Consider the following 136,113-nt stretch of genomic DNA (forward strand, 5'->3'; position numbering starts at 1 on the left):
TTTTAAACCTACGCCAGCAACATCACCTTCATCTTACCTTATCCCCTATTCCTTTTCCCATTCCCTTTTTTCTGAAGAGACTCTTCTGGGTCCCCCACATTAAAATTCCTCCCTGGTCTCCCTACTAGCCTAGCATGACTAACCTGGCCAGTTAGCCCTGGTGATCCCACTGATGTTTATTTTTTATGCTGTTTTTTAGCTGTTTTTTAAGTTGTTTTTAATCATTGTCTTACATTTGTTGTTATCCGCCCTGGGCCCAGTTTTTGGATTGGGAAGGGTGGGGTAGAAATAAAAATTTATTATTATTATTATTATTATTATTATTATTATTATTATTAGCTCATTGGCAGCCAATGTAAGTCTTATTGCAGTGACATAATCTGTTGTTAATATTCTTCTTGAGTGAGCAGTCAAACTACTGGCTTGATCATACAGTTTGGTCACACTGAGTGTGAAGCTTCTGAGGCACTGCAGCAGATACCACAACAATGAAGTCCAACAGAAGGTGAGAGGTGGGGGGCGCTGGATTTTGATGTCACCAAGTGTGCCACTGAAATTTGAGATGCCAAGGGCCACCACTGCTCCCATTGCTCAAGTTTAGGCTGTTCCACACTTTGATTTCGCTGGACAATACCTGTACATTTCCCTTCTCAGTAAGCTAATTGGAAAGAGCTTTGCATTCAAACCTTAAGCAAAACAAACAACAAACAACTCACTTTAAGTTATGGAGACCTAATTTAAAACTATTGCTCTCTGCTATAGCTCATTGTATGGTATTGGGTATGTTATTCTCTGGTACACTTTCAAAGAAAGGGATTTATGAAGATCTGTGTAGTTTAGAGCTGGAATAGCTGAAAAGAACTATGAAGTGAGATTTCAACAATAGATGATGATGATTTATTAAATTTGTATAGCAGCCTCCATAGGGCAAGATATAAGATATAAAATGGACAGCAAAACATTTAGCCAGGATGGATGGGATATGACCTGCTCTAGATGGCGTTATACTCCCTCTGAAGGAGCAGGTATGTAATTGGTGGTACTTCTGGATCCATTCCTGTCGCTTGAGGCTCAGTTGGCCTCAGTGGCACAGAGTGCCTCCCATCCTCTTCAGCTGATGGCCCAGCTACACTCCTATCTGGACAGACATAGTCTAACTCTGTTGTCTATACTATGGTACCCTCTAGGTTAGATTACCACAATGTGTTGTACATGGTGCTGCCTCTGAAGACAGTTCAGAACAGTTTTGCTTGTGCAGAATTTAGTGGCCAGGTTGCTCCCTGAGGCAAGATGGTTTGAACAAAAAGCACCAACTCTGGCCCAACCACACTGGCTACTAATTAGCTTCTGGCCCCATCTCAAAGTACTGATTTTGCTCTATAAAGCCTTATGCAGCTCAGGAGCACAATATCTCAAAGACAGCCTCTCCCCATTTGAGCTGGCCACGACCATGTGATGATCATGATGGTGATTAATAAAAATAAAATTTCTGTACCATCCTTCATCTGAGAATCACAGGACAGTTTACAACATAAAAGCACAAAAATACATACCATAGTGACAAACAAAAACAATACTCCCACTCCCACCCCCACAGAGACAGTCTAGGAGGCCATAGATTGTTTAATGAGCCAAAGGCCTGGGACAATGGTTTTATTAGTTTACTAGCTGGCCCGGCCACACGTTGCTGTGGCCATGTGTGTGAAATTAGGAAGAAAGGATTAAGGTAGTTGATGTTTCAAAGTTTAATAATCTTCCAATACGGCGGAGTTCGGCTGGGGGAAGCTTTTGTAGCTGCAGTACCAGTATAACCGTCGCTAGAGGGCGATGTTTCATTACCTCTCCTGTTGGTTCTTTTCCCAGCATGCCCGGCAGGGTCTGCTGGCTGAGTTTTGAGGTCCCAAAAATGGTGGGTTTTTTTTTACCTTGTGTAGGTGTGACATTTGTATACCACATGTAGCTAGGAACACTCCCATAGTGGCATGTGGCATTGTGTCCAAATTTCATCGCTGTCGCTGAAGCGGTTTCGGTGAAAAGTGGAAACCAATGGACATGGACAGTTTACACACACACACACACACACACACACACACATATTCATTTCTATACCACTTTATATTTTTAAGGAAAATCTCAAAGCGGTTTACCGCATATTAAACATCAATAAAACAATCCAGAATCAAATGCCTACCACCTAAAAATATGTAATGGAGGAGGAGGCATATGAAGAAGGGGGGGTTGGAGGGTGACAGCATCATAACAGGCCTTTTCTGTGGTGGGTCCCTGTTTGCAGAATGATTTCCCCAGCATATATTTTGGCACCACATGAAAACATTCCTCTTTGGCTGTTAATGATTCTGTGGCCTTTTAAAGCAGGATGAGTTTTGTCTTCCCCCCACTTTTACTAGTATAATATTGTTTAATTTGTGTTTTATTCTGTAAACCACCCTGTGGTCTCTTGATGAAGGGTTGTATATAAATTTAAAAAATAACAATAGTGATAATCTATATATGACATGGCACAGTGTTCACATGGATCAACTGTAAGTTAGTTTTAATGATGGCACTGGAACAATTGTAGAGGGAACATGTTTCTTTGAACTGGAAACCTTTTAAGCAAACATAACTGATGGACAACATTAACCTAACATTTAAACCAAGGCATCTTTATGTGGAGAAAAGCATCACATATTTGGGGGACCAAAGATGTATTTGATTAATGGTCAATATCCTGTCTTCAGACTCTCATTGGACCAGCAATTTGGTCAGCAAAATTAAATGGTAATAAAGCCTATTTCAGTCAACTGGATTTACTTCTGAGTATCATGATTTCAGTTGTTTGATTTTTAGTTGTTTCTCTTTTTTAGCTGCTCTTTACTGTTCAGTTCAGGTCTGAGGACAATTATATAACATTTAGGGGAGAAAATACAGCCCAGTATCCCTGCGCTGGAGGCCAAGATGGAGAAGATCTCCACAGCCACCATGTATTTCCCTTTGGTGCTTAAGTAGGTTGGAACAAAAGAAAGCCACACACTGCAAAACACCAACATGCTGAAGGTGATAAATTTGGCTTCATTAAAAGTGTCCGGCAGCTTCCGAGCAAAGAAAGCCACAACGAAGCTGACAAGAGCCAGTAATACCATGTAAGCAAGAACATAGTAGAACATGTTGGCTGAACCTTCATTGCATTCCACTACGATTTCTTCAGGCAGAGAGTGCATGTCTAAATCTGGAAAGGGAGGGTCTGTACATAGCCACAGCATGCAAATACCTACCTGGATAACTGAACAGCTGAAAATAATAGAGTTTGAGAATCTTTTCCCCACCCATTTCCTTATTTTGGATCCTGGCTTGGTAGCCATGAAAGCCAGAACCACAGTGAGGGTTTTTGCCAAAACAGAAGAAACAGCTAATGAAAAGATGATACCAAAAGCAGTTTGTCGTAACTGACAAGTTAGTGTCTGAGGCTTGCCAATGAATAGCAAGGAGCAGAGGAAGCAGAGCAAGAGGGAGATGAGCAGAGTGTAGGTGAGGTTCTGGTTGTTGGCTTTGACAATTGGAGTCTTCCGGTGCTTGACAAAGATTCCAAACACCAACACTGTCATTGAGGATAGAGACAGAGCCAAAACAGCCAAACCAATGCCCAAAGGTTCATCATAAGATAAAAAGTTCAGATATTTCAGAAGGCACTCTTTCCTCTCTTTATTAGGGTATTTATGTTCTTGGCATTCAAAACAATCATCCATATCTTCAAAAAGAAAGAAAAATGTAATAGTATTTTAATCAACCAGCTCTTCCATATTATACTGTATTACTGAACTTTAATGGAGATATTGCATGGACTGATGTTATTGTTGATTATCTAACATGCTGGCAGATTACCATAGAACTATTTAGTTTTCCTGTGGCTAGTATGAGGAAATGCTTAGCCCAGAAGTTCATTTGTTTCAAATGCAGGAAAGACCCTTGTAAAGCAGCACCATGAAAGCTTAACCCCCCCCCCCCCAATTTAAGTTAGAAGGAGTTAGAAGATATGTCTCCTTCTTGCCCCTGCTTCCTGGCCATATGCTTATCTAGGTTTAGGGAAAATAAAAAACCCTCTTATTTAGCATTAGCCCCACCCCTGAGCTATTTGACCAGAGGATGCAAAGTGGAGCAGGTGGTCCCTTGGTTGGCACTTGATAGGAAGGAGTGGGAGCCTCAGGGTAGATGGGGTGGGCTGTGCAAATTTCTATCTAATATTCCTTGTGGTGTCCTAGGGTGGTGTGTGTTTGTGTGTGGTTTTTCTGTCTTTCAATGAAAGTTTCATCCAGCACTCTATAGCCTTCCCAGTTTCCCTTGCTTCCTGATCTGAGAAAGCCCCATGTTATCCCCCCCCCCCGGCTTTTATTGAAGCAGACAACTGGTAAGATTACTGGAAAACTGAAATAAAATACACTCACAAATACTCTTTGTCCATCACAAATGGAATGTAAATAAACCTTGCAGATGAGAATTTCAGCAAAGTTTCTCTCTCTCCTTTAATCATTTTCAAATGCAATTTCTCATTAATGGATCAGCAAAGTTTTTTAAAAAATAAAAAATGGAAGTATTATTATTATTTTGTGGCATAACCCTATGATATACAAAATGCTTCTGAACATCCTTTAGAAAACGATGTCTCCTTACCCCTCACATTTGAAATCTTCCCCTCTGGACATTGAAGACATTCATAGCAACAAAATGGCTTGCCCTCCTTCTTTTTTCTGCTGAAACCTGGATAGCAGTAGTCATTACACAAGGCAAGGGGGATAGCCTGTTCATGAAAGAGAAGAGATAACATTGGTAAAATCTCTTGTAACAGTGAGGTTGCTTTCTCTCTTTTCTCTCTATAAAATCAACAGAAATAGCCTCTATGGATCGAAGACTTAAGACTTATTCAACAGAAAATAATATTCAGAGTCCACTGGACTCCAGCAAAACTATACCAGAAGAAAATAACAAGTGCGGGCAATTGCTGGAGATGTGGGAGTAAAAATGTGAACTTAGTACATAGGTTGACTAATTGCCCGATGATGAGATCATTTTGGTGCGAAGTGAGGATATTTATAGCAAGAGTAATAAAAAGAAATGGTTATTTAGGGGAACTGAATTTAATTCCAAATTATATTCCCGAAACGTGGGAGATTTCAAGGGGTCCAAAAATAAAATAAAATATGGATATTAGAAGCAAAAAAACAAAACAAAACAAACTTGTTTGGATGGATTGGAAGAGCCGCAAAAAGATTCCATTGAGCACATGGATTGATAATATGGACAGATTAGCAACTACGAATGAATTGCATGTCAATGCAAAATAAGAATGGATAAATATGAAGAAATCTGGAACAAGTATTTAAGCAATAAGGTGGATAAGGGGGAGGAGAGAGAGGTGGGAAAATATTGTTAATAAAGGTGTAGTCATAGGTATATCAGTGTATTCAAATATGAATTGTCAAATTATTGTTATTATGGTTTTTGTTGTATGTGTCTTTTGCGGTTGATGTTTGTATTGAAAAAATGATTAAATAAATTAATAATAATAATAATAATAATAATAAAACATAACAGTGAGGTTGCTGAATTTAACAAAGAGCATTATGTGCCTCTGATAGGGTTTTGTGTGTTTATTCAACCAGAGCTAACATGAAAGGGTGGGGAAGATATCACTTCCTTTTAGCAGGGTGGTTTTTTTGGTGGGGTCATGGTAGATGAATTGCTGAAAAGATAGGATCTATGTTTTGAGTCATTCGGGAATCTTTGCCCTCACTCGAAATAATTTGAGGTTTCGTCATATGATCACACTTTGAATTAACCCATTATCCTCTTACAGAACTTTGTAGAGTTGTGATGCCAGCATGTGCACCGTTAAATACTTGGTAGGCTGGGATCACATTGGGGAGGAGAAGCCTTGTTGAGTAAAACCATTACAGAAAGAAGATATGTCATTTGTGGAATTTCATATTGTAAAGAACAGGTTGCTAAATTGTAACAAAAGATTGAATGCTTCACAGGGAGGTTGGATTCAGGGTGCTTTTAATACTAACCCAAGTATCAATAATCAATAAATAAAGAAGAGGAATGTTTTAAGCACTGACACATCCTTTTGGTGGCGCTCATGATGGTCGGGGTAGGAGCCACTTTTGAGTACCAGCACCATTTTTCTTGGAAAAACAGGCACTACCTAAAATTGATTTTACAAAAGGGGTGGGGAAGGGCAAACAATATTTGATGTTTACTCCCTTATTCATTCATATGTTTTAGTTCCATTCCAGCTTTTCACAAATGGCTTCCAAGAGTAGAATTAACTGATCAACTTTGTACCCTACCCTAGACTATCCAGTCTGATCCTACCTGGTTCAATTGGTTGTGCCACGTAATCATTGTCTTATTGATGGAGATCTGTCTCTCCAGTGGTTCTTGAGGCTCCATTCTTCCTACTTTCACTTTTAGGAAGGATTTGTTTGGGAAAGTGACCCAATTGATAATATCAAATCCAGCTAACAATTCGCCTTTCTCATCAAAGGACACCTTGTCACCAGCGCTGTTGTTGAATGAGATGCTCCTAAGAAAAGCATGAAGCTAGAGTAAAAGATGTTTAAGTCAGATTTTTGAGGTGTGAAATGTGCTTTATATTCAATGTGCTCTGTGTGGCACTGCCCTTGAGATCGGTCTGCAAGCTGTAGCTGGTGCAAAATACCCCATACACTGGGGCAGAGTATTGCCTATACAGTGGTACCTCTGGTTAAGTACTTAATTCGTTCCGGAGGTCCGTTCTTAACCTGAAACTGTTCTTAACCTGAAGCACCACTTTAGCTAATGGGGCCTCCCACTGCCGCTGTGCCGCCAGAGCACGATTTCTGTTCTTATCCTGAAGCAAAGTTCTTAACCTGAAGCGTTATTTCTGGGTTAGCGGAGTCTGTAACCTGAAGCGTATGTAACCTGAAGCGTATGTAACCCGAGGTACCACTGTATATTATCCCACTTTTTGAAAAATTGCATGGGCTGCCAATTAGCTACTTGGCTATGTTCAAAGTACTGGTTTTGGCGTATAAAACCCTACACAGCTTAGGACCATGATACCTGAAAAATGTTCTTACCCCTTATATCAGGGGTCAGAAAAAATTTTCAGCAGGGGGCTGGTCCACTGTCCCTCAGACCTTGTTTGGGGGGGGGCGGACTATCTTTTTTTGGAGGGGGGAATCCATGAACGAATTCCTATGCCCCCAAAATAACCCAGAGATGCATGTTAAATGAAAGGACACATTCTACTCATGTAAAAACAGGCTGATTCCTGGACCATCCGTGGGCCAGATATAAAAGGCGACTGGACCGGATCCAGTCCCCGGGTATATAAGGCATAGGTTTGCCTACCCACGCCTCATATACTCAGTCAATCACTGCACTCTTCTTGGAGGGGCTCCTGCAGAAACCATCTTATCAGGAGGTGCATTCCAAACAATCTAAGAAATTGCCCTTTAGTCTTTGGAATTTCATCTGCTTTGGAATATCCATTGCAGGAGGCACCATCAAATTCAATAAATAAATCTCACTTGCCTTTTCTGTGACTACTGAACGTTTCTTCTTCCAACAAGCCTTTTAAGTTGAAACCTTTCCCAGTCTGGATCTGTCCTCGATTTAGATGTTTTGTGTAAATCACTGATGTGCAGAAATAATCCATTTTCTGCAAATGCTTCCATTTTTATACCCCACCCAAAGCTTTCCCTAAAGCTTTCCCCAAAGCTAGAAATTAGTAGCATAATGAATGTATGCATTTTGGCAACTGTAAGGAATAAATACAAGGCAATCTTAAACGTTGTCAGACTACAAACCCCATCATCCTTAGCCAGTATAGTCCATGCTAAGGGAAGATGGGAGCTGAAGTCCAAGAGCATACCGGGAGCCATAAGTTCGGCATTCCTGGGGGGGGGGGACCTGCCTCGGCCCAGTATACCAGAAGGAGCATCACTATGCCCATCATCCAACACAGACACTGAGGTTCAGATTTGAGGGCCTTCTGGTAGTTCCCTCACTATGAGAAGTGAGGTTACAGGGAACCAGGCAGAGGGCCTTCTCGGTAGTGGCGCCCACCCTGTGGAACACCCTCCCATCAGATGTCAAAGAAATAAACATCTATCTGATGTTTAGAAGACATCTGAAGGCAGCCCTGTTTAAGGAAGTTTTTAATGACTGATGTTTTAATGTATTTTTTCTCTTTTGTTGGAAGCCGCCCAGAGTGGCTGGGGAAGCCCAGCCAGATGGGCAGGGTATAAAATAATAATAATAATAATAATAATAATAATAATAATAATAATAATAATAATAATAATAATAAAGTGCACATCATACAATTCAATGTACATTGGGTGGTCCCAAACAAACAAACAAACAAATATTGTCAATTTCATAGTCAGTTCCTAAAAATATAAATATGCAGTAATATGTGGTAAAAAGGTAAAGGGACCCCTGACCATTAGGTCCAGTCATGTCCGACTCTGGTGTTGCGGCGCTCATTTCACGTTACTAGCCGAGGGAGCCAGCGTACAGCTTCCGGGTCATGTGGCCAGCATGACTAAGCTGCTACTTGCACTTTGACGTGCTTTCAAATTGCTGGGTGGGCAGGAGCTGGGACCAAGCAACGGGAGCTCACCCCGTCGTGGGGATTTGAACTGCCAACCTTCTGATCAGCAAGCCCTAGGCTCTGTTGTACATCACCTTTAAAAGATTTGGCTTTGAAATCTCCAGAAGGTCTCTATCCACAATGGTTCTGTATCTGTTTCTAGATGCATACAAGGCATTCAGTGCATGCGCAACTGTGTATACAGCATTGTAGATGCTATAACTTTGGCTGGTCATACTCATTTCAAAAAAAGGTCCAGGAAGTTTCTCCAGCATCTCCTTTCCCGAGCATCGTCCATTACCCATGTCAGTATCTGCAGTTAATGAACAGCTGAATGCTTGTTCCCAGAAGGCCCTGATAAAGCCATCTTCATCAGAGATGGAGGGATTCTGGATCTGAAGGAAATTTTCGAACCCTTTCACCTCAGTAGAATGAATGGCAAAAGACAAGGCACCGTGGAAAATCTTTACATCCAGATTGTGGAAAAATGGCTCCATTGAAAAGTCCCAATGGGCTGTCATAACCCACACCTTGCTTATCGGGATCATAATATTCGTTTCAATTAGATTGAGCACTACTTGCAAAATCAACATCATGTGAGGATCAGCACTTGCAACACAGACATTGACGCTTGTCTCCTTTAGTGAAGCTATTATATCCATAAAAATGTCGTAAAAGTTAATCACACCTAAAATGTTGCTCTGTTTTGGCATCCTTTTATCAAAGGCTGTACAGATACCATTCTGGGAAAAGATGTGGTCCATGGTCTGGACAAATTTTTCTCCTTTATCATCACCCATGGCCAGGATCCCAACCCACTTCCATTGAAAATGGAGCAGCAGCTTGACAATTCCGGTGTACTGATGCTCTTCATTTGGCACCATGCGATATAAGGGAGAGCGCTGAGTTACATCACTCACACCTGGTGCATATAAACAATAGGTGACCTAAGCAAGGAAAATAATGTTTGTTTCCATTGGGGGAAATGTTCGCTTAATTGTAATAGTAATCGTTGCTTTCATATTTGCTACTCAAAATTGTCCATGCTAAACCCTAAAGGCAGTTTGTTTGCTCATTGGTATTTTGGTTTGCCAATAGGCATCTGTTTGGCTGCTGTGAAAAGAAGATTCCGGAACAGACAGGCCACTGGCTTGACCTAGCAGGCTCTTCTTATGTTTTTATGCATGTGGGATCTCTCACCACTTTTAACTTCACACAACATATCAGAACATCTACCCCTCAAATCTCCCTCCCTCCCTCCCTCCCTCCCTCCCTCCCTCCCTTCCTTCCTCTGTTCTTGTTGTTGCTGGTAGTTGTGATGTTGGTTCGCAGGGTTTTCCTGCTTATTCAATAATGTATGGAATATTTTCAAAAAGCAAAGAGTCCAATCTTATTTGCAAAATACAAGGATCATTTATAAAAATGAATGGCAAATTTCAAACAGCCCCATCTCTTAATCCTTACAGATTTAGGTGAAGGTAGCTGAGAATCCACCAATCGATTTGGTATTCTTTGTTGTTACACTTGCAGGTAAGTAGACCAGAGCCAGTGGCAGCCCTGTATCAGGAAGCTTTCAATGTTGGACAGTTGCTTTGTTTTTAATATGTTGGATGCCACCCAGAGTTGCTGGGGCAACTCGATCAGATAGATGGAGTATCAATAGTAAAATTGTTGTTGTTGCTGCTGCTGTTATTGCTGTGAAATATTAGTGGCAACCTGTCCGATGCTAAAATTTGGTGCCCTCCACCTCTTGTCCTCCGTTCCACATCCTTGTTGCGGCACCCTGTGTGGCACCGGCACTCAATGCAGGTGAACCGGTTGCACTGTCCTAAAACAATATCTGATAGGGCCAACAATGGGAGGTTCTATCATACCTGAGACATGACAAGGCTGCCTATCCTGAAGGGAGAGTCTATGTCACTGGGTTGGAGAGATGATATTAAATTAGAGTTCTGCCGCCTTCTCCTTCATTTGTAATGCCTTCATTCCTTGAACATTAATCCGATGCCTTCCAATATAGTATATAAGAATATAGGAGTTTTATTTACTTATTTATAATTCCTCTTTTAACATATTAACACAATACAGCATTAATTTACAGTAGTATTGTACACAGATCCTGAAGTTGAGGCTCCAGTACTTTGGCCACCTCATGAGAAGAGAAGACTCCCTAGAAAAAACCCTGATATTGGGAAAGATGGAGGGCACAAGGAGAAGGGGACGACAGAGGATGAGATGGTTGGACAGTGTTCTCGAAGCAACTAGCATGAGTTTGGCCATGGGGTCATGAAGAGTCAGACACGACTGAACGACTGAACAACAAAATTTTACACCAGTGTGTGCATTTTCTTTTTGGTGCTTCTTTCCTACCCTGTGAATGGCCCGTCTTTCTTAGGCCATCTAGCTCAGAATTGACTATACTGACTGGCAGTGTCTCTCAAGGATTTTAGACAGAGTTCACTACACGGACTTGCCAGGGATTAAATCTGGAACCTTTCCTATGTCATCCTACCTGTGGAATCTTGTAGAGGCCTAAGACAGTAGCTATGTGGAAGGAGGTTTCAGAGTCAAGGCCTCCAATGACAGCAATCAGATTTTTCTGCATATCACAGTTGTAGTTGAGAACAATCCTCTTCTGATTAAAGAGAAGATTCAAAGTGTTCTGGTAAGTTATCTGTGCATCAAAGTGACTGTCATAGATATGGAACCCCAAAGTGATGTTGGGTAAGATCTTGCAGTTCTCATTGATCTCTTTTACAGCATACGCCAAGGACAAGACATGCTGATATTTTTTCACCATCACACTATAGTAGAGAAGAAGAAAAATATAGACTCATAATGTATTAACTGGCATTCTGTCTTGATATCTCCCTTCTATACATGACTGCATTTGTAGGAGCAGCTTTCAGCATTGTCTCCTGTACCTACATCATCTCACCATCAGCAAACCCCTGCTGGGTCGATCTGGTCCAGCATCTTTTTTTTTCCTACAGTGTCTAAGTAGATATCCGTGGGAAACCCACATAGAAAACATGTGAGCAATAGCTCTTTCCCACTGCCTCTTTCCCAGCAGATTATTATTCCGCTGCGTGCTGGCTCTAAACCTGGATGTAACACCTAGTAATCATCACTGCTATTTTTCTAGAAAAAGAGGTGCTGGGACTCGCTATAAACGCCTCCATTGTTCTCTTATAATGGCAATGACATCCACCTGAGAGGTGACAGAACTGAGTTCCTGTGAGTTCCAGCTGAAAAGAAAGCCCTGGTCATCATAGACTAGTAGGTTTCAATAGCCTTTTTGAAAACATTTTTGTTGGTGGCCATCTCTACATATTGTGATAGTTAGTTCCATAGCTTATGTTTGGGTAGGTGGTGATTATATATTGTCTGCCCAGAATATCTAACCATTCAGCTTCATTAGATCTCAGTTCTAAAATTATGAGACAAGGAGGAAAAGAAATGTCTCCTCATTAAATCCAAACCATGAATAATTTTAGAAACCTCTGTAATGCCCTTGCCTTCCTCAACGTTTCTTCCCCCTCTAAAGTAAAAGGTTTCAAAAGTTACAACCTTTTCCTTATAATGGAATTGCTTCAGTCCCAAAATGATTCAGGTTGCTCTTTTCTGGGTTGTTGTTTTTTAAAAAAAATAACTCTACAATATCCTTTTCAAGACCTGGCTCCCAGAACTGCAGACCATCCCAAGTGTACAAAGGCATTATGATATTCCCAGATCCATAATATTTAATAAAGCCTTTTCAAAACTGTCACATAGAGGACTGACATTTTAACTGAATCATGACATAGTCAGTCACTGTCATACCAGATCTCATCTCTCTGTGTGTGTTCATTGATAGATTATTTGCCCCAGAGTGACACTGAGCTACATTTCTCCTTCCTACACTCTGTTTTCAGTTTGTCAACCAGTTAAATTCTTATTATCCCATGACTAATTAATTTGTTCAGAAGCCTTTGGTAAAGTCAATACTTGTTTGTTTTGAAAACTTGAGTAATTTCCAGAATATTGCATGGACCCCTTTCTAAATGCTTTCCTTATACAGTTACATCCTTAACTCGTTCCGGGTTACAGTACGTAACCTGAAAAGGACGTAACCCGAATAATTCGTTCTGAAAAACCCCCAAAATTGCTTCTGTGCATGCGCAGACCACGAAAATGCTTCTGCACATGTGCAAATCACGCGCGCTTCAGGTTGCGCTTCCAGGTTAGTGGAGTTCGCAACCCGAAAAATACGCAACCCGAAGTGTACGTAACCCGAGGTATGACTGTAAACTCTCTTTCTCTCTCTCTCTCCAGTTAATAATATAACTGATGAAGATTCACTTAACCCCTGTTTTTTAATAGCTAAGCTAACAATCATCATTTGATCTCTTGGTCTCACTACAACCAATGCAATACTGAACAAGAAGCTCTTCACAGTTCTCTCCAGTCAGTCTAACCATTATAGTCATTGGAACTTATTTGCTGTTTTGATCCTGTCTGACAGCAATGATAATTGGAGTGTATGCATTGGGCCAGAGAGGGGAAAGCTGAATACATACTCATAGGGTTGGGTTTAAATTCTAGAAGTATGTGGTGTGAGATAAATTATAGAACCAAGTCTAAAAAGGAAACTACATGTGCATCCCTGCCACAAAAAAGTGAACACCATTCCCTCCAGTATAGAAACCCTAGTGGTTATTTTTTTAAAAAAACAAACCATTGCTAGTATGACCTTTTTATATAATTTATCCAAGGAGAATGAGGCAGCTTATCACTATTAGTCACTATAGCTACATTATACATTCAGGTTCAAATGTGTGCAATGGAAAACAAGACAATGGCTTCCTTACACAGGTTCAACATCATACTTTGGTTTTGGCTCTGTTTCAAAGTCTGCACCCTCTGAAAATGAGAAGATCTGGGAAGTGATCCCACCAATGATAAGGCTCCCTGGCTGATAATACTGGTATCTCACCCAGAGGGGATCGTTCATGGTACACAAAGCTGGATTCACATTGCAATCAGTCTGAGGCAACAGAAGCAACAACAGGAGTTGTAAGGACAAGAAATACCCTGTCATCCAGAAGGAAAAATGGTCTTCCTTTGGCAAAGAACTCCCGGTTCCTTTCTTGATCATTCTCATCTGTCACCAACCTGGTTACAAAAGCATAGTCTTATTGAGCCTGTTAATAAACTGATCTGCTACCTGCCCTCTAAACTTTAAGGGGGGAAAGGTCCCCACAAAGGGTGACACAGTACTGTATGAACTCTCCCCCCTTTCTGACTAGTTCAAGGGCTATTATATATAAATATTTAAAAGAATAATACGGCCTGTTGCAGTAAGGACAGTGAATAATTGGGATCTTAGATAATTATACAGGATGAACAAGCATCTCCCCAAAGTATTGCATTCAGAAAGGCATCAGCTGTTGCAGGACTGCAAAATAAATATAGACCATTACAGTTCTTAATTAGTTTTATAATGCTAGAACAAATGTAACCTCCACTGTTATTGCAGCACCATTTGTTCCCCCTGGAATTAGCATAGGCTTTTGACGCCTGGGCAAGGGGAGCGGAAGAAATCTATAGGATTGGGTAGGGTGAGTTTGCCCTGCTTTCGTGGCTCAGATTTATTTTATTTTATTTTATTTGAAACATCTTTCTTTTTTTTTAAAAAAAAAAGCAATTATTTTTTTTTTGCCAGGTACTGATTGCAGTATACATATTTCAGCTTCAGTTTGGGTGCAAGGTGACTATAGTAATGATGGTAGTATTTGACAAGGATGCCCCCCAAGGTGTAAAATAGACACTCCCCACAAATAAACCCTTGCTCTCTAAATTAGGTAAGCCGCCTCATCTTGAAAACCCACTCTTTAGACCTAATTTGGAACAAATGCTGTTTCTTCAAATTCAGCTCTAAACCATGTGTTTTCATTGGGGGAAATTGGTGAGGCAAGTGAAGGTGTGGTTGAATCCTATGTATCCATTAGGCCTGGATCCTAGTTTTCTGATAGACTGCAGTAGGCTCCAAGTCAGATATGGTCCAAATCTGATAGACAAAGGTGGTGATCATATTGGCCAGTATGGTCACAATGAAGGGCTGGAGTTCAGATCTGATCAGGAAAGGCTGGAAACTCTATGTTGCTACTCAATGATATGAGTTTGAGATGTTTCACAGAGTGAACAACTGACAAGGTTGGCAAAGTTTGGAAGGTCTGCTGTGGGTCCTTGGATTGTGAGTGGAGTGCAGCCAAGTTTTGCAAAAAGCCATGAGGATAGCATCTGGCAAGGCCCTCTGGAGAGGTTGTTCTAGAACTGAGAAGGCACCACCAAAATATCTAGTAGCCAGCCACCCATTTTACTTTTAATTTATTTGGTGACGGAAATTGGAGCAGGGCCTCTATCAAGGAACTTCATGATCAGTTGGAGATGTATATGACAAGGCAATGTTTCAATAGCTTGGTCCAAGATTTTATGGGCCTTAAATGTAAGAATGAGAATTTTGGGGGGTTAACATGTCAAATAACCTCATTTGAAATTCTTCTTGAGCAAAATAATAAAACCAAAATAATAACAAAGATATATTTAATACTCTAAATATATACCAAACAATCTCTCTGTCCTTCATATAAAAGGAAACAGGAATGGGACTTAGCAAATATTGGGTTAACAATCCTCAAAGCAGAATGGACATGGGCATTTAAAATATCCCCAAAACATATATTAATCTAAACCTGAATGAGAATTATCTTAAGGCAATTTTCCAATGATACTAAATTCCACACAGAATGAGTAAAGTTTATGGCCAAAACATGAATAGCTACAGAATTAGCACAGATTTAATACATACCTTTTGGAGTTGTGAAAAAGAAACACCTTTCTGGACAGAAGTACTGATTATTATACAAACAAGCACAGGCTACAATCTTCCGAGAAATCCTACAATAACTCTCCTTTATTTTGAAGTCATTAATACTGATTTGCAGCTGATTAAAACACTGCTAATGAAAACAAAACACGAAAATGGAAAAATAAAGACCCTCTTACTATAACAATTAGTTAAGAAAACCCTGCCAAACTATCTCAATGATAAAACTTACATAAGAGAGAATGCAAAAAAATAATAATAATCAAGAAAACAAATTTATTGGGAGCTGGGCTTTATTTTGACCTTTTGGAGTGACAATGTGAACACTACTTTCCCTTTTAATCTATTCACCGTACTTCACAGTGTGCATTTGCTGTCTTTCCCCTTTCCCCTTTCACATGCTATTTGTGGCCATCTAACCTCAGCTTTCAAAGGTACCTAGAGAATACATATGTCATAGAGCTAAAATAGACCCACTGTAAGTTTGTAAAAATGTCAACCCTGAAACAAGTGTACAGAGTAAAACATATTTAGGATTGAAAACGAAATAGAAAACTTAAAAATTTAGCACTGATTAAATAATTCAACCAAACTACAGCAACTTTATTTAATGGAGTTCATTGGGACATGAGATGCATCCCTAAATATGCCACATCTGATTCAAAGTAAACGTCATGTTTCAGAATATCATGGGGCACATTTGAGATGTTTGGTTTGTATACATAAATGGGGGTAAAGCATATTAGAAACAGTTGTGTTTACTCTTGAATATTATGATCTCATTTGTAATCTTTTTACTTATTTCTCTTTTTTAGCTGCTCTTTACTGTTCAGGTCTGGCCTCAGGATAATTATGTAACATTTAGGGGAGAAAATGCAACCGAGTATTCCAGCACTGGAGGCCAAGATAGAGAAGATCTCCACAGCCACCATATACTTCCCTTTGGTGCTCAGATAAGTGGGGACAAATGAAAGCCATACACTGCAAAACACCAGCATGCTGAAAGTTATAAATTTTGCTTCATTGAAAGTGTCCGGAAGCTTCCGAGCAAAGAAAGCGACAACGAAGCTGACAAGAGCCAGAAATCCCATGTAACCAAGAATATAGTAGAACATATTGGGTGAGCCCTCATTGCATTCGACTAAGATATACTCAGGCAGAGAGTGCATGTCAAGATCTGGGAATGGAGGCTCAGTACCCAGCCATAGCATGCAAATACTCGCTTGGATAAATGAGCAACAGAGAATAATAGAGGTTGAAAATCTTTTCCCCAGCCACTTCCTCATCTTGGATCCTGGTTTAGTTGCCATGAAAGCCAAAACAACAGTGAGGGTTTTTGCCAAGACGGAAGAAACAGCCACTGAGAAGATGATACCAAAAGCAGTTTGTCGTAAATAACAGGTTGCGATCTGAGGCTGGCCAATGAATAGCAAGGAGCAGAGGAAGCAGAGCAGGAGGGAGATGAGGAGGGTGTAAGTGAGGTTCCTGTTGTTGGCTTTGACAATGGGAGTCTTCCGGTGCTTGATGAAGAGTCCAAGGACAAAAGCAGTGACTATAGAAAAAGCCAGAGCCAAAGCAGTCAAAGTGATGCCCAGAGGTTCATCATAACACAAGAAGTTTAGGTCCTTGGGAAGACACTGGTTTCTCTCTTTGTTGGGATATTGATCTTCTGGACAGTGGAAACAATCATCCATGTCTTGTTTTAATAAAATAAAACAGAAATGTACTTCAATGTCTCAGAGATAAACGATACTGAAGTCCACTAAGGAGACTTCTTTATTAGAGATTATGCACATCACCATATAGTTCTGCTATGTTTCTGTTCAACTGAGGTTTGCATAAGCACAAAAGCATCTTACAAACCCCAGAATTTAAGTTGGGTCACTTATAATTCTAGGTTTTTGTTGGTTTTTCCTTAAAAGAAAGACTACTCTCCAGCGAATTGCAGGTAATGTCATGTGCTCTTCAGCATAATTATAATTCTTGTAGAAGTAGAGTGTTTATTTCTTTCACTCATTTAACCATGAAGCTTGAGACATTTATAGGGTTCTATCTATCTTGCTAAAACAATCATACAGTCCCTGTAATGTCAGTATACATGATTGATTTACAGAATAATGTGTACAACCTCTCTTGTCCGAAATCTTCCCTTCTGGACATAGAGCACAATCATAGCAACAAAATGTCTCTCCCTCCTTCTTTTTTCTGCTGGAACCCGGGTGGCAGGGGGCATTGCACAATGCAAGGGGCACAGCCTATTCACAGAAAAAGAAGATACAACATTTATAATAATAAAAAACCCTCTTATGATCAAGAAATTGCTGGTGTCAACAAAGAGCATTGTATATCACTAAGAGGATTTTGCATGCTGCTCAGAACAGCTCATTTGAAGAGGGTAGGGTTACAGCACAGTTAAAAGTTGCCCTTTCCTTTTGGCAGTCTTTTTTTTTGGGCAGGGTTATGAAATATTGTTAAAGGACCTCACATTTTGAGTCATTTAGGAATCTTTGGCCTTGTTTCCCCTTCTTGACCCTTAACATTGTTTGATCGCCCTTTAAACTAATCAATTGCTATTATTCTAAGTTTGCTTTCTTTACCTTCAGTCATCTGAGTTTTGTAGAATACTACAAAAAACAGTATGTTCATCACTAAAATAAAATAAAAGGTTAAAATCAAATGGTTTCTTTCCATTTAACCAGATGGAGTATTTTCAAAATGGAAGTTCTATATTGTTTCCCATAAAACTGTAAATAAAAAACTCTCCAACTGGGCCCTTTTGCTACCCATATCAGTCTCTAATGAAAGTTTATCTCCTGCACCATGGCAAGTTTGGTTTCAGGAAGTATGTGGGCTGAAATGTTGGGGGGAGGGCAGTGCCAGGAGACAACGTGGATAACTAAGGGCTAGCCGAGATGCCCTGAATAGAGCCAGAATGATGAGGTCCATTCTGAGTCAAATAGGGAAGGATTTAGTCCATTTCTAGCACACAACCCTAAATGTAAAATCCAATGCTACAAACTGGATCCAACAATGACATGGAGGGCAATCATTAAGCTTTATGTATAAGAAGCACCATTCTGGTCCTACCTTTTGGAATTGGCTGTGCCATGTAATGATGGCCTTATTAATGGAGAACTCTCTGCCCAGCGGAGACTGAGGATCCATCCTCCCTACTTTCACTTTTAGGAAGGATTTATTTTGGAAAGTAACCCAATTGATAATATCAAATCCAGCTATCAATTCACCTTTCTCATCAAATGAGACCTTATCCCCAGCAGTGTTGTTAAATGAGATACGCCTCAGAAAAGGGTATAGCTAGAATGAAAGAAGTTTAAATTAGTATTGTCTCTTTCCGTCCCTTTTGTAAAATTTATCTGGCTTCTGAAGCTATTAGTTATTTTCCCTCATACTAGGTAAAAAAGGTAAAGGACCCCTGGATAGTTAAGTCCAGTCAAAGGCGACTATGGGGTGCGGCATTCATCTTGCTTCAGGCAGAGGGAGCCGATGTTTGTCTGCAGACAACTTTCCGGGTCATGTGGCCAGCATGACTAAACCACTTCTGGTGTGATGGGACACTGTGACAAGTGCCAGAGTTCACGGAAATGCTGTTTACCTTCCTGCCACAGTGGTACCCATTTATCTACTCACACTGGTATGCTTTTGAACTGCTAGGTTGGCAGGAACTGAAGTGAGATGAGCGCCTTTGACTGGACTTAACAGTCCAGGGGTCCTTTACCCTTTTTTAAAACGTATCATCACAGTTTTTCAACCATTATTGGGAATGGCGAAGATACAAAAGATTGGCCCTGGTGGATCAGATCAATATCATTCTGATTCTTCATCCTACGGGCATCTGTTTCAGTCACTTTGAGAACAATATGCTAGACTAGATAGACACTTCATCCAGTGGCGGAGCTTCAAGCTCCGGCGGAGGGATGGAGAGCAGGCGGGGGTGTGGCTGGCACATGTCCTGGAGGCATGGCACACGTCCTGGGAGTGTGGAGCGCCACCTGCAGGGGCACAGCACCCAGCAGGATCGTGCCGCCAGGGGCGGTGGCCCCCCCCGCACCCCTGTTCCTCCGCCAGTGACTTCATCTGATCCTACAGAGCTGTTCTTACGTATTCATGTGGCATTTTACCTGATGTGTGCCCAAGTGTATCCCACTTTAGGTAGTATATAAACAAGGAAGTAAACACAAAAGGGGCAGCATGGATGAACATGCTAACTTCCCACCCATCCCCAATGATTCTACTTTTTCTGCGTAAGAAATTACCTTAAAATGTTGTAGCTTAGAAGTCTTCAGATGCTTTCCAACCACCATTTCTCCATGTCTCTTTCCAGATGAATGCAGGGCATGCAATGCATGGGCCACAGCATAGACAGTATTATAGATGCTGTAGCTTTGGCTGGTCATACTTATTTCAAAAAAAGGTCCAGGAAGGCTCTCTAACTTTTCCCTACCACTGCAACTCCCGCTACTCTCCTCACCCGTGCCAGTATCTGGAAATAAACAGCTGAAAGCTTGCTCCCAGAAGACTTTGATAAAGCCATCTCCATCAGAGTGGGAACTATGGCCCTGAAGGAAATGTTGGAACCCCTGCAACTCCTTGGAGTGAGCTGCAAAGGACAAGGTGCCATGGAAAATCTGAATGTCCAGTTTCTTGAATAACGGATGAACGGAAAAATCCCAGTGGGCTGTCATTATCCACACCTTGTTAATAGGCATGACATTAGTAACACCCAGATTGAGAACCACCTGCAGATCTAATATCATATGAGTGTCAGCACTTACGATAGCTACATTGACACTTGTCTTGCTCAGCAATGTTGCCATATTCATAAAAATGTCAAAAAAGTTAATAACACCTAAAATGTTGCTCTGGATCGGCATTCTTTTGGTGAAGCCTGTACAGATACCATTCTGAGAAAATCTTTGTTTCATCGTCTGGACAAACTTTTCTCCTTTGTCATCACCCATGGCCATGATCCCGACCCACTTCCATTGAAAATATAGCAGCAGCTTGACCATTCCACTGTACTGATGTTCTTCATTGGGGACCATGCGGTACAAGGAGAAGTGATAGGTTACGTCATTCACAACTGGAGTATATATACAGTAAGTAACCTAAGCAAGAAAAATAAGTTTTCCTTTAATAAATGTATATAGTCAAACCTTTGCTTATTTACAATACTAATTTTGCTTTTCTCATTAAAACAACAACAACCACCCAAGGATATATTTGTGGGCTGCCTCCACATTTTAACCCTACAAGACTCCAGTGAATTGGAACAGACTGGGGGGGGCAGTGATTGTTGAAGATAACCTCATGAATTCTATGTCTTACTCAAATCTGGATCTCCTGGTTTTCACTCCCAACACACTAACCACAATGCCATACCATCCTGTGTTCTGAGTTACTGGTTAATTATTCCTGAAATTGAGCTGTCTGTCAAAACACAACTCGGATATTTTTCAATGCAGTTCTCCCATCAAAATGTGCACAAGGAAGCACATATTAGGAGAAAGTGTGCATAACAAATTTGAGAAAAACTACATGCAAAAGTGGGATATACTAGGGAAATCTGCTTGCAAAAAAATGTGGATTTTAGGCAAAATTGTGTACAGAAATATGCATTTTAGTTAAAATTCACATTAAGATATTAATGTATTTCTGCAAGGACTTCATATGCATTTTTTTACACACTACTTGGCTGATAAACTGCTTTGCACAATTTGGATAAGTGAAAATAAGTTTCATTTAATATATTGTTAACGGATTCATCTTTAAGAGGAAATTGGATTGAATTTACGTCATCCTTACTCTCAGGCTTGAAGTCTGTCTTGCCCTGGCTTACAGAATGCTGTATCCTACAATGGATCTGGTAGAATTTATTATAAAATGACTGAAGCGCTCACATGATGGAAAGAAATCTGATACCATGACCATATACAGTGGTACCTCGGGTTAAGAACTTAATTTGTTCTGGAGGTCCGTTCTTAACCTGAAACTGTTCTTAACCTGAAGCACCACTTTAGCTAATGGGGCCTCCCGCTGCCGCTGTGCCGCCAGAGCACAATTTCTGTTCATATCCTGAAGCAAAGTTATTAACCTGAAGCGTTATTTCTGGGTTAGTGGAGTCTGTAACCTGAAGCGTATGTCACCTGAGGTATCACTGTATATGGTTAAAACTGCACTAGTACAAGATGTATACCCACTTCTTCCCCCCCCCATCTTCATTTATCAGATATTCCCTGCATAATTTACATCATATATTTCAACATATGGTGGGGAAATGGATGCTACTATTCACATTAATTTTTGGGTAGCCCTATCCATAAGGAAATTGGAAATCCAGTGAGCCTCCTAGTGAGTCTCAGACCACTGGTCCATTTATTCAGTATTGACTGTAGTAACTGGCAGTGGCTGTCAGCCCTACTTGAAGTTGCCAGGAATTGAACCTGAGAACTTCTGCATGCAAAGCAGCTGCTCGATCAATGAACTATGGCCCTTCCTATGTGCAAGTTCTCCTTCATGTAAACAATGGATAATGTAGGACAATTCTCTCATGAGAAGAGCACAGCAGAGCCATTGAGTCTCGTAAATGGGAAACAGGTAAAGTTGATGTCTCTTACCTGTGGTATCTTGTAAAGCCCTAAGATCGTGGCTATGTGGAGGGATGTTTCTGAATCAAGTCCCCCAATGACAGCAACGGGGTTCTTCTTCATGTCACAGTTGAAGTTGAGAACGGTTCTCTTCTGATTAAATAGAAGGTTCAAAGTGTTCTGGTAAGTTACCTGTGCATCAAAGTGGCTGTCATAAACATGGAACCCCAAGGTGATGTTGGGTAAGATCTTGTGGTTCTCATTGATCTCCTTCACAGCAAATACAAAGGACAGGGCATGTTGATATTTTTTCAGCATTGCACTAATGTAAAAGACAGGTAATGTGTAAGAAGTGATAGTTAACTACTTCCTCACACTTTTCTGCTTCTGTGGCAATGTCTGCTTCAGTGTCTCTTGGAATATATTATATAATGTGCCGCAGCAACCCATATTTATTATTGCTGGGGATCATAAGGAAATTAAAAGGAAAACATGGGTATGATATTTTGAGGCATTTCACTCTTATCTGCCTTTATCTAAGACAAGGGTGGCCAACTCCCAAGAGACTGCGATCTACTCACAGAATTAAAAACTGGCAGTGATCTACTTCCTTTTTTGGGGTTCAGGCAGGTCAATGTTGTTGAGTTTTTTAGGGAGGAGGTAAAATGTTGAGCTTATTTTAGGGGAGCCACAGTTGTTCAGCTTCTTTGGAGCTTCTTTGGAGGGAGCCAATGATCTACCAGTGATCTACTGCAGACGTCCAGTGATCTACCGGTAGATCACGATCTACCTGTTGGACATGCCTGATCTAAGACAATGCCAACAGCTTGCTTCTGCAGGAATCCTGTTCCTGTACTTCTGAATTTATTTTCAACTTCTTTCCCCCTGGAGAGATCCATAGCTGCCCGTGTTTCAGGCGGGAATCTTTCCCTGACCTAACTGGAGATGTTAGGGATTGAACCTGGGACCTCTGCATGCAACACATCCTCTGCTATGAGCACCCTTACTGAGTGCTCAGATACTGTCTGACAGCTCAGATAAAGAGAGAGAAAATAGCTTTCAAGGTCATAGAGTGGGAAACTGCAGATGAAATTCGGGGATACTATAAATCCTGGAGGTACAGATATGTACAGTACATAGGAACATAAACTGCTGCCGTATACTAGGCTAGAGCACTGGTCCGTTGAGATCAGTATTGTCAAAACTGACTGGGAGCAGCTCACCGGGTTTTAGGGTGGGATTTTCCACCAGCTCTACCTGGCGATTCCATGGATGGAACCTGGAAACTTCTGCATGCAAGAGCCACAACCCTCCCTCAAATTGTTGTATAGAAATTGTTGAAACAAGGAAACTGCAAGTGTGTTTTCCTTCAAAAATATGAACACCATTCTCTCTCATGGACAAACATAAGTGGCATGTTTTCTATATAAACCATTGCTTCTATCATTTACTTATATAATCTACCCTTTGTTACCAGTTATATGCACAGTGATTGTATATAACCTCCAGGTATATAATTTAGGGAAGAATATATGATTTTCTTACACAGGTTCAACGTCATACTTTGGTATGGGGTGTGTGTTGAAGTCTGCGCCCTCAGAAAAGGAGAAGAGCTGGGAAGTGATCCCACCAATGATGAGGTCCCCTGGCTGAAAATATTGATATCGCACCTGGAGGGGGTCATTCATGGTGCACACAACAGGATCCAACTTGCAATCAGTTTGAGGCAATAGCAACAATACCATGAGTCGCAAGGACTGAAAGTACCCTGTCATCCAGAAGGCAAAGCTGCTGTCCCTTGATAAAGAATTCACTGTCCCTATCTTGATCATTATCTTCTAGTGACTATCTATTTACCACATCCTGTTATCAATGGATTTACAGTCTGATGCTCAACTGATCTGTTGGCTTCTGCCTTAATATATAGGGGAAAGTGGTCTGCCCAAAGGGTGACACAGCACTGTGTGTACCTCAGCCTTTTTCTGTCAAGTTCAGAGGCTATTATAATAGCATTTTAAAATTAAAACCTCCAATGTCATTCGGACTGTGGCTGCAGTGAGTGAATAATTATGGCATAAGATAATTAGGCAGAGTGAGAAACCATCCTCCCCAAAGTATTGTGTTCAGTAAGGCATCAGGTGTAGCAGAACTGTGAAGTAAACATGGGCATGATCCAGCCAAAGTTAAGCACACATAGGCTGCTATTCTATTTTCACTTACTCAAAAGTAAGCACAATTGAACTCAATGGAACTTATTTCTGAATAGTTGTGTATATGATCACAACCATTAAATTAACCCATAATGATATGAGAGCTGTGCCATTTTTATTTTTAAAGTTTTTATTATGGGTGTAAAAGAAACAATTCTGGGTTTATTTCTAAGCTTGAGGCCTAGTTTTAAAATTAGAAGACATGGGTTTCATTAGGACATTTTTGTTGCTGACCCCTGCTCTAAGTTAGCCCTCAAATTTCTGAATGTGGGGGTGTGCTTCATGCTGTAGCTACCCCTACAGTATGAAAATATTATAAAACCTTAAATAATATACAGTAGTTTTCAATCACAGAAGACAAAAGGATTTTTTTTAACACATTCTTTTTATTAGATGTGCCTTTTTGTTCAAATCAGACCTCAGCAAAATGATGTAGCACTTGGGGAAAAAGACACAACCCAGTAATCCTGATCCAGAAGCCAAGATGGAGAAGATCTCAACAGCCACCATGTATTTGCCTTTGGTGCTCAAGTATGTGGGAAAGAAGCATAACCAAACACTGCAAAACAATAGCATGCTGAAGGTGATTGACTTAGTTTCCTGGAAAGTGTCTGGTAAGCTCCTGGCTAGGAAAGCCACAGTGAAACTGACAGTAGCCAAGAAACCCATGAAGCCCAATACACAATAAAACATTACACCTGACCCTTCATTGCATTGCACAATGATCTCACTAACAGCTGAATGCATGTCCAATTCTGGGAACGGTGGAGAAGATGCCAGCCAGCCAGTGCAAAGAGTGACTTGAATAAGGGAGCAAGAAAGGACAATAGAGGCAGACACTTTCCTCCCCATCCATTTCCTCATTTTGGATCCTGGCTTGGTGGCCATGAAAGCTAGAATCACGGTGATGGTTTTGGCCAACATGCAAGAAACAGCCACCGAGAAGATGATGCCAAAAGCAGTTTGTCGAAGGAGGCATGTCACTGCATTGGGTCGACCAATGAATAAAAAAGCACAAAGGAAAGAAAGCAGGAGGGAGACGAGGAGAGTGTAGGAAAGGCTCTGGTTATTGGCTTTGACAATGGGCGTCTTGTGGTGTTTCATAAAGGTTCCCAGCACCAGAGCTGTAATGAGAGAAAGGGAGAGGGCAGCAATGGCCAAACCTATTCCCAAAGGTTCTTCATAAGACAAGAAGGTTATAGCTTTGTGGAGGCAGAAATCCCTGTTAATATTTGGATAATGGCTCTCTGGACACTGAAAACAGCTATCCATATCTGGAAGAAATTAATGTGAAATTCCTGAATAAATACGTAGTTATGTGTACACTCATCCACACCCGCACATCCTGTATATAGATAAATAATTAAAGCTAAGTTGTACATAGTATGGAACTGCTGGTGCTGAGCCAAAAATGTCCATACACCTTAAAGTATAAATGATGGATATAATATAGACATGGCATTTCTTACCCTTCTGGTTTGCAAACTTCCCCTCTGGACAGGGATGACAATCATAACAGCAAAATGGTTTTCCTTCCTTCTTTGTCTTGTGATAGCCAGGAAGGCAATTGTCATTACATACTGAAAGAGGGTTTGTCTGCCAATAAATTAAGATGACGTTCATCAAAGACAAAATATATGAAACTGAGGATACTGATTTTTTACATTTATTTCAGAACACAAAAAATGAACCATTTTTCCAATCTTCTGAATTATCTTTAATTGGTTGTGTTTTTTTCTTACTCAGCATTATGTTATTATGCTTTACAGCAACCCTCACCAACCCAGTGGCCTCCAGATACTTTATATGTCAATTCTCATCATTTCATCAGCACCATCATCAGAAGGCATCAGTTGGTGAAGGCTGCTGTACAATTTTGTTTTCAGATTTGTCCTTTGACATTGGTGGTTGCTAAATATGTACATGTTTCCATGGTGTTCCTGAAAAAAACAGGTCCCTTAGATACCAAATTTAATCTGTAGAAGAAAATTAGGGTTGACTTGCTTAATTATTTATTTAATCAATATTTCCCCCTTCCTTCCAAAAGAGCCAACGTGATAGAAAGCAGGAAGCACTAGACACAAAACCGACCTATTTTCATGTCTTAAGACTGAAACATTTTTGGAATATTGCACAGGTATTTAATTATGTGTTTAAGTACACATGAGTCAAGGGACGCTGGTGGCACTGCGAGTTAAACCACTGAGCCTAGGGCTTGCTGATTGGAACGTCGGCAGTTCAAATCCCCACGATGAGGTGAGCTCCCGTTGCCCAGTCCCTGATCCTGCCAACCTAGCAGATCAAAAGCATGTCAAAGTGCAAGTAGATAAATAGGTACCACTCCAGCGGGAAGGTAAACTGTGTTTTCGTGCGCTGCTCTGGTTCTCCAGAAGCGGCTTAGTCATGCTGGCCACATGACCCGGAAGCTGTACGCTGGCTCCCTCAGCCAGTAAAGCGAGATGAGCGCTGCAACCCCAGAGTTGGACACAACTGGACCTAATGGTCAGGGGTCCCTTTACCTTTACCTTTACACGAATCCTACCTGGTTGAACCTGCTGGGCCATATGATGGCATCTTCAGAAATGGTGAACAGATTCTCTGACTGTGCCTGAAGACCTATCCTCCCAACTTTTGCTCTAAGGAAGGACTGGTTTGTGAATGTCACCCAGTTGATAATATCAAATCCAGCTACTAATTCCCCATTAATGTCAAACGAAACCTCATCTCCAGCACTGTTGTTAAATGGAGTGCTTCTCAGAAATTGGGGGAGCTGAAAAGAAAAGTAAGAGATGCAAACATACATATTTAGATGGCAAATTGTTGCCATTTGAGATATGTTTGCATGTCCCTGTTCCGAGGAGGGAAATATCATGCAAGTTGAAATCTCAGGTTACTGGATCACACTGAATATGCTTACCTGCCATGAATTCTTATTCTGGTCCTTCCATCTATCTCCATTCATCACTGTCCTGTGCTTTGATATGGAAGAATACATGGCATGCAAAGCATGTGCCACAGCATAGATGGCATTGTAGACGCTGTAGCTGTGGGCAGTCATGCTCATTTCAAAAACAGATCCAGGAAGAGACTCCAGTTTCTCTTCCCCAGTACAATTATTTCCATCCCTCTTGTCTTCATCAGAGCTGGGGAGCGAGCAATCAAATACCTTTTGCCAGAAGTCCCACAGGAAACCATCCTCTTTTTCCAATGTTGGGTTCCTCATTTGCAGAAATTCCTGGAATCCCGCCACCTCCTTTGAGGAGATTGCAAGGGATACAGATCCATGGATGAAATGAATGTCCCAGCTTCTTTGAATAGGAATTGATGTGAAATCCACATCTGCTGTCATAATCCAGACCTTCATCTTCACTGGTACATCCTCAAATTGTGAGAACCTGAGCAAGATTCTTAAGCTTAACATTGCCTGAAAGTCGCCATGGAAGATCACTGCATTGACTGTGCTTTCCATGGTAATATTTATAATTTCACATGCCTTCTCTGCCATTTCAGATAGTTGATTAGAAAATCCTATATCTGGTATGGTTTTGATGAAGTCAAAGCAAATACCATTATCGACAAACGTGGAAAGCACCTTCTGTACAAATATCTTTGAACTGTCCACATCAAGGTAAAGGACTCCAATCCATGTCCACCTGAAATGCAACAATAACTGGAGGATCCCCCTATACTGATGGGCCCCATTTGGGAACATCCAGTGGAAGAAAGCATCCTCAGCATTGTTATTTGTCTCTGAAGCAGAGGCATATATCAGCTAAAGGAAAGAAATAAAAAAGGAGCAGGTAGGAAGTGGTGTTATTTAGGAACATAGGCAGCTGCCTTCTGTTGAGCCATACATTTGGGCAGAGGTTTCTCCCTGCCCTACAGGGAGAAGCTGGGGGATTGAACCTGGGGTCTTCCACATGCAAGACAGATGCACTGTGACTGAGCCACAGCCCTTCTGTGTATGTGTATTATCAAAATCTGGTACTATCCTGAAAGCATCAGTTCAGTTCCAAAAGATTTTTTTCTGTCTTCAGCATATATTCATAGTATCAAAGAACCCTAGAATTTTATAGTTGGAAGGGACAACAAGGAGCATCTAGTCCAACCCCCTGTAATGTAGGAATATGCTGTCCTATGTGGGGCTCGAACCCACAACCCCGAGATTAAGAGTTTCCTGCTCTACCGACTGAAGTATTCCCAACAGGGGCAGGGACAGGTTTAGGTGACGGTTTGGGTCTATATCAACTTGATCTAATAACCCGGACTCTACACTGCATCTTTAAAAGCATTAATGGGCTAACCACCCAGATGGACAAGTTCCTACAAGCACTTGCAACCCGTCTACCTTTCCTGACTGACCTGCCTAACTCACACCAGTTCCACTACTTGCATGCTGAGCCTTCAAAGGGCCTCCAGAGTCAGCTAAAACAACCTAATGAAAGTGGATACTTCCCTACAAGCTCACCAGGCATACAATCTCTCCTCCTCTTACTGGACAGGATATGCTTGACCATTCACAGTGGTGGCCTTGGGCCCCCAAGATGGACCACTCAGAATTCAGCAAAAGGGCATCTATGTGCCCTCTTACATATCCCCACATCACAAATAGACCTTACCTCTGTGGCTCCCTTAAATTCCACCCCCAGGCTCACCAAGGTTCTACTCGCCTTCCGGACACCCAAAATCCCTTCACTACTTCTTGGAAGGAAAGGGCACCTGGCCCAATGGAGTATCTCTCCGACGAGAGTTTTCAAAGACCTCAGCATCAAACCTTTCATAAGCCATCATGAAGTATTGAGGCTGGATGTATGAATAGAAAACTAAATAGAGATACAGGAGGGAAGGCTAGAGACATGGCTGGTTGGAGTCAATAAGATTGAGTCAGGGCAGGAAAAAGGAACCAAGAGTTATCCTTGGGGATCAAAGTGGAGGAAGGAAGCCACAACTGGAGGGCAAGTGATAGTTCTGGGAAGAGGATATCATGGCAGACTGACCGTCTTTTGTCGGCAGCTCACCAACTGAGATGATTACATGTTGCTTGGTTATAGCCAAGGCATAAATCTTAGCTATAAAAATTCACTCTAGCAGTATGAACCTCTGATGCTCTGAAAAACCCACTGCCTAGGTTGGGAGACTGATATGCTGCTGGATGAGTGTGGGTGACTTAAAAGGAGACCAAGATTGTGCCCAGAGGCCATGTATGGGATCTATTTAATGGACAAATAGAGTATGCAAACCTTCCTTTCTTTAATTATCTCAATCTATCCCTGAAACGAATGTAACTCATGACTTTGAGAGGTACAGGAACACAGTGAAGCTGATCAATACTCTTTTTGCTCAAAGCACTAAAGGCCACAGACTGGTTCACTAGACAGTCAGGGTGGACAGATTCAGTCCACAGACTGAGAGAAGTCACTGGCAAAGTAGATCCTGTAAACTGCAGTCCTATGACTTATTAGGTGGGTCAACTGCACACAAATCCAAAGGCTACCACTCTGGCTCCCAGCAGTTTCTGTCAGGTAGAATTTATTTCTCTCTTCCGCCATCCTCACTCCAAGCCTGTTGTTCTGACATTTCATTTGTAAATAAGTAACTAGACTTGTATGCAGTTATGTTTTACTCAGGGCAGTTCCATAGAAATAAATAAATCTGCATTAGTGACTTTCATTAATTATTACGAATCTACTCTGTGTAAACTTGAATTGCATTCATCCTTTGAATTTTGTGGAATCACAATCTATCATATTGTTCTATTATGTTACTGTTGGAAGTTTTTAGAATCCAGCCAACTAGGCTATTTACCATGTGTTCTGAGAGGATTTCCCATTTCGTATCAGAGGCTATACATATGAGAAAGAAATCAAATTGCCAAATCGAGATTCCTCACTCGGAATTTGATGTTTAAGCAGCATGCACAGTGTCTTTCTTAATTTCAATCACATCGTTTTCCACTTCCAAATTCAAAACCTTCATCTTAAAATAATCCCCATGTGCATGCCTTACTTGTGGAAACTTGTAGATGCCCAGTATGGTTGCAATATGTCCAATGATGTTGGAATTGGGTCCCCCAATGACAGTTACCAGATTGTTCTCGACATCACATTTGTAGTTAGGGATGAATTTGTCGTGTGTGGAGAGAACTTTTAATGCTGCCTGACTTGTGAATTGTGGATTAAAGTAATGATTATAGATGTCAAAGCCGAGAGTGATGTTGGGTAAGATTTGGGGGTTGTCATTGATTTCCTTCACTGCAAATACCAAGGCCAAAATGTGCTGGTAGTTCTGTGTCAGTAGCCTGAAATGAGGATCACATGAAATGCAAGAGTGCGGCAATTTCAGGAAAAAAATAGTAGCTGCATTTCTATTCAACATATGGTTGCTAAGCAAAATTGCATTAAGAAAGAGTGTAGGCCCCAGCTCAATGGAAATAACATTGGCCCAGAGCCACTAGTTTGGAAGCATATTGACCCATATGTTCAATACAATTGCTACTCACTAACTCACAGGGGGTACTGTCATAGATATGGTTCTTACTTATTATATAGAAAGCAGATGCAGCTGATTTTGGGTTGAGTGACAAACAGGGATATGTTCACAACTGTAATGGCACTTTCTCTGTGAAGTGGGTCAGTTTCATTAATGAACGCACAGTGTTTGGCTGTGGATATTCTCGTTCTGCTCACACAAGATTATGTGTCAATACCAGGTAGATATATGCATCTAACTGTGTGGAGTGCTAGGTGTACTGACTGTTTCTTTGAGAATGGTGCTACATCTACCTCAACTACCACAGATGATGATATTATTATTATTATTATTATTATTATTATTATTATTATTATTACAATGCCATGTAGCATAGGGAAAGTTTGGAAAACTTTTTGAACAAAGAAGTATGCATTGGTAGGAACCTGCAAATTTACAAATGTCATATAATACTCGTTCTGCGTTTCCATGTAGGAGTTTATCTTCCATGTGATAGCAACTGTGCTTTAGAATGTGCTGCCTTTTAATATTAGACAGGCATCTTCATTGCACTGTTTTATATTATTACAAAATATAGTCTTTCTGCTTATCAGAGATAGCAAAGTCACCCCAGCTCTTAAATATGGCCCTCACAATATTATTTAGTTAAGCTGATTTTTTTTATTATGTACAGTATTACAGAACTTTCATTAAGTAGTTTATAGCTCCAACACATAAATGAATTTGTTTAAATAAACCTCCAATCTATTGCAGAAATGCCAAACCACACTACTCCAAAATATTACTTGGAAAGGGGCATGGGAAGGCTAACAGACTCGGTTCCTTACATGAAATCATCAATCAGCTCCTGATAGGGATGTCTTTCAAATTTGATTGGATCATAAAGGATGTAGATCTGAGAAATTATGCCAGCAATAGTGAGCTCCCCTGACTGAAAATACTTGTGAAGAATAGGAATAGGCTCACTCGTTGTGCATTTAACAGCAGATATCCTGCTTACTGCTTGAGGGAGAAGCAGTAACCCCAACACCAAAAATGTCAGCATCTTGTACAATGGCAATCCTTCCTGAAACCTTCACCTGTTCTCACGTTGTCCTTCGAGTGCCCCTGAGCATAGTCCTCACTGACAACCACAAAATCAGTGTTTTATGCTATGGTTTGAAGCTAGGATGAAGTCTCAGTTATCAGAATAATGGAGTCCTGATTTCACCAAGTCCAGGTTCTGAATATACCAGGGTGTGTTAATGACATTCTTCTATCTTGCTTCATTTTTTTATTTATTTTTTACAGTTGGCAACCGGGACTCCTTTGGGACACGAGGACAAAGTCAAATCAATAATGGTTAATTCTGAATAATTACAGGGGAAATAACTGAATGCTCAGAACAAAATAAATAATAATAATAATAATAAAATCCTTCCAGTAGCACCTTAGAGACCAATTAAGTTTGTTCTTGGTACGAGCTTTCGTGTGCATGCACACTCTGCATGCTCAGTGTTAGACACTGTATGAAACAAAGCAAAATAAAATATGTTTACTGTGCGTCCATAGAAAGTTTCACTGATTCGCTGCAGTGAAATAGCAAGAGACACAAAGGCTTGCAATGACCCATAAACAATGCCAGAAAAAAAGATGCAAGGTAAAATACCAGAAAAGATGCGGCAGATGAGAAATGCCCTCGTGTTGAAATGGCATAATGTTTTACACAAGGTGTAAACTGACAGGGCTGTGCACAGGATTTAGCCACAGCCTGAAACAGAAACCAAATTATGCCAGTTTGGTGGGATTCTTGCTTTGCCTGAGGCAGTTGGAGACAGCTCCAAATCAACAGTCTGGATCACCATCATAATAAATGCTGTATCATAACCATTGTCATTATTATCATTATGAAAATATAACAACTGGCCATTTACTTCTCTCCAATTAATGCCTAAAATGTGCTGAGGACATCTGCTACCGATTTCCTATTATTTAATACCACCCCTGCAGAAAGAGAACCTCAAACAAGAACAATGGGAAGTGAGCTCAAGGATAGGCCAAAGCAAATGATACAGGAAAAAAATTGGTCAAATCATTCTCTTTATTAGATGTGCCTTTTTGTTCAAATCAGGTCTCAGCAAAATAATGTAGCACTTTGGGAAAAAGACACAACCCAGTAACCCAGCACTGGAAGCCAAGATGGAGAAGATCTCAACAGCCACCATGTATTTGCCTTTGGTGCTCAAGTATGTGGGAAAGAAGGATAACCAAACACTGCAAAACAATAACATGCTGAAGGTGATTGACTTAGTTTCCTGGAAAGTGTCTGGTAAGTTCCTGGCTAGGAAAGCCACAGTGAAACTGACAGTAGCCAAGAAACCCATGAAGCCCAATACACAATAAAACATTACACCTGACCCTTCATTGCATTGCACAATGATCTCACTAACAGCTGAATGCATGTCCAATTCTGGGAACGGTGGAGAAGATGCCAGCCAGCCAGTGCAAAGAGTGACTTGAATAAGGGAGCAAGAAAGGACAATAGAGGCAGACACTTTCCTCCCCATCCATTTCCTCATTTTGGATCCTGGCTTGGTGGCCATGAAAGCTAGAATCACGGTGATGGTTTTGGCCAACATGCAAGAAACAGCCACCGAGAAGATGATGCCAAAAGCAGTTTGTCGAAGGAGGCATGTCACTGCATTGGGTCGACCAATGAATAAAAAAGCACAAAGGAAAGAAAGCAGGAGGGAGACGAGGAGAGTGTAGGAAAGGCTCTGGTTATTGGCTTTGACAATGGGCGTCTTGTGGTGTTTCATAAAGGTTCCCAGCACCAGAGCTGTAATGAGAGAAAGGGAGAGGGCAGCAATGGCCAAACCTATTCCCAAAGGTTCTTCATAAGACAAGAAGGTTATCGTTTTTGGGAGGCAGAAATTCCTGTTAATATTTGGATAATGGCCCTCTGGACATAGGAAGCAGCCATCCATATCTGGAAGAAATACATATGAAATTCCAGATAGATAGATGGATGGATGGATGGATGGATGGATGGATGGATAAATAAATAGATAGATAATCTCAGTAATCAATGCTCAGCTGTACGTAGCTTGAACCAAAAACTGAAATATAATGCTCCATTATTTTCATGCAGTTAAGCTTTTAATGTGATCATAATAGATTCAGAGCACCAATAACTCAGTTCCTGTGTCAGCAGTAGCTTTTACATGGTTAGAGTTATCATGCCCTATTTTGTCTGGATGTGCTACAATATCTTTTCTTGCTCCGCCCCACAATTACTTCTAGCCATGCCCACCACTTGCATGTGACCCACAAGGTTTCTCAAAAGGCAAATGGCCCTTGCTTTCAGCAATGGTACCTACTCATACTACCCATAATGGCACACATCCTTTTTAACAATATGTGGCATTTATTCAGTCATCACCAGAAGCATGAATAACCTGAAATGTTATGGTAACTCGTCTAAGCACCAGGACATATAAATGCCAGATATAATGGTTACACAGCATTTCTTACCATTCTGGTTTGCAACCTTCCCCTCTGGACAGGGATGACAATCATAACAGCAAAATGGTTTCCCTTCCTTCTTTGTCTTGTGATAGCCAGGAAGGCAATTGTCATTACACACTGAAAGAGGGTGTGCCTGTCAACAAATGAAAGAAGCTAATGTTTATAATACACACACACAAATGTGAAAATGTGAGGGTAAATAGAGTTCTTTTATTTCAGCAGCTCAACATTGAGCCAGTTTTCAATGTTTCTACCCATTTGTAATTGGTTTTCGTTACTATGGCCTTGTTGTCTTTGTCCATGGAGTTTTCTTGGCAGGGATACCGGAGTGGCTTGCCGGTTCCTCCTCCAGGTGGATCACATTTAGTCTAAATTCTCCACTATGACCTGTCCATCTTGGGTGGCCCTGCATGGCATAGCTCATAGCTTCCCTGAGTTATTCAAGCCCCTTCGCCATGACAAGGCAGTGATCCATGAAGGAGTAAACCTAGACAGCATCTTAAAAAGCAGAGACATCACCTTGCCGACAAAGGTCCCTATAGTTAAAGCTATGGTTTTCCCAGTAGTAATGTATGGAAGTGAAAGCTGGACCATAAAGTAGACTGATCGCCGAATAATTGATGTTTTTGAATTATGGTGCTGGAGGAGACTCTTGAGAGTCCCATGGACTGCAAGAAGATCAAACTTATCCATCCTTAAAGAAATCAGCCCTGAGTGCTCACTGGAAAGACAGATCCTGAAGTTGAGGCTCCAGTACTTTGGCCACTTCATGAGAAGGGAAGACTCCCTAGAAAAGACCCTGATGTTGGGAAAGATGGAGGGCACAAGGAGAAGGGTACGACAGAGGATGAGATGGTTGGACAGTGTTGTTGAAGCGACCGGCATGAGTTTGGCCAAACTGCGGGAGGCAGTGGAGGATAGGGGTGCTTGGCGTGCTCTGGTCCATGGGGTCACGAAGAGTCAGACACGACTGAACAACTGAACAACAACAACAACAATAACTATGGCCTTATGCTTTACAATAGCTTTTGCCAACCTGTTGCCCACCAGACTTTTTGGACTGCAACTCAATCAGAGCATCAGTGCAATCTTGTTGCCTGGGACTGACAGGAGTTGTAGACTAAGCCATCTGGAGCACAGCAGATGATGAAGGCTACTTTAACTTTTGTTTTCTGATTGGCCTTTTGGTTTGGTGTTGATAAGCTTATACAATTGCACATGGTATTTCTGTGAAGATAGATGCCTCAAATGTGAAATCAAATATTGAATTGGAAATTGAGGTTCGTTTGTTCATTCAGTCTACATATCATACATTACCTCCCAAAGGATACCAAATTTGATCAAAAGCAGGCAGGGCCAACAATTTTCCATTTCTAAAGACTAAACCACTAATGATATTGGCAAGGGAATTAAATATATGTATAAATGCAAATGGGTCCTACCTGGTTGAACCTGGTGGGCCATATGATGGCATCTTCAGAAATGGTGAACAGTTTATCTGGAGTTGCCAGAGGGTCTATCTTTCCAACTTTTGCTCTAAGGAAGGACTGGTTTGTGAACGTCACCCAGTTGATAATATCAAATCCAGCTACTAATTCACCATTATGGTCAAAAGAAACCTCATCTCCAGCACTGTTGTTAAATGGGGTGCTTCTCAGAAAGTGAGGAAGCTGAAAAAAAGAAATATATAAAATGGCATCTTTGGGTGCTAATTTGTGTCTGACGAAATAGGTTGCATATCCCTGTTTTGTCTGATGGGGGAAATGCCATAGAAATTGGAATTTCAAGTTGCTAGAACTCAGTGAGTTGGATTACCTGTTGTAGCTTCTTATTCTGGTCCTTCCATCTATCTCCATTCATCACTGTCCTGTGCTTTGATTTGGAAGAATACATGGCATGCAAAGCATGTGCCACAGCATAGATGGCATTGTAGACACTGTAGCTGTGGGCAGTCATGCTCATTTCAAAAACAGATCCAGGAAGAGACTCCAGTTTCTCTTCCCCAGTACAATTATTTCTATCCCTCTTGTCTTCATCAGAGCTGGGGAGCGAGCAATCAAATACCTTTTGCCAGAAGTCCCACAGGAAACCATCCTCTTTTTCCAATGTTGGGTTCCTCATTTGCAGAAATCCCTGGAATCCCGCCACTTCCTTTGAGGAGATTGCAAGGGATACAGATCCATGGATGAAATGAATGTCCCAGCTTCTTTGAATGGGAATTGATGTGAAATCCACATCTGCTGTCATAATCCAGACCTTTGTTTTCACTGAAAGACCTTCGAACTTCGAGAGCTCGAGGAAAATTCTTAAATTCATTATGGCCTGATAGTCACCATGGAAGATCACTGCATTGGCTCTGCTTTCCATGGTAATGTTTATAATCCCACATGCCTGCTCTGCCATTTCAGGTAGTTGATTAGAAAATCCTATATCTGGTATGGTTTTGACGAAGTCCAAGCAAATGCCATTGCGGGAAAACATGGAAAGCAGATTCTGTACAAAAATCTTGGAACTGTGCACATCGAGGTAAAGCACTCCAATCCAGATCCATCTGAAGTGCAGCAACAACCTGAGGATCCCCCTATGCTGCTGGGCCCCATTTGGGAACATCCAGTGGAAGAAAGCACCTTGGGGCTTGCTATTTGTCTCTGGAGCAGGAGCATATGCGATCTAAATAAAATAAAGCAAAACAGCAGCGGGTAGGAAGTAAAGCTGTATTTAGGAACACTGAAGGCTGCCTTACACTGAATCAGACCAAGCCTCAGCTATCAGGCCCTTCCTGTCTGCTCTTCCCACCACCTTAGGGTCATTGCTGCAGGACCAGCTGCATCCCCTCTAACCCCCATGGGTCATTTAGGAGAGAGGCACTTTCTTTTGCAGAAACTTCTGTGACCTTCTACAGGCCACTAAAGAGAGAATTTGGAAAGGGGGGGGGTTATGTTGATGCCTTCTCCCTGCTGTATAGGGAGTCTGTTAAGCACGGCAAGGAGAAAGTTGAGGAGGCTGACACTTGCAAGCCTGAATGGAAAAAGGCGGGGAGATCTTGGGTAAATTGGCTACTTGGCTATTTATTTTGGGGTGATTCTGCAGACGGAACCCTTGATCCAAACATTTAAGTTAAAGCAGAACCGCTATGATAAATGGATCTACATTAGTCATATCCATTAACTACAGTGGGTCTACACTGAGTAAACTACAATTGTATTTTGTATTTTGCTGCATTTTGTATATTGTCATTTTGGTGTCCAGCAAAATGAAGATTGCTCATCATGCTGTTCAGATATAGTCTCTCATTTCACATGTATGTGTGAAAGAAATCACACTCAAATTGAGATGCCTCACTCAGAATTTGACCTTTAAGCAGCATGCATAGTGCTCTTCTTAATTTCAGCCATATCACATTCCACTTCCCAACTCAAAATCTGCTTCTTAAAAATAGTTTCCATAAACACAATTTACCTGTGGGATCTTGTAGATGCCCAGTATTGTTGCGGCCTTTCCAATGATGTTGGAACTAGGACCTCCAATAAGCATTACCAGATTGTTCTGGACATCACATTTATAGTTAGGGATGAATTTGCCATGTGTGGAAAGAACTTTCAATGAGGCCTCGTATGTGAATTTTGTATTAAAATTATTATTATAGACATCAAAACCCAGAGTGATGTTGGGTAAGATTTGGGGGTTGCCATTGATCTCCTTCACTGCAAATACTAAGGCCAAGATGTGCTGGTAGTTCTGTGTCAGTATCCTGGAATGTGAATCATGTGAAATATTAGAATGCAGCACTTTCAGAGACCAGTACTTACTATTTTTTGGTTCAAAATGTGTTTCCTGATACATTAAGGCATATTGTATCCTCCAGTTTATGTGATGGAACCTTGACCCACAGAGCTGAACATGTGACTTCTAGAAATATTAGCTCAATGACATAGCTTGTTTAGAAGTCAATAGCACATGGACACACATGCTCAATGTTCAAAACAACTCATACTCACTGACTCAGTTGTGTTAATAGCATAGATAGGTTCCCTCCATATGACATATAAGACTGTTTTGGTCACATAAAGCTGATTTTTCAAAGACTGAAAAACAGGAAATTCTTGGTTTTAGATGTTGCACAAAGTTCGCGGTCAAGTCATTCTGCAGACATGGATGCATATACATCCTACTGTTTGAGAAGGCAATTGAATATCCATAGTCAGCCATTACAACCTACGGTAAATATAATTTTGTTTACTCCTTATGGGAGTAGTCCTCCATCCCATAGAAAACTTTTTATTTATGAAGCAGAGGCAATCTAGCAAAACTACCTTCAGAGATAAAGTGCTTGGCTGTGGATAATCTATTGCCTACTTGTGTGCAGATTCTGGGTAGGAGTGTTATTTTATGGTTTCGGAGTAAAAGGTGGATTGCCTGTTTCTTCAGTTCCACGATACATAGATCAACTACTATTGAACGTGCACATTTACAAATGTCACATTTGTGAGGAGTCAGTCCGGCAGCAGCTATACTTTGGAACTCCCTTATTTACATTAAGCAGGCATCCTCAATACTCAGGCAGAGGGCCTTTTCGGTAGTTGCGCCTGCCCTGTGGAACACCCTCCCAGCAGATGTCAAGAAGATAAAACAGCTACATGATTTCTAACAGACTTCTGAAGGCACTAAAGTTTTTAGTGTGATGTTGTGCCATGTTTTTATTATTTTTTGTTGTGATCTGCCCAGAGTGGCTGGGCAACCCAGTCAGATGGGCTGCATATGTTGTTGTTCTTCTTCTTCTTGTTGTTGTTGTTGTTGTTCTTTTAGATGCTTGCTTGAAAGCATTTTTTCTTTTAAAAAATTAACCTGTATCGCTATCATAAGTTATTTATATATAATGTGTTGATTTTAAAAAATATAATTACCTTATACTATTTTCTATACACTATTTAGATTTTTTAAAACACACACACACACACACACACACACACACAAACATCATTTATATATATTTTTGTAACTAAACGAACCCACCCTATCCAAAAATACTTGGACAGAAGTATGGTATGGTTAACATACTCAGCTCCTTACATAAGGTCATCAATCAACTCCTGAGAGGGATGTCTTCTGAATGTTATATGGTCGTAAATGATGAAGATCTGAGACATTATAACACCAATGGTGAACTCCCCTGACTGGTAATACCTGTGAAGAATAGGAGCAGGTTTACCAATCACACATTTGGCCGTAGGAATGCTGCTCACTGTCTGAAACAGCAGCAGTAATTGAAGCACTATCAAAGCCAACATTTTGCACACCAACATTCCTTCTTGAACTAATCAACAGTTCACACATTGTCCTTCAATTGTCCTTGAGTATAACACATCTCAAGTTGCATGACCACACATATAGTGTATCATTTCATGATCTGAAGTCAGGATTTAGCCTTAGTGTCCAGCATAATGGAATCTCAATTTTACCAAGTCTCAGCTCTGAATTAGTCCTTCATTCGTGGTTTATAGTTGTGCTTTTGGCTACCAGGAATCCTTTGGGACATGATGAAGAAGTTGAATGAACAATTGTGAACTTGAAATAATTGCAGGGGAGAAAATTGCATGCTCATTGCTCAGAGTTAGGGGTTGTGTGGAACATTGCAGAAGAAAACATGTTTGTCACACATCTTCAGAAAGTTTCAATGTTTATCTGCAGCAGGTCAACAAGAGACACAAAGGCTTGCAATGACCCGTAGCAAGTCCCAGATAATGGAGAAAGTGGAACACAAAGGAATGGGCAGTATGGATGGTCTTTATTTGTCAAAGTGGCATAATGTTTTGCAAAAGGTACAAACTAAAGCAGTGCTTAGTTTTTCATCAATGGAATACTTCCCCAATAAATTGTGCAGCTCAGTATTGATGGAGTGGTTAAGATTATAGTGGAACCCAGGTATACAAAATTGTCTACCACCTCAAGTATGTGATCACTAATGCTGATGCATGGAGTGCTGGTGACCCAGGATGTTGGTCTTCACCAGACTGCTGATAACACTGAACTCCATGCAGGCTTGGGTAAAATGGTTGGTGTGTCTCTATAGAGCTTCCTCAGAGTGTGAGGTCAAGGCTGAATTATCTGCAAAAAAAAAATCTCTCAGATAAGGACCCACAACACTTTTGCCTTGGACTGGAGTCATGCCAGGTTGACTAGAACCCAAGCACTCCTTGAACTGGTGAACACACTAGCCTGTGAAAGCAATAGGGAAAAGAATATGCCAAATGGAATGAAAACACAGCCCTGTTTCACCTCACTCTTTATATGGCAGCCATTCAAGGATGAGCCATCATACTGGACAGTTCGACACATTTGTCTCTTTTAGAGCAAATACCAAGGCCAGGATAGGGACGCAGTGGTCTAAATCACTGAGCCTAGAGCTTGCCAATCAGAAGGTTCGAATCCCCGTGATGGGGTGAGCTCGCGTTGTTCGGTCCCAGCTCCTGCCCACCTAGCAGTTCGAAAGCATGTCAAAGTGCAAGTAGATAAATAGGTACCGCTCAGGTGGGAAGGAAAACGGCGTTTCAGTTCACTGCTCTGGTTTCGCCAGAAGCGGCTAGTCATGCTGGCCACATGACCCGGAAGCTGTCTGCGGACAAACGCCAGCTCCTTCGGCCAGTAAAGCGAGATGAGCGCTGCAACCCCAGAGTCATCCGCGACTGGACCTAATGGTCAGGGGTACCTTTACCTTTACCAAGGCCAGGATGTGCTGGTAGTGCTGAGTTAGTACTTGAAAATGAGAAAAATTGCTACCGTATAATGAATGTAGAATGAAGAACAGAGTAATTGCTGCATTGCAATGTTTTTTTGTATAGATTTCAAATCAATTACTAAAGATTTTGAAGAAATCGTGTTTATCTGAATACAGAGGTACCAGCTTTGGTTGTTTTGTGACTGAGCAATTGAAAAAGCTACCAATATGGGAATGGGCATGCCCCCATGAGTCATTTTGTGACAGCATCCTAAAAATAAAAAAAATAATGCTATTCCATTATTCCATGGTCAGTCCCAAAAGCATAGGTGTCAACTTTTCCCATTTTTTAAGGGAAATTCCCTTATTCCGAACAGGATTCCTCGCAAGAAAAGGGAAAAGTTGACAACTATGCCCAAAAAATAATTAATAGCCTAAAATCTGAAAACAGACCAGCAAGTCCCCTTGCAGACAATAAGACTTGCAGCTAAATTAACCTGCTCCAGAATTATAAGCTTGATCATTAGTGAGTTCATTATTTAATATTTCTTCTTGTAAGCTGATCTCTATTGTTCAAGTCAGGCCTCAACAAAATGACATAGCATTTAGGGGAAAAGATGCAGCCCAGTAAACCAGCACTGGAGGCTAAGATGGAAAAGATCTCCACAGCTACCGTATATTTGCCCTTAGTACTCAGGTAAGTTGGAACAAAAGACAACCACACACTGCAAAAAACCAACATGCTGAAGGTGATGAATTTGGCTTCATTAAAACTGTCCGGTAACTTCCTAGCTAGGAAAGCTACAGTGAAACTAACAACAGCCAGGAAACACATAAACCCCAAGACACAGTAGAACATGACACTGGACCTTTCATTGCATTGTAGTACAATTTCTTCAGTCATTGAGTACACATCAAAATCTGGGAAAGGGGGAGAGGTTGCTAGCCAAACAGTACAAATAGTACTTTGAATAAATGAGCAGGAAAGAACAATGAAGATTGACAGTCTTTTCCCGACCCATTTCCTCATGATCGACCCTGGCTTTGTTGCCATAAAAGCAAGAACCACAATGGTGGTTTTGGCCAAAACACAAGAAACAGCCATTGAGAAGATGATGCCAAAAGCAGTTTGTTGAAGAAGACACATCATTTTCTCAGGTTGACCAATAAATAGCAAAGTGCAAAGGAAGCAGAGCAGGAGGGAGACGAGAAGAGTGTAGGTGAGGTCCCGGTTGTTGGCTTTGACAATGGGCGTGTCCCGGTGCTTAAGGAAGATCCCAAACACTAAAGCTGTGATGAAAGAAAAGAATACTGCAAATAGAGCTAAAGTGATCCCCAAAGGTTCCTTATAAGACAGGAAGCTTATACGTTTTGGAATGCATGCATCCTTGTTGCGATTTGGAAACTGAGCTTCTGGACACTGAAAACAATCATCCATATCTGTAAAAGTAAAACATGGTTCTCTGTACATATAAAAACCCCAGTAGCTATAACACATTGTGTTCAGCTAAGTCCTACTCAGAGAAGACCTATTAAAAGTAATGAGCCTGAAGTAGTCATGTATTCAACTGGTGTACTCTGAGTAGGACCATTATTGAATACTTCCCAGTACAGTTACATTTTCTGAATGGGGGCTGCAAGTCAGTATCTAAAAGAGACAATTGGACCCTTCTAATGTCATCCTATTTGGAAGATATCATTGTCAGGGGTGGTATTAGTTCCAACCTAAACAACTGAAGTTGACTTTTCAGCTGAGAAATCACAAAGTAGGCACCATCCCTACTTCCATGTTATCTGGATATGATGAAATCCTGTTTCTTTTTGTTTCTTTTGCCTTGGGTGACATATATGCAACACCCTTGCAGCAATAGTTTCAAAAATGAGACCGCAACCTTCTCTGGGTAAATAAACATTTGGAGAAGGTTAGAAAATAAATTTGACTAATGGGAGAGGGAGATGATAGAGCTGTAAAATAAAATGAAGCACATTGACAGAGAGAAGTGTTCTTCCTTTGATAGTAATAGTACAACTGGTAGGATATTAAGGGCATATGAAAGTAATCGCTTCCTCATGCAGCATAACCCCAGAGTATGGAATTACCTGACACAAGACTAACTAAAACAATTTTAAAAGAGGGATTTGATAATTTAAAGAACACATGAAGAGCCTGCTTGATCAGGCCAGTGGCCCATCTAGCCCAGCATCCTGTTCTAACAGTGGCCCAGCAGAAGTCCATGGGAATCTTAAAAACGGGACATAAGTGCAATGGCACTCTCCTCTGCTGCAGTTAAAAGCCTCTGGCAGTGAAGGCAGACCACAGCCATGAGAGTTAGAAGCCATTGATAGCTATATTCTCTATGAGTTGTCTAAACTTCTTTGGACTCTGTCCAAGTTAATGGTCATCACTGCGTCTTGTAGGGATGAACTTGACAGTTTAATTATGCACTGTGCTCAGAATCCTCCAACATTCAGCTTCATTTAATGTCCCCAGGTTCTATTGTTATGAGAGAGGGTGTAAAAATTATCTCTCTCCATTTTCCCTGCACCAGGTATAATTTTATATAGTTCTATAATGTCACCATGTCCTCTTCTTTTATCATGTAACATTTTTCTTATAGGGAAGTTGCTCCATTTGCTATCCGTGGATGACAAGTTTATTATTATACCTACAATGCTTTTGGGGAGCAGCAATTCTTCTTTTCTACTACTTGTGCTGATAAGGGTCTGCATGTAGGATGCTAGACTAGATGCACTTTGGGTCTGATCCAGCAAGGTTCTTCTTGCCAGGTATTGGGGAAGGGGCAAGATAATGCTGGTAGAACTCTGTCAACACATTTTAAAATAAAATTAAATTAAAAAATCCTTCTAGTAGCACCTTAGAGACCAACTAAGTTTGTTCTTGGTATGAGCTTTCGTCTGCATGCACACTTCTTCAGATACACTGAAAAGGAATCTGAAGAAGGTATCTGAAGAAGTGCTCATGCACACGAAAGCTCATACCAAGAACAAACTTAGTTGGTCTCTAAGGTGCTACTGGAAGGAATTTTTTATTTTGTTTTGTTTTGACTATGGCAGACCAACACGGCCAACTACCCGTAACATTTTAAAATTGTTTGAGCAAGGTAGAGGAGGGTGTAGTTCATCTGAATGACAATACTTATAGGCAGTACAGTGGTACAGTAGTACCTTGGTTTTCGAATGTCTCCGTTGATGAACATTTCGGTTTTCAAATGCCATAAACCCAGAAGTAAATGCTTCAGTTTTCGAACACGCATTGGAAGTTGAACATATTGCAGCTTCCGTATTGAGTTTTACGTACTGAGGCTTCCATACTGAGTTTTCGGTTTTCGAACGTTTCAGAACTTGAACGGTCTTCCAGAACAGATTACATTCAAAAACTGAGGTACCACTGTATTGTGTTTTCTGAACATCTCACTTAGCTGGAAGAACTGTTTCTCAACTCCCACCTTGACAGAAACAGTAACTATCATGAAATATGTTGCAAGTTAAATTGTTTCTGACTGTGTTTCAATATAAATATGTGTCTCATGTTTTCATTTCAGCCACAGGGTGGCAGAAAGCATTGTACATGGCATTTATTACCCTTCTGGTTGGAGATCTTCACTCCTGAACATGGAAAGCAATCATAGCAGCAAAATGGTTCCCCTTCCTTCTTGGCTCTCCTATAACCAGGTTGACAATTGTCATTACACAGTGAATGGGGAAGTGCCTGTCCATAAATGAAAGAGGACAATATACTACAATTCAGAAAAAAAATAAGTTTTATTAGTTGGTAGCTCACAGTTCAATCAACAATTAAGGAATATGAAGTTAAGAAACTGGCCAATGTCATAGTGGAATCGTGACATCATTTACAGAGATCATTTTTTACGCAGCCACCGATCACAGATAACATTGTTATCACATGTGATAACATTGTAGAACATTCCTCTTCTCTATAATTGGCCTTCAAACTGAGTCACTTCTGTAGTTGTGCCAGCTTTTAAACACTGAGAAAATGATTGGTCACACCCTAAATAACCTTGGATCTTACCTGGTTAAACCTCGTGGGCCACATGATGATATCCTCTTGGATAGAAAATACATTTTCTGGAGGACCCAGAGAATGGGCATCCATCTTTCCAACTTTGACTCTCTGAAAGGATTGGTTTGGGAATACGATCCAGTTCATAATATCGAAGCCGGCTACGATTTCACCATTTTGATCAAATGTAACCTTTTCACCTGCACTGTTGTTAAATGAGACACTTCTTAGAAAGTGTTGTAGCTAGATTGAGGGAGAGAACAAAGCAATTCATAAATATACACAGATGGATTCAACACGACATCTTTCACACTTGAGGGCTGTAGTTCCATTTAAAAGCCGAATGCAGATTAAATATATTAGCAGTAGTATTTGAAGCAGCAACAATAACACGTATAAAATACTATTATAATTAAAGCTGATGTGAAGTACAACTCCATCATATCTATTCATTGACCATGCTCACTAGGACTGAACATCACATGGACAAATCACAATGAAGGCACAACATTGGCTGTTCCTGACTTAAATCTTGGGGGATAAAAAGCTCTAGGAGGGAGCATTTTCTATACAGTTATAATGCATTCTCATTTATAATGCCATTCCAGATATTACCTTATGTTGTTGTTGATTCAGAAATGTCTGCCTCTCCCTACTGGCCCATGTTTGTTGTTGCAATGCATGAGCTATAGCGTAGACTGCATTGTAAATGCTGTAACTGTGGCCAGTCATGCTCATTTGAAAAACAGATGTAGGAAGAGTCTCCAGATTCTCTGCCCCTGTGCAGATTTTCCTTCCCATCTCATCCACCACAAACTTGTGGAATGAACAGTTAAATGCCTCTTCCCAGAAGTCTTCAATGAAGCCATCTTCCTTTTCTGAAGGACTCTTCCTCTGAAGAAAGGTGTGGAATCCCAACACCTCCTTTGAATGAGTAGTGAAGGATAGAGCTCCATGGATGAACTGTAGGCTCCAATTTCTTTGTAAGCGAAGTGATGTGAATTCCATCTGGGCTGTCATCACCCAAACTTTCGCAGCAGCTTGTGTCGGTATTTCTTCAAATTCTGCAGCCTGAGGTATAATTCTCAACGTTATCATGTCCTGAATTTCTCCATGTACAACCACAACATTGGCAGTGCTTCGCATCGCAACAATGAATGATTCAAAGCCCTCCCTCACTGCATCCTCAAATTCATTTGAAAATTTAAGTTTGGGGAATCTTTCTATGAAGTCAAAGCATATACCTCTTTCGGAAAAAATGGGAAGCACCTTTTCAACAAATTTCTCTGTATTCTCCTCATCCTGAGAAACCACTCCAATCCACATCCACCTGAAGTGCAGCAGTAAGTGGAGAATACCCATGAAATGATGTGTCCCATTTGGGAACATCCGGTGGAAGAAAATAGCTTGATTTTTCTCATTTATTACTGGAGCAGAGCCATATATGAACTAAGGAAAAGGGGGAGAGAGAGAGAGAGAGAGAAAGTTCTAAAACAATAATTTAAAATTAAGAACCCAAGATATCACCAATCCAAGCAGCTCCTCAAACCAGGTGGCAATTGGAGACAGTTATTGGGGTATCCTTCACCTAACATGCCTCAGTGAAGGCCATTATCTGAACCCCTTACCTGTCTACACTAAAAACCAGCTAAGCCAAATGGCCAAATCCCACGGCAAGCCACAAGTCAGAACAGAACAGAAGTAGGTGGAAAAGGGAGCACTCAAAAGCCAACCAAAAAATCCTGTTCAGCCCTGAATTGGCAAGTGGCTAATCCCAAACTATTCAATGGTGAGAGGGTGAGATACTATTAAAAAGCAGAAGGAGGACTTGGGTGAGGGACAACCTATTGTAGGCAACCTCCTACTTGAAGTCTGTATGATGGTGAGAAAATGCTCCTCTCCTCAGGAGAAGGCAATACAGGAGTTCCTCTTTCATTGTTGTTGTTGTTGTTGTTGTTGTTGTTGTTGTTGTTGTTGTGTTGTTTAGTAGTGTCCAACTCTTCGTGACCCCATGGACCAGAGCATGGCAGGCACTCCTGTCTTCCACTGCCTCCCACAGTTTGGTCATACTCATGTTGGAAGCTTCGAGAACACTGTCCAACCATCTCATCCTCTGTCGTCCCCTTGTCTTTGTGCCCTCCATCTTTCCCAACATCAGGGTATTTTCCAGGGAGTCTTCTCTTCTCATGAGGTGGCCAAAGTATTGAAGCCTCAGCTTCAGGATCTGTCCTTCCAGTGAGCACTCAGGGCTCATTTTTCCTTAAGAATGGATAGGTTTGATCTTCTTGCAGTCCATGGGACTCTCAAGAGTCTCCTCCAGCACCATAATTCAAAAGCATCAATTCTTTGATGATCACCAGCTCTTTCATAGGGATGACTAAACCTACCCACAACTAAAGGTTGGGAGTTACAATATCAGGGGTCAGCAAACTTTTTCAGCAGGGGGCCGGTCCACTGTCCCTCAGACCTTGTGGGGGGCCGGAGTATATTTTGAAAAAAGAAGAAGAATTCCTATGCCCCACAAATAACCCAGAGATGCATTTTAAATAAAAGCACACATTCTACTCATGTAAAAACACCAGGCAGGTCCCACAAATAATTGAGAGATGCATTTTAAATAAAAGGGCACATTCTACTCATGTAAAAACACCCTGATTCCCGGACCGTCCGCTGGCCGGATTTAAAGGCGATTGGTCCAGATCCGGCCCCCAGGCCTTAGTTTGCCTATCCATGGACAATATGCATACTACCATATGTGCCCTGCAATGTCCCTTCAAAATCTCACATGAATCATAAGGTTCTTTTCCTAGAGTTTGCCCTTACTTGAGGCATCTTGTACATACAGAGGATGGTTGCCATGTGGAGACAGACATTTGAGTTTGGTCCCCCAATAACTGCGACCGGAGTGTTCTCAGCATCACACTTGTAGTTGGGGATGAATCTGCCTCTCCTGGAGAGAAGTTCCATTGATGCCAGATAGGTCCATGTTTCACTGAACTGGGTATTATAGACATGGAAGCCCAAGGTGACATTGGGTAAGATCTGTCCATTTGCATTTATCTCTTTTACAGCAAATGCCAAGGCCAGGATGTGCTGGTAGGTCTGAGTTAGAACACTGCAAAAAGGGTTACATGGTGCAAAATATTCATGATATTCAGATTAGGATGTTTGTTATGGATATAGATATATAATTGATAAAGTATAACACTAAAATGGCTTGCATTTATGTTTGCAGACACAAGGTATAAAGAAATATTAACTTCTCCACACCAATGGTAATAATTTATTCAGTAATGCCAAGATGATTGTGTTAATAACTGCTGGGGGAGGGGAGAGGAAATCTATTTAGTCAAAGGATTCCCTATCCCCCTAACAATACCCACAGCTCACAAACCTCAGTTGAAAACACAATATTAAATTAGGAATAAGATTATATTTAATAATAATAATAATAATAATAATAATAATAATAATAATAATTTATTCATAACCATCTCTAGTATTATTTACATTTATCATTCTCTTTATACAATAAAAAGTCTCAAAGTGACTTGACAAGGCAAAATGCAACACATAAAAGCAATTTAAAGCCATAGAAAATTATCTGTACGAAAGACATAAAATGCTCATCCAGCAACATATTAATAAGGCAAGCCCTAATAACCCCACTAAAATATGAGCACAAGAATAGGAGGCAGCATTAATCATTCCAAAGGTCTACGTAAATAAAAAGATTGACAGGGATGACACTAGGTACATCTTCCTGGTGAGAGCATCTCACAGAAATGTTAACGAAGATTCCCTGCTGCCAAGGTGGGAGTTGGGAGTAGGTCAGCAATAACTCACAACTTGTCAGTGAAGTTAACTCTTTATTCAAAGAAACAAAACAGCTCAGGCCTAGTGCTCACAGCAACTCTTCCCAGTAGGCCGTGCCCAAATGAGGCAGTTGTGAGGACTGATGGTCCCTGCCTTCCGAACGCTCTCCAAGACTCAAAGACTCTCTCCCCCCCCCCCATGTCATTCCCAAGCAATTTCAGGCTCCTTTGTCTCGCCTCTCGTTGCTGCTCCCTCTTCATACCTCTCCCAGTTCTGGGAGACCAGGAGGGAGAGGAACTGGTCACAGGAGGGGGAGACACTCTGGCTTCTTCAGCAGCCCACCTGATCTCTGTCTCTTGGTCCCCCTCCTCTCCAGCTTCCATTTCTACCCCTGATTCTGGGCTGCTCTCTGCCACAGTGTCTTCCTGCTCACTAAACCCTGTTACCTCTTCAGTTTCCTACACGTCCTCCTCCCAGTCTGCTCCCTCTTCTCCCTCTGACCACTCATTGTCGCCCACCCCATCTCCTAGCTCTGAGCCTTCTTCCCCTGGAGGTTCCCTTGGGGATTCCGCAGCCGGTGCCTCCCACTACTCTGCATCCAGCCAGTGAATGACATATGCCCTCTCAGATACAGGGTATCTTGCCAGGTACAGGCAAGATACACATAATACTTAAACAAAATTATGCATGCATAACTGCTGGTGGGCTATTTCCTTCTTTCCTGCTCCAGCTATTGCTGTGCTGCTGAGAGTGAAATTGTGATCTGGACAGGTGTGGCTTCTTTCTGAAGCTACCTGGTGGTTTAAGGGAAACACAAAGCAAGCGAAGAGCAATCCCTACCATTCATGGCTCATTTGGGAGCAACCCAAGTTCAGAAGTCAAGCAAAACCAGGCTATTAACTTAGCACCCAGCATTGTGGCAGCAGCAGGAATAAAATAGGACTAAAGCCACAGTCCCATCCAGACCAGATTTCAGTTTACACCAGGATTCAGCAAACTTTTTCATCAGGGGGCCGGTCCACTGTCCCTCAGACCTTGTGAGGGGCCGGACTATATTTTGGAAAAAAGAAAAAAGAGAACGAATTCCTATGCCCCACAAATAACCCAGAGATGCATTTTAAATAAAAGGACACATTCTACTCATGTAAAAACACGCTGATTCCCGGACTGTCCGTGGGCTGTACTGAAGGCAATTGGGCCGGATCCAGCCTGGGCCTTAGTTTGCCTACCCATGGTTTACACAGTAAACAGCCAGGTGCCTATGGGGATTGTTCTAAAACCCACCATTTCAGTAGCATGTACTATCACACTGTACATTCACATTTAAATCATGGTTTGATTTAACTATGGTTTGAAATGATTATCCAATAATGTTGCAGAAGGAACGGCCAGTTGAGTGTGCATTCCAAAGCAATTGTTATGAACATCCTGGCATTTAGAGTTTGGGGTTGGAGAACAAAGGGAATGAAGGACTAAGTGACACAACCAAGGCATAGGTTTTAAATATCACTTTGTAATATGTCAAAACTAGCCTAGAAAAAGTAATGTAAATAGGAGACTATGTTGCAATTGTTCCTATTCAATAGAGTGGGGAAAGCTATAAAACCAATAAACCCTTTAAGGATGGATACAACTCCTCACAGGAAGGAACCAAGAACATATTCCCCCCCCCACACACACACCTAAAAACAACAAATTCAGAACGATAGGAAGAAAAAGTATAGTAGCAACAAGCAATAAAACAAATGATGCAAAGGTGGGAAATATATTGAATACAGTTTCAAATAGTTGTAAAACCCAGTTACCGGTACATACATGCGGTCATCAGAAAGTTTCTGAGATGGATGTATTTTAAAGCTGATGCTATTTGATAATATAAAAACCTGAGATGTAATGCCAGCAATTACATGGTCTCCTGACTGATAGTATTGGTGAAGAATTGGAAGAGGGTCTAAGATGGAGCACAGAGCAATAGAAGCCTTGCACATAGCCTGAGGCAGCAATGCTAATACCAAGATAACTAATAGTACCATCTTGAAGAAAGCCTTCATTTTTTAAAAGCATTCATTGTTTTCCATACTGTTGTTAGAGGGACCGTGATTAGCAAAGCTGCAGTGGGATGATTGCTCATTCAGCAGATGTAAAGTCAGAACTATTAAACGTAAAGAGTCACTGATTAGACCGACAGAGTTCCGTTAACCTACAGGCTCTGAATAGGATATATTAGCAACAGGTTTTAGTAGCAATTTTTTATCTTCATAGTTTTGCATGTAGCTACTGGAACTCCCTAGGGATGGGGAGAATGAATTGAATTTATTATTATGGTTAATTGGACAATTACACAAGAGATCACCACCTACTTGGTTCTTCTTGGTTCTTGACAACATTGCAGTATGAAAAACAAAAGATGTTTACCACACCTGAGCTAAACTTTTCTTGGTAATTCTTAGCAAGAAAATTACAATGAGCTACGGAGTATTGCACATGCATGAACATGTGTGTGACAGGTTCCAGATAGCAGGCCTTAAATAAAATGTGTCAGAAGCTATTAAAAATGGCTGGATAAAGTTTTGAACACATTCCAAAATGGGGCCAGTTTCTCAAAACTGCCACATATCAAAAATCGCCTATGGAAGATCAGGTGGTTTTTCATCTGGCCCTTAGCTGTAAAAGATTCCCCATTCCCGCTCTATTCTATGAAATTAAATGTATCTGTTATACGAGGGCATTCTTGGTTTTCTCTATTTATTTTAATTTGTGGGACTGGATAAAGGGTAATTAGCCTGCATGCTTAGCCTGCTCAGCTTGGTTTGGTGACCTGGGAACTCTTTGTAAAACCTAGAATCATAGAATCGTAGAGTTGGAAGGGACCAACAAGGGTAATCTATTCCAACTTTATTTCAAAGGCTTGTTTTCCCTCCCCCAGGGATAGCCAGAGTAGTAGCAATGATAATGAATGGGTTTTAGATCTTGTATGAATATAAACCAGCTTAATTTACAGAGGCTTATTTTTAGCCAGCTGTTTTGCCAATTAACTCTGCAGGTTCTTTAAAGGATCTTTGGTAGTCAATATGAGGGGAAATATATTTTCATTTGAACAGAATAGGAAAACCTCCTCCAACAGCAAGCAACCCCCCCCCCCTCCTCTCAAACAGTAAAACCTCTTCAGCCAATCTTACAAATTTTGTCAAGATTTCCTCAAATAGTTCTTGTTGTAAAGCAGGGATAGGCCACTTAACCTTTGGACAACCTCCTGGGAGCCAAATGGCAATTGTGGACAGGGCCAAGGGCAAAAATGGGAAGAACTATTTATAGCTTGCCTAGGAGACCACTGTAAGCAAATTAAAACCCTAGCTGGACTCTAAGAAACACTTGTAAAGTAACGAAGATTATTGAAAATTGTGGAGAATGTACTGACATGTAGTTTCGAATTCTGTTTTGAGGACCCATGTAGGGGATGGGGAGGGGGTAGTCACAAGATTCAGAGAATCTCACAAAATGATTATACAAACTGTTGGAACGTAAATTTTTAATGATAAAAATAAATAAATAAAAATTTCAAAAAAGTGGGAAGAACTGCAAATCTAAATTTTACTTTTCTACAGAAGTGTGGTTTATACACATGCTCACGCAACCCTTTCTTTCCTCTATCTAGAAAACTGAGAAGCATTATTAGGCCTCAAGGACACACTGCAACCTAGGAAAAAAAAAGTAAAGGAGTGTCATGCAAAGTCACTGAGTGGTGTGTGGCAGGATGCAGGAAAAGTCTGGGCAGGGATCCACAAGTCAAGTAAAGAATCCTGGAGGATTGTTTTGGTCCCCAAACTGATGTTCCATATCACTATATATGATTCTTTACTGGGAATAAAAACAGTACATACATCTCAGCATGACAGAGACATGTTGATTCTTTAATTCTTTCTTCTTATCAGTTTCTCTTTGCTGTTCAACTCTGGCCTCAGCAAAATAACAAAGCATTTAGGTAAAAAGATGCAGCCCAGTAATCCAAAACTAGAGGACAAGATGGAGAAGACCTCCACTGCCACCATATATTTCCCCTTGGTACTCAGGTAGGTTGGAACAAAGGACAACCACACACTGCAAAAGACCAACATGCTGAAGGTGATGAACTTGGCTTCATTAAAACTGTCTGGCAGATTCCTAGCCAGAAAAGCCACAGTGAAGCTGACAATGGCCAAGAAACCCATGAATCCCAGGGCACAGTAAAACATTATAGTTGAAGCTTCGTTACATTTTAGTACAATTTCTTCAGTCATTGAGTGCATGTCAAAATCTGGGAATGGGGGAGAAGTTATCAGCCAGGTCATACAAATACCAGCCTGAATAAGGGAGCAGCAAAAGACAATGCAGATACATAGTCTATTGCCTACCCATTTCCTCATCCTGGACCCTGGCTTGCTGGCCATGAATGCTAGAACCACAATGGTGGTTTTGGCCAATATGCAAGAAACTGCCACTGAGAAGATCATGGCAAAAGCAGTTTGTTGAAGGAGGCACATTAGCTGTTCAGGCTGTCCAATGAACATCAAAGCAGAAAAGAAAGCTAGCAAGAGGGAGATGAGGAGAGCGTAGGTGAGGTTCCGGTTGTTGGCCTTGACTATGGGAGTATCCCTGTACTTAATGAAGATCTGAAGCACCAAAGCTGTGATGAAAGAAAAAGTGAGATCAAGAGTAGCCAAACTGCTCCCCAGAGGTTCTTCATAAGACAAGAAGGTTATTTGTTTCGGAAGGCATCCATTCTGGTAACTGTTTGGATACTGGTCTCCAGGGCATTCAAAACAGTCATCCATGTCTGAAAAAGAAAATATTGTTTTCTATACAAGTTAAGTGCTATCTGGCCCATCCAACAAACTTTAAAAAGTAAATGACATACTTCTCAATGGTAATATCACACAGTATATACCGTATTTTTTGCTCCATAAGACGCACCTTTTTCCTCCTAAAAAGTAAGGGGGAATACCTGTGCGTCTTATGGAGCGAATGGTGGTCCCTGGAGCTGAATTGCCCAGGGGCCAAAAGCAGATTGTGCTTTTTATTTTACAAAGAGAAAAGGGAGTGTTGAAAGGACCCGCTCAGCAGCTGATCAGCAAGAGATCGGGAGAGAGATAAGAGTCCCCGGCTCCCTTTCAGCCCCGCCCTCCTTTGTTGAATGTGCTGCAGAGGGAGGTTGTTTGTTTCCCCAGGACATGTGACTGGCTGATTAGATTATCTGTCTGGAAACAGTAGAAATGGCTCCCTTTCCTCAAGATTTTTCAGAAATGTGAGTTAAACCCCATAAAAATGGGGCTTTTCCTCTTTGCTTTTCCCCCTTTGCAAAAGAAGCTTTGCTTTTCCCCCTTTGCAAAAAAAGCTGCAAAACCTTTAGCTGATCCTCAAAAATAAAAATAAAAACCCCAAACCCCAGGGCTTTTCCCTTTGCAAAAAAAAGCTGCAAAACTTTTAGCTGATTCTCAAAAAAGGCCTTTTGCCTTTGCAAAAACAGCAGCAAAACCTTTAGCTGATCCTCCAAAAAAAAAAACCCCAAACCCCAAGGCTTTTCCCTTTGCAAAAAAGCTGCAAAACTTTTAGCTGATCCTCAAAAACAAAACAAAAAAACAAAACAAAACAGGGCTTTTAGAGGAGGAAAACCAGAAAAATATTTTTTCCCTTGTTTCCTCCTCTAAAAATGAGGTGCGCCCTATGGTCCGGAGCGTCCTATGGAGCGAAAAATACGGTAAGTTCTGGTGTGCACCTAGGAAATAGTGACTGATATGTTACGTAGCATAAAATAAATCTCCTACCCATCTGGTTTGAGATCTTCCCTTCTGGACATGGGAGGCAATCATAGCAGCAAGATGGGTGCCCTTCCTTCTTGGTTCTACTATAACCTGAAAGGCACTTCTCATTACACTCAGAAAGGGGCTGTACCTGTCCATGAATGAAAGAAAAGAAGGGTTGGTAATCTGCAGCTCACATAACAACCCCATGATAGGAAATCTACGTACATTTAAGCCATAGGTAGCTTGCCTTATGGCAATGTGAGAGTGCTTTCTTTTTTGCAACAAACTCCAGTATTGGAATCAGTACCTCTACCATTAGGGACGCGGGTGGCACTGTGGGTTAAACCACAGAGCCTAGGGCTTGCTGATCAGAAGGTTGGCAGTGAGCTCCTGTTGCTCGGTCCGAGCTCCTGCCCATCTAACATTTCGAAAGCACGTCAAAGTGCAAGTAGATAAATAGGTAGCGCTGTGGCGGGAAGGTAAATGGCATTTCCGTGCGCTGCTCTGGTTCGCCGGAAGCGGCTTTGTCATGCTGGCCACATGACCCGGAAGCTGTACACCAGCTCCCTTGGCCAGTAACGCGAGATGAGCGCTGCAACCCCAGAGTCGAACACGACTGGACCTAATGGTCAGGGGTCCTTTTACCTTTACCTTACCTCTACCATTACTCCTATACCTTTGCTTTCATGAAAACCATATTGGTAAATTTTTCAACAACATCAACTTTTAGAAGTCCAGAGTCTTAGTGAAGTAGAAAACATTCAAGTGAAAGCTTAATAGTTCAGCTAATGCTTTTTCCTGGGGGTATTCAAAGGTATGCAGTACCAGAACCATTTTTTTCTAGAACAAAAGCACTGAGTTCAGTGTATTATATATAGAGAAACCATTAAGTGGTTTTGTTTCGTTTTTTTTTTACATTATTCATTGCCCTTTATGCAATCTCTTAGTGTTACATCTAGTTTGATCTGAGAATGGATGCTTTAATATGTTAGAGTGAAATTGTTATGGCCCTCTGGAAAAAAAAAAAAATATCAGCGGACTTTCTGAAATGGAACTTACCTGGTTAAATCTTTCTGGCCACATGATGGCATCATCATGAATGGTTAACCCCTTGTCCAGAGGAGCCTGGGAATCCAGCCTTCCAACTTTGACTCTAAGAAATGACTCATTTGGGAATGTGATCCAGTTGATAATATCAAATCCAGATACTAATTGTCCATTTTGGTCAAATGAAACTTTTTCCCCAGCGCTATTATTAAACGATACACTTCTCAGAAAGTGGTGGAGCTATATAGGAGGTGGGAAAGAATTCACAAATATGTGCCCTAACACAATGACTGTGATAATATTTCATGATTGATATACAGTAATGGTTTGTGGTCTGTTTAAAAGCTCCCCCCCCCCGAGACCCTTCTTAGATAATTGAGGTTGCTGAAAGAGGGAGAGATGATTTATGGGCACATAAAAAGGGTGATAGTGTTGATTCTTTTAAGCAATATGATTTACTTGAATGTTCATTTGTTTTTGTTTTGTAGATGGGTCCTAAGCTTTAGCACAATATTTAGGGCTTCTTCACTTTACTGGAATTCAAGAGCTGACTTCATATGAATTATGATATCATGGTATGCGGGGATTCTTTGCTGGAGCTTCCCGCGTGTAAGTTTAGGCCACCTACACACGGTATTCCAGTTGCTGGGGATCTGCGGCCAGCACCTCACATGCGTAAATGCACGGGCGCCGGCCGAGCCTGCGAACAGAGCGGCCAATTATTCTGGAGCATAAACTCGCACCGTACCGCTGTCCGCCAGGCTAAATCTGAAGGTGCGTGAGTGGTTCGGATGAAAATGCCTCGTGAAAATATCTACAAACACTTGCGACCTCCTGAGTTACTCTAAAGTTACATACCCAAGCATAAAGGCTAAATAGACCCCGAAAATTTTAAATTAAGATGAAATAAAGACAGACAACGTTACTTCTTTGAATGGCTTTGGCTGACCCGCATAGGCTTTTACACTTCACTATTCCTAGCCCTATTCTAAGCTTTTCCTAAGCTAACAGACCCTGCACCGCCAAATCTTCCGCAATGCTAAGGCTAACTAAATCTGTACCGCCAAATCTTCCGCGATCTAAGCCTATGCTAAAACTAAAGCTATCTAAACCTTTACCGCCAAATCTTCCGCAAGCTAAGACCTAACTGCATCTGCACGCGCTTCAAACCCGTCCAACCCATCCAACCCGCTCCCCAAAAACCCCGTTAACTAAACTGAACTAAACTGAAGATAAGCAACAAAAGACCCTGGCTATCTGAACGGAACTTAATCTAATAATGCCCAGAGTGGGGAGCCGCAGCCTTTTATTGATAACCAAGTGCAACGTCATGATCGATATATTTACCAATAGAAACGCTGTTGCTGCCCCCAAAAAAGGCGGGAAGCAAAATAAATGACCATTGACAACTTCAAAACCTCTGGAACTAACTTTTTAGGTGGAGGGATCTCAGTGGCAAGATGCCTACTGAGCCCTGCTTTTGCTTTCACTTTTACGTGGAAGAACACATAAAATAGTACATAAATAATCATTAAATTAAGCAAATAACCGCGGGTTCAAAGGAACCCACGAAGTGTATTCCCACAATGGTACCTCTAACTAGCCAGATTTAGCAACAAAATTCTGTATTATTTGGAATAGAACTTTACCTGCCATGGTTGTTGATTCAGAAGTTCCCACCTTACTGTTCCTGCCATTCCTCTGTATTTGAATTTGGTGGAAAGCATGGTGTGCAAAGCATGTGCCACAACATATACAGAATTGTAGATGCTGTAGCTGTGGGCTGTCATTCTCATTTCAAAAACAGACCCAGGAAGGCTCTCGATATTCTCCTCCCCAGTGCAGATCTGTTTGTCTTTCTCCTCCAAAGTAGGATCAGTAAAATAACAATTAAATGCCTCTTCCCAGAAAATCCTGACAAAGCCATCTTCTTTTTCCAAGATCGGGTTTCTCATCTGAATAAATTTCTGGAATCCTAGAAGATCCTTTGAATGAAGTGCAAAGGATAGAGCACCGTGGAGGAAAGTTATGTCCGAACCTCTTTGAATGGGAAACGATGTGAAGTCCATCTGAGCTGTCATAATCCAGACTTTTGCCTTGCCTTCTATTTTTAAACCATTTGCTTCTGCAAGGCTGGGCATCATTCTCATTACCATAATCGTATGAATTTCACCATTCACAACTACAACATTGGTGGTGCTTCCCACATAAATGCTGGTTGTTTTAGAACCTTCCTCCACCAGGTGATCCAAATCATCAGAAAAAGATACTTTAGGAAAACTTTCTATAAAATCAAAGCAGATGCCCTTCTCGGCAAACCTGGGAAGAACTTTTTGTACGAATCTTTCTCCAGTGTCATCATAGAGAAAAAGCACTCCAATCCACATCCAACTGAAATGCAGCAGTAGCTGGATAATCCCCTCATATTGTTGAACCCAATCTGGAAATACTTTATGGAAGAAAACCGCTTGCATGTCTTTATTCAAAATAGGAGAAGAGCCATAGATGAGCTAAAGATGATCATTTTTATAAAGAGATAGGGAAAGGAGATACTAAATGTTGAGATCCAAATACCAAATAAACTCTAAACAAGATTTCAACTTTCAATTAATGAGTATTGATTGACAGGGGCTATTCAATTTGTTATTTATTTGTGTTGATTTGGAATCTGCAGATATATAGATATAGACAGTGCTTTTTTCTTTAAAAAAATGTTTAGGGATATTCTCATTTTGACTCAAGAAAAACCACCATTTTATAGTTCAAATCGGGGAAAATAAATACAATTAATGTACAAAGAACATGCATTACCTCATATTAGACAGCTGACAGCTCACAGTGACTTCCACGTTGGCATTTCATGTCTGGGGCTCTGGGTGGGTGAGGGCAACATGGAGCAGCCATGGTGGGTTCAGAGAGGCCACCATCTTCTGGCATGGCCAGGGGAGGGGTTGGTCACCTGGTGCCACCCCATTAGAGGGGTCTAGGAGTGGCGACTCAGTCCAGGAGTCCACTGGGGGACCGATGGGCCAATATACCTCTTTCAATGGCAGCCTGTGCTGGGTTGTAGCACCCAATCCATGTTGCAATTGACTCCCCAACATGAGTTCAACGCCACCAGATTCCTATCAGGTAGTAGGTGTACTGCCTGATGCTGGAAACACACCCATTGCCTTAGCCAAACCTACTCTGTCCTGGAATCAATAAAGCTGTGGCCTAATGCAACCCAATACCAGTCTACTGTGTCCATTCTTGTGGCCTTCCCTGCACCTGCCACAGCTGTTATGTTTAGTCCATATGTCTCCACAGTTCATATTATTCTTCATTATAAGGTTCAATGAGGAATGATTCCATATGTTCTGTCTACATGGGGATGCTTCAGTATTTGCATGTCCTTTAACAATTTATGGAACCAACTTAGAAAAATCTCCCACTGCCTATTTTTTGCCTGTACTCTGACTTTGGCCAATTTCTCTTGCAACCAATCGAAAACTGTGCTTCGGTTGTCAAATGTTTCGAAGCAAAACAGGCTTCCAGAATGGATAATGTTTGTCAACTGAGGTTTGACTGTACCTGTACTTGCTAGTCCTAAAAAAATCTCAAACATGGTGAATCATTCAGTCATTCAAGTACCCACATTCAGTCTGATTATATTTGTAATTGGTTTGCTTATGACCCATCAGTAATAAACCAAAGTACACATCTTACTTGTGGCATCTTGTACATGCAGAGGATTGTTGCCATGTCAAGGCCTACTTCAGAGTTCGATCCTCCAATGACTGCAACTGGTGTGTCCAACAAATCGCACTTATAGTTAGGGATGAGTCGTCCTTGTCTAGAGAGGAGTTCCATGGAGGCTTGATAGGTCCAGCTTGCACTGAAATGGCTATTAAAGATGTGAAATCCTAGAGTGACATTGGGTAAGATTTGGGGATTTCCACTGATCTCTTTTACAGCAAATGCCATGGCCAGGATATGCTGATAGAGATGTGTCATTGGCCTGCAATGAGAACTACATATTAAACAACAGCACATCATAGAATCATAGAATTGTAGAGTTGGAAGGGACCCTGATAATCATTTAGCCCAGTGCTTCCCAAACTTGAGTCTCCATCTGTTTCTGAACTACAATTCCCATCATCCCTGAAAACTGGTCCTGCTAGCTAGGGATGGTGGCTGTTGTAGCCCAAAAACAGATGGTGACCCTTCTCTGAGAACCACTCATTTAGCCCAACCCCCTGCAATGCAGCTGTCCTATAAAGGGATCAAACCTGCCACCTTGCCATTATCAGCATCATACTCTATTATTTACCCATAGTATAGGGAAGTACGTGAGAATATTGAAACACAAAGCTGCACATTTGGCTTTCCTGAATAGCCAGCTCATGGCATTACTTTTAATTCTGATCACAAGAACCATCCCTCACTATCCACATTCTGGAAGCTCACTATCAGCTTCCAGAAAACTCAGAAAGGGAAATGTGTTTTTTAGAGGTTTGAACCTCAGAATAAACTTAAGTTGTATCCAGGGAAGATTCCTCTGATGGAAGAATCTGTGCCTGATCCTTTGGAATATTTCATAGCTGTAAGGGACACTACAATTATCTTTTTTTAAAAAAATAATGAATATTCCTTTATTAACAATATCATCAACATTTACATAGTTTACAAATTTACAAGCTTTCCATATCATACCTTTCCATTCCAGATACTAATAAATCGTTTAAAACCAAGAACAATAATGATGATAATAATAATAATAATAACAATGAATAACAAAATACAAAACAAAAAAACTAACATATATATACTAATTAAATAAATAAAATAAATAAATAAAAAACAAAATTAAAAATTAAATAAATTATAGACTTCCAATCTTTTCCGATGAACATACCTTTTCTGCTTGTGAAAGTACTTAACATTTTCATTTTATCCTTTAGCTTATTTCCAATACATTCTGAAACCCGGATACAGCCTTAATTTGTTTCATACAGTTATTTTACCTCCAGGGTCACTCAAAGGCTGCCACAGACTTTATACCATTTACAATTATCACTATAATTATAATTACTGTAGAAGGCAAATAAGCCCCTGTTAGCGATTAAAAGTTCCATGGACTTATCACAAAACTGAATTTGCCATATAGGCCTATTTTGTGCTTCTCTTTGCAAAATCTAAGCAGTTGTTAACAGTACTGCTGTTATTATATTTGCTGCCGCTACTACTAATATCAGATATTTGAACTGAGTATCCAGTCTTCTGAGTATTGTTCAAAGCTGATCATGAAACCACCTCCAGATTTGAGTGATTAACCACTTTGCAATGATAAAAGTTAAGTGTGAAATCTAGAAATACAAATATTATCATGGCAAATCGCAAGAAAGCCTTAAGAAACTGGATGTGGGTGTTATGTTTTTTTTCCCCCTGCCTCATGTTCATTAAATGATTATGAAATACTAGTTTTAGATCTCATTATAATCAGAAATTCTTAAACTAAGATGAACAGACCCTGCTTAAATCCCAACCCCACCCTTCATAAAAATCAGGACTGAAGGAAAAGGGTTCTGGTGATCATCACCCTCATCATATGGCAAATGCAGATTATATAATCATTACAGAAAGATCCTAAGGTTTTAAATTCACAAGCTCACGTGCTCACACAAACAATTCCTTACAGAATGTCCTCAAGGAACTCAGGAGAGGGTGGTATATTGAAGGCTACACTTGAAGTTACATAGATTTGAGAAATAATGCCAGCAACAATGATGTCTCCAGACTGATAATATTCATGAAGAATAGGAAGAGGATGCCTGATGGAACACTGAGTAATCGGAATGTTGCCCTCATTTAGAGAAAATAGCACTAATTTCAATACTGCATAGAGTACCAGCTTGCAGAATTTTTTTGGGAAATAATTCCTCTTTTTGGACACTGCCATTTGAGCGTTTCTGAGCAGTAAGAAGTCACTAGAATGAGTGTAAAGATTCATTGATCAGACTGACAGAGCACTGAGTGTCTGTCTGCCCAAGCTTGAATATCACAGGGTATATTAATCTTCCAGTCTTAGCTCATGGTTTTCCATGTTGGTACTGGAACCCTCTAGAGATACAGAGAAGTAGTGATTATGATTAATTTGATAATTGCAGAAAATATAATTCCTTGTAATTACTCTCTATAACATGGCAAAAGAAAAATGTGTGTTACATCCCGGAAAAAGTTTCAGCTGGTCCTCCTGAGTACGAAGAAAGCTCTAATGAGCTTCAGCACACAATCTAGAAAATAACTCAGAAAGCTGGTATCTTAGAAAAGAAAAATACCTTATAGAATAGCCACTTCGCTGGTAACTATTGATGTAAAAACTTGTGCACAACTTATGAACATTGCCAGTTTATCAAGACTGGAAATACATCAGCTATTCAAATGAAAACTTCTATTGTCTGCAAGTAATCAGTTTCCCAGTAAGCTGTTTTCTGTGTCCTGTTTTTTTTTTAATATAGTAAAATAATTGTAATTCTTAAATCACAAAAATTTCGGTCCAGAAAAATAAAAACTCTCAAAAATGAGCACAAGAGGGGCAATTCAGTGAAGAGTGTACATAAAAGTTTTCTAATGCATTTTGAGCTCACAGGAATCATTAAATTTCAATTACTTTTTACCCCGTCCCCAAAAATTTATGTGATTCAGTTACAGGTGGGTAGCCGTGTTGGTCTGCCATAGTCGAAACAAAATAGGAAATTCTTTCCAGTAGCACCTTAGAGACCAACTGAGTTTGTTCTTGGTATGAGCTTTCGTGTGCATGCACACTTCTTCAGATGTGATTCCACATTCAAGTCCAAGTATTGGCTAGGATACTAATATACATTTCTCCATGTTTGATGTTAATAACCCAGTTCTGCTCCCCTGCATTGCTTAGATCATCTTTCCCCTAATAAAGTATTTATAGAAGAATATGAGCAACTTTCAGGGGATAAGCAAACTTTAAGGGAAAAACTTTTGCATGAGCAATCTGTTTTTGTTTTTTGTTTGTTAAATATAAGATGTATCCTAAGTCATTCACAGATTAGACCCACTGATGGTCAATGGACAATACTAGATTAAAAGTCTATTGGCCAGCTCTTGTATAACCTGATAAAACCCAAAATAATCTCCAAGTTTTTTGAAGGAAGGGAAGGGAAGGGAAGGGAAGGGAAGGGAAGGGAAGGGAAGGGAAGGGAAGGGAAGGGAAGGGAAGGAAAGGAAAGGAAAGGAAAGGAAAGGAAGTGCTGCTGGATAAGACCAAAGGCCTATGTTGTCCAACATTTTGTTTTCAGAGTGGCCAATCAGATGCTCCTCAAAAGCCCTCAAGGAGGACATATTCCTCTCCTATGGAGAAAATATAGAAAATGCCAGGGTAGGGAAAGCTGCAATGTAGCTCACACGTTAGGCTTGTAATCAGAGAGAATATAATACTTTGGGGGAAGAATGTTGACATAAATGGACAGACAAGCTCTTCTTCTTCTTCTTTATTATTTATTTATTTAATAATAAATTGTTTATTTTCTACAGAACAGTATGTGTGTGATCTCCTTATATGTATCACTCATCATTAAGTGCATACTTTTGAGTGGGAAAAGATTTAGTTAACATTGGACATACTGACACTCTAGTCATTTCTTCTAATTAGCTGCCCCTTGTTGTTCAACTCAGGTCTCATCAAAATGACATAGCATTTAGGAGAAAAGATGCAACCCAGTAACCCAAAACTGGAGGACAAGATGGAGAAGATCTCCACTGCCACCATGTATTTCCCCTTGGTGCTCAAGTAGGTTGGAACAAAGGACAACCACACACTGCAAAAGACCAACATGCTGAAGGTGATGAACTTGGCTTCATTAAAACTGTCTGGCAGATTCCTAGCTAAAAAGGCCACTGTGAAGCTGACAGTGGCAAGGACACCCATAAATCCCAAGACACAGTAAAACATGATAGTTGAACCCTCATTACATTCAAGCACAATTTCTTCAGTCATTGAGTGCATGTCAAGGACTGGAAATGGGGGAGAGGTTGTCAGCCACACACTACAAATTGTAGCTTGAATAAGGGAGCAGGAAAGAACAATGGAGGTGGCCAACCGTTTCCCCACCAGTTTCCTTATCCTAGATCCTGGTTTATTGGCCATGAAAGCTACAACCACTGTTGTGGTTTTGGCCAGAATAGAAGAAACTGCAACTGAGAAGATCATGCCAAAAGCAGTTTGTCGAAAGAGGCATGTAAACTTCTCAGGCTGGCCTATGAAAAGCAAAGGGCAAAGGAATGAGAGCAGGAGTGAGATGAGGAGAGTGTGGGTGAGGTTCCGGTTATTGGCTTTGACTATAGGAGTCTCTTGGTGCTTAATGAAGATCCACAGCACCCAAGCAGTGACGGAGGACAAAAGCAGAGCAAAAACAGCCAAACTAACCCCCAAAGGTTCTCCATAAGACAAGAAGGTTATTGCTTTCACAATGCATTCATACTGGCCATTGTTTGGATATTGATCTTCAGGGCATTGAAAACAGTCATCCATATCTGGAAAAGAAAAGAGTCATTTTTATGCATGGAAACTCTGGTTAAAAACAAGCATAACATTATGATAGCTTTAAATGACTGCTTCTATGGTGCTATTGAAATACATGACTGATTTCTTCTCAGGACATTGTGTTCAAGAGAACCTTAACAAGCTACAGCCCTTACAGTACTGCACTTATTGGGACCAACTGGTCTTACAAGAAAGATTCTTTCCCAAGATATAACTAAACAAAGGTATCAATTACTTTCTTCTCTCTAGTTTTGCTGAAATCCTTCCTCCAGACCTATCATGAAATACTTCTGCACCAAAGTAGACAGGCAACAGTAATATGACACAACATCTTATTATCTGCCCTGTTCTTACACTTAAAACATCAAGGAAACTAATTTCTGGTGTAAATGTACTGGATCATATCTGGCATAATTTATAAATAGTGTACACAACAAATCTTACCCTTCTGGTTAGAAATTCTCCCTTCTGGACATGGAAGGCAACCATAGCAGCAAAATGGCTCTCCTTCCTTTTCCATCCGACTATAACCTAAAAGGCAATTCTCATTACACACAGAAAGGGGTTGTACCTGTCCATTAATGAAAGAAGAAAATAATGTTGAAGTGTGCCACTCACTGGCCCATCTTTAGATAACTACAGTTTATTTGTTGATAATGTGCAGGCTAGAGTTATAGCCTCTATTTGTTACTGTGTTGTGTGTTTTTGTGCATGTGTGTTTTGTTGTAGACTGCCCTGTGATGCCTTTCACCTCCAGGAAAGATGCAGTATTGGAATCTTTGTCATTTCTCCAGCAACTGTGCCTTCATAAAAACTTTTATCATAGTCATATTGATTATACAACAACTCCCTCAAAACTTACCACAGTGTATTGTCAATCACATCTGAATGATATTTTCCAAAATTCTCTGCCGTTCATGCAATCTCTCCATATTGCATCCTTGCAGAATTAGCCTCTGCTTTACTATCTTTAGATTTTTCAATTTAGTTTTATTTTCAGCTGTGACCTTTGCTTGGTCAGTTCCTCAACATATTAGTTTGCAACTAGGGGGTCCCGATATTATTGACTTAGAATGTTATTAGTTCAGAGACCAAAACAGTGGGGAACAATGTTGCTTGCACCCTTTCCATAATACAGTGGAACTTCGGTTTTCGAGCATCTCAGGAGCTGAACGTTTCGAAAGCCAAATGGCGAAAACCCGAAAGTAATTGCATCTGTTTTCGAACACGCCCCAGAAGTTGATCAGCTTCCGCTGCATGTTTTTCTTTTTTCTCAATGAATCTTGCCAACCACCCATTGCCCCTCAGTTTTTGAACATTTCGGAAGTCGAACTGTCTTCCGAAAATCCGCTCCACTTACCTGTGGGGAGGAGTTGCGGTGGACCGCGTGGTTGCCCTCTCACTTCCAGGTGGGCGGGGGACTTTGTCCCTCACTGCCCGGAGGATTCCTGGCCACGTCAGCAAACAGCTGGCCAACTGGCCGGCTGGGGGGCATGGCTGGGACTCCCCTTTAAAGGCAAAAGTGCGAGCCAGAGGGCTTCCTTTCTGCTCGCTTCCTCAACACGCAACGTATTATGGTTGAAAACCGAGGTTCCACTGTACCAGAAATGAGTGATATGTATCTACTGTGCTCTTCTTCATTTCTTAAGATAATTGTAATGAACTAATGGCTGACCTATAGAACTTTTTTGAATGTTACCTTTCCCCTCATCTAAATCTTCTACCACCTTAGTTGGCAATAACTTAATATTTTGCTCTACATCAAGGCAGGCCTGGGATCATGCCTTTCACATTATATATATATATATATATATATATATATATATATATATATATATATATATATATATATATATATATATATATATATATATATATATATACATACATACATACATACACACACATACATATATATCTGAAACAGTTTTGCATACACGACTGGAGTTCACATGAAACAGACCTTACCTGGTTGAACCTGCTAGGCCACACAATGGCATTAACCTTAATGGTCAACCCTTTTTCAAGAGGAGCCAGTGGGTCCATCATTCCAACTTTGACTCTAAGAAATGACTCATTTGGGAAGGTGACCCAGTTGATAATATCAAATTCAGTTTTTAATTCCCCATTCTTGTCAAAAGAAACCTCTTTCCCAGCACTATTGTTAAAGGAGACCCTTCTCAGAAATTCGTGGAGCTAAATTGTGGGAGGAGGGAAGGAATTAATATAACATCCAAAGAATTGAAACATTGCAAAATGGTGGTTGTTGGTTGCATTTGAGGGTTTTGGATTATCACCTACTTAAAAGCAGTATATGTCAAGGAGGGGGTGGCTTTCCGAAGTCCTCCCTCCAAGCTTCTAATAACTCACATGTAAGCACAGAACGTGTTATCAGGCTTTATTGGCATCTTCTCTGGCACCAGCTACAGACATGAAACAGCAGTCTAATCTATGACATGTTCTCTCTCTCCACACCCCCCCCCAAAGCAGGTTAACTCCAAGGTTTATAGGGGCTGAGAAATGCTGGCAGCCCCATCACCTGCTTCCGCTTTGAGGACCAATTGTAACACCTGCTTGAGGGGCCCTACCCAGCGATACTTGCTTACAGAATCACTCCTTCATGACAGTATTTATTTTCGTACTTTTTGAATTAGGGTACTTAGGGTACTGGGTAGAACCAAATATTATCCCCCCCCCCTAAGGATGGATAAAGAAATGCAAGTATGGCACAGGGCGATAGCGCATTATAATGAGGAATGGTTGCTTTAAATACTTATGGAGAATGTCACAGTAAGTTAAAGTCCCTTAGGGGCGTCCAAGTTGCACTAGTGAGATGGCTGCTGCTGGTGGAGTGGCTCACGTGAGAAAAGGGCAGGAAACCAGCATGGTTCTCATCAGGGGTGGCACATCCGATTTTGCTGTTTGAAGAGAAATGAGAATGCCACCGTGTCCTGTTGCTGCTGCTGTGCTGCCTGCTCTGCTATCACATACCTATTATTATTATTATTATTATTATTATTATTATTATTATTATTATTATTAACAAAATAATTATACAAAATTCAAAATGAGAACACAAAAGACATAATAAAAACAAAATCAAAAACAAATCAATGACCCCCCTCCCACAAACACATTTAAAAGGACATAGAATGTTAATCAGCCAAAGGCCTAGAGAAATGAAAGACTGATTTGTAGATGCTTCTCTGATTATAAAAGACTGCTTTGGCTCATGATCCAACTCCATGAGGGATCAGCTGCCAGAGTGAGATTAACCCTCCTAGGTGAACTCACGAATAGAGTGCCCATAAACAAAGGCGTTCGGCAAGGTTGTATATTGGCCCCCTATCTCTTTAACTTATATATAAGTGATATGAGAAAACCTCTAGCCGAGTCATCTGCCAATATCCACGCTCCTCACCTTGCGGATTATAGGTGTCCACTACCATTATATGCTGATGATGCGGTAATTTTATCCTACTCGCGAGTTGGTTTAAATAGAGCACTGAAGATTTTTGCTTCATACTGCCAATCCAATCAGCTAGTTATTAATCACGCCAAAACAAAAATAATGTGGTTTTTTCCCCCCAGAAGCCCTAAACAATACACTTGGAAACTAGATGGAGTGGCTGTAGAACAAGTCACTAAGTTCCAATATTTAGGCATACTGTTCCAACAAAACATGAGGTGGACAGCGCAGATTCAGTAGCAATTCTACTTCACAGATGGTGCCCTGCATGTGCCTTCAGGGATGGTGGTCTATAAGTCGAGAAGAGTAAACACACTAAGTTATGCAGCACCACTATGGGCTGCTCTGGCAAATCTCTCCTCGCTTGAATCCCTACAAAGCCAATTCCTTTGTCGTCTCCTGTAAGTCCCCACCTGTGTGAGCAATGCGGCCATACGCGTGGAATTGAGGATGCCTTCCTTGGAGTCGCTCCTGTGGAAGCGTGTTTTTATCTGTTGGTTGACACTCTGGCACAGACTGCCTGAATATTATCTGGCCCAATGCTTATGGCGCGATGAGTTCATGAGCCCTTGGGCTAGTAAGATTGACGCCAAACTTTTGCTTATTGGAATTTCGCCCTTAGAGATTCTGAATCAAGATCTAAGTATAGCAAAAAAGACCATCTCCCAAAGACTGGATGATATTGAGCTGCAGCACAATATTATGCTGGGCGGGGGGACATGCTCACCGAGATCTCTGGGCATTGTACCCCCACTTCAAACACCTGCCTATCTATCAACTCTTTCTATTGCTAGTCACCGTTTCGCTTTTATTAAAGCACAGTTTAATGTCTTCCCTTCAAACGTTCTTTTTCACAGATTTTCAGGGGGCCAAGTGTCAGTCTTATGTGCCTGTGATAACCGCTTGATTGAATCTTTGCACCATATAGTGGTTGTCTGCCCCTTGTATTCTGATGCCCGAAAGACTTTACTACTTCCATTAATTCAAAAATTACCGGGGTATTTGGAAGAGACTTACCTTGCTCTTCTGTTGCAAGATACAGACCTGATTGTAACTTTACATGTGGCAAAATTTCTGACCTCAGTCCTGTCACTTAAGAAACGCAATAGTTTGCTATATACAGTTTGAAATTTTAATTTAACTTTTATCATTTTCTACTCAGCTGAGTATTTTTAAAGCTATTTTATTGTTAGTAATTGTAAACCAGCCTGTGATGTTCTGTTTCTGTTTTCGGTTGTTACGTTTATGGGCTTAAAGCCGAAATAAAATGAGTTGAGTTGAGTTGACTTCTCTGATTATGGTCCACCATTTATTTTAATTTGCTGATTTGTGATCTCCCCTGCTTTGAACCTCACTGGATAATCATATTTCCTCCAAAAAAAATCAATCAAAGAAGAAAGTCCCCCCCCCCAATGTTGTAATGAGGTATTCCCCTTTCACTCAGTTTCAGAGTTTACTGCAAACTTCTGCATTAGTTGAGTTTGAACATTACCTGCCATGGCTGTTGGTCCACGTAGCCTGATCTTATTCCATCTTCCATAGTCCCATGTTTAAATTTGGAGGAATGCATGGAATGCAAAGCATGTGCCACAGCATATAGAGCGTTGTAGATGCTATAGCTGTGGGCAGTCATGCTCTTTTCAAAAACAGATGCAGGAAGTGTGTCAACCCTCTCCTCCCCAGTGCAGGATTCCTTGTGTCTCTTATCTAAAGATTGTTTGTGAAAAGAACAGTTAAATGCCTCTTCCCAGAAAACTCTGATGAAGCCATCTTCTTTTTCTGAGGCAGGACGTCTTCTCTGAATAAATTTCTGGAATCCTAGGATATCCTCTGAGTAAATTGCAAATGATAGAGCACCATGGAGGAAACCTATGTCCCAACAGCTTTGAAAGGGATATGAAGTGAAATCCATCTGGGCTGTCATAATCCAAACTTTTCCTAGGCTTTGCCTTGGCATATCCTGTGTCCCTTGCATCTTGAAGTACACTCTCATTTCCATTATTGTATGAATTTCACCGTGCACAATCACAACATTGGCAGTGCTTCGCACAATAACATTGATTATTTCAAGTCCTGCAGCCATCATTGCAGTGATCCCTCGAAAAACATTCAATTTAGTGAATCTCTTTACAAAATCAAAGCAGATCCCCTTCTGCTCAAACATGGGTAGAACATTATGTACAAATCTCTCTGAACTGTCATCATCCTGACAAATCACCCCAATCCATATCCAATTGAAATGCTGCAGTAATCGAAGAATCCCCTCATATTGTTGAGCCTGATCTGGGAACATTTGGTGCATGAAAACAGCTTGCATATTTATATTCAGCATGGGAGAAGAGCCAAAAACAAGCTGAGGGTAATAATTTACAAAAAAGGAAGAAAAAAACACGAAACCCTTTATTGATTTTGAACAACAAACTCAGATCAGGATTTGATTGATGGATTGAATTATTAGTGAATTGTTATACCACTTAGGATCGGGGCCGGATTTAGGTTTGATGAGGCCCTAAGCTACTGAAGGTAATGGGGCCCTTTATATGTCTAGCTGTCCTTTGTCAACAACAAATTGTTGCTGTTTTTTGTTGTTGTTGTTGAATATATACTATATGGTAATTTATGAACCTAATAGGTATCTAAAGCCATTTGCACATAACAAAATATGTATTTTATCAAAGTAATTGTTGAAATACAGTTAAGAAGAAGTATATTAATAGGGTGATACAATAAAGAAGAAGTATATTTTGGGGGGACTCCCAAGAGAGTGGGACCTTAAGCTATAGCTTGTTTAGTTTATACGTAAATCTGGCACTGCTTAGGATATTAAAACTATCTCTAAGTGACATGCAAAAAAACTGAAGCAACAAAACACAACTTAAAATATTACAAAATTACAGTTATATAAAAATAACTGTTACATTAATACAGTTACTAATATATATATAAACCAAGAGAAGAAAAGGCTAAGGAGTAAACCCTACGCAAATCCAGCCCAACTGGTGCCAAATATATTGCTCTGCTTTCCTTTGGACCATAGCAGTGAGGCTGAGAGGTCTTGTCACCTGGGCAACCCAGGATTTTCACATACACTGCCCAGGTTTGTGCTCCAGAGTGGTCACTTTGTTGCTGCTAACACAGCAAAAACAATGCAGTTTGACTTCACCCACCCTTATCTCTCAAGATATGCCAACAACTATCAAGAGGGGACCATGCACCTGTGTGTATATCACATGCTGTGTTGATGCTCTATAGGACCAAACAAGTCTAGTTAATCAACAAGAATCCATACAGTTCAACATGTTTCCCATCCTCCATAGAGTCAGTTAGAAATACACAAATGCACTGGACACATACAAAAGAAACAGCCTAATCTGAAGAAGTGTGCATGCACACGAAAGCTCATACCAAGAACAAACTCAGTTGGTCTCTAAGGTGCTACTGGAAAGAATTTCCTATTTTGTTTCCTATTTTGTTTCGACTATGGCAGACCAACACGGCTACCCACCTGTAACTAGCCTAATCTTACTTCAATTTTCTATTTGATCAAATAACAGCTGTCACGGGTTTTTGTTTTGTTTTGTTTTTACATTTAATTTATTGGATTCTGGGGTTTGGAACTGATTTGACTATATGGGGAGGGGCAATAACATTATTTGAAGCCTGCTCTATGTTCTCAGCTGGTGAAAATATTTTGCTGTTTATATACATTTAAAATACATTATCTGATTAAAAAAATTACAGTGGTACCTCGGGTTACATACGCTTCAGGTTACATACGCTTCAGGTTACATGCTCCGCTAACCAGAAATAACGCTTCACATTAAGAACTTTGCTTCAGGATAAGAACAGAAATCGTGCTCTGGCTGTGCAGCGGCAGGAGGAGCCCCATTAGCTAAAGTGGTGCTTCAGGTTAAGAACAGTTTCAGGTTAAGAACGGACCTCCGGAATGAATTAAGTATGTAACCAGAGGTACCACTGCAGTTTGTCCTTTCTACATGAGAAATAATAATAAAAATGTTTTGTCTCTTAGGGACATGTTTCCCCTGCCAAAAGAGAGAGAGAGATAGTAAAGGCAAGCAAATAGCTTGTTAATCACCCTGTCCCCTGTTCCATGCTCCTCAAATTCTTAAAGATGGTGACATACACCAATATTCAAGCACCAATTCTCCGGCTGAATGGGTATACAGGCACTTGCTTGCAGCTGGACACCATGGCTCTGTCTCTCCCAGACCTTGCTTGGGTTTGGACTTGGGCAGGGGAAGGATGGAAAGGGAGGGCAGGAAGGTCGACCTGCCTAGACCAGTCTTGCTGCCCCCCCCCCGACACTCGCCTGGTCCACCTCACACAAACAACCCCCACCCCACCACTGCTTCTCCACTCTCTGGGGGAGAGTTGCCCACCCTACTCCTGTGCCATTTCTCTCTCCTCTCCTCTCCTCTCCTCTCCTCTCCTCTCCTCTCCTCTCCTCTCCTCTCCTCTCCTCTCCTCTCCTCTCCTCTCCTCTCCACATGCCCTCCCTATAAAGTGGTGTGCTCCCCACTTTACACCCTTTTACTTATGCACATGGGGGCCCAGAACATAACCCCCATGTAGAAGAAGAAAAAGAGTTTGGATTTGATATCCCGCTTTATCACTACCCTGAGGAGTCTCAAAGCGGTTAACATTCTCCTTTCCCTTCCTCCCCCACAACAAACACTCTGTGAGGTGAGTGGGGCTGAGAGACTTCAAAGAAGTGTGACTAGCCCAAGGTCACCCAGCAGCTGCATGTGGAGGAGCGGAGACGCCAACCCGGTTCACCAGATTACATGCCTACCACTCTTAACCACTACACCACACTGGGGAGACGCCTGTATTCAAAAACAAATGTAAATATTTTCATAATCATCCGGGCTTCATGCACGTGTCTTACTTGTGGCATCTTGTATATGCACAGGATTGTTGCCATGTGGAGACATAAACCAGAGTTTGGTCCCCCAATGACTGCTGTTGGAATGTTCTTGACACCACACTTGTAATTTGGAATGAATCTGCCTCTCCTGGAGAGAAGTTCCATGGAGGCTTGATAGGTCCATCTTGCACTGAAATGGCTATTATAGATGTGGAATCCCAGAGTGACATTGGGTAGGATTTGGGGTTTTTCATTTATCTCCTTTACAGCAAATGCCATGGCCAGGATATGCTGGTAGAGTTGTGTCATTGGCCTGCAAAGAGAGTTATATATTGGATAATAGTGCACCTTCATAAAAAATAGATTATATGCCTAGAGTCCAGGGAAATGTGTGCATATATTGTCACACAAACCTGGGCATTTGTCTTCCTTGAAGAGTCAATTCCTGCCCTGGTTTTGAACGATGTTATTAACTAATACCATTCACACACAGATACATGTACAATGTATATAGAAGTTCCATGTAAAGTTGAGGCTCTTAATTTCTTCCAGTGGCTGATATTCCAGTGATCAGATTAGACCCAAGAGACTACAATCAATTGGAAATATTTATTTTAAATACATCAGTATAAGGCAAGAGGAACCATTTTAGTTTATCAAAGAGAAATCAAAAGCAAAAAAAATAATTATTGTGGAAAGACAAATCTAAGAAACAATAAGGTAGTTATTATATGCAAGAATTTCTGTATGCAAGATTTAGTATTATCCAATTTAACTTTACTCAGTTCTCTAGTTTAAAAGTTTGCTACGTAATCCCAGCTGTACTAAGTGCAAGGCATTTTAGTTTAAGAGAAGAAGAGAGCCACTGATACAAAGTGATGCTTCTGTGGCTTTGGATGTGTGTTGCTGGATATCAATCTGGTGTCCGCCATATAGGAAATAAAATATAAATAAAAATAGTGGAGTTTGAACCTCACATAAGAATAATATAATCTATTAAAATTTAAATATATTAAAAGCTGTCTCCAGGTTAAAGAAAATAAAATGCTAGTTCTGTGTCATAATCATATGGAATTGTAAGTGTCATAGAGAAGATCATCAGTTGCCCAAGACATTATTATTTCAACACTATTTCGACAATGGTGGACCCCATTGTCCAGATTTTTCTAAAATCACACAAGTATCTTTCCAGAGGCATAACTTCATCCAGATTCCTCTTCAGACAACTCTTGAGAAGTCTGGGGTACATGTGAATTAATGGTTCCTTTGTGTAAATATGTGGAATAATGATTTTGTACAGAAGCTAAAAGTTTTAAATAATGCTAGGAAAATTGTTGTTTTCTTACAAAGGAAAAAAAATCCACGCTTTTCTACTTCTATAATGATGAGTTTAACAGAAACCACCCCCTATCCCCCTTGGCCATTTATTAATTGTGATTTATTAATTTTTTATTTCTTTGTAATGTTACTTTGCTTCATAATGGTTTTGTCCTGACTATATGTTGATTTGAGGGACACGGGTGGCACTGTGGGTTAAACCACAGAGCCTAGGGCTTGCCGATCAGAAGGTCGACGGTTTGAATCCTCGCGACGGGGTGAGCTCCCATTGCTCGGTCCCAGCTCCTGCCCACCTAGCAGTTCAAAAGCACGCCAGTGCACGTAGATAAATAGGTACCACTCCGGTGGGAAGGTAAACGGCATTTCTGTGCATTGCTCTGGTTTGCCAGAAGTGACTTAGTCATGCTGGCCACATGACTCGGAAGCTCTACGCCGGCTCCCTTGGCCAGTAATGGTCAAGGGTCCCTTTACCTTTACCTATATGTTGGTTTAATGCTGATTAAAACTACAATGGAAAGACCAGTCACTGGCAGTAGATCAGACTTCATTCCTATGAACAGGAGTCTGAAACCATCTATTTTCTCATATATAACTTCTGGAGAACTGGGGTTGAATATGAACATCCTGCTTAAACTGTTGCTAGGCTCTCAAGTCACGCATATTGTAGAATACTTGTTAATATGAGCTACAGGAATTGATAAAATATTCTGAAGCAAAAGAAACTGAAAATGGGTGTGCTAAATGACAAACCATTAAATGTAATTATTAAATATTATATTAAACTGAAAACCATGGGATACACCATACCTTAGAACAATAAATACTGATAGAATAAATGACACTCCTTTCAGAAAGCAATTTAAGTCATCAGATCTCACAGTCCCCCATAAACATTTCTATTCGAAAGAACAGTGGAATAATAATAATAATAATAATAATAATAATAATAATAATAATAATAATAAACGCAAAAACAAACAAAAGTGCTGCTAATGTCTCTTTGAACAAGGGGCAATAGAAAACAATGACTTAGAAGACAGAGAAATGGATTTCAGGATTAGATCTGCTCCCCTAGAAAAAGAGAAATTTTGAGAAGGTAAAGGTCGATGGTGATGATCATACACCAAATATCGCTAAACATTCAGTACAGATCCACACTATGATTCAAAGAAATACAGTTCCTTACAGAATTTCTCCAAAGAGGTCAGAAGAGGGAAGTCTATGGAAAGTTAGTATATTAGAAGTTATATACACCTGTGACATAATGCCAGCAATGATGACGTCTCCTGACCGATCGTATTTGTGAAGAAAGGGAAGGGGGTGTCTGATGGAGCATTGAGCAATAGGAACCTTGCATACAGCCCAGGGCAACAGCACTAATACCAACATTGCAAATACTGCCATCCTGCAGGAAATTCTTAAGTTCAGGCCACAGTTCAGCTCTTCAAACACTGCCATTCAAGAATTCCTAATTTCCACAGCCTAACCTGAATGACAGCTCATTCAACACCAGATTTGTAATGCAAAAGGAATCATTGATCGGATGGGCAGAGTTCTCTGTTAGCTATAGCCCAAGCTCTGAATATCACAGGGATATTAACAACATCTTCCCAACTTGGTTCATCATTTTGCAAGTGGCCCCCTTCTGGAACACCGCCCACCCCCAAGGATGGGAAGCAGAAGAAGAAGTGATTGTGGTTAATTTGGTAATTACATGTGAGATAATTGACTGCTTTGGGTTTAAGTTTTCGACAACACTTCAAAAGGAAAAATGTGTGTATCATATTGCTAACTTCTTTTATATACACACTTCTCAAAAAAGAACAGAAAAGTTTTGATGTTCCATTATCATTTTTATTATTTAAATTTCTACACTGCACAGGCCAGTTTACAATATTAAAAAAAAATATACGTAACATAGTAGCAAGCAAAAACAATACCCTCCACCCCAGTTTAAAGGCCTTAGATAGCTTAATTAGCCAAAGGCTTGTAGAGGTGGAATATATTTTTGCACAACTTCTAAAAGGGGAATAGGTGTTGTTTTCCCTGAAGCTAGAATACTTCATGATCCAAATGAAAACTTCAGCTGCAAAGGGGTAATCAAAGCTAAATATGAATTGCATGGAGTTGTCATGTGCTATCAGGATGATTCAGCGCTTTTGGATATAAAGAAAGCCAGCTGCCACATAAATCTCAAAGGAGTTGACATCAAGCAAAATATAGTTTAAGCAGCTGTTTCATTCCCTCTTCGACTCCAACTTTGCAAAAGGGGATCAAGTGGTTTCTTAGAATTTAATAACTCAGCCAGAGACCCCCCACAAGAGGCTTTTCTAAAACTCCTGCCTCTTTTCACACTGCAAGTCTTACATGGTGGAGCTGATAAATCAGTGTCTCTGTCCTGTGGGGCTGGTAAATCTTCACTTTTGCTCTGTGGGGCTGATAAATCTGTTCTTACACTGCTGTTTCCTTGAAACTCAGGCACAAAGTCCCTCCCCACACTCCAGCTGTAGTCTCAGAGCTACCCTGAAGCAGGGTATATATATTGGGTTATTTCAAGGCAGGAAATGGTGCTAGGTGGGTGAAGAAACCCACAGGTCAAGGGCAGAAAGAAGCAATAGACAAGCTCTTACCTGATAGTCCTGCACCCCCACTGCAACAATTCTGCAACAAATGGGTCAAGTGCTGCTTTCCATTATGAGGTTGGCTGGATTAGACACCCCTCAGTTAAAGGTGCATCAAATGGGTCCATTGACCTGGACTTTTATGGTGTAGACCAGTCATCCCCAAACTCAGCCGCGAGATGTTTTGGGACTACAACTCCCATCATCCCTAGCTAACAGGACCAGTGGTCAGGGATGATGGAAATTGTAGCCCCAAAACAAGTGGAGGGCCGTGTTTGGGGATGCCTGGTGTAGGCATTTCCCATACCTAGCAACCACAGTGCTCTCCAGCAATGGAACCCACATCTTTATGTAATGAAGATCCTGTCACGGACAAACAAACTCCAACCAAGATTGACTTGGTGGGAGGTCTTATGTGATCAACATAATACAGTGGAAGGAATCTTCAGGAGAATGGTGTTGCTGTAGAAGAAGGTTTTGGGCCTACCTGCTATAATTGGGACACTGGTTGGGTTGGTGGAGAATGGCATACTGATGGCCACCCCAACACCTAGGCCTGCCTGCTGAGACTCCAAAGACTGCTGATCTGATGTTGAAGCAAGAAATGGAGAGGCAGGTGCCAGATGGGATATGCAGTGAATCGGTGCTACAGCAAACACAGGAATTATTTCAAGATCAGAACTGTAGCAACATGAACAATTGAAGCCAAGTAGATATAGTTCAATACCCTTGACCTAACATCCTCAGACCCAAGGTTGTTGTATATTGATCACGTCTCTGCTTCGAGAGTGGAAAATCTGTCTGATTCTCCAGCAGCGATTGCCAACCATTGCTCCATCCTGCCAGCATTTGATAAAAATGCTGAATATACCTCCTAGCCCAAGAACCATTTCTTGCAGAGGCAGAGGCAGAGGCAGAGGCAGAGGCAGAGGCAGAGGCAGAGGCAGAGGCAGAGGCAGAGGCAGAGGCAGATGGAGTCAGACCCACTTGGCAACTAATAAAGGGCTGCTACTATCATGAGAAGGGACCCAGGTGGTGCTGTGGCTTAAACCAAAGAGTCTAGGGCTTGCTGATCAGAAGGTCGGCAGTTCGAATCCCTGCGACTGGGTGAGCTCCTGTTGCTCTGTCCCAGCTACTGCCCACCTAGCAGTTCGAAAGCATGTCAAAGTGCAAGTAGATAAATAGGGACCACTCCAGCGGGAAGGTAAACAGCATTTGCGTGCGCTGCTCTGGTTTTCCAGAAGTGGCTTAGTCATGCTGGCCACATGACCCGGAAGCTGTACGCCGGCTCCCTTGGCCAGTAATGGTCAGGGGTCCATTTACCTTTACCTATATGTTGGTTTAATACTGATTAAAACTGTCATTTATACTATCAGTATTTATTGTTCTAAGGTATGGTGTATCCCATGGTTTTCAGTTTAATATAATATTTAATAATTACTTTTAATGGTTTGCCATTTAGCACACCCATTTTCAGTTTCTTTTGCTTCAGAATATTTTATCAATTCCTGTAGCTCATATTAACAAATATTTTCTGCAAGTGGTCATTCATAACTGATCAGTAATGAGGCCTAGTGGTATTTTGTTAACTGAGGCTGAAATCCAGGTGTGTCTACAATACATATTAGGGGCATCTCTCAAAGTTAGTAAGGGTTTCCACTGCAAATATGTGGACACACAAACCATGTGGTAGTATTGAATCAAGCTTTCAAGACTCAACGGTTTGGGATAGGTTCTGATCACTGATTTACCTATTTGTGAATAGAGAGTTGCTGAAAGGTCATCATAACAACTCAGGCAACTGATTGTTCAGAAGATGATCACAAATATATAATATAGGCATGAATGAGCAGATCTAGAAAGATTGTCAGAGCTGTAGGGAATGGGAGAGTTTGAGGGAAAAGATCTTGGCAATGGTGACCTACCCCAATAATATCCAGCTTTGCTCCAAAAGTTGAGAAGGGAGGGAGAGTGGCTCTGGTTCGTACATTGAATTCAGAAGGAACTTGCTCAGGCAAGTGGAGCCAAGTTATGGATGTATAAACAGTTCTGCTGCCTCCAAGGTTAGGGCATTTCCATGGACATATCATAGAGCTAAATTTAGGCCCCAAAGATGCCACATCCACACTATTGATAGACCTAGGCAAAAAAAATATTCTCCTTATAATATCCCCTTCGGGCACTTTCAAGCCCCAGAAGCTAGACCTAACACTCAATGGTAAAATCAGAGGATTTCTTAAGGCATGAGATCTAAGAGTTCAAGAATGGGCAGCAATGTTTGAGAGGCAAAGAAAGACAAAAGGGTAGTTACTTGAGAGTAAAATTCTTCTGAGAATCTATTGAGGTGAGGGACTGTTAAATCCAGGTAAAGTGGGTGGTGTTTTAATCTATATGCAGGTCCTATCCCACTTTCTCAACACTGTGACTTCCCAGGTAATCATTAGTTAGGAGATTGATCATATAACAAGCTAATGATACCCATTATTTCTTATGAAAACATTTCTAATAAGTGGTTTCCCCCTGCCTCACCATGGTTTCTTCGTAAAATGGCAAGCAGAAAAAGAGAGATAAAGCAACAACAGATTTGTCTGTGGTCTTCTGCTCCCTGATTTGCCTGATATCCAGCTCTCCCCTCCCCTCTCTCTCTTCATGGTTTCTGCCACTAACCAGCAAAACACAAACAAGAATAGGCTTTAAAGGTCAGCACCAACACTTTGATTTGTGCTTGGAAACATATTGCGAGCCAATGTAAGTCTTTCAGGAATGTTGTTATATTATCTCGGTGGCCACTCCTAGTCACCAGTCTAGCTCCCGCATTCTGGATTAACACACTCATACCTAGAAGCAATAAATTTCATCCACTTGTAAAAATAATGTCTCCACTTTATCTGGATGCAGTAAATATGCACCCAATTAAAGTTTAGTGACAATATTCACTGAAGAGCATTGTGCTGCTGCAAATTTTGGTAAACCTTTCTTGTATTGAGGCTGCCTCTGCAGAATGAAAACACCTGAACCTCTGGATAAAATAACTATGTCCATGGTATGAATAAGTACCCTTTATCATTGGAGTTCAGATGCTACTAATCAATCAGTAACCCATTCATTTACCAAAAATGTAATTATTGATTGTTCACTAAAATTTCTAAGCAGTTGGCATGGAGTTTGTGCATTAAAAACTACACAAAAAACACCCACATTAAAAGCCAATTGACAGGAAATTTACCATGATATGAACAAAAAGAATATTTTTACAATATACAACCTTAAAATTCCATGTCTCGGTAAGCTTCAGGAAACAAAACATTGTCTACCAGTCACCGAATTCAAGACAGTGAAGATGCCTGACTATTCAACATGCCCCAGATGGGATTATCATCTAAACATGACTTAGTATTTTGCAGTGGTTGATGGAGACACAGGTTTGAAATGAGCAAAGGAAAGTCTAAGAAAAATTAAGTTCCTTCAGTTTGGCCTCTTTATCAGCTGTTCTCTTTTGTTCAAGTCAGGCCTCAGCAGAATAATGTAGCATTTGGGGGAAAAGATGCAGATCAGTAAGCCAGCACCAGAAGTCAAAATGGAGAAGATCTCCACAGCCACCATGTATTTCCCTTTTGTGCTCAGGTAGGTTGGGATAAAGGTCAACCATACACTGCAGAAGACCAACATGCTGAAGGTGATGAACTTGGCTTCATTGAACGTGTCAGGCAACCTCCTAGCCAGGAAAGCCACCATGAAGCAGATTATGGCCTGGAAGCCCATGAAGCCCAGGACACAGTAGAACATGGTGACCGAACCTTCATTGCATACAAGCACAATCTCTTCAGTCATTGTGTGCATGTCTAGATCTGGGAATGGGGGCGATGTTGCCAGCCACACACCACAAAGACTGGCCTGAATTAGGGAGCAGGAAAGAACAATGGTAATGGCCAATTTATTCCCCACCCATCTCCTGATACTGGACTGTGGCCTGGTAGCCATGAAAGCTAAAATCACAATGGTGGTTTTGGCCAATATGCAAGAAACCGCCGCTGAGAAGATGAGGCCAAAAGTAATTTGTCGAAGGAGGCAGGTCACCTTATTAGGCTTGCCAATGAAGAGCAGAGCACAAAGGAAAGAGAGCAGGAGGGATATTAGGAGTGCGAAGGTGAGGTCCCTGTTGTTGGCTTTGACTATGGGAGTATGCCAGTACTTAATGAAGACTCTGAGTACCAAAAACGTGATAACAGATAAAGAGTAAGCAGAAATAGCAAAACATAATCCCAAAGGTTCTTCATAAGATAAGTAACTTATATGTTTTGGAATGCAGGAATCATGTTGGTCATTTGGATACTGGTCTTCTGGACATTGAAAACACTCATCCATATCTGGAATGGAAAACATGGTTTTCTTTAAAATAAAAATGTCAATATATAGTGCACTGCAGTATTTGAGCGTTATATCAGTAATGGTTATATCACCTTTGAATTAGCAAAAAGAACAATAAAAAAAATCAATCAGTGCCTATGGAACCTGATATATACATCAATATCCATCAAGCTAGCTAAAATGTATAGAACAGGAAATAAAAGTTGTTGAAAGTGTGGGAAGAAAGAAGGCAATTTCTTTCATATGCGGTGGGCATGCGATATTGTAAAAGTTTACTGGGGGAAAATTTATAACGAACTAAAGAAAATCTTTAGATACAACTTCAGGAAAACACCAGAGGCCTTTCTTTTAGGAATGGTTAGTGACGATATAGGAAAAAATGATAGAAAATTGTTTATGTATGCAACGACCGGGGCAAGACCTTTGTTGGCACAGGTTTGGAAGTCTCAACAAATCCCAACGGTGGAGCAATGGCAACAAAAGATTATGGAATACATGGAAATTGCTAAATTGACATAAAAAATCAGGCAACAGGGTGACGAAACCTTTCGAAAAGAATGGGGAAATTATATGACATATATAGACAAGATGTGTAAAGTAGAATAATATGGAAATAAACCTCATAACGTGAAAGGAAATTCAGCAAATCGAAATAGAACTGAAAGGTAATTTGTAGATGTTTGAAAAGGGAAATATATTGTGCATATTTTGATGACATTAGATGTATAAGTTTGAGAGAATAGACATTAAAATATGAAACTTGAGTAAGAATGTGAAATATAAAGGTTTGATTTAAAGAAGACAGAACATGGAAGATTGGAAGTCGACACTAGTTATAGAATATATGCTATTCTATGTAATTATGTATATGTAATTACTATATGTAATTATATGTAGTTATATGTGTATATCAAAATGAATAAAAATCATTTAAGATATATACATCAATATTTTGCATGAATTCCAATGAGGAGTCAGCAACAAAATAGATGCACTGGTGCAATAATTTCTGCTTGTGCAATGAAATGCAAGGATCTCTTCTCTGTGTGTGTTCTCTCCGCATTTATCTCTGACCTGCTCTGGAGGGCAGAGGAAAAATCCAGAGTAGATTTAAGAGGTTCCAGGGCTGTTCATGAACAGACCTTCGGGTATAGGGCGGTATAGAAATAATAATAATAATAATAATAATAATAATAATAATAATAATAATAATAATAATAATAGAGAGAGAGACGAGGGAGGGGAAGGTTAAAAGTCATTGTCCAAGAACATCTACGTGGTTGGATACTGCCCAATATATTTGAACAAATGCTCTACATTGCATTTCTTACCACTCTGATTTGAAATCTTCCCTTCAGGACATGGGAGGCAACGATAGCAGCAAAATGGCTTCCCTTCCAACTTTATCTTACTATTCCCTGGATGGCAATTGTCATTACACACAGAAAGGGGCTGTGCCTGTCAATAAATAAAAGCAGAAATGTTCTATAATGGCCAGATATTCCATTTTGGGAGTTTTATATTTTAGTGATTTCTTCACAGTTACAAATGGTTTGACCAAATATTTTATGACTGAGCCAGCAAGAGAGCAACAGCAGCTGCCAGACTTGGACGGCAGCAGAGGGGACAAAGGGAGGATTGTTATGGAAAGAAAGAGGAAAGTACAGCAGGGAGTTCACAGCCCAGAGAAATACAGGACTTAACAGACAATAGCTTGTCTGAGCCAGTTTCCAAGCCTCTCAGTGTGCAGGAACGCAGGAGAGGAGGGGTAAAAGAAAAGGGGAAATTGACATCACAGAAGCGTTGTTTCCGGAGGAAGAGGAACAACACTGAGGATTTAGTTGAGTCATCATCAGGGTAGCCATAAGTCATGGGGGCAGGGAGCTCCGGACAAGTGGCATGTTTTTTCTGGAATAAAACCAACTTTTAATTGATTGCATGTGTACGCATCTTGCTGCTGCTATATTTACTTTATTAAAGAAGTTCTGGATCCTGTTTCTCACCATTGCTCATCCCAGGACAGGTAACATCTCTTAATACACACCAGAGCAGATAAAGACACAATAAATTATCATTGTTTGTTTGTTTGTTTGTTTGTTGCTACTCATGAGGCTTCTTGAAGAAATTTGCTGTACTACCAAAACAGATGAAGAACAACTTTATAATGTTTCTTGGAACTTCATGAAGAAAGTGATGAAGGAAATGGGATTGGAACTAAAGTTTAATAGGGGGTACAGGCTGTTTACTCTGAACAGAATGCAAAAATATTTGTAAATCGGGTGATAACAGACAAATGTAATAAACAAAAGGGAACAAGACAAGGATGTCTGTTGTCACCACTGTTGCTCATTCTGGTGCTGGAAGCATTGACAAGAGGACTTCCGGTTGCACGCCATTCTGCTCAGTCGATAGAAGCCTCGGCTCCGATGTTTCTATGTCGCTGCGGGGGAGGGGGGAGTCGAGACTGCGCCTCGACCCTCCAAGAAACTCCAGGTAGAGCGTCCTGGAGCCATGGGATCCGGCTGGTCCCCTGGGGCGCCTCCCTTGCTCTCCGGTAAGCCCTAGTAAGGGCTGCTGTGACGGGCGAGTTTGAGGCGTGGGGGCTGTGGATTCAACACTAGCCTCGCTGCGAGAAGTAGCAGCTGCTGACAGAGAGAGCGTCCAATTCTTCCAAGATTCGGCTAATTTGGATTTGTAAGTATTGACTTTTTAAAAGGAAAAAAAAGTGATCTTAAAATTCGGCTGTTTTGGGAACTTTAAAAACGGAAGTCGGTTCCCTGAGCATTGAAACAAAAGGAAACAGTGTAACTTTCAATTCCGAAGCTATTGACTAACTTTGTGACAAGGAAATTTCTGAACCCTTTAAGATACTATTACCCTCTCTTTGAAGAAACTTTGGATGGCTGCTTTGGCAGCGAAGAAAAATATTTGGACTGCATAAGCTATTTAGACTTTAAGGATGTGTAAAAGGAAATGGTCGAAGGACATTCAAACAAAGGTTTTGGAACTGCTGTACAATTTAACAGTGAGAGTTAACCAGCTAAACCAGCTAACGGGGACAGTGGTACCTTTGGACTTGGCTTTGCAGGAAAATGGATTTATGATTTTTTGTAAAAGCTATGAGGTTTGAGGTTACAACTACAGAAGAGGAGAAAACCCAGGATAAAATCTATGGATTCAACCCGCGAAAGAAAAAGAGAAAATACAGAAGGGTTAAAACAAAAAGAAGTAAGTATGGGGGGGGCTGCAGTAAAGAAGAGAGTTCATCGGAAGGCTGTACAGAGTCTGGACAATGTTGAAAAAATCTCAAGGACATATGAGATAAGAAAGGAGCAGAAGCCAGTTTCCCACGACTATGGGATTTTGGAATTTGAGAGGGTGGGTGTGGGTTGAAGAACGAATATTTTTATGGAAATTCTTCTTGTGTCATGGTATAGACCAGGCATAGGCAACCTTCGGCTCTCCAGATGTTTTGGCCTACAACTCCCATGATCCCTAGCTAACAGGACCAGTGGTCAGGGATGATGGGAATTGTAGTCTGAAACATCTGGAGAGCCGAAGGTTGCCTATGCCTGGTATAGACCTACGGTTTGGTAATGGATAACGGTTATAGAATAAGAATTTAACTTTAGGGAGTGTAGGAGGGAAGGGGGGAAGAGTTTGAATAAAATTAATTTCAAATGGGATGTTGTAATGAAATTTGGAATTAAGTAAGGGAGGTTCAGGAATATAGTGAATGCAGAGGATAGGTTAAAATGATAAATAAAATGTGTAAGATGAATAATTATTTAGTAAAAGAGTGTATAAGGAAAATGTGAGAAGGAGGAAAAGTAATATGGGGATCAATTGGCAATAACTGTGATTTAGGGTTAAATTGAAATCAACGGGGGGGGATCGGGGAAGTCTGTAAAAGCAATGATGATAAGTGTAAAGCAAGTGGTTAAATTGGGAAAGAACTGTTGATCACCCCAGTGAGAGGGGGGTTTGTTTGGTATGCTCCCCTTGGTGAGAGAAAGGGGAGTTGGGAAAAATTTAATCATGTATTGGAATTTGGAATTAATTGGAATTTTTTAAATAAATATTATTATTATTATTTTTAAAAAAGGAAGTATTGACAAGAAGAATAAGAGAACATAGAAAAGTATTAGGAGTAAAAGTAAAGAAAAGTGAGCATAAGTTGAAAATATTTGCAGATGACATGGTAATCACTGTGGAAGATCCGAAAAACTCTCTCCCAAAAGTAATGAATATAATATAAAACAAGAGTTTGGACAAGTAGCAGGATTTAAACTAAATAAAAGTAAGACCAAATTGTCATTAAAAAAAAACCTTAAAGAACCTGAAAGGAAAGAAATAATAGAAATGACAGGGATAGAAGCACATAAAAAGGTAAAGTATTCGGGCGTATGGATAACAGCAAAAGACATAAATATTTATAAAGACAATTATGAAAAAAATTGGCATGAAGTTAAAAGAAATATGGAAATATGGACTAGGATGAACCTTTCCCTATTGGGAAGAATTGCAGCAATAAAAATGAATGTACTTCCAAGGATATATAATAAAAGCGAGAGAGTTGTATAAATAAAATAACAAATTACCATTTCAAATAAATTCAAGTCCAATGCTCTCATAACACTAGAACTCAGGGATATTCAATGGAGCTGAATGTTGACACATTCCAGGACACATAGAAAGAATTTCTACCTGCATTGCTTAGTTAAACAGTGGCACTCATTCACACAGGACACAATGGTGGCTCTAAAAGTGGATTAGACCAATTAATAGAGGATAAGGCTTGTAGTGACTATGATGGCTGTGCTTTGACTCCACTGTTAAAGTCACAGTTAGACCCATGTATTCTTTCAAAAAGTGATTCTGGTTCTTTCCCCCCAGGTTAAGGAAATGCTTCTTAGTACTGAAACTTGCACAAGACCCACCTGGTTAAACATGCTTGGCCAAACAATGTCATCTGCAGAAATAGTGAATCCATTGTCCTTGGGAGCCAAGGGGTCTACTTTTCCAACTTTGACCCTGAGAAAGGACTGATTTGGGAAAGTGACCCAGTTTACAATATCAAACCCAGCGACAACTTGCCCAGTTTGATCAAAAGTAACTTGTTCCCCAGCACTGTTGTTAAACGAGGCACTTCTCAGATAGTGGTGGATCTAAATGGAAGCAAAGAGACACAATCAAGAATGCACAATAATAGGCAAATATAGCAACGGCAGATGACCTTTTGGAAACTATGGTTAGTGGTCTTGCCTACACAAAGGGACTTCTGGAGGAGGAAGCAAGATGGAGGGAAGCTGAGGAACTCTCGCAGTGCCAAGATAAGATAAGACAAGATAGGAAACTTTTTCTTTGTTGCTATAAGATCTTTTACTCCCCTGTCTACTATAACAGGCAAGTCCAACAGGTAGATCATGATCTACCAGTAGATCACTGGACGTCTGTGGTAGATCAATGGTAGATCACTGGCTCCCCCCCAAAGAATCTCAACAAATTTGGCTCCCCTAAAAAGCTCAATTTTTTGCCCTGCACCCCCCCCCCAAAATGGGGCTTTCCCCCTCCCTAAAAAAGCTCAACAACTTTGACCAGAACCCCCCCAAAAGGGGGTAGATCACTGCCAGTTTTTAACTCTGTAAGTAGATCGCAATGTAGGTAGATCGCAGCCACCCCTGTACTATAATAATTCTCTGAGGAGAGATAAGAAACTTTTAACTTAAGTGACAGGTGGGTAGCCGTGTTGGTCTGCCATAGTCAAAACAAAATCGAAAATTCTTTCTAGTAGCACTTCTTTCTAGTAGAAGTGGCTGAATTGCAACTAATCACCAAACTTAAAACCATGGAGAAACCTGGTTTGAACAAAGACATTGGATTCTTATCTCATTATACATAACAAAGCCATCTTTAGCCATCTCACCCCTTGCCTTTCCCTGCTAGACTAATTGCAGCCGTTTAGAGTCGTCAACAGGTTTTCCACACTTATCAGCCTATCACCCATTCCCACCACCCTTCTGAGTAATACCCCTCCCCACTCCCCCACTATATTTAAGGATCTGGTGACTTCTGTTTCAGTGTATCTGAAGAAGTGTGCATGCACACGAAAGCTCATACCAGGAACAAACTCAGTTGGTCTCTAAGGTGCTACTAGAAAGAATTTTCGATTTTGTTTTAACTTAAGTGGTTTAACTTAACTTAGTCTTCGCCATGGGCTACAGTAAGCAACCTAGAGACTCTGAAGAGGCAGTGCCCCCCCAAGGCCTAAACAGTCAAAGATTAATTCATTTTTTTCTAATTGCTGCAGAAATAATGAGGAAACATAATGGTGCAAACGTTTAACCAGTTTAACCCACTAATTGACTCTGCAGCCGACAGAGAAGTGGAGCATGGAGGAGATGAATAAAAATCAAGAGGGGAAAGCCACTTACATATCCACTTTTCCATCACAAAATGGCTGATCAGTCCCAGGCTCGTCTCCTCATGGGGCTACTTCTGGGAGACAAGGGGAGCCAGAAGAGTCCTGTCTGGACCCAAGTGAAGTTTGGGGACCTATTCAGTTCCAATTAATAATCAGGACCTTATGCTGTATCTTTAAGAGCATAAACGGGATCTCCATGCAGGTGGACAAGCTCTCACATGAGTTTGCAGCTCACCTGCCCGCTCTGCAGCATGCTCGCACCCCGCCTGCAAGGGAATTAAAGGGACAGCGGAACACTTTCCTTAATAAGCCCAAAAGAGTCACTGGTGGGCATCTTTTAACAACTTGGTTGGGCTCTCAATCTCAGAAGACGAAGAAGAGGAGGAGGAGGAGGAGGAATTTGGATTTGATATCCCGCTTTTCACTACCCGAAGGAGTCTCAAAGCGGCTAACATTCTCTTTTCCCTTCCTCCCCCACAACAAACACTCTGTGAGGTGAGTGGGGCTGACAGACTTCAAAGAAGTGTGACTAGCCCAAGGTCACCCAGCAGCTGCATGTGGAGGAGCGGAGACGTGAACCCGGTTCCCCAGATTACGAGTCTACCGCTCTTAACCACCACACCACACTGGCTCTCCAACCAAATAAAATATGCCTAACTATATGTAGCACTTTGGCCACCTCATGAGAAGAGAAGACTCCCTAGAAAAGACCCTGATGTTGGGAAAGATGGAGGGCACAAGGAGAAGGGGACGACAGAGGATGAGATGGTTGGACAGTGTTCTCGAAGCTACTAACATGAGTTTGGCCAAACTGCGAGAGGCAGTGAAGGATAGGCGTGCCTGGCGTGCTCTGGTCCATGGGGTCACGAAGAGTCGGACACGACTGAACGACTGAACAACAACAACATGTAGCAGCAATCCCCCGGACCCCAAGATGGAATAACCCAAGTTTGGTTAAAGATCACTTAAATGAACTGCTTTGGATTCGGTTCCCACTAAGATCAGTGGTGTCTTTAAATCACCTTAATAGGTCCCAAAAAGTACTGTTCTCCTTTCGGTCATCAAAACTCCCCTCTATCCTTGTCAGACGGAAAGCGCACTTTGATTGATAAATACTTAAATACGTTTAATTGCAAAATACATGCAGCCTTTGTTGATTTGTCCTTGGCCTTTGATTCCATTTCTAGAAACAGGCTGTGGCAGAAGCTTAGTAATACTAATACTGACAAAAGGTTACTCTTGTTTGTAAGGGAAATTAACTCAGACATCTCTGCCAGAATAAAATTTGGTCCCTATGGAGCTCTCTCTGACACATTTCCCTTGGATAAAGAAGTTAAACAAGGCTGCCTTCTGGGCCCCTTTCTATTTAACTTCTATATAAATGACTTAGTAACATCCATTAAGGGCTTCAATCAATCTGCTCCCTCCCTGCAACAGATCAAGATCCCCATATTATTATATGTGGATGACATGGTTATTCTATCACTAACTAAATAGGGTCCTAACAACATGCTGAGAGGGCTTATGACATATTGCGAATCCAATTCCCTCAAAATTAACTTCTCTAAAACTGAAGTTCTGTCTTTTGGCATGCCAAAACGGAAGGCTTTCTGGAATATAGAGGGCCATTCCATCAGCCAATGTGCGACATTTAAATGCTTAGGTATCGTATTTCAGTATAGGCTCAGTTGGTCAGCTCATTAAAAAACGAGCATATTGACTGCCCGCAGAACCATCAGAGCCCTGGAGAAATTCTTTTATGCAAAAGGTGGCCAGTTGGTTCTGCCAATTAGAAAGGCTTACATTAGCAAAGTACTTCTGATTTTACTTTATGGGGTCAAAATTTGGGGATGGAATCTAAAAATCCTACAACGAATAGAGACCCTGCAAAATTCCTTTGTGAGAAAGATCCTCCGTCTTCCCAAGGGATCTGTAGCCGCCCAGTTAAGAATGGAACTGGGCCTTCCCTCCATTGTAGCGAGAGTTCATATTAGGATCATCAGCTTTTATAAAGAATTAGCAGGTGCTCCAAATTCCCTACTAGCCAAGCAGGCTTTAAAAAAATTTCCCGTAGTTACACATGGACCAAGGGCATGGAGGCCATCCTTATTCGTTATTCCCTTCTGGAATTTCCCGAGCTGTCATGCTGGGATCAAGATAAAATTCATGACTGGATTCTAGCTAAAGACAAAGCTATGGACTTGGCATGGTCCAAGTCAGCCCTCCTCTCAATGTGGTTCCCTAGAGTGAAGGCTGTAAGAACATTCACCAATTACTTGAGTGATCTGACGGAGCCTGCATTAAGTAGAGCTTTCTCTATGGCCTGCTTCCATAACCTACCCACGGCCTTCCTCCAGGGTATACACCTCAAGATCCCTATTGATCAGCGCCTCTGCCCTTGCAACAAGAAAGAGATAGGGGACCTTTTACATTTCTTTTTTCAGTGTCCCCTATATGATTCAATAAGACCCAAACTTCTTTTCATGATCCCGTCCTCCATTATATCTAAGGATGACCGCCTGAAATCCCTACTAGTAGACGCAAACCCCCAAGTCACACGTGGAGTGGCCATCTTTATTCTGCAGGCATTGAAACTCGGGGTTCCCTTGACAGGGTGTGCGACCTAGCCGAGGACTATCATTACTGTTCTTATTTTGTTTTAGTTCAACCTTCAGAGCCTGCTCCAGGTTTCTATTTGCTTGGTATCTATTGATAATTTTAGATAATCGGCCTCTGGTGTTTGAAATATTGGTTCTATTTGCTTTATTGTAATTTTAGTTTTATTATGCCATGCCATGTCTGCAGTTCAGTGTGATTGATGTACTCTGTTGTTTGTATTCGGCATTGTTTGTTTTTGTTTGTTGGGTTTATGCTATGGATAAATGCTAATGAAATAAAGAGTTTGCCTTTGCCTACAGAAATCAAATCTAAGGAATAAGCAAAATGAACTGAAGAATGGAAAATACAGCTCTCTTTTACACATCACTGGCAAATAAGATTATAAGTCAGACAACAGTGTGTTGTTTCATAGTCTTCAATGGGAACTGAATGCAGGAGAGCAGTATCAAATTAGCTCAGAAGGGAAACTATGGCAAAAATAGAAAATAGATGCCAACACTCCAGCCTTAATATGTAGATAGACATTCAATGGGTTTCTGTTGAACATGGATTTATGATGGATTCATCTGTAGTAATACATTCAGGACATTAGCTGCCATGTCTGTTGAGTAAGAAACATCCACCTCTCTCCATCCATTACTGTTCATTTGAATTTACATAATAAAGGTTTGGATGGCATTATTGACATATTGGCTTTGGCCATTCATGCCCAATTCAAATAGAATGCCAATTATCAAGCTTAACCTTCCCCATCTTCCCTATTTTTTTGCAAAGATTGTGGAGTTGGGGAACAACACTGAAAGGTTTTCAGAATATTACCTGCCACAACTGCTGATTCAGAAGAATCCATCTCCCATCATATGCCATTGCTCTGTGACCGAATTTGGATGAATGCATGGCTTGCAAAGCATGTGCCACAGCATAGACAGCATTGTAGACACTGTAGCTGTGGCCAGTCATGCTCATTTCAAAAACAGAGGTAGGAAGAGTCTCCAACTTCTCTTCTCCAGTACACATTTCCTCATCTGTGGCATCATTCATTGGGAAAGAACATTCAAATGCCTTTTCCCAAAAGAGCATGGTAAAACCATCTTCCTTTTCCAAGGTAGGCTTTTTCATCTGAAGATATTCCAGGAATCCTAATACCTTCTTGGAAGGAACTGCAAAGGATAAAGCTCCATGGAAGGCCTCTAAACCCAACATTCTTAGAGAGGGAACTGATGTGAATTCCATCTGGGCTGCCATAATCCAGACTTTACCTTTACTGTTCATTTTTATGTCCTCATATTCAGCAAGCATTGGACTTATTCTAAGAATTACCGAGAGCTGAACATCACCGTGTAAGATCACAATGCTGGCACTGCTCCTCAGAACAATACTGTTTATGTGAGAAAAGCCATTCAATATTTCAGCATAATTACTGGAAAAGGATTCTTTTGGCAGTTGTTCTACAAAATCAAGGCATATACCTCTTTGTGAAAACATGGGGAGCACACTCTGTATAAATTTCTCTCCACTGTCATTACTTATATAAGCCAACCCAATCCATGTCCACTTAAAATACAGCAGCAACTGAAGAATCCCCCAGGTTTGATGGTCCTCATTTGGGAACATCCGGTTGAAGAAAACAGCTTCAGGGTTGCCAATGGTCATTGGAGCAGAGCCATATACAAGCTAAGACACATAAAGAAAATAGAAAGATGGGAGCGTTTGTGTCTGAAATACAATATCAGTATCACAACTGCACCTGAACCCTAAACTAAGATCTAGAAGATTAATCATATACAAGAGCATCTGAAACCTGTTGGGAACTACCCACTTAAGAGGAATACTTCAAATTCAAATTCAAATTTATTGCGGCTATAAGCCCATAAAAACATAAAATATGGAATATATGACATAAAATTACAGCAAACCATAGACCCTGGAGTCATAGGGAAACAAACCACAGCACAAATACAAGTTTTAAAATTGCAACCAGGAAGCAGAAAACAAAAGTATTAGTGGTCGTGTAGTTGGCCACAGCGCCTTTTTTGAGATATGACCGAGTTTAGAAACCTTGCCACCTGCAAGGTTGTATAGGAGTCGTTGTCTTGCAGGAGTAAGGCAAGGTGTGACTCAGCTGGTGCACCTGTAAGTTTTTGAGTTATTGGTCTTAGTAATTTTGCCCGAGCCTCACTATGCAGGGAACAGATAAAGATTATATGATGGAGAGATTCCGTCGACTGTTTATCACAATCACAAAAGGCGGAAACTAGGCCCTTGGAAAATCTATGTCTCAGGACATTAGAAGGAAAGACATTAAACCTCGCTTTGGTGAAAGCGAATCGGTGCCCAGCAGTGGAGAGCGAGGATCGGTATAGAGGGACATGATGTATTGGAGTAACTCCAAAATTCCGAGGCGAGCAGACACCCCCACCCAGCATATGATTACGCTGCAGCTCCAAATCGTCCAGTCTTTGATTGATTAGTCTTTTTGCTGAAGCAAGGTCTAACTTAAGTGAATCTGAAGGAGAGATTCCAAAGGACAGAAGTTTGGCGTGGATTTTCCCAGTCCAAGGGTTTGCAAATTCGTCACGCCAAAGACATTGGACGAGATAATGGCTGGGTAATCTATGCCAAAGAGTTAACCAGTAGGTGAATATTCGTTTCCATAAGAGAGTCTCTAGTGAAGGAATCTTCAATTCTAGTCGTATAGCTGCATTACTAACACACGTAGGGAGTTTTAAAAGCCGACGAAGAAACTGATTTTGTAGCACCTCCAGCGGGGCCGGATTTACCAGAGCTGCCCAAAGCGGAGCAGCATAAGTAAGAGTGGTAATAACTTTTGCATTGTACACCTTTAAAGCCGAGGGCACGTGTAGGGCTCCGTCTGAGAAAAAGAACTGGAGAAGTGCATGAGATAGAGTTTTGCCCTTGTTAAGTAGATGTTGAACTTGGGATTTCCAGCTCATGTTATATTGAAAAACATATTCATCCATTATAATATTCCCACCCAAATGAAAAAAGAGAAGAATTATTTTCCTTGATTACATTCGTTTTGACCTACAGTCCTTCCTCTGGTTACGTTTGCTGCGGGTTGCATTTTTGCGGGTTGCGAACGTGACAAACACGGAAGTGTTTACTTCTAGGTTTCTCCATGTGCACACACGTAGAAGCGTTCTGCACGGTTTGTGCATGCGCAGAAGGCTCCTGCGCAGTTCATGCATGCACAAAAGCATGATATCACGCTTACCCTAATATGCGATATCGCCGCTAGGGTTGTGAACTTTTCAGGGTGCGAACGGCACCCCGGAATGGATCGTGTCCACAACCCGAGGTACCACTGTATGAACATATTTCAAGGTTATGTCTTTATTCCTTTCAATTCTGGTGCTCTCTACCTGCTATCACAAAAAATCACATACAAGAGCATTGAGGAATAAATTATTTGTAAATCCATGTTTGATAAGCACATCCTACCTGTGGCATCTTGTAGATGTTAAGAATGTGTGCCATGAAATGACAGATGTGAGAATTTGGTCCTGTGATAACAGCTATTGCATTGTCTTGGGCATCACACTTGAAGTTAGGGATAAATCTTCCCTGTGTGGAGAGAAGGTCCATTGAAGCAAGGTAGGTCCAGCTTGCTCTGAAATAGCTATTATAGATGTGCGTGCCCAGGGTAATATTAGGCAACATTTGTGGATTTTCATTGATCTCCTTTACAGCATAGACCAAGGCCATGATATGCTGGTAGTTTTGGAGAAAGGGTCTGCAATGAGATTGGCATGCTGTGTCAAAGTGCGTCTGCTTCTGAATATGAAATGTGTAACGTTCAATTTCAATATATGCTTGCTAATAATAATGCTTGTGGCCCTGCACGCGCACAGACAGAGATAATATGTTTGCAGCACAGAGAATTGTGAAGATACCATTCATAATCATTCCTGGAATGGATGTTTCATCTTGCTGTAATATAGAAAGTGCTATTCATATATACATATATATATTTATAGTTGCCTACCTACCTCTTGGTAAGCTCAAGAGGCTCAGTGTTTGAGACCACGGCGCCACCCGCATCCCTATGTAACAAAGGACATCACTCCAAGAAAAAAGCAGGAAAGCTGTCGTTGCTGAGGGAAAGATGAGCCACCCAAGTACTTGTGCCCCCCATATACTGGGAAGAGCCTTGGAGTGAGGTAAGGTGGATGGTAATAATTTCTGCTTTTGCTATCAAATTACCCAAAATGACTATTATATCAGCTGTTGCTGCTGCTGCACTGATGCTATTCCTACCACTAATAATAATAATTCCATTGATAAATCAAGTACTTCAAACAGCAATAAAACCTGATCAATGTTTTGCGTATCTACAACTCACTAATGTATCATTCCAGCCGACCTCCATCAATTATAACATGTGGCGTGGAAATCCTGAGCCCTACAATAAAATTACTTGGAAAGAGCTAACATTAAAAAATGAGATGTAGGCGCATTCAAGAACAGTCTAAAAGCAGATCAACTGTGTTTTTGGCAATCATTTCCCACCCACATAAACCCAAGACATCAGATCAGCATGCCTGTGGATATTATGATATGATTTTAAAAAGCTACTTCATACATGATCTCATCAATCAGTTTCTCAGATGGATGTCCGCTGAAATCCATCTGTTCAAATGTCATGTAGATCTGAGAAATAATTCCAGCAATGATAAGATCTCCTGAATGATAATATTTGTGCGTAATAGAAAGAGGATTACCAACAGTGCATGTGGCAATAGGAGTGTCACATCCCAAATAGGGGAGAAAGACAAATTCTGAGAGGACAAATAGTACCATGTTGAATGGAAATCTACCTTCCAGACACCAATTTAATTCTTCTAACATTATTACTGAAGTGGCAGGAACAATCACACCATAGGTTGACTTGGAAGCCCTGACAATGAAAAAAAGTCAGTTGGGTGGAAGGCTATAAATCTGTCTCTAGACCCAGCTCCAAATGGAGCAAGGAATATTAACAACATTATTCAGATATCATTGTTTTTCTGTGCTCACAGGAAATCTATAGGGACTTGAGAAGAAGTAGAATTAACCACGGCAATTTTGATGATTATGGGCCGCATGAGACAATACAATTCAATTGTCATGGTAGGGGGACACAGCTGACACCAACAACATCCATCCTAGTTTTCATCCTGTTTTTCAAGTATCAATAATACTTTGAGAAACTTTTTATGATGTTGTTTGTACACCAAGTTTGGGCTGGAGAAGAATGAAATAGACCTTTGTGATGGCTGCTCACTCTTCAGCACTGAAGTTCTCTATTGCAGGAAACTTAATCCTCCCCTGAATATCTCTTGTATTTCAACTCAGTGTTTCTTTTCCATTTCTAGCAATCAGGATTCAGAAAATTCGGTGGAAGACTGTGACTGTCTGGCACCTTAGGAGGGTTTTTTTCTTTTCTTTTTTTGGTTAACTAAAAGTGCATGTGCCATCAAAAAGCACCAGTCTCAGATGTTCATTTCAAATTTTGTGCTTTATTGGGAAATTCACTTAAAATGCATACATTACCTTGCATTTAAAACTTGTCTTCAAGACCAAAAATGCAGATTATTTCTCCACATTCCCACAAAATAATAATAATAATAATAATAATAATAATAATAATAATAATAATAATACCTTTATTGTCATTGTACAACCTGTGTACAATGAAATGAAACAAGCCTCCCCCCCCCACTAGTCTCCTCCAGAATTAACTTGCTGGGTGGGATGAAGCTTCTGTACTAGTTTCCTGGAAGATGGGTTACTGATGCTTGCTAAAAGTGTGGAGGAGGTGGGGCGTTCAAAGTAGTGGAAATGCACCAGGAACAAAGGGGGGGAAATCCCAACGAAATGAATCCATGAAAAAGGAATAGAGATTGACGGTTCCATTCTATGTTTCTTTTCCATTTCTTGGGGTCAGCATTCAGAAAATGTGGAAGAGGACTGTGACTATCTTGCACCTTAGGGTTTTTTGTTTTGTTTTGTTTTTTGCTTTTTGTTAACTAAAGATCCAAGTGTGATCAAGAAGCACCAGTCTCAGATGTTCATTACAAGTTCTGTGCTTTATTTTAAAATTCACTAGTAATGGTTGGAGGATAGATGGCGGCTAACAGATTGAGGTTTAATCCTGACAAGACAGAAGTACTGTTTTGGGGAGATAGGAAGTGGGCAGGTGTGGAGGACTCCCTGGTCCTGAATGGGGTAACTGTGCCCCTGAAGGAATAGGTGCGTAGCCTGGGAGTCATTTTGGACTCACAGCTGTCCATGGAGGCGCAAGTTAATTCTGTGTCCAGGGTAGCTGTTTATCAGCTCCATGATACCTCGAAACTGCAACTGATCCAGAATGCGGCAGCTAGACTGGTGACTGGGAGCGGCCGAGAAGAACACATAATACCCGTTTTGAAAGACCTACATTGGCTCCCAATATGTTTCAGAGCACAATTCAATGTGTTGGTGCTGACATTTTAAGCCCTAAACGGACTCAGCCCCGTATACCTGAAGGAGCATCTCCACCCCATCATTCTGCCCGGACACTGAGGTCCAGTGCCGAGGGCCTTCTGGCAGTTCCTTCACTGCAAGAAGCCAAGGTACAGGGAACCAGGCAGAGGGCCTTCTTGGTAGTGGCACCTGCCCTGTGGAACACCCTACCACCAGATGTCAAAGAGAAAAACAACTTCCAGACTTTTAGAAGACATCCCTGTTTAATAGACTATTTTAATGTTTTTAATGTTTAATAGACTATTATATTTTAATATTCTGTTGGCGGCCGCTCAGAGTGGCTGGGGAAACCCAGCCAGATGGGCGGTGTATAAATAAATTATTATTATTATTATTATTATTATTATTATTATTATTATTATTATTATTATTATTATTATTATTCCTTGCCATTAAAACTTGCATTTAAGACTAATAACGCAGATTATTTCTCCACATTCCCACAACTAGTCTCCACCAGAATTAACCTGCTGGTGGGATGAAGCTGCTATACTAGTATCCATTATTACCATTAATAAATTTGACATATGATATTCTGTTCAAAACAAATAATGTATATCTACATATTTTCAAAGCAAAATTCAAACACAGAATTTATCCTGACATATCACAGTACAAAAATGTGTTTCAACCTTGATCTTTCTCTAATACCCACCTAAAAACTATATGGCATTTACGATGAAGAATATAGGAACAAACCAAGAGTAACACCACCAACTGGGTGTACTAATAATAGTACAAATCCAGCCTTTCAATTACACACAAAATTGTATGAATGCATTGTCTAAACAAGTAGGATTTCAGAGAATACAAGCTGCTCCTTCAAATGGAACAAGTGTCTTAATTAATTCAGCTAGTGAGGCATCATACGTTCTGCTCTGCAGCCACATAAAAGTCCAAGGATGGGCAGGAATGTTTGAGAGGAAAACAAAGACAAAAGGGTTGTTGCTTGAGAGTAAAATTCTTCTGAGAGTCTGTTCAGATGAGGGACTGGTTAAGTTCAGGGAAAGTGATTGGTGCTTTAATCTTTATGCAGGTCCCACTTTCTGAACACAGTGAGTAACCAGGTAATCATTTGTTCAGAGACAGAGGCGTAGCAAGGTAAACTGGTACCCAGGGCCAAACAAATTTTTGTCACACACACCCCAACATCCCCTTAAAAGAAGGAAAAATAAGATACTTACAGTTAGAAGTGTTATATTCTAGTTTATTTAAGGAAGGAATAAGGAATGATATATTGGTCAAGTACCAATCTTACTTGGAATTTTGCTTCGACTACAATGCAATGTAAAGAAAAACGTACCTCATACAAACACTATTCCCCTCACAATACAACAGCACAGCAACGGAATCCCATACCACCAACTGACCTCCCTTCAACACACAACTACGAATTTAACAGTTTGATGGCACAAGGAAAAAGCTATTCCTATGCCTAGTCATTTTTCTGTATAAAGTCCTGTAACAACGTCCAGATAGAAGTAGATCAAACAGGTAATGACCAGGATGCAAAGGGTCTGCAACGATTCTCTCTGCTCTCTTCCTGGCTTGAGCAGCATAAAGTGTCACTATTGGAGGTAAACTAACAGCAATTACCCTCTCTGCAATACTTACAATGGTTCATTTACATAGGTTTAGTCACACTGTGAACATTAGCTGTTTAAACTTTTTAAACTTTTTTCCTAATTTTCAACTCTGCAAATTTTGAAATTACATCATCAAAATCAATCCCATTTGCTACTTTATTTTCAATTGACAAAGTTGCTAAGGCAGAAAGCCGAGTTTGACCCATACTTAACCTAAGATAACTCTTTATCATAATTTCAACTTTGAAAAACTCCTCTCGCATGATGCTACAAAAACACAAAATGTTAAAAACATTCTTAAGGCCAAAGTCAGATCTGGTAAAATCTCTAAGAGTTCTGGTAAAATCTCTGACACTCTCATATCTAGAAGGAACAATTTTTACTGGTTGCAGTAAATTCATAAACAGGGTAGAGGGTTCATGCTGAGGGGTTCATTCTGTTTGACCAGATTTTCTCCCAGTTTGGCACAAGACAAAGCGTGGGAAAGTCTTCTCCTGCCAACCCACTTTTCTGATCCTGTTGGTTCTTGCAAGTCACTTGATGTGAAGCAGTTATTTCATCCTCTTGGGGTGTGTCAAGCATGCACTCAATTACAGTTTGGGGATGGTATTCTCTGAAGAGCAATGTGCTGCTGCGTATTTTTATAAAATGTTCTTGCAGAATGAAAACAGCCCATCATCTGGAAGAACAGAACCAGAACCATGATTGGAATAGGTCCCTTGAGTTCAGATGTTACCAGTCAATCAACCATTCATTAATTTAACAAAATGTATATACTACTTAATCAACTAAAACCTCTATGCAGTTTGTAGAGAATGTAAAGTTTGCATACAGACGCCACCAAAAAAAACCACATTAAAAGCCAATTGACATGAAATTTATCAAACAAAAACAGCATTTTTAAAATAAGCATACAACCTTAAAATTTCATGTCTGGATAAGCTTCTGGAAACAAAACATTGTTTACCAGTCACCAAACTCAAGACAGTGAAGATGCCCAAGATGGGCTCATCATCTAAACATGACTTAGTATTTTGCAGTGGTTGATGGAGACACAGGTTTGAAATGAGCAAAGGAAAGACTAAGAAAAATTAAGTTCCTTCAGTTTGGCCTCTTTATCAGCTGTTCTCTTTTGTTCAAGTCAGGCCTCAGCAGAATAATGTAGCATTTGGGGGAAAAGATGCAGATCAGTAAGCCAGCACCAGAAGTCAAAATGGAGAAGATCTCCACAGCCACCATGTATTTCCCTTTTGTGCTCAGGTAGGTTGGGATAAAGGACAACCATACACTGCAGAAAACCAACATGCTGAAGGTGATGAACTTGGCTTCGTTGAACGTGTCAGGCAACCTCCTAGCCAGGAAAGCCACCATGAAGCAGATTATGGCCTGGAAGCCCATGAAGCCCAGGACACAGTAGAACATGGTGACTGAACCCTCATTGCATACAAGCACAATCTCTTCAGTCATTGTGTGCATGTCTAGATCTGGGAATGGGGGCGATGTTGCCAGCCACACACCACAAAGACTGGCCTGAATTAGAGAGCAGGAAAGAACAATGGTAATGGCCAATTTATTCCCCACCCATCTCCTGATACTGGACTCTGGCCTGGTAGCCATGAAAGCTAAAATCACAATGGTGGTTTTGGCCAATATGCAAGAAACCGCCACTGAGAAGATGAGACCAAAAGTAATTTGTCGAAGGAGGCAGGTCACCTTATTAGGCTTGCCAATGAAGAGCAGAGCACAAAGGAAAGAGAGCAGGAGGGATATTAGGAGTGCGAAGGTGAGGTCCCTGTTGTTGGCTTTGACTATGGGAGTATGCCAGTACTTAATGAAGACTCTGAGTACCAAAAACGTGATAACAGATAAGAAATGAGCAGAAATAGCTAAACATGTTCCCAAAGGTTCTTCATAAGATAAGTAACTTATATATTTTGGAATGCAGGAATCATGTTGGTCATTTGGATACTGGTCTTCTGGACATTGAAAACACTCATCCATATCTGGAAAGGAAAACATGGTTTTCTTTAAAATAAAAACACTAATACACAGTGCACTGCAGTTTTTAAGCATTGATAGTATAAAGTCATTTTGTGGAAGAAGCATCTTCCTTATACTAAGTAAGTGTGTCTTTATACTGGAGAAATCTATCACAGGAACAGAGGAAGCTGCCTTATACCAGATTAGACTATTGATCTCTCTGGCTCATAATTCTCTCTGCAGACTGTCCATGGCTCTCCAGCATTTCAGACAGATTGAATCTAGGACCTTTTGCATGCAGATCAGATGCCCTAACATTGAGTTATGGATGATCTCTTTGCAAAAAACGCAAATCAGCACTGATCCAGGAATGCCCTTCAGTCACCAGTTTGGATATAATTAAATACACCATACTCCTTTGAAATCATATACTATATTATATTATTCTTGTAATAATTATTATGATTTATTTCACTTAAATTTATTGCCAACCCTTCTCCATAATGTTACATATGGCTTACAAAAAATTAAAATATTACATTTTTAAATGTTTTGAAAGCTTAACAACAACAAAAAACAACTATTAAAAACCCTTACAAAAAGGTACAGTGCTGTCATTTGTTAAATCAACAATCATTATATCCTGTGTGTTTTTTCTTTAAAAAATTGTTTATGGGTCCTCCCCTTTTGACTCAAGAAAATCACCATTTTATAGTTCAAATCTGGAAAAATAAATACAGTAACTGGAGAAAAGTCCACCATCTGGAGTAGCAATGGAACTGATGATTCACCGTGCTAGAGAAGGAACTAATTTTCTTTTTTTTAAATCATTTCTTCTCCTGTTAGATTCATAAAATGTTTAGGGGTATGCATACCCTTGCATCCCCCCACCCCAAAAGCACTGGTTACATCATCTTTGAAATAGGTAAAAAAAAAAATGCGTGGTAACAACTACCTATGTAACCTGACATATACATCAATATTTTGGAACACTTTGAATGGGCAGTATGCAACAAAATAGATACGCCCGTGCAAGGATTTCTCTTGTCTTTGTGTGTTCTTTCCACACCCACATAAGATCTGCTTTGGAGGGCAGAGAGAAAAACCAGAGCAGATTTAGAAGCTTACAGGGCTGTTCATGGACTGACGATGGAGGGGGAAGGTTAAACGTTATTGTCCGAGCACATCTAAGTAGTTGGATACTGTCCATTATATTTGAACAAATGCTTTACATTGCATTTCTTACCACTCTGATTTGAAATCTTCCCTTCAGGACATGGGAGGCAACCATAGCAGCAAAATGGCTTCCCTTCCAACTTTATCTTACTATACCCTGGATGGCAATTGTCATTACACACAGAAAGGGGTTGTGCCTGTCAATAAATAAAAGCAGAAATGTTGTATAACGGCCTGAATTTCCATTTGGGGAGTTTTATATTTCAGCAGTTTCTTCACAGTTACAAATGGTTTGACCAAATATTTTATTACTGATTTGCTTTGTTAAAGAAGTTCTGCACCCTGTTTCGCACCATTGCTCATTCTAGGGCAGATAAGACCTCTTAATATGCAGCAGAGCAGATAAAAACACAATAAATTATCATTATTAGTTATCTTTTTAATTATGAATTGCTAATCATGAGGCTTCCTGAAACAATCTGCTATACTATAAAAACGATTCAAGAACCACTGGATCTATAATAACAACTAAAAGACTTTTATGAATAAAACAACAAATTCCCAAATAAAATCATTTCAAATCCAATGCTCTCATAACACTGTAACTCAGGGATATTCAATGGAGTTGAACATTGAAACACTCGGGACAGGTAGAAGAAAGAATTTCTACCTGCATTGCTTAGTTAAACAGTGGCACTCGTTCACACAGGACACAATGGTGGTTTAAAAGAGGATTAGACAAATTAATCAAGTATAATGCTTATAGTGACTATGATGGCTGTGCTTTGACTCCACTGTTAAAGCCCATGTATTTCCCCCCCTCCCAAAAAAAGTGATTCTGGTTCTTTCCCCCCTGGTTGAGGAAATGCTACTTAGTACTGAAATGTGCACAAGACCCACCTGGTTAAACATGTTTGGCCAAACAATGACATCTGCAGAAATGGTGAACCCATTGTCCTTGGGAGCCAAGGGGTCTACTTTTCCAACTTTGACCCTGAGAAAGGACTGGTTTGGGAATGTGACCCAGTTTACAATGTCAAACCCAGCGACAGCTTGCCCACTTCGATCAAAAGTAACTTGTTCCCCAGCACTGTTGTTAAACGAGGCACTTTTCAGATAATGGTGGATCTAAATGGAAGCAAAGGAACACAATCAAGAATACACAATAATAGGCAGATATACCGACAGCAGATGACCTTGTGGAAATTATGCTTAGTGGTCTCGCCTCCAGAAATCAAATCTAAGGAAAAAGTGAAAATAGCATGTAGATGTCAGCACTCTAGCCTTAAGACAAAAAAGAAGAAGCAAAAAACGCTTTGGTTTTGTAACAGACTTCTGGATCGGATTAAGTTTGAGAACCAAGGTAACACTGTACTGACATTGTGGCTTTGGCCATTCATGCTCATTCTCCAGCTTAACCTTCCCAGTGCTGACTTCCCTATTTTTTTTACAACAATTGTGGTGTTGGGGAACAACACTGAAATGCTATTCCAAGAAATGAAAGTTTTTGTGAGGAAGGGTTTGTACAATGATACTGCCTTAGACTGAGTCACTGTACCATCTTTCTCTGTGTACTATCAACATGGACTTGCAGCTTGTTGCATGAATTTTGTACCAGAGATACTACCATTCTGCCAAGAATTGACCCTATATGCAAGTCCTATGTGCAAAGCAGATGCTCCATCACTGACCTAGGGCACTTTCCTGGCCTCTTGGTAGATAGATGTGTTGTCCGATTCTGCATTAAGACACTCTGAATATTACCTGCCACAGCTGCTGATTCAGAGGAAGCCCTTTCCCATCGTATGCCATTTCTCTGTGTCTGAATTTGGATGAATGCATGGCTTGCAAAGCATGTGCCACAGCATAGACAGCATTGTAGACACTGTAGCTGTGGCCAGTCATGCTCATTTCAAAAACAGAGGTAGGAAGGGTCTCCAACTTCTCTTCTCCAGTACACATTTCCTCATCTGTGGTGTCATCCATGAGGAAAGAACATTCAAATGCCTTTTCCCAAAAGACCTTGATAAAACCATCTTCCTTTTCCAAGGTAGGCTTTTTCATCTGAAGATATTCCAGGAATCCTAATACCTTCTTGGAAGGAACTGCAAAGGATAAAGCTCCATGGAAGGCCTCTAAGCCCATCATTGTTTGAAAGGGAACTGATGTGAACTCCATCTGGGCTGTCATAATCCAGATTTTACCTTTACTGTTCATTTTTATGCCGTCAAATTCAGCAAGCATTGGACTCGCTCTAAGAATTACCATGAGCTGAACATCACCATGTGTGATCACAGTGCTGGCACTGCTCCTCAGAATAATTGTGTTTACCCGAGAAAAGCCATTTATGATTTCATCTAAGTTACTGGAAAAAGATTCTTTTGGCAGTTGTTCTATGAAATTGAAGCATATACCTCGTTGTGAAAACATGGGGAGCACACTCTGTATGAATTTCTCTCCACTGTCAATACTTATAAAAAGCACCCCAATCCATGTCCACTTAAAATGCAACAGCAACTGAAGAATCCCCCAGGTTTGATGGTCCTCATTTGGGAACATCCGGTTGAAGAAAACAGCTTCAGGGTTTCCATTGGTCATTGGAGCAGAGCCATATACAAGCTAAGAACAATAAAGAAAATTGGGAGATAGGAGTGTTTTGTTTGAAATACAATTTCAGTTTCACAACTGCACCAGAGCCCTAAATGAATATCTACAAAATTAACCTTATCCAAAAGTGCCTGGAGCATGTTGGGAATTACCCAGTCAAGAGGAAAGAATATTCATCAATTATAATATCCACCCCCCCCCTTCAAATGAAATAATGAAAAAAATATTTACCTTGATTACATTTGATTTGACCTATGAACCGCTTGTAAGGGTGTGTCTTTATTGCCTTCAGTCCTGGTTTTTCTATCTCCAAATAGCATCTTCATAGACAAGAGCATTGGAGATAAATTATTTGTAAAACCATGTTTGATAAGCACATCCTACCTGTGGCATCTTGTAAATGCTAAGAATGTGTGCCATGAAATGACAGATGTGAGAATTTGGTCCTGTGATAACAGCTATTGCATTGTCTTGGGCATCACACTTGAAGTTAGGGATAAATCTTCCCTGTGTGGAGAGAAGGTCCATTGAAGCAAGGTAGGTCCAGCTTGCTTGGAAATAACTATTATACATGTGTGTTCCCAGGGTAATATTAGGCAACACTTGTGGATTTTCATTGATCTCCTTTACAGCATAGACCAAGGCCATGATATGCTGGTAGTTTTGGAGAAAGGGTCTGCAATGAGATTGGCATGCTGTGTCAAAGTGCATCTGCTTCTGAATATAAAATCTGTAATTTCAATATATGCTTGCTAATAATATTGCTTGTGGCCCTCCACGCAAACAGACAGAGATAATATGTTTGCAGCACAGAGAATTGTGAAGAAGCATTGGTCCTCATTCCTGTATTCGAGATTTCAACTTGTTTGGATTTAGAAACTTCTATGCATATGTACCTATATATTTATATAGTTGCATATCTACATATATAGTTTACATATGCAGTATATCACAGAATTGATTCAATATAAGGAATGCAGTGCACCCAATAGGCCCCTTTTAATAGATTGGGTCAGACGCAAACAAGCCTGAAAATTCCAGTTTACTCTAACAGGTATTGTGGGGGTGACTCCAAGCACAGTCTGTCATCTGAAATGGTCGCCGGTTCATGCTGGACATATGGTAAAGGAAATCCACAGAAACTCCAATCATCTGTGGTAAAGGTACTAGATAAACAACTAAATCATTCTCAGTAATGCATTGACTTTATCGAGGGAGGAGAAGTAACTTGGCGAATGAAGTTAGCAGGTTTAGAATTAATGAATGATAATATCTAGTGCAATAATGAGAGCATAAAATTATACACATAGAGATGGGGTACTAAGTCACTTCTGTAACATCCAGGTAGACTCCCTGCTACTCCTGAAACCACATCAAGCTCCTGGATCTGGTCTTCCCTCCTACTTTGCTTCATATATTATAAGTGTTTAATGTTCTTGTGGTGTGACAGGATGTGCAAGAAATTTATTTCCTTTCTGACATTTTAATGTCTCTGTGTTGATTGTGAACAACTGATTCAGATGGCTTTCTAGCAGAACGATACATATAAATATTTGGATGAGCTTGCTCACAACCTGAATGCCATATAACGTTTCAACCATGAATTTTCAGCAACCAACAGTTTTAATTTCCTGGCTCCTGCATTTTTTTCACTTTAACTATTTAAATTTGGCACAAGGCCCTATGGCACCCATATTTGTATAAAAGTTTGAGGTAGATTTATAATATCTTGTGTAACAAAGGTAAAAACGGGCCCCTAAAAGTTAAGTCCAGTCAAAAGTGATTATATTGTAGCGGCACTCATCTCACTTTCAGGCTGATGGAGCCAGTGTTTGTCCACAGACAGCATTCCGAGTCATGTGGACTAAATCTCTCCTAGTGCAACAGAACACTGTGACAGAAACCAGAGTTCACGGAAATGCCATTTACTGTCCTGCCACATTGATACCTATTTATCTACTTGTTCTGACATGCTTTTGAACTGCTAGGTTGGAAGGAGCTGGGACAGAGCAACGGGAGCTCACCCCATTGTGGGGATTCGAAGCACCCACCTTCTGATTGGCAAGCCCAAGGGGCTCAGTGTTTGAGACCACGGCGCCACCCGCATCCCTATGTAACAAAGGACATCACTCCAGGAAAAAAGCAGGAAAACTGTCATTGGTGAGGGAAAAATGAGCCGCCAGAGTTCCTGTGCCCTCCATATACTGTGAAGAGCCTTGCGGTGAGGGAAGGTGGATGGTAATAATTTCTGCTTTTGCTATCAAATTACCCGAAATGACTATTATATCAGCTGCTGCTGCTGCACTGAGGCTATTCCTACCACTACTACTAATAATTCCACTATTAAATTAAGCACCTCAAACAGCAACATAACCTGATCAAAGTTTTGTCTATCTACACCTCACTAATGTATCATTCCAGCCAACCTCCATCAATTATAACATGTGGCATGGAAATCCTGAGCCCTTCAATAAAATTACCTGGAAAGAGCTAACAAAAAAAATTGAGATGCAGCCACATCCAAGAGTAGTCTAAAAGTATATCGACTGCCATTTTGCCAGTCATTCCCCACCCATATAAAACGAAAGACATCACATCAGCATGCCTGTGGATATTATGATATGATTAAAAACAGCTACTTCGTACATGATATCATCAATCAGTTTCTCAGATGGATGTCCTGTGAAATCCATTTGATCAAATGTCATGTAGATCTGAGAAATAATTCCAGCAATGATGAGATCTCCTGAACGATAATACTTGTGCATAATAGAAAGAGGAATACCAACAGTGCATGTGGCAATAGGAGTGTCAGATCCCAAATAGGGGAGAAACACAAATACTGAGAGCACAAATAGTACCATGTTGAATGGAAATCTATCTTCCAGCCACCAATTTGACTCTTCTAACATGATTACCATAGATTGATTTGGAAGCCCTGACAATGAAAAAAATCAGTTGGGTGGAAGGCTATAAATCTGTCTCTAGACCCAGCTCCAAATGGAGCGAGGAATATTAGCAACATTATTCAGATATCATTGTTTTTCTGTGCTCACGGGAAATCTATAGGGACTTAAGAAGAAGTAGAATTAACCATGGCAATTTTGATGATTATGGGCCACATGAGCCAATACAATTCAATTGTCATGGTAGGGGGACACAGCTGATACCAACAACATCCATCCTAGTTTTCATCCTGTTTCTCAAGTATGTGTGTGTGTATATATATATATATATATATATATATATATATATATATATATTCCCATTGCGTGCGCGTCGGACACCACCTTGCTCCGTAACCGCTGGACCAAATCTCATCAAATTAGGACACAGCGTACCATGACCATCAAGGAAGGATCTGCCATAATAAAAATTAAAACAAACCACACCTATCATGCCTAAAATATAGAATTAAGGCAAAAAAATGGTGCACACATTACGTGTCACCAGCAACAGAATGGAAGACTTGAACAATCGCAGGGCAGCATCACAGACCGTGCGCCAACCAAAAAACCTCCTTAACCTTAGTGTGCCATTTTCCCGTGTGCAACCACCTGAGGAACCGACAGCAGGGACAGCCTCCTATTAAGCTCCCTAGCCCCAGCCTCTGCCAAAGGCCTTACAGCACTCAGAAAACATCGCCAAAAAAAAACAATTAAGAGGAAGACCTAAACTCTCTTTGCCCAGCCAGAAACGTTCTTAGTAGTTTCAGCTCCAGGCAGGAAAAGGTTTTTAGGCCCGGGCCATACCATTCCTTATGGCGGGGGGGGGGTGTAGGATGAGAAAGCTCAGCAACTACATTCGCTTCCTATCCTGTCTCCACACACAATCCTTTCAACACTGATGTATCGCTTTACTCTAGTTATCAGAAGAGGAAAAAGCGCCGCACACAAATGTATAAGGATCCTACCAGTTCCCCATCACCCCTCCTTGCATCGTTATGGTCCCTTCTGACCCGAGGCTCAAAGCCAGAGCGGACTGTACCATGTATCAGGTTTTTTTTTGGGGGGTAGTAAATCCAGGGCAAGGGTTTAATTCTATTAAAGGGCCATTTAAGAAAGAGACCAGCGTTCGAATCTCGTTGTGAAGCTCTCCAAGTGACCCTGGGCCAGCCTAAGCTACAACACAGGGTTGTTGTGGCTGGGACAAACCAGACGTCAGCCCAGGGTACAAATATAATAATAATAATAATAATAATAATAATAATAATAATAATAATAATAATTTGTATTATTAAACTAGTGGTTTCAGCCCGTTAAAATAACGGGCGCTAGAACATATGTCCACCACCCCCCGACCTCCCGCTAAAGCAGGCTTTGGCAGGGGGCAGGGGGCGGGGCAGGCAAGCAGCGGCTTCTCCGCGAAAGCGGAGAAACCGCTTCTTGCCTCTCCACCACCCCCCACCTCCCGCTAAAGCAGTCCCCTGGAGGCCAAGTGGGCGGCGGGAAGCCCGGCTGGTGGTGGAGCCGAGGGCAGGAAGGTGCAGCGGCGAGAGCGGCATCGTGGCCTCCCTTCTTGGCCTCCCCTGGCCTCTGGAGCGCCGACGTTCCAATTCAACCGCCCCGCTTCAACTGCCCCCGGCCGATGTCTCTCCATCCAATCCCTGTGTCCCTGGGGCACATGCGCAGTAGTGCAAACCCAGAGACACACGGACTGGATGCAGAGCCACTTGCGTTTTATATATATAGATGAGGTGGAGGGAACCATTTATACCCACTTGAACTCCTTGGAGAAAAAGGGGGCCTACAAATGCTATGAGCAGCCTCACGCTACAAACCTCCTGAGGAGCCGGCTTTCACACACCTTAAAACAAGTAAAAAACAACAACAACACCTTCCAAAGTAACTAATAAACTAATAATCCTCAATTAGACCATCAGTTAAACAAAAAACAAAAAATAGCCCGCTCCAACATTTGCTGCCTCCAGCCCGAGCCCACAACTGACCCACCATCTTTCACACACCTTAAAACAAGTAAACAAACAAACAAACACACACACACACACACACACACACACCTTCCTCAGTACCTAACAATCCTCAATTAGACCATCAGATAACAAAATAAAAAATAACCACACCCAAAAGTGAGACCCAACCCTACTAACATACCCTACAGTCCCTAATACATTAAAAAACTACATAATTATACAAGCAAGATAAAAAAACACTAACAAAATGACAACAAAAAATAAAATATTTACTTTTAAAAAAGCCCACACACAAACCACACACAACCAAAAAAACATCATCAATATTTATATCCTCCAACAAAAACCAACCAACCAACATACAAATCACCAAAAAACCCAACAAAAAAACCCCAAAACAACGCCCACATCATACGCACTCATTCCTCAAATAACAATAATACCATCAGATATACCATTCCAATTTAGAAGACTACAATTTCCAATAAGATTACCATATGAAATGACTATCAACAAATCCCAATGACAAACTTTGAACTCCTGCGGTATACATCCAGAAACTGATTGCTTCTCTCATGGACAATTTTATGTTCCATGCTCTAGAGTTAGAATCCACAAAACTTACATATCTACACAAACAATGGCAAAACAGAAAACGTAGTCTACCATCAAGTCTTATGATACAAACAACAAAACCTAACCTAACCTAAACTCAACATTACACCTAAGCATTACAAAAACATTTCAAAAACCACAGCAACGCGTGGCCGGGTCAGCTAGTTAATAATACTTTGAGAAACTTTTTTACGATGTTGTTTGTACACCAAGCTTGGGCCGGAGAAGAATGAAATAGACCTTTGTGATGGCTGCTCACTCACTGAAGTTCTCTATTGCAGAAAACTTAATCCTCGCCTGAATATCTCTTGTATTTCAACTCTATGTTTCCTTTCACTTTCTAGCAATCAGAATTCATTCAGAAAATGTGGAGAAAGACTGTGACTGTCTGGCACCTTAGGTGTCGTCCAAGTGTGATCAAGAAGCACCAGTCTCAGATGTTCATTTCAAGTTCTCTGCTTTATTGGGAAATTCACTTACAATGTGTGCATTACCTTGCCTTTAAAACTTGTCTTCAAGACCAAAAATGCAGATTATTTCTCCACATTCCCACAAAATAATAATAATAATAATAATAATAATAATAATAATAATAATAATAATAATAATAACAATAATACCTTTATTGTCATTGTACAACCTGTGTACAATGAAATGAAACAAGCCTCCCCCCCACTAGTCTCCTCCAGAATTAACTTGCTGGGTGGGATGAAGCTTCTGGAAGATGGGTTACTGATGCTTACTAAAAGCGATGAGGAGGTGAGGAGTTCAAATTAGTGGAAATGCACCAGCAATAAAGGAAATAAATTGCAACAAAATGAAGCCATGGAAAGAGGAATAGAAATTGACACTTTTAAAATACAATTAATAAATTTGAAATATGACATTCTGTTCAAAACAAGCAATGTATATCTCCAAATTTTCAAAGCAAAATTCAAACACAGAATGTACCCTGACATATCACAGTACGAAAATGTGTTCCAACCTTGAACTTTCTCTAATATCTACCTAAAAACTATAAGGCGTTTACAATGAAGAATATAGGAACAAACCAAGAGTAACAGCACCAACTGGGTGTACTAATAATAGTACAAATCTTTCCTTTGAATTGCATACATAAATGAATGCATTGTCTAAACAAGTAGGATTTCAAAGAATACAAGCTGCTCATTACAATGGAACACACGTCTTAATTAATTCAGCTAGATGTCATCAGACATTCTGCTCTGCAGCCAGCTACAGTGGTAGCTTGGTTTATGAACTTAATCTGTTCTGGAAATCCGTCGTTAAACCAAGGCGTGCTTTCCCATAGAAAGTAATGGAAAATGGATTAATTCGTTCCAGATGATGAAAGACAACCCCTAAAACAGCTATTTAACATGAATTTTACTATCCAACGAGACCACTGATACATGAAATGAAAGCAATAAAAAATGTAAAGGTAAGGGGCAAATGGACCCCTGACCATTAGGTCCAGTCATGGACGATTTTGGGGTTGCATCGCTCATCTCGCTTTACTGGCCGAGGGAGCCGGCGTACAACGTCCAGGTCATGTGGCCAGCATGACAAAGCCACTTCTGGTGAACCAGAGCAGCGCCCAGAAACGCCGTTTACCTTCCCGCTGGAGCATTACCTATTCACCTACTTGCATTTTGAAAAAGTAAAAACTAAGAAAAATTAAGTTCCTTCAGTTTGGCCTCTTTATCAGCTGTTCTCTTTTGTTCAAGTCAGGCCTCAGCAGAATAATGTAGCATTTGGGGGAAAAGATGCAGATCAGTAAGCCAGCACCAGAAGTCAAAATGGAGAAGATCTCCACAGCCACCATGTATTTCCCTTTTGTGCTCAGGTAGGTTGGGATAAAGGTCAACCATACACTGCAGAAGACCAACATGCTGAAGGTGATGAACTTGGCTTCATTGAACGTGTCAGGCAACCTCCTAGCCAGGAAAGCCACCATGAAGCAGATTATGGCCTGGAAGCCCATGAAGCCCAGGACACAGTAGAACATGGTGACTGAACCTTCATTGCACACAAGCACAATCTCTTCAGTCATTGTGTGCATGTCTAGATCTGGGAATGGGGGCGATGTTGCCAGCCACACACAACAAAGACTGGCCTGAATTAGGGAGCAGGAAAGAACAATGGTAATGGCCAATTTATTCCCCACCCATCTCCTGATACTGGACTCTGGCCTGGTAGCCATGAAAGCTAAAATCACGATGGTGGTTTTGGCCAATATGCAAGAAACCGCCGCTGAGAAGATGAGACCAAAAGTAATTTGTCGAAGGAGGCAGGTCACCTTATTAGGCTTGCCAATGAAGAGCAGAGCACAAAGGAATGAGAGCAGGAGGGATATTAGGAGTGCAAAGGTGAGGTCCCTGTTGTTGGCTTTGACTATGGGAGTATGCCAGTACTTAATGAAGACTCTGAGTACCAAAAATGTGATAACAGATAAGAAATGAGCAGAAATAGCTAAACATGTTCCCAAAGGTTCTTCATAAGATAAGTAACTTATATATTTTGGAATGCAGGAATCATGTTGGTCATTTGGATACTGGTCTTCTGGACATTGAAAACACTCATCCATGTCTGGAAAGGAAAACATGGTTTTCTTTAAAATAAAACAGCAATATATAGTGTACTGCAGTATTTAAGCAATAATAGTATAAAGTCTTGAATCAAGGAAGCTCACATAAATCTAAAAGCCATTATTTTTTCTACAAAAAAATTAAGTGTTACATTGAAGGGAGTTCTCCCTTGGAGGAAGCTGTTTCATTTGGTGGAAGGAGCATCTTCCTTATACTAAGTAAGTGTCTTTATATTGGGGAACACAGGAAGCTGCCTTATACCAGATTAGACTATTCATCTCTCTGTCTCATAAATCGGGTCCTCCCTTAAAGAGGGCACTTATTGTGATGAGACCTGGAAAACTGACACCCTGTGTTGTGGGTGGGTACAATTGGTAAGCCACAACACCTTATTGGAAGGTCCCTCAATGTTGGTTCAATCTGGCCAATGGGGTGAAGTCTAAATGTACCGAGAGACCTATATATACCCATGCCCGTGTACCAGAGATTCCTCTTTCGGTGCATGCATTTGGAACACCAGCCCACCTCTCCCTAATTTTAGGCCTTTTTTGCTTGACCTTGCTATGCCGTCATATGTCGCCTGTCATTGGGAAAGGGGCATGGCAGTAATTTCCCTCACTTGGCTGATTGGCTGTTGTCATTTGAGTTTTGCATGCTATGTAGCAAATCGTCACAACTTGTAAGGTTGCGGATAGGCACTGGTTCAGATGATAGGGATGGGGGAATGGTCTCACCATCCCTATGTGAAGGGTATTCCATTAAAGGAATCCAAGGACTTGATAGGGGGGAGTAGTTGGATACTGCCCATTATATTTGAACAAATGCTCTACATTGCATTTCTTACCATACTGATTTGCAATCTTCCCTTCAGGACATGGGAGGCAATGATAGCAGCAAAATGGCTTCCCTTCCAACTTTATCTTACTATACCCTGGAAGGCAATTGTCATTACACACCGAAAGGGGTTGTGCCTGTTAATAAATAAAAGCAGAAATGTTCTTACATCCAGAAATTCTATACTATACTGAGAGCTTTATATTTCAGTGATTTCTTCACATTTACAAACGGTTTGATCAAATATTTTATTACCGAATTACTTTATTAAAGAAGTTCTGCATTCTGTTTCTCACCATTGCTTATCCCAGGGCAGATAACACTTCTTAATATGAGCCAGAGCAGATAAAGACACAATAAATTATTGTTATTATTACTATTAGTTATTTCTTAAATTATGAATTGCTTCTCATGAGGCTTTCTGAAACTATGGAAAGAGATCAAGAACAACTGGATGTATAGCTAATAAAAGTGAGAGTTGTAAAAATAAAATATCAAATTACCAATTCAAATAAATTCAAATCCAATGCTCTCATAACACTATAACTCATGGATACCCAATGGAGTTAAATGTTGAAACACTCAGAACAGATAGAAGAAAGAATTTCTACCTGCATTGCTTAGTTAAACAATGGCACTCATTCGCAGAAGACACAATGATGACTTTAAAAAAAAATTAGAAAAGTTAAGGGAGGATAAGACCAGCAGTCATTATTGGCCATGATGGCAGTGCTTTGTGTTCACTGTTAAAGCCAAACTTAGACCCATGTATTTGTAAATGATTGATTCTGGGTTTTTTCCCGCTGGTTGGAGAAATGATTCTGAGTACAGAAATTTGCACAAGACCTACCTTGTTAAATATACTGGGCCATATAATTTCGTCTATAGAAATTGTGAACCCTTTGTCCTTGGTAGCCAAGGGGTCTACTTCTGCAACTTTGACCCTGAGAAAGGACTGGTTTGGGAATGTGACCCAGTTTACAATATCAAACCCAGCAACAACTTGCCCACTTTGATCAAAAGTAATTTGTTCCCCAGCACTGTTGTTAAACGAGGCACTTCTCATATAGCGGTGGATCTAAGTGCAAGCAAAGAGACACAATCAAGAATGCACAATAGTAGGCAAATATAGCAACAACAGATGACTTTTTGGAAACTATGGTTAGTGGTCTTGCATACAGAAATTAAATCTAAGCAGAAAGCAAAATGAATTGGAAGAATGGAAAATACAGCTCTCTTTCACACATCCCTGGCAAATAAGATTATAACTCTGACGATGGTGAGTTGTTTCATAGTTTTCACTGGGAACTGAATGCAGGGGAGAAGTATCAAATTGGCTCAGAAGGAAAACTATGGCAAAAAAAAAAGCATTTAGATGTCAACACTCCAGCCTTAAGATGTAGATAGACATTTAATGGCTCTCGGTTGAACATGCATTTCTGATGGATTCCTCTGTAGTAATGCACTCAGGACATTAGCTGCCATGGCTGTAGAGTCAGAAGCATCCACTTCTTCCCATCTATTACTGTTCTTTTGAATTTACATAAATAAAGGTGTGGCTTGCAAATAATGTGTTTGTCATTTCAAACAGTATGCCGATTCTCTAGCTTCTCTTTCCCGCTGCTGACTTCCTTCTCCCAACCCCCATAAATTGTTGAGTTAAGGAACAACAATGAAATGCTATTCCAAACAGATAAAGCTTTTATGAGGTAAGGTTTCTATAACAATGCTGGCTTAGACTGAGTCAGACTACTGTACCATCTTTTTCTGTGTGCTATCGACACAAACCTGCAGCTTCTTCCCAGAATTTCATAAAAGTGATCCTACCATTCTAATTGAGGTTGTCAAAAATTGACCTTCAAATCTCCTATGTGCAAAGCAGATGCTCCATCACTGACCTATGGCACTATCCTGGCTTATTGTGAGATAGATATAATGTCCTATTCTGCATTAAGGCACTCAGAATATTACCTGCCACTGCTGCGGATTCAGAAAATTCTTTCTCCCATCATATGCCATTTCTCTGTGTCGAAATTTAGATGAATGCATCGCTTGCAAAGCATGTGCCACAGCATAGACAGCATTGTAGACACTGTAGCTGTGGCCAGTCATGCTCATTTCAAATACAGAGGTAGGAAGGGTCTCCAACTTCTCTTCTCCAGTACACATTTCCTCATCTGTGGTGTCATTCATGGGGAAAGAACATTCAAATGCCTTTCCCCAAAATACCTTGATAAAACCATCTTCCTTTTCCAAGGTAGGCTTTTTCATCTGAAGATATTCCAGGAATCCTAATACCTCCTTGGAAGGAACTGCAAAGGATAAAGCTCCATGGAAGGCCTCTAAACCCATCGTTCTTTGAAAGGGAACTGATGTGAACTCCATCTGGGCTGTCATAATCCAGACTTTACCTTTACTGTTCATTTTTATGCCCTCATATTCAGCAAACATTGGACTGGCTCTAAGAATTACTGTGAGCTGAATGTCACCATGTGTGATCACAGTGCTGGCACTGCTTCTCAGAATTATTCTGTTTACTCGAGAAAAGCCATTCATTATTTCATCAAATTTACTGGAAAAGGATTCTTTTGGCAGTTGTTCTACAAAATCAAGGCATATACCTCTTTGTGAAAATATGGGGAGGACACTCTGTATGAATTTCTCTCCACTGTCATTACTTATAAAAAGCACCCCAATCCATGTCCACTTAAAATGCAGCAGCAACTGAAGAATCCCCCAGGTTTGATGGTCCTCATTTGGGAACATCCGGTTAAAGAAAACAGCTTCAGGGTTGCCAATGGTCATTGGAGCAGAGCCATATACAAGCTAAGAAAGAAAAAGAAAATTGGGAGAGAATAGAGAGGTTTGTGTCTAATATACAATTTCAGTATCACAACTGCACCTGAACCCTAAACTAAGATCTAGAAAATGAATCATATCCAACAGCATCTGAAGCCTGTTGGGAACTACCCACTCAAGAAGAATACATATTCATCCATTATAATATCACCACACGAATGAAAAACAAAAAGAGTAGAATTATTTTTCTTGATTACATTCGTTTTGACCTATGAACAGCTGGCAAGGTTATGTCTTTAATCTTCAGTCCTGGTGCTTTCTATCTGCAATCACAAACATTCACGTACAAGAGCATTGAGGAGTAAATTATTTGTAAATCCAAATTTGATAAGCACATCCTACCTGTGGCATCTTGTAGATGCTAAGAATGTGTGCCATGAAATGACAGATGTGAGAATTTGGTCCTGTGATAACAGCTATTGCATTGTCTTGGGCATCACACTTGAAGTTAGGGGTAAATCTTCCCTGTGTGGAGAGAAGGTCCATTGAAGCAAGGTAGGTCCAGCTTGCTCTGAAATAGCTATTATAGATGTGCGTGCCCAGGGTAATATTAGGCAACATTTGTGGATTTTCATTGATCTCCTTTACAGCATACACCAAGGCCATGATATGCTGGTAGTTTTGGAGAAAGGGCCTGCAATGAGATTGGCATGCTGTGTCAAAGTGCGTCTGCTTCTGAATATGAAATGTGTAGCATTCAATTTCAACATATGCTTGCTAATAACATTGCTTGCATGTGCAGACACAAAGAAACACAAACAAAGATAATATATTTCCAGTGCAGACCATTCATAATCATTCCTGGATTAGAGATTTCATCTTGCTGTAATTTTAGAAAGTGTTATTCATATATACATAAATATTTTTATATAGTTGCCTACCTACCTACAAATTTACATATGCTGTATATCACACAATTAATTAAATAAAGGAATACAGTATACTCTTTAGGCCTCTGTGACAAAGATTGGGTGAAATGCAAACAAGCCTGAAAATTGCAGTTTTCTGGAACTGGTAATGTTTTAATAATTTTAATTCGCTAGAACCTGTACTTTCTTTTACTTTAGATATTTTATTTTGGTACAAGTGTAGCTTATTGCATCCAGATTTTTCTAAAAGTTTGAGAAGCATCTATAGTGTATTGTGTAACAAAGGACAGCACTCCCGCAGAAAGCAAGAAAACTGTAATTGGTAATGGAATAATGAGCCGTTACAGTTCCTGTGCTGGGAAGAGCCTTGGGGTAAGGGTAGATGGCTAGCAAGAATTTTTGGTTTTGCTTTTGTTATTGAATTGACTAATATATCAGCTGCTGCTGCTGCTGCTGCTGCTGCTGCTGCTGCTGCTGCACTACTGCTATTCCTACTACTACTACTAATACGTCTGGATATAGGGCGGTGTATAAATCGATATAACAACAACAACAACAGAATTCCATTGTTAAATTAAGTACTTCAAACAGCAATAAAACCTCAACAATGTTTTGCATATCTACAACTCACTAATGTATCATTCCAGCCAACCTCCATCAATTATAACATGTGGCATTGAGATTCTGAGCACTACAATAAAAATTTCCTGGAAAGAGCTAACAGTAAAAATTGAGATGTAGGCACATTCAAGAACTCTCTAAAAGCAGATCAACTGTCTTTTTGGCAATCATTTCCCACCCATATAAACCCAAGACATCAGATCAGCATGCCTTTGGATATTACGATATGATTGAAAACAGCTACTTCGTACATTAAATCATCAATCAGTTTCTGAGATGGATGTCCTCTGAAATCCATTGGATCAAATGTCATGTAGATCTGAGAAATAATTCCAGCAATGATGAGATCTCCTGAATGATAATACTTGTGCATAATAGAAAGAGGAGTACCAACAGTGCATGTGGCAATATGAGTGCCACATACAAAATCAGGCAGGAACACAAATACTGAGAGCACAAATAGTACCATATTGAATGAAAATCTACCTTCCACCCACCAATTTGATTCTTCTAACATGATTTCTGAAGTGGCAGGAACAATCACACCATAGTTTGACTTGGAAGCCCTGACAATGAAAAAAAGTCAGGTGGGTGGAAGGCTATAAATCTGTCTCTAGACCCAGCACCAAATGGAGCGAGGAATATTAGCAACATTATTCAGATATCATTGTTTTTCTGTGCTCACAGGATATCTATAGGGACTTAAGAAGAAGTAGAATTAACCATGGCAATTTTGATGATTATGGGCCACATGAGCCAATACAATTCAATTGTCATGGTAGGGGGACACAGCTGATACCAACAACATCCATCCTAGTTTTCATTCTGTTTCTCAAGTATCAATAATACTTTGAGAAACTTTTTATGATGTTGTTTGTACACCAAGTTTGGGCCAGAGAAGAATGAAATAGAACTTTGTGATGGCTGCTCACTCTTCAACACTGAAGTTCTCTATTGCAGGAAACTTAATCCTCCCCTGAATATCTCTTGTATTTCAACTCAGTGTTTCCTTTCCATTTCTAGCAATCAGGATTCGGAAAATGTGTAGAAAGACTGTGACTATCTGGCACCTTAGGGGTTTTATTTTTTGTTAACTAAAAACCCAAGTGCCATCAAGAAGCATCAGTCTCAGAGGTTAATTTCAAATTTTGTGCTTTACTTTAAAATTCACTAGAAATGCTTGCATTTTCTTGTCATTAAAACTTGCATTTAAGACTAATAATGCACATTATTTCTCCATTATTATTCTTTATTCTTTATTCTTTATTCTTTATTCATTTATTATTATTATTATTATTATTATTATTATTATTATTATTAAATTTATTATTTACTATTTATTATTATTATTTTATTATTGGGAAATTCACTTAGAATGTGTACATTACCTTGCCTTTAAAACCTGTCTTCAAGACCAAAAGTGCAGATTATTTCTCCACATTCCCACAATTAGTCTCCTCCAGAATTAACCTGCTTGGTGGGGTGAAGCTTCTGTACTAGCTTCCTGGAAGATGGGTTACTAATGCTTGCTAAAAGTGTGGAGGAGGTGGGGCATTCAAAGTAGTGGAAATGAACCAGGAACAAAGGGGGGAAATTCCCAACAAAATGAAGCCAAATGGAATAGAAATAGACAGTTTTAAAATGCAATTAATGCATTTGAAATATGATATCCTCTTCAAAACAACCAATGTATATCTACATATTTCCAAAGCAAAATTCCTTTCTGATGGCTGCTCACTCTTCAACACAGAAGCTCTCTATTTCAGAAACATAATCCTCCCCTGAATATATCTTCTATTTCCATTCTATGCTTCTTTTCCATGTCTTGGAGTCAGCATTCAGAAAATGGAAGAAGTGGAAGAAGACTGTGACTATCTGGCACCTTAGAGTTTTTTGTTTTGTTTTGTTTTTTGCTTTTTGTTAACTAAAGACCCAAGTGTGATTAAGTTCTGTGCTTTATTTTAAAATTCACTAGAAATGCTTGCATTTTCTTGTCATTAAAACCTGCATTTAAGACTAATAACACACATTTTTTTCTCCACATTCCCACAACCAGTCTCCACCAGAATTAACCTGCTTGGTGGGATGAAGCTTCTATACTAGCGTCAATCATTACCATTAATAAATTTGACATATGGTATTCTGTCCAAAACAAATAATGTATATCTACATATTTTCAAAGCAAAATTCAAACACAGAATGTATCCTGACATATCACAGTACAAAAATGTGTTTCAACCTTGATCTTTCTCTAATATCCACATAAGAACAATATGGTGTTTACAATGAAGAATACAGGAGGAAACCAAGCGTAGCACCACAATAATACAAATCTAGCCTTTGAATTACACACAAAATTGTATGAATGCATTGTCTAATCAAGTGGGATTTCAAATAATACAAGCTGCTCATTACAATGGAACAAGTTTGCTCTGCATCCACATAAAACTCCAAGGATAGACAGGAATGTTTGAGAGGCAAAGAAAGACAAAAGGGTTGTTGCTTGAGAGTAAAATTTTTCTGAGAGTCTGTTAAGGTGGGGGACTGGTTAAGTCCAGGGAAAGTGAGTAGTGATTTAATCTATATGCAGGTCCCAACTTTTGAACACAGTAAGTTCCCAGGTCATCATTTGTTAGGAGATTGTTTACATAATAAGCCAATGATACCCATTATTCCATATGAGAACATTTCTAATACATGATTTTCCCCTTCCCCACCATGGTTTCTTCTTAAAATGGCAGCAGCCAATTAGTAAATGAGAGACAAAGAAACAACTGGTTTGTCTGTTGTTTTCTGCTCCTGATCTGCCTGATATCCAGCTCCCTGATATCCCCTCCCTCTCTTCATGGTTTCTGCCACCAACCAGCAAAAGACAAACAAGAATGGAAGTGGGCAAAATCTCCTTTGTGGATATCTGAAACTGCAGTGTGTATACCAAGGATTAGGCATAATTATCTCTGTTCAGATAACTGAATTTTCACAAATGGAGCAGGCCAATAATAGGACATTTGTGCACTTTATTTTGCTGCTTTTATCCAGAAGTAATATACTGGTTTTCTGTAACTTTTGCACCGCATATCTTTTTCTTATAATGCCATAGATTTTCCGCCATTACTATGTACTTCCTTCATTTATCTTTGTGGTCTCATCTCATTTCTAACACTCTCATATCTAGAAGGAACTAATTTCACGAGTTGCAGTAAATTCATAAGCAGGGTAGAGGGGGTTGTGATGAGGGGTTCGCTCTGTTTGACCAGATCTTCTCCCTGTTTAGCACAAGACAAAGCGTGGGAAAGTCTTCTCCTGCCAACCCACTTTTCTGATCCTGTTGGTTCTTGCAAGTCACTTGATGTGAATCAGTTATTTCATCCTCTTGGGGTGTGTCAAGCATGCACTCAATTACAGTTTGGGTATGGTATTCTCTGAAGAGCAATGTGCTGCTGCATATTTTTATAAAATGTTCTTGCAGAATGAAAACAGCCCATCCTCTGGAAGAACAGAACCAGAACCATAATTGGAATAGGTCCCTTGAGTTCAGATGTTACCAGTCAATCAACCATTCATTAATTTAACAAAATGTATATACTACATAATCAACTAAAATCTCTATGCTGTTTGTAGAGAATGTAAAATTTGCATTAAAAACTCCACCAAAAAACCACATTAAAAACCAATTGACATGAAATTTATCAAGATACGAACAAAAACAGCATTTTAAAAATAAGCATACAACATTAAAATTCCATGCCTTGGTAAGCTTCTGGAAACAAAACATTGTTTACCAGTCACCAAACTAAAGACAGTGAAGACGCCCAAGATGGGTTCATCATCTAAACATGACTTAGTATTTTGCAGATGTTTATGGAGGCAAAGTTTTGAAATGAGCAAAGTAAAGAATAAGAAAAATTAAGTTCCTTCAGTTTGGCCTCTTTATCAGCTGTTTTCTTTTGTTCAAGTCAGGCCTCAGCAGAATAATGTAGCATTTGGGGAAAAAGATGCAGATCAGTAAGCCAGCACCAGAAGTCAAAATGGAGAAGATCTCCACAGCCACCATGTATTTCCCTTTTGTGCTCAGGTAGGTTGGGATAAAGGTCAACCATACACTGCAGAAGACCAACATGCTGAAGGTGATGAACTTGGCTTCATTGAACGTGTCAGGCAACCTCCTAGCCAGGAAAGCCACCATGAAGCAGATTATGGCCTGGAAGCCCATGAAGCCCAGGACACAGTAGAACATGGTGACTGAACCTTCATTGCACACAAGCACAATCTCTTCAGTCATTGTGTGCATGTCTAGATCTGGGAATGGGGGCGATGTTGCCAGCCACACACCACAAAGACTGGCCTGAATTAGGGAGCAGGAAAGAACAACGGTAATGGCCAATTTATTCCCCACCCATCTCCTGATACTGGACTCTGGCCTGGTAGCCATGAAAGCTAAAATCACAATGGTGGTTTTGGCCAATATGCAAGAAACCGCAACTGAGAATATGAAGCCAAAAGTAATCTGTCGAAGGAGGCAGGTCACCTTATTAGGCTTGCCAATGAAGAGCAGAGCACAAAGGAAAGAGAGCAGGAGGGATATTAGGAGTGCGAAGGTGAGGTCCCTGTTGTTGGCTTTGACTATGGGAGTATGCCAATACTCAATGAAGACTCTGAGTACCAAAAACGTGATAACAGATAAGAAATGAGCAGAAATAGCTAAACATGTTCCCAAAGGTTCTTCATAAGATAAGTAACTTATATATTTTGGAATGCAGGAATCATGTTGGTCATTTGGATACTGGTCTTCTGGACATTGAAAACACTCATCCATATCTGGAAAGGAAAACATGGTTTTCTTTAAAATAAAAACACTAATACACAGTGCACTGCAGTTTTTAAGCATTGATAGTATAAAGTCATTTTGTGGAAGAAGCATCTTCCTTATTCTAAATTAGTGTCTTTCTATTGGGGGAATCTTCTCATAGGAACAGAGGAAGCTGCCTTATACGAGGTTAGACTATTGATCTCTCTGGCTCATAATTCTCTCTGCAGACTGTCCATGGCTCTCCAGCATTTCAGACAGATTGAATCTAGGACCTTTTGCATGCAGATCAGATGCCCTAACATTGAGTTATGGATGATCTCTTTACCCAGTATTATGTCTGCAAAAAACGCAAATCAGCACTGATCCAGGAATGCCCTTCAGTCACCAGTTTGGATATAATTAAATACACCATACTCCTTTGAAATCATATACTATATTATATTATTCTTGTAATAATTATTATGATTTATTTCACTTAAATTTATTGCCAACCCTTCTCCATAATGTTACATATGGCTTACAAAAAATTAAAATATTACATTTTTAAATGTTTTGAAAGCTTAACAACAACAAAAAACAACTATTAAAAACCCTTACAAAAAGGTACAGTGCCGTCATTTGTTAAATCAACAATCATTATATCCTGTGTGTTTTTTCTTTAAAAAATTGTTTATGGGTCCTCTCCTTTTGACTCAAGAAAATCACCATTTTATAGTTCAAATCTGGAAAAATAAATACAGTAACTGGAGAAAAGTCCACCATCTGGAATAGCAATGAAACTGATGATTCACCGTGCTAGAGAAGAAACTAATTTTCTTTTTTAAAAAATCGTTTCTTCTCCTGTTAGATTCACAAAATGTTTAGGGGTATGCATACCCTTGCATCCCCCCACCCCAAAAGCATCATCTTTGAAATAGGTAAAATAAAAATAAAAATGCGTGGTAACAACTACCTATGTAACCTGACATATACACCAATATTTTGGAACAATTTGAATGAGCAGTATGCAACAAAATAGATAAGCCCGTGCAAGGATTTCTCTTCTCTTTGTGTGTTCTTTCCACACCCACCTAAGATCTGCTTTGGAGGGCAGAGAGAAAAGCTTACAGGGCTGTTCATGGACCGACAATGGAGGGGAAGGTTAAAAGTTATTGTCCGAGCACAACTAAGTAGTTGGATACTGTCCATTATATTTGAACAAATGCTTTACATTGCATTTCTTACCACTCTGATTTGAAATCTTCCCTTCAGGACATGGGAGGCAACCATAGCAGCAAAATGGCTTCCCTTCCAACTTTATCTTACTATACCCTGGATGGCAATTGTCATTACACACAGAAAGAGGTTGTGCCTGTCAATAAATAAAAGCAGAAATGTTCTTTAACGGCCTTAATTTCCATTTGGGGAGTTTTATATTTCAGCAGTTTCTTCACAGTTACAAATGGTTTGACCAAATTTTTTATTGCTGATTTTCTTTTTTAAAGAAGTTCTGCATCCTGTTTCTCTTAATAAGACCTCTTAATATGCAGCAGAGCAAATAAAAACACGATAAATTATCATTATTTGTTATCTTTTTAATTATGAATTGCTAATCATGAGGCTTCCTGAAACAATCTGCTATACTATAAAAACGATTCAAGAACCACTGGATCTATAATAACAACTAAAAGACTTTTATGAATAAAACAACAAATTCCCAAATAAAATCATTTCAAATCCAATGCTCTCATAACACTGTAACTCAGGGATATTCAATGGAGTTGAACATTGAAACACTCGGGACAGGTAGAAGAAAGAATTTCTACCTGCATTGCTTAGTTAAACAGTGGCACTCGTTCACACAGGACACAATGGTGGTTTAAAAGAGGATTAGACAAATTAATGGAGTGTAATGCTTATAGTGACTATGATGGCTGTGCTTTGACTCCACTGTTAAAGCTCATGTATTCCCCCCCCCCCCCAAAAAAAAGTGATTCTGGTTCTTTCCCCCCTGGTTGAGGAAATGCTACTTAGTACTGAAATGTGCACAAGATCTACCTGGTTAAACATGTTTGGCCAAACAATGACATCTGCAGAAATGGTGAACCCTTTATCCTTGGGAGCCAAGGGGTCTACTTTTCCAACTTTGACCCTGAGAAAGGACTGGTTTGGGAATGTGACCCAGTTTACAATATCAAACCCAGTGACAGCTTGCCCACTTTGATCAAAAGTAATTTGTTCCCCAGCACTGTTGTTAAACGAGGCACTTTTCAGATAATGGTGGATCTAAATGGAAGCAAAGGAACACAATCAAGAATACACAATAATAGGCAGATATACCGACGGCAGATGACCTTGTGGAAATTATGCTTAGTGGTCTCGCCTCCAGAAATCAAATCTAAGGAAAAAGTGAAAATAGCATGTAGATGTCAGCATTCTAGCCTTAAGACAAAAAAAACAACACAAAAAAACTTTGGTTTTGTAACAGACTTCTGGATCGGATTAAGTATGAGAACCAAGGTAACACTGTACTGACATTGTGGCTTTGGCCATTCATGCTCATTTCAACAGAGTGCCCATTCTCCAGCTTAACCTTCCCAGTGCTGACTTCGCTATTTTTTTTACAACAATTGTGGTGTTGGGGAACAACACTGAAATGCTATTCCAAGAAATGAAAGTTTTTGTGAGGAAAGGTTTGTACAATGATACTGCCTTAGACTGAGTCACTGTACCATTTTTCTCTGTGTACTATAAACATGGACTTGCAGCTTGTTGCATGAATTTTGTACCAGAGATACTACCATTCTAATTGAAGTTGCCAAGAACTGACCCTATATGCAAGTCCTATATGCAAAGCAGATGCTCTATCACTGACCTAGGGCACTTTCCTGGCCTCTTGGTAGATAGATGTGTTGTCCGATTCTTCATTAAGACACTCTGAATATTACCTGCCACAGCTGCTGATTCAGAGGAAGCCCTCTCCCATCGTATGCCATTTCTCTGTGTCTGACTTTGGATGAATGCATGGCTTGCAAAGCATGTGCCACAGCATAGACAGCATTATAGACAGTGTAGCTGTGGCCAGTCATGCTCATTTCAAAAACAGAGGAAGGAAGGGTCTCCAACTTCTCTTCTCCAGTACACATTTCCTCATCTGTGGTGTCATCCATGAGGAAAGAACATTCAAATGCCTTTTCCCAAAAGACCTTGATAAAACCATCATCCTTTTCCAAGGTAGGCTTTTTCATCTGAAGATATTCCAGGAATCCTAATACCTTCTTGGAAGGAACTGCAAAGGATAAAGCTCCATGGAAGGCCTCTAAGCCCATCATTCTTTGAAAGGGAACTGATGTGAACTCCATCTGGGCTGTCATAATCCAGACTTTACCTTTACTGTTCATTTTTATGCCGTCATATTCAGCAAGCATTGGACTGGCTCTAAGAATTACTGTGAGCTGAACGTCACCATGTATGATCACAGTGCTGGCACTGCTCCTCAGAATAATTCTGTTTACTCGAGAAAAGCCATTTAGGATTTCATCTAAGTTACTGGAAAAAGATTCTTTTGGCAGTTGTTCTATGAAATCGAAGCATATACCTCTTTGTGAAAACAAGGGAAGAACACTCTGTATAAATTTCTCTCCACTGTCACTACTTATAAAAAGCACCCCAATCCATGTCCACTTAAAATGCAGAAGCAGCTGAACAATCCCCCAGGTTTGATGGTCCTCATTTGGGAACATCCGGTTGAAGAAAACAGCTTCAGGGTTTCCATTGGTCATTGGAGCAGAGCCATATACAAGCTAAGAACAATAAAGAAAATTGGGAGATAGGACTGTTTTGTTTGAAATACTATTTCAGTTTCACAACTGCACCTGAGCCCTAAATGAATATCTACAAAATTAACCTTATCCAAAAGTGCCTGGAGCATGTTGGGAATTACCCAGTCAAGAGGAAAGAATATTCATCAATTATAATATCCACCCCCCTTCAAATGAAATAATGAGAAAAATTATTTACCTTGATTACATTTGATTTGACCTATGAACCGCTTGTAAGGGTGTGTCTTTATTGCCTTCAGTCCTGGTTTTTCTATCTCCAAATAGCATCTTCATAGACAAGAGCATTGGGGATAAATTATTTGTAAAACCATGTTTGATAAGCACATCCTACCTGTGGCATCTTGTAGATGCTAAGAATGTGTGCCATGAAATGACAGATGTGAGAATTTGGTCCTGTGATAACAGCTATTGCATTGTCTTGGGCATCACACTTGAAGTTAGGGATAAATCTTCCCTGTGTGGAGAGAAGGTCCATTGAAGCAAGGTAGGTCCAGCTTGCTTGGAAATAACTATTATACATGTGTGTCCCCAGGGTAATATTAGGCAACACTTGTGGATTTTCATTGATCTCCTTTATAGCATATACCAATGCCAAGATATGCTGATAGTTTTGGAGAAAGGGTCTGCAATGAGATTGGCATGCTGTGTCAAAGTGCATCTGCTTCTGAATATAAAATCTGTAATTTCAATATATGCTTGCTAATAATATTGCTTGTGGCCCTCCACGCAAACAGACAGAGATAATATGTTTGCAGCACAGAGAATTGTGAAGAAGCATTGGTCCTCATTCCTGTATTCGAGATTTCAACTTGTTTGGATTTAGAAACTTCTATGCATATGTACCTATATATTTATATAGTTGCATATCTACATATATAGTTTACATATGCAGTATATCACAGAATTGATTCAATATAAGGAATGCAGTGCACCCAATAGGCCCCTTTTAATAGATTGGGTCAGACGCAAACAAGCCTGAAAATTCCCGTTTACTCTAACAGGTATTGTGGAGGTGACTGCAAGCACAGTCTGTCATCTGAAATGGTCACCGGTTCATGCTGGACATATGGTAAAGGAAATCCACAGAAACTCCAATCATCTCTGGTAAAGGTACTAGATAAACAACTAAATCATACTCAGTAATACATTGACTTTATCGAGGGAGGAGAAGGAACTTGGCGAATGAAGTTAGCAGGTTTAGAATTAATGAATGATAATATCTAGTGCAATAATGAAAGCATAAAATTATACACATAGAGATGGGGTACTAAGTCACTTCTGTAACATCCAGGTAGACTCCCTGCTACTCCTAAAACCACATCAAGGTCCTGGATCTGGTCTTCCCTCCTTTCTTCATATATTATAAGTGTTGAATGTTCTTGCGGTGTGACAGGATGTGCAAGACATTTATTACCTTTCTGACATTTTAATGTCTCTGTGTTGATTGTGAACAACTGATTCAGATGGCTTTCTAGGCGAACAATACATATAACTATTTGGATGAGCTTGCTCACAACCTGAATGCCATATAACGTTTCAACCATAAATTTTCAGCAACCAACAGTTTTAATTTCCTGGCTCCTGCATTTTTTTCACTTTCACTATTTAAATTTGGCACAAGGCCCTATGGCATCCAGATTTGTATAAAAGTTTGAGGTGGATTTATAATATCTTGTGTAACAAAGGTAAAAACGGACCCCTTGAAGTTAAGTCCAGTCAAAAGTGATTATATTGTTGCGGCACTCATCTCACTTTCAGGCTGACGGAGCCAGTGTTTGTCCACAGACAGCTTTCCGAGTCATGTGGCCAGCATTACTAAATCTCTCCTAGTGCAACAGAACACTGTGACAGAAACCAGAGTTCACGGAAATGCCATTTACTGTCCTGCCACATCGATACCTATTTATCTACTTGTACTGACAAGTTTCGAACTGCTAGGTTGGAAGGAGCTGGGACAGAACAACGGGAGCTCACCCCATTGTGGGGATTCGAATCATCCACCTTCTGATTGGCAAACCCAAGAGGCTCAGTGTTTGAGACCACGGCGCCACCCGCATCCCTATGTAACAAAGGACATCACTCCAGGAAAAAAAGCAGGAAAACTGTCATTGGTGAGGGAAAGATGAGCCGCCAGAGTTCCTGTGCCCTCCATATACTGGGAAGAGCCTTGCGGTGAGGGAAGGTGGATGGTAATAATTTCTGCATTTGCTATCAAACTACCCAAAATGACTATTATATCAGCTGTTGCTGCTGCTGCACTGAGGCTATTCCTACCACTACTACTAATAATTCCACTATTAAATTAAGCACCTCAAACAGCAACATAACCTGATCAAAGTTTTGTCTATCTACACCTCACTAATGTATCATTCCTGCCAAATTCCATCAATTATAACATGTGGCATGGAAATCCTGAGCCCTTCAATAAAATTACCTGGAAAGAGCTAACAAAAAAAATTGAGATGCAGCCACATCCAAGAGTAGTCTAAAAGTATATCGACTGCCATTTTGCCAGTCATTCCCCACCCATATAAAACGAAAGACATCACATCAGCATGCCTGTGGATATTATGATATGATTAAAAACAGCTACTTCGTACATGATCTCATCAATCAGTTTCTCAGATGGATGTCCTGTGAAATCCATTTGATCAAATGTCATGTAGATCTGAGAAATAATTCCAGCAATGATGAGATCTCCTGAACGATAATACTTGTGCATAATAGAAAGAGGAATACCAACAGTGCATGTGGCAATAGGAGTGTCACATCCCAGATCAGGCAGGAACACAAATACTGAGAGCACAAATAGTACCATGTTGAATGGAAATCTATCTTCCAGCCACCAATTTGACTCTTCTAACATGATTACCATAGATTGATTTGGAAGCCCTGACAATGAAAAAAATCAGTTGGGTGGAAGGCTATAAATCTGTCTCTAGACCCAGCTCCAAATGGAGCAAGGAATATTAACAACATTATTCAGATATCATTGTTTTTCTGTGCTCACAGGAAATCTATAGGGACTTAAGAAGAAGTAGAATTAACCATGGCAATTTTGATGATTATGTGCCACATGAGCCAATACAATTCAATTGTCATGGTAGGGGGACACAGCTGATACCAACAACATCCATCCTAGTTTTCATCCTGTTTCTCAAGTATATATATATATATATATATATATATATATATATATATATATATATATATATATATATATATATATATATATATATATATATATATATATATATAAATGTTCCCATTGCGTGCGCGTCGGACACCACCTTGCTCCGTAACCGCCGCACCAAATCTCATCAAATTAGGACACAGCGTACCATGACCATCAAGGAAGGATCTGCCATAATAAAAATTAAAACAAACCACACCTATCATGCCTAAAATATAGAATAAAGGCCAAAAAAATGGTGCACACATTTTGTGTCACCAGCAACAGAATGGAAGACTTGAACAACAACCAATAGAAAGACTCATCGCAGGGCAGCGTCACAGACTGTGCACCAACCAAAAAACCTCCTTAACCTCAGTCTGCCATTTTCCCGTGTGCAACCACCGGAGGAACCGACAGCAGGGACAGCCCCCTATTAAGCTCCCTAGCCCCAGCCTCTGCCAAAGGCCTTACAGCACTCAGAAAACATTGCCAAAAAAAAACAGTTAAGAGGAAGGCCTAAACTCTCCTTGCCCAGCCAGAAACGTTCTTAGTAGTTTCAGCTCCAGGCAGGAAAACGTTTTTAGGCCCGGGCCATACCATTCCTTATGGCGGGGGGGGATGTAGGATGAGAAAGCTCAGCAACTACACTTCGCTCCCTATCCTGTCTCCACACACAATCCTTTCTGCACTGCTGTATCACTTTACAAATGAAACTCCAGTTATCAGAAGAGGAAAAAGCGCCGCATACAAATGTATAAGGACCCTACCAGTTCCCCATCACCCCTCCTTGCATCGTTATGGTCCCTTCTGACCCAAGGCTCAATGCCAGAGCGGACTGTACCATGTATCAGGTTTCGGGGGGGGGGAGATAGTAAATCTAGGGGAAGGGTTTAATTCTATTAAAGGGCCATTTAAGAGATAGACCAGCGTTCGAATCTCGCTACGAAGCTCGTCAAGTGACCCTGGGCCTGCCTAAGCTACAACACAGGGTTGTTGTGGCTGGGACAAACCAGACATCAGCCCAGGGTTGTTGTTGTTCAGTCGTGTCCGACTCTTCGTGACCCCATGGACCAGAGCACGCCAGGCACGCCTATCCTTCACTGCCTCTCGCAGTTTGGCAAAACTCATGCTAGTCGCTTCGAGAACACTGTCCAACCATCTCATCCTCTGTCGTCCCCTTCTCCTTGTGCCCTCCATCTTTCCCAACATCAGGGTCTTTTCTAGGGAGTCTTCTCTTCTCATGAGGTGGCCAAAGTACTGGAGCCTCAACTTCAGGATCTGTCCTTCCAGTGAGCACTCAGGGCTGATTTCTTTGAGAATGGATAGGTTTGTTGTATGGACAAAGACAACAGCCCAGGGTACAAATAAAATAATAATAATAATAATAATAATAATAATAATAATAATAATAATATGAGGTGGAGGGAACCATTTATACCCACTTGAACTTTGAACTCCTTCGAGAAAAAGGGGGCCTACAAATGCTATGAGCAGCCTCACGCTACAAACCTCCTGAGGAGCCAGCTTTCACACACCTGAAAACAAGTAAAAAAAAAAAAACCTTCCAAAGTAACTAATAATCTAATAATCCTCAATTAGACCATCAGTTTAAAAAAAAAAAACCAAAAATAACCCGCTCCGACATTTGCTGCCTCCAGCCCGAGCCCACAACTGACCCACCATCTTTCACACACCTTAAAACAAGTAAACAAACACACACACACCCCTTCCTCAGTACCTAATAATCCTCGATTAGACCATCAGATAACAAAATAAAAATAACCACACCCAAAAGTGAGACCCAACCCTACAAACATTCCCTACAGACCCTAATACGTTAAAAAAAACACTACATAATTATACAATCAAGATAAAAAAACACTAACAACATTACAACAAAAAAATAAAAAATAAAAATTTTAAAAACCACACACAAACCCACACAAACCACACACAACCAAAAAAACATCATCAACATTTATATCCCCCAACAAAAACAAACCAACCAACATACAAATCACCAAAAAAACCAACAAAAAACCCAAAACAATGCCCACATCATACGCACTCATTCATCAAATAACAATAATACCATCAGATATACCATTCCAATTTAGAAGACTACAATTTCCAATAAGATTACCATATGAAATGACTATCAATAAATCCCAATGACAAACTTTGAACTCCTGCGGTATACATCTAGAAACTGCTTCTCTCGTGGACAATTTTATGTTCCATGCTCTAGAGTTAGAAATCCACAAAACTTACATATCTACACAAGCAATGGCAAAACAGAAAACGTAGTCTACCATCAAGTCTTATGATACAAACAACAAAACCTAACCTAACCTAAACTCAACATTACACCTAAGCATTACAAAAACATTTCAAAAACCACAGCAACGCGTGGCCGGGTCAGCTAGTTAATAATACTTTGAGAAACTTTTTTTACGATGTTGTTTGTACACCAAGCTTGGGCCGGAGAAGAATGAAATAGACCTTTGTGTTGGCTGCTCACTCTTCAACACTGAAGTTCTCTATTGCAGAAAACTTAATCCTCGCCTGAATATCTCTTGTATTTCAACTCTGTGTTTCCTTTCACTTTCTAGCAATCAGAATTCAGAAAATGTGGAGAAAGACTGTGATTGTCTGGCACCAGTGCCGTCTTAAGGGGATCAGCCGCCCTGGCGCGACGATCCCTCAGTGCCCCCCATGGGCCGCCTCTCTGCCCACCTCCCTCCCGCGCTGGCCACCCCTCGGGAGGGGGGGGTGGGCGAGCGGGAGATGAGGGGCGTGGCGCTGCAAGCCGGCTGCCCTCCGGAGCCCCCGCTGGAGCGCTGGGAAGGGCGCGCAAAGCCCTGTGCCGCTCCAGCGCCACACCCCTCATCCCCCGAGGGGTGGCCAGTGCGGGAGGGAGGTGGGCGAGTGGGGGATGAGGGGCGTGGCGCTGGATCAGCCCTTCCCAGCACTCCAGCGGGGGCTCCGGAGGGCAGCCGGCTTGCAGCTCGAGCGCCCGCCCGCCCACCCGCCCATGGGGGCAGTCGCGGGTTGGGGAGGGGCGCCTGGTATGCCGGCGGGCTCGCAGGGGCGCCCCGGGGGGCCTGGCGCCCTGGTGCACCGCGCCACCCAGCCCCTATGATGAGACGGCCCTGTCTGGCACCTTAGGTGTCGTCCAAGTGTGATCAAGAAGCACCAGTCTCAGGTGTTCAAGTTTTCTGCTTTATTGGGAAATTCACTTACAATGTGTGCATTACCTTGCCTTTAAAACTTGTCTTCAAGACCAAAAATGCAGATTATTTCTCCACATTCCCATAAAATAATAATAATAATAATAATAATAATAATAATACCTTTATTGTCATTGTACAACCTGTGTACAATGAAATTAAACAAGCCTCCCCCCCACTAGTCTCCTCCAGAATTAACTTGCTGGGTGGGATGAAGCTTCTGTACTACCTTCCTGGAGGATGAGTTACTAATGCTTACTAAAAGCGATGAGGAGGTGGGGAGTTCAAATTAGTGGAAATGCACCAGCAATAAAGGAAATAAATTGCAACAAAATGAAGCCATGGAAAGAGGAATAGAAATTGAGACTTTTAAAATACAATTAATAAATTTGAAATATGACATTCTGTTCAAAACAAACAATGTATATCTCCAAATTTTCAAAGCAAAATTCAAACACAGAATGTACCCTGACATATCACAGTATAAAAATGTGTTCCAACCTTGAACTTTCTCTAATATCTACCTAAAAACTATAAGGCGTTTACAATGAAGAATATAGGAACAAACCAAGAGTAACACCACCAACTAGGTGTACTAATAATGGAGCCTTATTTGCCCCTACGGGTTCCCATTGTTGCGCCCGGTGAGAAAACATGGAAGCAAAAAAAAAACCTGAGGCTTCTGGCTTCAGAGAGAGAAAGATTTAATTTCTGCATGCAGAGGTACTTCGGTGTTTAGATAGCCAAGCAAGTACAAAACTAGCCAATTTTCAGACAGTTCTTATAGACAGTTCTCTGGCTCTCTTCCCACCCCAGAAAACTTCCTCTTGTCCATATAAGGAACATTTCCTGTTGTACATTTCCTGTTATACATATAAGGCAAAGGACATATAAGGCAAAAGAACATTTAGCCCAGTGTTGGTTCTTGCGCACTTCCAGCAAGGCCATCCTATCTCTTGACCTAGACAACAGTTCCTCTCAATGAAGGACAGCTACAGTACTCTCTGCGTAAGGTCTACTGTTATCTCCAGACACTTAGTAAGGCAAAGCTTGCCAGAGAGAAGTACAATGCAGATCAAAGTTCACAGCTTTACAGAGCAGTTTCATACAGAAAAGCTTAACAGGGGCACTTTTATACTTAATACATTCACTGGACTAACAATACATTCAGGTAAATATATAGGTTAGCTAATTAACCCCTTCCATTCCCTCCTGTTCTCTTGGACCGCTGGAATTCTTTCTCCAGCGCGTCCCTGGGAAATGACTGATATTCTCTAGCAAGGGCAATGAGCTAAAGAATCCATGACACAACTTTATATGCATGCATTGCATTAAACCGAAAATACAAAGGCAAAATAACAATGGGGGACACAATATCAACAGATACAACAAATACAACTAAGGATCTTTTACTTCAAATATTCCTAACACTAATTACAGAAACTGTTCAACTGGTCACATTATCTGGTAACTGGTCAACACAAATTAAGGCAATATGATCACTCAGTCCTCCCATTCAGAGTTCTTTTCCTTCCTTTTCTTCCATAGGCATGCACAGGGCCAATGGCCCCTCCCCTGTGCATTGGCAGCAGGTTTGTTGCTTCTTGGCCTTTGTTGCTTCCCTGGATCTTCAGCTTCAAAGGATGTTTCAGCACACTGTGGCAGGTCCTGTCTCTACACCACTGGCAGTGTTGTCATAAAGACTGTGTAGGATCTTTGCCACTTAGGTTTCAGAGTCTCTGCATAGGGATAAAACTGGCATAGCAAAGCTACATGGCATTAGGGCACCTGCTAAAAGAATAGGAGATAGTTACAGAGATTATATCTGCCCTTGGAGGGTGGTGTCTTGGGCCCCTCCTGCCTTTCTTTTGCCTCACAGATTAACCTCACAGGTATAGATATTAATCACACCTCAGTCCTCCTACCTGTTGGAGGTAAGCTAGAATAACCCAATCAAATAAGGACAGCCTCCCATACACTCACAAGATGTTACTGACCATGCCAGATCACTATCTCCTCGAAATACAATATTCTTCCGCAATGATTATTTCATAGCTTCTTGGTCTACTTCTTTGGCCCAGAATAATAATTTAGTTCATTTTTCCAATCCATGCAAACACTCTAAACTTAGAATACACACAAATATAAACAAATACACAATACAATCATACACACTATCATCATTAGCATCACCACAATTTCAGACCAATTTAACATAAAACTCTGCTAATGTCAGGGAACAGAAAGATACAATTTTTCCCAAATAAAATCCATTTCTCCAACATCACTTTCAGACACACTACTAGAGCCATTGCAATTCTTACTATCTTGACATCCTTCAGAACATTCTCCTAGCAACTAATCCTCTCCAATATAACATTGTACAAGTGATCTAGGGTATTTGGGTATAGCTATTTTCTCCTTACTGTCTTCTTCTCTCTTCTAATGTTCCATTTCTCCATCCCAATTATATTACCAGTTCCAACAGCCATATCAGAAACTAACTTCCCCTCCTCTTCTTTTTCCTGCATCCAAGCACCAGCCATTGATCCTCAGTACCTAATTTTCTACTTACCACCTCACCAAGCCTATCAGGACCTTGTGTCCAAGAATTAACTTACCACCTCCAACCTATTTTTGACCCTCAGGAGGACTTAAGGTGGGAACAGGGCAGTAGGGAACAAATTCTGACAGAGTTGGGTTGTCAGACAGAATAGAACTTGGCCTATCTCGCTTCAGAGCCATCGGTAGGTCACTCTCATCATCTCACACGTGGCGGCCAGCTTAGCAAAATTGCTAACTCCTCACAACGGTGTTTCATTAGGACAATGGAGTTGAACCCTTGATGTGCTCATTCAAATAGTGACAATTTTCAGGTTTCTTTTAGGTAATAACAAATTATGGGCAAGGCAATAGGGAAAGCCCCTGTCTTTTTTTAAAACAATCTTTGAAGGGCTTACTATATATACCACCTCTTGAATCAGAGCCATCTTCAGGCCTCTCTCATTGTCTCATGCTTCCATGGCAACAACCTGGCGGTCCTCTCCATGGTTTGGACAATGGATTCACCCCCCCCCCTAGATGTGCTCTGCAACCTTGGCATGGAGGGTGGTGTATTGCTTTCAATATTGTTTCCTGCTGGGCAGGGGGTTGGACTAGATGACCCTTGGGGTCCCTTCCAGCTCTATGATTCTATGATTCTGTGATATGTATACCTTCACTTTATCATCAATTTTTCTTCCAATCATTCCAAAATTTCTGTCCCCTTTTCCTCCTGAGGTTCAAACTTACTCCAAATCCTAACTTACACTGTCAGGGCTACACTGTCAGTTGCTAACCATGAGCCCCTTCCCATTCTACTTCAACATTCCCTTCTCCTTCATTACACATCCCACAAACCTACATCTACATTCCCAAATAACTTTCTGCCAAGAAGCCATTTCTTCTGTTTCAAAACCTTCCCTGAAAAACTTAAAACCTGGGATATAAAATAAAACTTTTCCCCTCTAATCAACTTCTGTTGGAAACAATCAAACTGCTCAGAAGACATAATCTTCTCTCCCCCCCTTGTGGGTGGCAAATTCCCTTCCTTTGCAAGATTCACTGCTGCAAAGAGAAAAATCCTTGCTGTTTAAACTAAGGCTTCTCTCTGTTTCTGTCCATCTCCCCACTCTCATTGCTTTACCAAAGGTCAATTAAGAAACAAAATAAGACTGTACCAGCTTTAAAAACAAACTAACAAACATTCCTGATTGCAAGAGCAGCCCTCCTTTCAATGCTTCAGACACACTTTTACATTCACCTTAACATTGCAGAGAAATACTTTTACAGCCCATTCTATTGAAGGCACATACCTTGGCACACAAACAATTTCCAAAAC

General features: G+C 40.5%; 11 protein-coding genes across 11 annotated transcripts; all 11 read right to left on the reverse strand.

The window, feature by feature from the left end:
• Positions 1-2,846: 2,846 nt before the first annotated feature.
• LOC117057389 (vomeronasal type-2 receptor 26-like) lies at positions 2,847-13,631 on the reverse strand. The gene is made up of 6 exons (XM_033168231.1): positions 13,489-13,631; positions 11,151-11,442; positions 8,734-9,585; positions 6,373-6,600; positions 4,669-4,795; positions 2,847-3,748 (listed from the first exon to the last, which is right to left on the reverse strand). Exons 1-6 carry the CDS (start codon positions 13,629-13,631, stop codon positions 2,847-2,849), a joined length of 2,544 nt encoding a protein of 847 aa, XP_033024122.1.
• Positions 13,632-16,300: 2,669 nt separating this feature from the next.
• Positions 16,301-23,799, reverse strand: LOC117057390 (vomeronasal type-2 receptor 26-like). The gene is made up of 5 exons (XM_033168232.1): positions 23,657-23,799; positions 22,142-22,433; positions 18,594-18,821; positions 17,635-17,761; positions 16,301-17,202 (listed from the first exon to the last, which is right to left on the reverse strand). The coding sequence occupies exons 1-5, from the start codon at positions 23,797-23,799 to the stop codon at positions 16,301-16,303; spliced, it is 1,692 nt and encodes a 563-aa protein (XP_033024123.1).
• An 894-nt stretch (positions 23,800-24,693) lies between these two features.
• Positions 24,694-31,855, reverse strand: LOC117057391 (extracellular calcium-sensing receptor-like). Its single transcript, XM_033168233.1, has 5 exons — positions 31,638-31,855; positions 30,328-30,619; positions 27,239-28,093; positions 25,791-25,917; positions 24,694-25,595 (listed from the first exon to the last, which is right to left on the reverse strand). Exons 1-5 carry the CDS (start codon positions 31,853-31,855, stop codon positions 24,694-24,696), a joined length of 2,394 nt encoding a protein of 797 aa, XP_033024124.1.
• Positions 31,856-32,876: 1,021 nt separating this feature from the next.
• On the reverse strand, positions 32,877-35,831 carry LOC117057392 (vomeronasal type-2 receptor 26-like). Its single transcript, XM_033168234.1, has 3 exons — positions 35,760-35,831; positions 34,324-34,450; positions 32,877-33,778 (listed from the first exon to the last, which is right to left on the reverse strand). Exon 3 carries the CDS (start codon positions 33,774-33,776, stop codon positions 32,877-32,879), a length of 900 nt encoding a protein of 299 aa, XP_033024125.1. The 5' UTR covers positions 33,777-33,778; positions 34,324-34,450; positions 35,760-35,831.
• Positions 35,832-41,567: 5,736 nt separating this feature from the next.
• LOC117057393 (vomeronasal type-2 receptor 26-like) lies at positions 41,568-50,839 on the reverse strand. Its single transcript, XM_033168235.1, has 6 exons — positions 50,709-50,839; positions 47,901-48,192; positions 45,678-46,526; positions 45,087-45,320; positions 44,636-44,762; positions 41,568-42,472 (listed from the first exon to the last, which is right to left on the reverse strand). The coding sequence occupies exons 2-6, from the start codon at positions 48,042-48,044 to the stop codon at positions 41,568-41,570; spliced, it is 2,259 nt and encodes a 752-aa protein (XP_033024126.1). The 5' UTR covers positions 48,045-48,192; positions 50,709-50,839.
• A 1,965-nt stretch (positions 50,840-52,804) lies between these two features.
• On the reverse strand, positions 52,805-61,661 carry LOC117057394 (vomeronasal type-2 receptor 26-like). The gene is made up of 6 exons (XM_033168237.1): positions 61,399-61,661; positions 59,429-59,606; positions 57,370-58,230; positions 55,733-55,960; positions 54,695-54,821; positions 52,805-53,706 (listed from the first exon to the last, which is right to left on the reverse strand). Exons 1-6 carry the CDS (start codon positions 61,659-61,661, stop codon positions 52,805-52,807), a joined length of 2,559 nt encoding a protein of 852 aa, XP_033024128.1.
• A 1,704-nt stretch (positions 61,662-63,365) lies between these two features.
• LOC117057395 (vomeronasal type-2 receptor 26-like) lies at positions 63,366-75,256 on the reverse strand. Its single transcript, XM_033168238.1, has 6 exons — positions 75,159-75,256; positions 72,656-72,947; positions 69,239-70,099; positions 66,246-66,473; positions 64,722-64,848; positions 63,366-64,267 (listed from the first exon to the last, which is right to left on the reverse strand). Exons 1-6 carry the CDS (start codon positions 75,233-75,235, stop codon positions 63,366-63,368), a joined length of 2,487 nt encoding a protein of 828 aa, XP_033024129.1. The 5' UTR covers positions 75,236-75,256.
• A 4,802-nt stretch (positions 75,257-80,058) lies between these two features.
• Positions 80,059-94,825, reverse strand: LOC117057396 (vomeronasal type-2 receptor 26-like). The gene is made up of 6 exons (XM_033168239.1): positions 94,608-94,825; positions 93,467-93,644; positions 90,824-91,678; positions 85,902-86,129; positions 82,293-82,419; positions 80,059-80,960 (listed from the first exon to the last, which is right to left on the reverse strand). Exons 1-6 carry the CDS (start codon positions 94,823-94,825, stop codon positions 80,059-80,061), a joined length of 2,508 nt encoding a protein of 835 aa, XP_033024130.1.
• Positions 94,826-99,216: 4,391 nt separating this feature from the next.
• On the reverse strand, positions 99,217-106,676 carry LOC117058052 (vomeronasal type-2 receptor 26-like). Its single transcript, XM_033168950.1, has 6 exons — positions 106,525-106,676; positions 104,263-104,440; positions 103,036-103,890; positions 102,172-102,399; positions 101,342-101,468; positions 99,217-100,118 (listed from the first exon to the last, which is right to left on the reverse strand). The coding sequence occupies exons 1-6, from the start codon at positions 106,644-106,646 to the stop codon at positions 99,217-99,219; spliced, it is 2,412 nt and encodes an 803-aa protein (XP_033024841.1). The 5' UTR covers positions 106,647-106,676.
• Positions 106,677-111,113: 4,437 nt separating this feature from the next.
• On the reverse strand, positions 111,114-117,600 carry LOC117058134 (vomeronasal type-2 receptor 26-like). Its single transcript, XM_033169078.1, has 6 exons — positions 117,449-117,600; positions 116,050-116,227; positions 114,820-115,674; positions 113,699-113,926; positions 112,859-112,985; positions 111,114-112,015 (listed from the first exon to the last, which is right to left on the reverse strand). Exons 1-6 carry the CDS (start codon positions 117,568-117,570, stop codon positions 111,114-111,116), a joined length of 2,412 nt encoding a protein of 803 aa, XP_033024969.1. The 5' UTR covers positions 117,571-117,600.
• A 3,513-nt stretch (positions 117,601-121,113) lies between these two features.
• On the reverse strand, positions 121,114-128,580 carry LOC117058133 (vomeronasal type-2 receptor 26-like). The gene is made up of 6 exons (XM_033169076.1): positions 128,429-128,580; positions 126,160-126,337; positions 124,935-125,789; positions 124,045-124,272; positions 123,232-123,358; positions 121,114-122,015 (listed from the first exon to the last, which is right to left on the reverse strand). Exons 1-6 carry the CDS (start codon positions 128,548-128,550, stop codon positions 121,114-121,116), a joined length of 2,412 nt encoding a protein of 803 aa, XP_033024967.1. The 5' UTR covers positions 128,551-128,580.
• Between the last annotated feature and the right edge of the window lie 7,533 nt (positions 128,581-136,113).

This window comes from Lacerta agilis, chromosome 14 (genome assembly GCF_009819535.1).
Source record: "Lacerta agilis isolate rLacAgi1 chromosome 14, rLacAgi1.pri, whole genome shotgun sequence".
Classification (NCBI taxonomy): Eukaryota; Metazoa; Chordata; class Lepidosauria; order Squamata; family Lacertidae; genus Lacerta; species Lacerta agilis.

What these genes read in the sequence shown, in the direction of transcription:
- LOC117057389 (XM_033168231.1), bottom strand. Translation starts at nt 13,631, where the DNA reads ATGAACGATCCCCTCTGGGTGAGATACCAGTATTATCAGCCAGGGAGC. An exon ending in GCCTCTACAAGATTCCACAG is followed by an intron (nt 9,586 to 11,150) that starts GTAGGATGACAT and finishes TTCCTTGCTTAG; the next exon opens with GTCACCTATTGTTTATATGC. An exon ending in GAAGATTTCAAATGTGAGGG is followed by an intron (nt 3,749 to 4,668) that starts GTAAGGAGACAT and finishes TTCTTTTTGAAG; the next exon opens with ATATGGATGATTGTTTTGAA.
- LOC117057390 (XM_033168232.1), bottom strand. Translation starts at nt 23,799, where the DNA reads ATGAATGACCCCCTCCAGGTGCGATATCAATATTTTCAGCCAGGGGAC. An exon ending in GGCACAGCCAATTCCAAAAG is followed by an intron (nt 17,762 to 18,593) that starts GTAGGACCAGAA and finishes TTCTGTGAATAG; the next exon opens with GCTGTGCCCCTTGCATTGTG. An exon ending in GAAGATTTCGGACAAGAGAG is followed by an intron (nt 17,203 to 17,634) that starts GTTGTACACATT and finishes TATTAAAACAAG; the next exon opens with ACATGGATGATTGTTTCCAC.
- LOC117057391 (XM_033168233.1), bottom strand. Translation starts at nt 31,855, where the DNA reads ATGCTGACATTTTTGGTGTTGGGGTTACTGCTTCTCCCTCAAGCAGTA. An exon ending in GCATCTACAAGTTTCCACAA is followed by an intron (nt 28,094 to 30,327) that starts GTAAGGCATGCA and finishes TCTTTCCTTTAG; the next exon opens with CTGATATATGCCTCTGCTTC. An exon ending in AGAATAAGAATTCATGGCAG is followed by an intron (nt 25,918 to 27,238) that starts GTAAGCATATTC and finishes ATTTATTGGCAG; the next exon opens with ACAAACCCTCTTTCAGTATG.
- LOC117057392 (XM_033168234.1), bottom strand. Translation starts at nt 33,776, where the DNA reads ATGGATGGCTGCTTCCTATGTCCAGAGGGCCATTATCCAAATATTAAC.
- LOC117057393 (XM_033168235.1), bottom strand. Translation starts at nt 48,044, where the DNA reads ATGGAACTTCTCTCCAGGAGAGGCAGATTCATCCCCAACTACAAGTGT. An exon ending in GTATGTACAAGATGCCTCAA is followed by an intron (nt 46,527 to 47,900) that starts GTAAGGGCAAAC and finishes CCTTTTCCTTAG; the next exon opens with TTCATATATGGCTCTGCTCC. An exon ending in GGCCCACGAGGTTTAACCAG is followed by an intron (nt 44,763 to 45,086) that starts GTAAGATCCAAG and finishes ATTTATGGACAG; the next exon opens with GCACTTCCCCATTCACTGTG.
- LOC117057394 (XM_033168237.1), bottom strand. Translation starts at nt 61,661, where the DNA reads ATGGCAGTGTCCAAAAAGAGGAATTATTTCCCAAAAAAATTCTGCAAG. An exon ending in GAGTTCCTTGAGGACATTCT is followed by an intron (nt 59,607 to 61,398) that starts GTAAGGAATTGT and finishes CATCTTTAATAG; the next exon opens with CCATTTCAGTGCAAGCTGGA. An exon ending in GGCCAGAAAGATTTAACCAG is followed by an intron (nt 54,822 to 55,732) that starts GTAAGTTCCATT and finishes ATTCATGGACAG; the next exon opens with GTACAGCCCCTTTCTGAGTG.
- LOC117057395 (XM_033168238.1), bottom strand. Translation starts at nt 75,235, where the DNA reads ATGTCACAGGTGTATATAACTTCTAATATACTAACTTTCCATAGACTT. An exon ending in GACCTCTTTGGAGAAATTCT is followed by an intron (nt 72,948 to 75,158) that starts GTAAGGAACTGT and finishes CTCTCTTTGCAG; the next exon opens with GCCAATGACACAACTCTACC. An exon ending in GAGAATTTCTAACCAGAAGG is followed by an intron (nt 64,268 to 64,721) that starts GTAAGATTTGTT and finishes TTTCTTTTCCAG; the next exon opens with ATATGGATGACTGTTTTCAA.
- LOC117057396 (XM_033168239.1), bottom strand. Translation starts at nt 94,825, where the DNA reads ATGGTACTATTTGTCCTCTCAGAATTTGTCTTTCTCCCCTATTTGGGA. An exon ending in TGAATCAGCAGTTGTGGCAG is followed by an intron (nt 86,130 to 90,823) that starts GTAATATTCTGA and finishes GCTTCCATTTAG; the next exon opens with ATCCACCACTATCTGAGAAG. An exon ending in GGCCAAGCATGTTTAACCAG is followed by an intron (nt 82,420 to 85,901) that starts GTGGGTCTTGTG and finishes ATTTATTGACAG; the next exon opens with GCACAGCCCCTTTCTGTGTG.
- LOC117058052 (XM_033168950.1), bottom strand. Translation starts at nt 106,646, where the DNA reads ATGCACAAGTATTATCGTTCAGGAGATCTCATCATTGCTGGAATTATT. An exon ending in TGAATCAGCAGCTGTGGCAG is followed by an intron (nt 102,400 to 103,035) that starts GTAATATTCAGA and finishes GCTTCCATTTAG; the next exon opens with ATCCACCATTATCTGAAAAG. An exon ending in GAAGATTTCAAATCAGAGTG is followed by an intron (nt 100,119 to 101,341) that starts GTAAGAAATGCA and finishes TTTCCTTTCCAG; the next exon opens with ATATGGATGAGTGTTTTCAA.
- LOC117058134 (XM_033169078.1), bottom strand. Translation starts at nt 117,570, where the DNA reads ATGCACAAGTATTATCATTCAGGAGATCTCATCATTGCTGGAATTATT. An exon ending in GGCCCAGTATATTTAACAAG is followed by an intron (nt 112,986 to 113,698) that starts GTAGGTCTTGTG and finishes ATTTATTAACAG; the next exon opens with GCACAACCCCTTTCGGTGTG. An exon ending in GAAGATTGCAAATCAGTATG is followed by an intron (nt 112,016 to 112,858) that starts GTAAGAAATGCA and finishes TTTCCTTTCCAG; the next exon opens with ACATGGATGAGTGTTTTCAA.
- LOC117058133 (XM_033169076.1), bottom strand. Translation starts at nt 128,550, where the DNA reads ATGCACAAGTATTATCGTTCAGGAGATCTCATCATTGCTGGAATTATT. An exon ending in TGAATCAGCAGCTGTGGCAG is followed by an intron (nt 124,273 to 124,934) that starts GTAATATTCAGA and finishes GCTTCCATTTAG; the next exon opens with ATCCACCATTATCTGAAAAG. An exon ending in GAAGATTTCAAATCAGAGTG is followed by an intron (nt 122,016 to 123,231) that starts GTAAGAAATGCA and finishes TTTCCTTTCCAG; the next exon opens with ATATGGATGAGTGTTTTCAA.